The sequence below is a fragment of the Borostomias antarcticus genome, assembly GCF_949987555.1.
Source record: "Borostomias antarcticus genome assembly, chromosome: 5".
NCBI lineage: Eukaryota > Metazoa > Chordata > Actinopteri > Stomiiformes > Stomiidae > Borostomias > Borostomias antarcticus.
In genome coordinates, this window is record NC_140238.1 from 20,627,789 (window position 1) to 20,753,982 (window position 126,194).

A 126,194-nucleotide genomic window follows, 5' to 3' on the forward strand; every position below is an offset into this window, starting at 1 on the left:
TGCTCTAAATAAATTGCCCCTAGTGGGACTAATAAAGTTGTTTGAATTGAATTGATCACCAAATGAGTCTGTTTTAAAATTTTCTGAGCTTACCGGTCATAAAGAAGCATTGATCTTGTGTGGCACATACCAGTAGTGGGGCTTGATGAATTTCATTCAGTTTCACCAGCAGTGGGACAGGCCAACCTCCTCCAGCCCCCGAGGACCAAGCTCCAAATGGGAGACGGGCCTTCTGCTCCGCCGCTCCCATGCTATCCCTGACCATCTGAGGGCGCCACAGATTCTGGATGCTTTTTAAAAAGGCCTAAAAACCCACCTTATTTTATGAAAGATTTTTGTTAGATTGTGTCAGATTGTTTGTGTTAGTTCTAGCCCTGTGTAGCCTGTCTTGTCATATTTTTTTTTATTTTACATTAGCTGCTGTAGCTTTTTTATGTTTTGTCCTGTAGAACTTTGTTTGTTCAATGTAAAGTGTATTTACAAATAAAATATTATTATTGCTGATGCTCATCAACCATCACCAGCCACAAACTCCATCAACCAGTTGCAGGGCTTGCCGAAGCCCACCCACAACACTACAGGCCTCATAGAAAGGCCTCTTTTGCAAAGGCCCCTAAGCAGCAGAGGCAGCCATCTACTCATTTAAGGTTATGGAGGCCCATTTTTAAAAGTGTGCATTTCTGTAGAAGGCCTTGGGTAGAGATATTATACTGTAGGCTATGTATAATTGATGTATGTGTGATATAGTTGCTGTTGTAACAGTCATGTTTAAGTACAGTTATTTCTGTGTTTATAAAGGAATTTCGACTTTAATAACTTTAATGGTATTTCTGTTTGAGATAGTGTGTATGATTGCAGAATGCATGCATTCCATTTACAGCTTTAATAGAACAAGGCTATTATATAAAAAGGCAAGTGTATAAAAATATATTAGATTAAAACGACATGAATGGTAACTAATTCTCAAGCTGTCAACATGTGACTTGATGACAGGGGATCCATAACCAGTGTGCCAAATGTGGTTTTGATACATTAGCTGAATCCCAATCTGAGTGCGCAAACCACCCTTCCGCCCCTTCACACTTGAGCCTGAGTCCTGAGCACTTAATGTCAGCTGGAAAGGCCAGAGGGTGCAAGGGCCCTGAATTAAATGCTATTAAAGCATTTCTGATACAACTCCTGTTTAGCGGCATTGTCGCCAAATGCAATTGGCTGTCACAAGCGAACGCATTGGAAAATTAGAAAAAATCATATTGAACCTTTGTAGACTAGGATTAGTCTACATATTGTGTTTTTCACTAAATCCAAAATGGCAGACAATTCAATATAGTATGCAAGACGTAATAGGGTTTGTTTAACTCGGCTTGAGCCAAGGAATCATATAGCACCTTGATTTTGAAAATTGGACTAACGGTTCAAAAGTGGCGTGCATAAATGCATTGGCCACTTTGACATGTTGGTGGCGCTAGAGTGTAGGAGCTGAGGACATGGGTCTTGGTGAGAGGGGTCATGGGACTGTCCCGAATCAGTGTGCCAAATTTCATAACTTTCTACCATACGGTTCTATGGGCTGCCATAGACTCCAATGGCAGAAGAGTATAATAAAGAAAAAAAAAAGGATGATAATAAGAAAAGGTAGAAACATAATGGTGCAAGTACAAGGCTAGACTGATGTGGCGACACGTGGAATCTTCAAAACCTTCCCCTACTCCACAGAAGTCTACACCCACTCACTGCATTTCCTTTACCCACTTTGACTATTTGTACACGGCCATGAACATGGCAAACAATACGCAACCAAGTTCCGTCTGCTGCATTTTACACAAGAGGAGCGCATTATTGTACTATATGTGATTGTCTGTACTGTATGTGCTTGTGTCTATGTAATTGTGTCTATTGTATGTTATGTTCTCTGCTGTACTGTATGTCTGTGATTGTCTACTGTATGTGCTTCCGTCTGATTTTCTCTACTGTATGCAATTGTCTATGTGATTATCTTTACTGTATGAGCTTGTCTATGTGATTGTCTCTACTGTATGTGCTTGTCTGGATAATCGTCTCTACAACAAAACCCATGAATATGATGTACCGTACTGTAAGATGCCTCCCCCACATGGCAAACATTTGTAATACACACATATTACTTACTCTAAACAATAGGCACACGAGTCCCTGGTCTGTGAGCCAAATTTCACAACTTTTAACTGGCAGGAGCGACCGACAATGATTCTGTTGTCTGCCATTGACTTCCACAGCAGCATAATTACAATAATTATAAGAATGCACTTTGGATGAACGGGAATCGAACCCTGAACTCGCTGCTTGCGAGACTGACGCGCTACCCGCTATGCCACGACGGATCTTACAAAGTGCGTCGCAGATTTGAGTGGATAATGTCAGCTTCTGCTTCCTCTTGGTAGAGTGAGTCCTGAGCACTTAATGAATGTCACCTGGTAGGGTTGCTTCCTCTCGGTAGAGTGAGAGGGGGGGGTGTCTTTGTTTAAATTGGCACACAGCGAAAAGTATACATAGCATAGCTCAACTATTTACTTCTTCAGAATCCAGACAATCACGCGAACATTTCCATGTATAAAATGTCCTTCGGTCTTCAGAAGTGTAGGAGAGGTGAAGAGTTAGAAACAGTTAGAGATTCTAGAGCGAAGAGAGATTTTCTAGAGTGTGGCTCCATTGATTTCAATGGAGGGGGGGGGGTCATTATTCGAAATGTCACAGAGTGAAAAATATACATCGAAGAGCTTAGCTTTTTTGATTTTATGAATCCCAAGAGTCGTGTGAACGTTTTGATATATAAAATGTGTATGAGCTGTGAGAATTGGAAGAGGGATGGCAGTTTAGAAAATGTGTGACTTTTTCCAAAATGCGCCTTTCACCACTCTGAAACTGGTGAAATTGTGCAGAAGACAAAAAGTGTTCCTTTCATTCTGCAATCAAACAAATGAAGTAATAATGAAACCATGGGGTGTTTTGAACTCAGCATGAGCCAGGGAATCCATTGCTACCATAATTTTGAAGATTGGACATACAGTTCAAAAGTTACTGGCATAAACGCAACTCCAACTTTGACACGCTGGTGGCGCTAGAGTGCACGAGATGTCAACATGAGGCTTGGTGACAGATGTCATGGGTATGTCCCGAATGAGTGTGCCAAATGTGGTTTTGATAGATTAAAACATTACTGAGATATGACCCCAGTTCCTGTTTTGCAGCTTTTCTGCCAATTTTGATTGGCTGTCACGAGCGAACGCAATGGATAATCAAAAATCCCTGTACATTCTTTGTAGACATTGATGTATAGATGACATCCACCGATTTTCATGCAAATTGGTGAAAGTTCCTAGGAGGAGATACATTTTAAGGGTTTTGCACATCATTCAAAATGGCGGAGAAGCCAAGATGGCCACAATGACGTCATAGAGTGCGTTGAATCCGGCTTGAGCCAAGGAATTGAAGGACACCTGAAGTTTGAAAATTGGACTTGCTGAAGAAAAGCTGCATGCATAAATGCACCTCCAACTTTGACACGTTGGTGGCGCTAGAGAGGGTGAGGTGTGGACATGAGACTTGGTGAGGAGGGTCAGGGCACTGTCCCGAATGAGTGTGCCATTTTTCATAACTTTCTACCATAAGCTTCTATGGGCTGCCATAGACTACAATGGCAGAGGAATAAAGAAAGAAAGAGAAAAGGTAGAAACTTAATGGGTGCCTGCGCAGCTGCGCTGCTTGGCCCCCAAATATAGCTGCAAGCAGCAATGTGGGGGCCAAGCAGGACATGCGACCAGCGCATCAAAGACAACAAGCGAAACACGTCATAGGAGTCTATTCAAATCTCTACTGCAGTTTTGAAAATCGGGCATAGGGTTCAGAATAAATGCATTTCCAGTATTGACAGGTTGGTGGCGCTAGAGAGTTTGAGGTGTCGACATAGACTTGGTGACAGGGGTCATGGGACTTTCCCCGATGAGTGTGCCTAATGTGGTTATGATACATCAAAACGTTACTGAGATATGACCACTCTTCCTGTTTGGCGGCTTGAACGCCAAATTTGATTGGCTGCAGCGAGCGAACGCCTTTAACAATCAAAAATCCCTGTAATACTTTTGTGGACATTGGTCTATAGAATGTGTACAGCCAGTTTCATGTAGATTGGTGAAAATCCTTAGGAGAAGATACATTTTAAGTGTTTTACACAAAATACAAAATGGCGGGAAATTCAATTGGTGGAAAATGACATCATAGGATGCCATGAACTCGGCATGAGCGAGGGATTCCAACGGTACCTCATTTTTCAAAATCGGTTACACAGGTCAAAAGTTGTGTGCATTAACGCACTTCCAACTTTGACATGGTGGTGGCGCTAGAGGGTTTGAGCTGTCGCAATGCCACTTGCTGCCAGAGGTCATGGGACTGTCCCCGATGAGTGTGCAAAATGTGGCTTTAATACATTAACAATTTGCTGAGATATGACCACACTTCCTGTTTGGCGGCTTGGAGGCCAAATTTGATTGGCTGCAGCGAGCGAACGCAATGGACAATCAGAAATCCCTGTAAGACTTTTGTGGAAATCGGTCTATAGATTGTGCCTACCGAGTTTCGTGCAGATTAGTGAAAAAACCTAGGAGGAGATACATTTTGAGAGTTTTTCACAAAATCCAAAATGGCGGGAAATCCAATATGGCGGAAAATGATGTCATGGGGTGCGTTGAACTCGGCTTAAGCCAAGGAATCCAACGGTACCTTGTTTTTGAAAATCGGGCTTACAGGTCAAAAGTTGTGTGCACAAACGCACCTCCAACTTTGACATGTTGGTGGCGCTAGAGGGTTCGAGCTGTGTACATGGGTCTGGGTGAAAAGACTCAGGGGACTGTCATGAATGAGTGTGCCAATTTTCACAACTTTTTACCATATGGTTCTATGGGCTGCCATAGACTCCAGAAGATGAATAATAATAATAAATATAGCTGCAAGCAGCAATGTGGGGGCCAAGCAGGACATGCGACCAGCGCATCAAAGACAACAAGCGAAACACGTCATAGGAGTCTATTCCAATCGCTACCGCAGTTTTGAAAATCGGGCGTACGGTTCAGAATATACGCACTTCCAACTTTGACAGGTTGGTGGCGCTAGAGACTTTGAGGTGTCGACATAGACTTGGTGACAGGGGTCTCGGGACCGTCCACGATGAGTGTGCCTAATGTGGTTATGATACATCAAAACCTTACTGAGATTTGACCACACTTCCTGTTTGGCGGCTTGGACGCCAAATTCGATTGGCTGTAGCGAGCGAACACCTTCGACAATCGAAAATCCCTCTAGGAGTTTTGTGGACATTGGTCTAAAGAATGTGTACAGCCAGTTTCATGTAGATTGGTGAAAATCCTTAGGAGAAGATACATTTTAAGTGTTTTACACAAAATACAAAATGGCGGGAAATCCAATTGGTGGAAAATGACATCATAGGATGCGATGAACTCGGCATGAGCGAGGGATTCCAACGGTACCTCATTTTTCAAAATCGGTTACACAGGTCAAAAGTTGTGTGCATTAACGCACTTCCAACTTTGACATGGTGGTGGCGCTAGAGGGTTTGAGCTGTCGCAATGCCACTTGCTGCCAGAGGTCATGGGACTGTCCCCGATGAGTGTGCCAAATGTGGCTTTAATACATTAACAATTTGCTGAGATATGACCACACTTCCTGTTTGGCGGCTTAGAGGCCAAATTTGATTGGCTGCAGCGAGCGAACGCAATGGACAATCAGAAATCCCTGTAAGACTTTTGTGGACATCGGTCTACAGATTGTGCCTACCGAGTTTCGTGCAGATTGGAGAAAAAACCTAGGAGGAGATACATTTTGAGAGTTTTTCACAAAATCCAAAATGGCGGAAAATCCAATATGGCGGAAAATGATGTCATGGGGTGCGTTGAACTCGGCTTAAGCCAAGGAATCCAACGGTACCTTGTTTTTGAAAATCGGGCTTACAGGTCAAAAGTTGTGTGCACAAACGCACCTCCAACTTTGACATGTTGGTGGCGCTAGAGGGTTCGAGCTGTGTACATGGGTCTTGGTGAAAAGACTCAGGGGACTGTCATGAATGAGTGTGCCAATTTTCCCAACTTTTTACCATATGGTTCTATGGGCTGCCATAGACTCCAATGCCAGAGGAAGATGAATAATAATAATAATTAAAGCTGCAAGCAGCGTTGTGGGGGCCAAGCTGACCACGCGAAAGATGTGGTTGAACGAGATTCGAACTCTGCACCTGCTGCTTGCAAGGCCGACTCCCTATCCACTGTGCTATGCCTGATCTTGCAAAGGAGAATTGCCCTAGTCCACAAGGCATTTCAGCCGTTGGTGGCTTTGTCGCCAAATTCAATTGGCTGTCACAAGCAAACGCATTGGAATATCAACAATTCAAATCATTCCTTTGTAGACATTGGTCTCCAGATAATGTGTATTATTTTGTTTTGCAGATTAATGAAAATCTGTAGGAGGAGTAGCATTTTAAGTGTTTTTCACTAAATCCAAAATGGCAGACAATACAATATAGTATGCAAGACGTAATAGGGTTTGTTTAACTCGGCTTGAGCCAAGGAATCATATAGCACCTTGATTTTGAAAATTGGACTTACGGTTCAAAAGTGGCGTGCATAAATGCATTGGCAACTTTGACATGTTGGTGGCGCTAGAGTGTAGGAGCTGAGGACATGGGTCTTGGTGAGAGGGGTCATGGGACTGTCCCGAATCAGTGTGCCAAATTTCATAACTTTCTACCATACGGTTCTATGGCCTGCCATAGACTCCAATGGCAGAAGAGTATAATAAAGAAAGAAAGAAAAAAAAAGAGGATGATAATAAGAAAAGGTAGAAACATAATGGTGCAAGTACAAGGCTAGACTGACGTGGCGACATGTTTGACAAGGGTCAAGGATGGTTCCGAGAATTTCGAAAGTCACACATATTACTTACTCTGAACAATAGGCACACGAGTCCCTGGTCTGTGAGCCAAATTTCACAACTTTTAACTGGCAGGAGCGACCGACAATGATTCTGTTGTCTGCCATTGACTTCCACAGCAGCATAATTACAATAATTATAAAAATGCACTTTGGATGAACGGGAATCGAACCCTGAACTCGCTGCTTGCGAGACTGACGCGCTACCCGCTATGCCACGACAGATCTTGTAAAAGCACTTTGCAGATTTGAGTGGATAATGTCAGCTTTTGCTTCCACTTGGTAGAGTGAGTCTTGAGTACTAAATGAATGTCACCTGGTAGGGTTGCTTCCTCTCGGTTGAGTGAGAGGGGGTGTCATCGTTTTAATTGGCACACCTGTCCTCAATAAATAAGACCAGCACCTGCCCTCACATCTAGAAAACGGAGAGAAGACGAGGTATGTTTGTTTCTCCAGTGGCTACCTTGATCATATAGACTTATATATGAAACCTGAATGTAGGTTATGCAAATGTTAAATGTGTAAATATCCATCACACTTGCATAAGCTGTTATTGTTCATCCTGGAACACAAGATAAAATATAAATTGGTATTGGTCTCGTGAAAAAGAGATTGATGGCCGCGACAATGTGCTGCGCTGACTTGGCCATATTGAGGATGAGAATAGCAAAACAAAAGCAATAGCCTACATGCCTACGATTGACCGCTTATCACCCATAACAATAATTGTATTATAATAAAATATTCATCCTGTCACTTACCGATGTTTACCACTAGCAGAAGAGTCTGCTTTGGTGACGGACCTCTGGCGTTTTGGGCATCCCCCAAAATCCTTGCAGCAAAATATGACTAATTCTTGTTAGAGTAGGCGCTTGATTGACAGTTGCCATGACTTGCCCTGGTTTAACTAGCTGTTGTAAATCATATTTTTGAAATAGCTAGTGTAGTTTTTCTAAATTGCGCCATCTATTTTCGGGCACAGGAATTGTAGCTATATTCAGTCTGACCAGAAGCAGGGATAAAAACGTATCCCCACCGGCGATAAAAATGAATTATCAGAGGAGGGGATATCAAAACCAGAGGTGGGGAAATCCCCCCCAGCAATTTGCACGCTGCCTATTTCTCTAGTTGTTTGTGGCCGCATGGCAGCTATGCTAGCATACAAAGGAAAGTGTGTGGGAAGGCATCTTTGATTAATTTCAAATATTGTAGTAAAATATTGAGGTCCATGCAACAATTTAACCAAAATGTCCTATATTATGCTTAAGTTGCACTGTATCAGAGTTTGGTTGGTGGTATTCATGCAGCATGATTAAGAATGAGTTTAGATTGTGTAGGATGGTCAAATGCCACTTTGAATGTAGGTTTCCAAATGTTAAATGTGTAAATATCCATCACACTTGCATAAGGAAACAGCATAAACATGCCACTGTTTTATAACCAAGAACATAATACTCCTCATGTCAGCTTTAAATCTAGCTTTATTAATGTTGAATTTTAAACTGCATAAATGTACAATGCTAAATATTTTAGACAATTAATGCACAAATTAAAAGAGCCTGCTACTGTAAAATGGTAATAATAAAACAGTTGAGATATTCTCTCCCAAATGGCATACATAGGGCAAGGGCATACATATCTGAGCCAGGTCCTAGACTATGGGGAACACTCATGCATACTGTTTGTTTTCTTTCCAGATGCCAAAAAGAAGCAAAAAGTCACGAGCTGCCATTAAGAGACACGTGGAGACACGTGCCTCGGCTGAGGATTTTCTGACTCCTCATAAAAAAAACTTAGAAACAACGCACTCACAGAGTGAAACCCAAACGCACTCACAGAGTGAAACCACAACGCACTCACAGAGTGAAACCACAACGCACTCACAGAGTGCAACGCACTCACAGAGTGAAACCACAACGCACTCACAGAGTGAAACCACAACGCACTCACAGAGTGAAACCACAACGCACTCACAGAGTGCAACGCACTCACAGAGTGAAACAACAACGCACTCACAGAGTGAAACAACAACGCACTCACAGAGTGAAACAACGCACTCACAGAGTGCAACGCACTCACAGAGTGAAACAACAACGCACTCACAGAGTGAAAACGCATCCCCCTGTACGACCCTCTGTACGACCCTCTGTACGACCCTCTGTAAGAAACCTGTGAAACTTGTGAATCCAAAGCACTACCAGACTGAAACACTAACCGTGGTAAAAACTAACCGTGGTAAAAGAACATCCTGTTGTTACTGATGATTCATTCTCTTTAACTCAATCTGTTGATTTTCCAGAGAGGTCTGTGTTATTGGGATCTTTTCACCAAGGTCATCCACAGTTTCAAGATGTACGTAACAAGCAGTGTGGTGCAATCAGTCTGACTGCAATTTTGAAGTGCAAGATGAACAGTGTGCTGACTTGGGAGACTCAAGATTTGGATGATGTTCTTGTGAAAGGGACTGATCTGTATAAGTCAATGAGAGCTGAAGGTAAGATAAGCGACCATGTTCAAGAAAGGGGTTACATTGCTGTCTCTGAATTACCAAGGCAACACATATTATGGAATTCTGTTTTCTCAATTAACTTTGCTGATTCTTTCGCTGGATTTGTTCTAGTTGATGATTATGATGATGCGGTACGTGATGTTGCCATGCCATTTGATGTAGCATTACAACGGACACTGCTGAGTAATGACGCATGCCTCTTAACCATTTGTGCTAATACATGTGCTATTGTGAAAGCAGGATCTTGGTTTGCGGTCATTGATTCACATGCTAATAGAAATGTTAATCAGAAACTACAGAAGGCAAGTTGTGTTGCTTATTTTAGCTCTGCTACATCTCTTTATAGCTACGTTTTGGACTTGGCACAGTCATTTGGGGTAAGAACACCACAGTTTGAGATAACTGGAGTTGAAGTGACCATAACTGATGCCAGTGCTGAGGTGCGTACAACATCTGGTCCATCTTCCAGTTACATGGTAAGCACACCGACTACAACGATCAGCAACCCACTTTACAGCAATGTTGTCAAAGGTAAGCCTAAAGTGTACGGACAGCAGGCAGTTGGAAATACTTTCAGCGAGTCCACTACAATTGTAACAACTTCTGAAAACGGCAGAAAATCACATTGTACTCAGGCGGAAATGGAGAAAAACACTGAATCTAAAGCAAGCAGTAAAGTACTCTACAGTGACGTTTTAAAACGTAAGGCCAAGGTGTGTGATGCTGACTTTGGTATTGGTGCTGCGAAACACAATTCTGATTTTTCTGAAGTATATACGATTGGCAGGGATGTAAACACAAAACACGGTACACCAAGGAAAACACAAAGCCGACACTATATTGAACCTAAAGCGTCTAATGATTTTCCTAGAAACCACAAGCCCCTTAATCGTTCTGAGCTTAAACCAGAGAAGCTTCACCAGAGTCGTTCATTCCATTATAACAAACAAGTGAGAGACGACAGTGATAAGGCAACAGAGTTTTCAAAAAGAAAGAGAGACAAACAATTCATAACAGAACCTATAGAAATAACCCATAACGGAAGTAAGGGATCAGATTCGGACAGTGTCATTATTAATGATATAAGAATTCATGAGCGACCTTTTAAACCATTAACAGGTCAGGATCAGGTTGCTTTGTGCACATGTTTAGAACTGCCTAATGCAAACATTGATGTTATTGCACCTGCAAATGTTTATAGCATCGGGTCTCCCTGTAAGATGAAGAGCATAAAGCCAGATGGAAACTGTTTCTACCGTAGTTTGTCCTTTAGCATATGCCAAAACGAAGAGAAGCATCTTAAAATTAGACGGGCTATCGTGCGACACCTTCGAGACAACAGTTCCAAATTTGAAACATATTTGAGAGATGAGTACACATCTGTGCAGGACTACATGACCAAATCAAGAATATATTACAGTGGCTCATGGGCAACCGAAATAGACATTTTTGCTGCAGCTGACTTATTAAAAACAACCATCATGACTTTTAATGATAGATGGAATGCACATATGCCTACTACAGATTTGCTCACAGAGAATTGTATTTATTTAAACCACACTGGCAATCATTATGAAGTTGTTACATGTGTTAAACGGGGAGATGCAGGAAATGCTTGTGCAGGAACATGTCATGATAAGGGTGATAACTTGAGGTCATTACGGAAAAGGAAGCTTAATGATGAACCAGACAATGTAAAAGCCAAGAGAGAACGCCAACGGTACCAGAATAAGAACGATTACAGAGAAAAGAAACTTAAAGATCTTAAAGATAAATATCACAAAGACACAGATTTTCAAGAATGTAAGCGTGAATGTATTCGAAGTAAATACAAGACTGATCCAAAGTTCCAGAGATACATGCGTGAACGTATTCAAAGTAAATACAAGACTGATCCAAAGTTCCAGAGATACATGCGTGAACGTATTCGAAGTAAATACAAGACTGATCCAAAGTTCCAGAGGGACATGCGTGAACGTATGCGCGAACGTGGTAGAATTAAATACAAGACTGATCCAAAGTTCCAGAGGGACATGCGCGAACGTATGCGCGAACGTGGTAGAATTAAATACAAGACTGATCCAAAGTTCCAGAGGGACATGCGCGAACGTGTTAGAATTAAATACAAGACTGATCCAAAGTTCCAGAGGGACATGCGTGACTACAGCATGAAGAAGTACCATGAAAATAATGATGTTCGTCTAAATAAAATCCAAAGAAGTCGTGAGAATTATTTTAAGTCGCAAAAGAGACAGGAAGACATAGATTGTACTATTGCTAATTTTCGTCAAGAAGTCAGCCGTGGTCCAGAATATGTGTGCTCTGTCTGTCACCGTTTACTCTTCAGGAAACAGGTGGTTGAGTGTAAAAGACATTGCTATGAAATCAGAGGAGAGCAAATTGCTGCAGTTGCTAACAGATGTATAACATTGCAATATTTACATGTGTGTGATGCTGAATGCGAACATGAATGCTATTTCTCTACTAGTCCATCAAACAAATTATGGATTTGTTATACATGCCATCGAAAAATACTTTGTGGAAAACTACCAGAAGAGAGTGTTACCAATAACATGCATTTGGAAGAAATCCCCGCCAAACTTAAATGTCTTAACTCTTTGGAACAACATCTTATTGCACGTCATATTCCCTTCATGAAATTGTTGTGTTTGCCTCGAGGACGTCAGAATGCTTGCCACGGACCATGTGTGTCTGTTCCAATTAATACTACAGATGTAACAAATATTCTTCCAAGAAATGAATGTGATGATAAAATGATAAGAGTAAAACTTAAACGGAAATTGACTTTTAAAGGTCACTACGAGTATAAGTTTGTCCATACTGATCGAGTCAGAAATGCACTGAAGTATTTGATGAAAAACAATAAGTGGTATGACGATGTCTTGTTTAATGAAGATTGGGTAAACTCTCTGGATGGAATTGATCATGATGAGGAAAATATAAAACATGAAACACAGTGTCAAGAAACAATTGAAAAGAGTGATGATGAAAACAGCCGTGAAGATGAAGTAGAGGAAGATTTAACATATATTAAAGATCAGAATGGGCTTTTGTCAGATACGTCATTACAACCAGTTGATCTGGGTTCTGAGATAATTGATCAGAATTTTCAAGACATAGTCAATGTGGCACCTGGTGAAGGCAACAGTCCAGTTAGGTTGCTGTCAGATATAACCAATGAAGCAAAATCTTTCCCTGTTTTGTATCCAACTGGCGGACCTACCTTCCATGATAAGAGAGAGGTAAAAATAACTCTGGCACGATACCTGAATACACGCCTACTCAATGCAGATGGTCGTTTTGCACGAAACACAGACTTTATATTTTATGCACAATACATTTCAGAGGTGTATCAAGTTGTGTGTAGTGTTTCCATTGCATTACGCAAAGGTGGTGGCAATAGTTCTTTGAAAGAAATAACACCAGACATGTTGTTAAACTCTGAGTCTCTTCGTAAAATATTACACACTAATGAAGGATACAAGTTTTTACGAGGAATTCGTGGGACACCTCCATACTGGATGTCAGCACAGAAAGATTTGTTTGCCATGATACGACAACTGTCCATACCCACTTTCTTTGCATCTTTTAGCTCTGCTGACTTGAGATGGCCTGAAATGCTGAACACTATGGCAAGACTAGAAGGACAACAAATTGATGTGGATAACCTTGATTGGTCTGAAAAATGTGGACTTCTACGCCGTAATCCTGTCACGGCAGCAAGAATGTTTGATCACAGATGGCATTCTTTTTTGCGTAATGTAATCATGTCTCAAGCTCAGCCCATAGGGAAGGTCAAGGATTACTTTTATCGGATTGAATTTCAACAGCGTGGATCTCCTCATGTACACTGTCTTTTTTGGATTGAAAACGCTCCTAAGATTGATAGAGAAGAGGATGCCGAAGTAACACATTTCATAGACACATACATTACTTGTGAGACTCCACCTCAAACTGACGCAGAGCTTTATGAGACTGTGAACAGCGTGCAAAAGCACAGTACAAGACATTCCAAAACATGCCGTAAGAAAAACACAGTCTGTCGATTTAATTTCCCACGACCACCATCGAGCCGTACTTTTATCACAAGAGGAGGCAACTCGGATGACTTGAATGGCAAAGACAAAACTAAAAATGCAAGTGCAATTATGAAGAAAGTCAAAAGTGCATTGAAGATCCCTGACATGAATTTTGATTCGACTGAGGCATTTTTTGAATCTCTTGGGATAGATCAAGGATTGTTTGAAAGAGCATATAATACATGTTCCAAAAAGAAAAGCGTTGTCCTTAAACGAAATCCAAAAGACATTTGGGTAAATCAGTATAACAGAGACTTACTGCATGCATGGCAAGGCAATATGGATATCCAATATGTGACGGATGCTTTTTCAGTAGTGGTTTATATACTGACATATATCACAAAATCTGAACAAGAAATGGGATTGTTGTTGCAACGTGCACAGAATGAGGCCATGAATGGGAACCTTGATGCAAAAGGAGCATTTAAAAAGCTTGGAAGCATATACCTGCACAACAGAGAAGTTTCAGCTCAAGAAGCAGTGTATCGGTTAACACACATGCACTTGAAGGAATGCTCTCGTCAAGTACAGTTTATTCCCATTGGAGAAAACCCTGTAAGAATGAGTTTGCCTTTGCACCTACTCCAAGGTAAAGCTGAACATAAAAGGTCTCATGATGACAGCAGTTTGTGGATGACCAATGTGGTTGAGAGATATAAGAACAGACCCAAGACGGAGCAATTCGAAATTCTATGCCTTGCCAGTTTTTGTTCTGAATACAGAGTAATCTCAAGGTCACAGGTGTCACCAAAGAAAGAGTCTTCAGAATGTGTCATAAAACTAGACAACGACTGTGGTTTTATCCAAAAAAGGACTCGAACTGAACCTGCTGTTGTAAGGTATCCCAGATTTTCTCCAACAAGAAACCCAGAGCAGTACTTTCATTCCTTGCTACAACTGTTTTTGCCATATTATGATGACCATCAGCTCAAGCCAGCCCACTTTGATACATTTGAGCATTTCTATGAGAATGGCGCAGTGAAATGTGTCAATGATCTCCAAACAGTGAAGTCAATTGTTGATGTTAATAAATCTCTTTTTGAAAGAGAAAGTGACGAAATAGACAAAGCTAAAGAATTGCTTGAACAGGACATTGATTTAGAAGATGCCTGGGCTCAAATATGTCCTGAAACAGAAAGAGAACGTCTTCATTGTTTGGAACTGATGAAAGACAAAGTTATGCATGATGAGGATGATCATGAGCAACTTATTCCAGACCTTACTGCAAATCCAGAAACCGCATGCACTCTTGAAACAAATCATGTGTCAATGCCCAGACAGGATGCACTGCATTTACTGCGCTCATTAAATGAAGAGCAGTCGGCAATATTCTATAGTGTCCGTAAGTGGTGTTTGCAGAAGCAGCTTGGACAAAATCCAGAACCATTTCGCCTATTTGTTACTGGTGGTGCTGGTACAGGGAAAAGCCATTTGATCAAAGCAATACATTATGAAGCCTCCCGACTGTTGTCTCCGCTTGCTGAAAACCCTGATGATGTCACTGTACTCTTAACAGCGTCTACAGGTGTGGCTGCATTTAACATTGGTGCTGCAACAATTCACAACACATTCTCCATTGGTGCTAATATCAGATTGCCATATCAACCTCTAGGTGATGAGAAGGTTAATTCTTTACGGACTAAAATGAGCAGTTTGCAAATTCTCATCATTGATGAAGTGTCCATGGTTGACCATCGCCTTCTGGCCTACATTCATGGTAGACTACGTCAGATCAAGCAGACTGGTGATTATTCCCCCTTTGGAAAAGTTTGCATTGTTGCTGTGGGCGATTTCTATCAGTTACCAGCTGTAAAAGGTACTCCTCTTTTTGCCGATAACAAAGGAGTCAATCTGTGGGAAAGCAACTTTGAAGTTGTTGAACTAACTAAAGTTGTTAGACAACAAGATGCAACATTTGCTGAGATGCTGAACCGACTGAGAGTTCGTAAAAAGAAAGAACCCCTAAGCGCCAATGATCTTCTGATGTTGAAACGGTGTGAAACTGGTGAAGAACCTGACCACATCCACATATTTGCTACTAATGGAGAAGTTGATGACTATAACCTTAAGAGGCTGCAAAAGACCTGCCCAGACGCAATCAGTATACATGCTCAAGATTTTATCAGAAATCCCAAAACTGGAAGAATGGAACAGATGGTTGGTTTTCACAGCAAAGTGTTTAATTCATGTTTATCAAATTGTGTTTCTTTGGGTATTGGAGCAAGAGTGATGTTGAAGAAAAACATTGATGTGTCTGATGGCCTTGTCAATGGAGCGTTTGGTAGAGTTGTGCACATCAGTAAAGGTCAACAACAGGATGATTTCCCTACAGCTATTCATGTGGAGTTTGATAACCCAAATGTTGGCAAGATTCAGAGATCAAAAACACATCAGAGGTTTTCTGAACATTTAACTCTAATCAAAGTGGAAGAGGATCAAGTCACATATGCTGGTGGAGTACGCCGTCAATTTCCACTGAGACTTGCATGGGCATGCACAGTACACAAGGTTCAAGGTCTTACTGTTGAAAAAGCTGTTGTATCACTCAAGAAGATCTTTACTGCAGGGCAAGCATACGTTGCTTTGAGTCGTGTGAAAACTCTCACTGGATTGATAATTGAAGACTTCAAAGAGTCAACCATATATTGCAATAACAAAATAGACTTGGCCCTGAAAAACTTGCCTCGGTTTTCATTTGAAAAGTCTGTTTTCTCTAATGTTAACCATACCTGCACACTAGCACTTCACAATGTACAAAGTCTAAAAGCCCACATTCAAGACATTCATGCCCATAAAACCCTAATGCAAGCTGATTGTATTTGCTTAACAGAGACATGGCTCAACGTAGACACTGAAGAAGTACCACAACTTCCAGGATTTTGCTTCAACCACAACCCAAGGGCAAACTGTTATGACGACACTCAGCCACTTTTTGCAGAATTGAAACATCAAGAAAGAGGTGGAGTTGGTTTGTATTATTCAGACAACATTGACATGAACACCGTGATTCCAGAAAGATCCAATTTGGAATGGTTGTATTTTGCAATACCTCATGTAAATTTGACTGCTGCTGTTTTGTACAGGCCTAGTTCTTATAAAATTGACATGTTTCGGCAACAACTCTTAAAGGTAATCTGTGAACTTGAGAAGCATCCAGGGAAGAAAATCATAATGGGAGACTTTAATGAAGATGTCTTTGGATCATGTACAATTTTACAGGTAATGGAACACCATGGATATACTCAACATGTACAAACAGCTACAACTGAAAAAGGTACTCTCATAGACCATGTGTACATTAAAGGCACAGACGATGTTATTGTTGAAGTTGTTCAGACATACTACAGTTTTCATGAAGCGATACTTATTTCATTTGTGTAATATTTTTTATAATCACCATTGAATATTAAAGTATACCCATTATATTCTGAGTGCCCTATATTGCACAATGTAATCTTGTCAATGTTATTGTTGCGCAGACTTACAGCATTATAGTTTTCATAGCATGGTACTTATATCACTTTGTTAATATCTCTCACAATTAAAGATATTCACCATTAAATAGTAAAGTATACCTACTGTGAATGTTCAAAGTTTGTTCTAACCTATTCCGTCCGCAAAGCAGGGGGGGGGGGGAGGAACATAAGACTGGACGGCTCCCCGTAGCAGGTTTAATTTAATTCATATTTCATTTAATAACACTACACAATTCTGTTTATTTATTCTTTTTCATTTCTGTTGAATTTGCTGGTTTATCTAGTTTTTTTTTCGTTATACAAATGTTACTGTTGGCTGTGTGAAACGAACTACAACAAAACACATTGTGAGTATATAGTTTAACAGTGTTTATTTTTCTAACATACACATGCTATATATGATATATTATAAGTTATATATTATATTATAATATATACTATATATTATAAGTGATGTTATTCTTGTTAAACATGCATTATGTTGGTTTGCTTCACCTACTGTATGTTAAAGCATGTACACTTTTTGTAGAAGGACATGTCTCCTCTAATTACCTTACAGATTTGAAATGAACTATTACAAAGGTAGTCGACCCTGCTCCTGCTTCCCTGAATGTAGAGGAGACCTTACAATGCTGTGGGCGATGGAAAGCCGGCTACAACCCTGATATTGCGTTTGTCAGCCATAGCATCTCTGGACTGAGCAAGAAGCTGGTACTGGAGCCACTGCCAAAAACCCAACACCGCCCCATTGGCCTTACAGTCAATGCCGCAGTAACCCCAGCCACAATTCCTTTCCGGAGAAGATTCAACTTTGGGAAAGCAAACTGGCCTGGTTTCCAAGAAGACCTTGAAGGGAAGATTGGCAACCTCCCAGCGGACCCCAAGAACTACGAAATCTTCACCAAACTAGTACACCAGGCAGCCCGGAAGAACATCCCAAGAGGCAGCCGCACCCAATACATCGCCGGCCTCGATGCTCCAAGCAGCAACAGCAAACTATATGAGCAATACCAACAGCTCTACGAATCTGATCCCTTTGCTGACAGCACCATCGAAGTAGGTGAGAGACTCATGACCTCCCTATCAGAACACCGCCAGCAGAAATGGCAAACCCTACTGGAGACAACTGATATGGCAAGAAACAGCAAAAAGGCATGGAACCTCATCTGAAAAATCAGCAATGACCCTCACAGTGTTCAATAAAAATGCAAAGGACTGTGTAAAGACATGCGAAACTGTCATATAACCAACCAGCTTCAAAGACACGAAAGAGAGAGAGAAATGCTGTGGAGTGTATTACCATTCGTCCCCCTACTCTGGTTCTTCATAGCTGGTAAGCTGCTGGTAAATAACTATAATATTCATCATAATATTAATAATGCACTTTCCAATGAGAGACAATCTCAAAATGCTAAAAAAATATATATATATTTCTTGTCTTCTCAGGTTCATCAGCCATCACCTCCCATAGGGACTATCAGCCAGGTTTGCCGAAGCCTATCCACACCAACACTACAGGTCTCATGGAAAGGCCTCTTTTGCAACAAAGGCAATTATACTATCTTGGGGTTGTGGAGGGCAGTTAATTTCTCAGTGGGCATTTATGTAGAAGTCCTCAGGTAGACCTATTATGGGGGTAATTGATAAGTTAAAGTAGAACTAGAAGCCGTGGCTGTTTCCAGGTGACAGTGAATTAGTTGATTAACAAATGCATTTATTTTAAATTATTCTGAGCTTACCTGTTGTGAAGAAGCATTCATTTTGTCTCATTATTTTTCTATACATGTCTGTAACAGGTTCTTGGCACAACCACTCACATAGCTCACATGTTCCAGTCTACCTGTTGTTCACAGCCAGCTGTCTCCAGAAAACAGTGAGTCGATCAACAAATAAATCTGTTTTTAATTATTCTTATCTGGTGTGAAGGTGCAGATGCATTGGTCTTTTGTCTTATTACTTCCCTGTACATGTCTGTAACAGGTTCTTAGAGAGACCTCTGTTGCAGGTAGCTCATCTTTTCCAGTCTGCCTGCTTGTCGCTTACAGCCAGCTGTCTCCAAGTGTTTACGACACAGCCAACAGTAACATTTGTATAACATTTGTTTTTATGATTTTTGTGCAACAAGCTGCTCTAAATAAATTGCCCCTAGTGGGACTAATAAAGTTGTTTGAATTGAATTGATCACCAAATGAGTCTGTTTTAAAATTTTCTGAGCTTACCGGTCATAAAGAAGCATTGATCTTGTGTGGCACATACCAGTAGTGGGGCTTGATGAATTTCATTCAGTTTCACCAGCAGTGGGACAGGCCAACCTCCTCCAGCCCCCGAGGACCAAGCTCCAAATGGGAGACGGGCCTTCTGCTCCGCCGCTCCCATGCTATCCCTGACCATCTGAGGGCGCCACAGATTCTGGATGCTTTTTAAAAAGGCCTAAAAACCCACCTTATTTTATGAAAGATTTTTGTTAGATTGTGTCAGATTGTTTGTGTTAGTTCTAGCCCTGTGTAGCCTGTCTTGTCATATTTTTTTTTATTTTACATTAGCTGCTGTAGCTTTTTTATGTTTTGTCCTGTAGAACTTTGTTTGTTCAATGTAAAGTGTATTTACAAATAAAATATTATTATTGCTGATGCTCATCAACCATCACCAGCCACAAACTCCATCAACCAGTTGCAGGGCTTGCCGAAGCCCACCCACAACACTACAGGCCTCATAGAAAGGCCTCTTTTGCAAAGGCCCCTAAGCAGCAGAGGCAGCCATCTACTCATTTAAGGTTATGGAGGCCCATTTTTAAAAGTGTGCATTTCTGTAGAAGGCCTTGGGTAGAGATATTATACTGTAGGCTATGTATAATTGATGTATGTGTGATATAGTTGCTGTTGTAACAGTCATGTTTAAGTACAGTTATTTCTGTGTTTATAAAGGAATTTCGACTTTAATAACTTTAATGGTATTTCTGTTTGAGATAGTGTGTATGATTGCAGAATGCATGCATTCCATTTACAGCTTTAATAGAACAAGGCTATTATATAAAAAGGCAAGTGTATAAAAATATATTAGATTAAAACGACATGAATGGTAACTAATTCTCAAGCTGTCAACATGTGACTTGATGACAGGGGATCCATAACCAGTGTGCCAAATGTGGTTTTGATACATTAGCTGAATCCCAATCTGAGTGCGCAAACCACCCTTCCGCCCCTTCACACTTGAGCCTGAGTCCTGAGCACTTAATGTCAGCTGGAAAGGCCAGAGGGTGCAAGGGCCCTGAATTAAATGCTATTAAAGCATTTCTGATACAACTCCTGTTTAGCGGCATTGTCGCCAAATGCAATTGGCTGTCACAAGCGAACGCATTGGAAAATTAGAAAAAATCATATTGAACCTTTGTAGACTAGGATTAGTCTACATATTGTGTTTTTCACTAAATCCAAAATGGCAGACAATTCAATATAGTATGCAAGACGTAATAGGGTTTGTTTAACTCGGCTTGAGCCAAGGAATCATATAGCACCTTGATTTTGAAAATTGGACTAACGGTTCAAAAGTGGCGTGCATAAATGCATTGGCAACTTTGACATGTTGGTGGCGCTAGAGTGTAGGAGCTGAGGACATGGGTCTTGGTGAGAGGGGTCATGGGACTATCCCGAATCAGTGTGCCAAATTTCATAACTTTCTACCATACGGTTCTATGGGCTGCCATAGACTCCAATGGCAGAAGAGTATAATAAAGAAAAAAAAAAGGATGATAATAAGAAAAGGTAGAAACATAATGGTGCAAGTACAAGGCTAGACTGACGTGGCGACACGTGGAATCTTCAAAACCTTCCCCTACTCCACAGAAGTCTACACCCACTCACTGCATTTCCTTTACCCACTTTGACTATTTGTACACGGCCATGAACATGGCAAACAATACGCAACCAAGTTCCGTCTGCTGCATTTTACACAAGAGGAGCGCATTACTGTACTATATGTGATTGTCTGTACTGTATGTGCTTGTGTCTATGTAATTGTGTCTATTGTATGTTATGTTCTCTGCTGTACTGTATGTCTGTGATTGTCTACTGTATGTGCTTCCGTCTGATTTTCTCTACTGTATGCAATTGTCTATGTGATTATCTTTACTGTATGAGCTTGTCTATGTGATTGTCTCTACTGTATGTGCTTGTCTGGATAATCGTCTCTACAACAAAACCCATGAATATGATGTACCGTACTGTAAGATGCCTCCCCCACATGGCAAACATTTGTAATACACACATATTACTTACTCTAAACAATAGGCACACGAGTCCCTGGTCTGTGAGCCAAATTTCACAACTTTTAACTGGCAGGAGCGACCTACAATGATTCTGTTGTCTGCCATTGACTTCCACAGCAGCATAATTACAATAATTATAAGAATGCACTTTGGATGAACGGGAATCGAACCCTGAACTCGCTGCTTGCGAGACTTGCCACAACGGATCTTACAAAGTGCGTCGCAGATTTGAGTGGATAATGTCAGCTTCTGCTTCCTCTTGGTAGAGTGAGTCCTGAGCCCTTAATTAATGTCACCTGGTAGGGTTGCTTCCTCTCGGTAGAGTGAGAGGGGGGGGTGTCTTTGTTTAAATTGGCACACAGCGAAAAGTATACATAGCATAGCTCAACTATTTACTTCTTCAGAATCCAGACAATCACGCGAACATTTCCATGTATAAAATGTCCTTCGGTCTTCAGAAGTGTAGGAGAGGTGAAGAGTTAGAAACAGTTAGAGATTCTAGAGCGAAGAGAGATTTTCTAGAGTGTGGCTCCATTGATTTCAATGGAGGGGGGGGGTTCATTATTCGAACTGTCACAGAGTGAAAAATATACATCGAAGAGCTTAGCCTTTTTGATTTTATGAATCCCAAGAGTCGTGTGAACGTTTTGATATATAAAATGTGTATGAGCTGTGAGAATTGGAAGAGGGATGGCAGTTTAGAAAATGTGTGACTTTTTCCAAAATGCGCCTTTCAGCACTCTGAAACTGGGGAAATTGTGCAGAAGACAAAAAGTGTTCCTTTCATTCTGCAATCAAACAAATGAAGTAATAATGACACCATGGGGTGTTTTGAACTCAGCATGAGCCAGGGAATCCATTGTTACCATAATTTTGAAGATTGGACATACAGTTCAAAAGTTACTGGCATAAACGCAACTCCAACTTTGACACGCTGGTGGCGCTAGAGTGCACGAGATGTCAACATGAGGCTTGGTGACAGATGTCATGGGTATGTCCCGAATGAGTGTGCCACATGTGGTTTTGATAGATTAAAACATTACTGAGATATGACCCCAGTTCCTGTTTTGCAGCTTTTCTGCCAATTTTGATTGGCTGTCACATGCGAACACAATGGATAATCAAAAATCCCTGTACATCCTTTGTAGACATTGGTGTATAGATGACATCCACCGATGTTCATGCAAATTGGTGAAAGTTCCTAGGAGGAGATACATTTTAAGGGTTTTGCACATCATTCAAAATGGCGGAGAAGCCAAGATGGCCACAATGACGTCATAGAGTGCGTTGAATCCGGCTTGAGCCAAGGAATTGAAGGACACCTGAAGTTTGAAAATTGGACTTGCTGAAGAAAAGCTGCATGCATAAATGCACCTCCAACTTTGACACGTTGGTGGCGCTAGAGAGGGTGAGGTGTGGACATGAGACTTGGTGAGGAGGGTCAGGGCACTGTCCCGAATGAGTGTGCCATTTTTCATAACTTTCTACCATAAGCTTCTATGGGCTGCCATAGACTACAATGGCAGAGGAATAATAATAAAGAAAGAAAGAGAAAAGGTACAAACTTAATGGGTGCCTGCGCAGCTGCGCTGCTTGGCCCCCAATTAAAGCTGCAAGCAGCGTTGTGGGGGCCAAGCTGACCACGCAAAAGATTAAGCAAATACGACTGATGTTTTGAAGGCTTTAGAGATATGTTTGTCAGACTGCAACTACACTGCAGACTTGGTAAACACAGCAAACGTTATAACCACTGTAAACTTCACCACTGCAAACTATGAAAATCATTCAGCTCAATAAAACAAGAAAAGTAGGCTGGTCTAATACTCAACACTCGTGGGCAGCGGATGAGAGCTAAAGTCTTTCCCACACCCGTGTGGCCAGCCCGTTCGTGGAAATTCTGCCACACCTTCTCTTTCAAGGCTGTAGGGAGGACCAGCTGAAAGATGGAGTTTGCGGTGTTGGGGTCCCTCACACACTGATGCAAGACTCCCTCCCTCAGAGTCAGACTCTATCTCTCCTTGAGGATCTGCCGAGTGTCACGTTGCAGGGCGATCCTTTCTGTTGCACTGGGCGGTTTCCCTGTCTGCAAGGATAACAGCATGTGGCGAATCATGTCATCTTTTCGCTGGGCGTCCTTCCATTCTCCAGGGGGTTCGGCCCAGCTGCACTTCTTCTAGGTCAACTTGGACAGGAGAGTTAAGCATTTCTGGGCATGGGTTTTCCACCCCGGTGAGAAAAGTCTTCAGGGCCAGGATCTCCTCCTCTTCACCATCCTCTCCTCCATCCACAGGTACACGAGATAGGGCATCAGCATTAACATTGGTTTTGTCAGGCTGGAACTTGATGTTGAAGTGGTAGTTGTAGAGTCTGGCTGCCCACTGTTGCTCCAAGCTTCTCAGGTTCACCTCCTGTAAGTTTGCGAGAATGTTGTTGTCAGTGAACACTACAAAATGGGAGCCTAGAGTGGAATTTCTTGCTGCACCAGCGAAAGACGGCCTACCTTCTGATAGCAATGAAGGTAAACAGGAGTCTGGCCAGTGTTCTTCACTTCTTCACTTGTACCTTCCCATTCAGACAAACTAGACTCCATTGAATCTTCAAAACCTTCCCCTACTCCACAGAAGTCTACACCCACTCACTGCATTTCCTTTACCCACTTTGACTATTTGTACACGGCCATGAACATGGCAAACAATACGCAACCAAGTTCCGTCTGCTGCATTTTACACAAGAGGACCGCATTATTGTACTATATGTGATTGTCTGTACTGTATGTGCTTGTGTCTATGTAATTGTGTCTATTGTATGTTATGTTCTCTGCTGTACTGTATGTCTGTGATTGTCTACTGTATGTGCTTCCGTCTGATTTTCTCTACTGTATGCAATTGTCTATGTGATTATCTTTACTGTATGAGCTTGTCTATGTGATTGTCTCTACTGTATGTGCTTGTCTGGATAATCGTCTCTACAACAAAACCCATGAATATGATGTACCGTACTGTAAGATGCCTCCCCCACATGGCAAACATTTGTAATACACACATATTACTTACTCTAAACAATAGGCACACGAGTCCCTGGTCTGTGAGCCAAATTTCACAACTTTTAACTGGCAGGAGCGACCGACAATGATTCTGTTGTCTGCCATTGACTTCCACAGCAGCATAATTACAATAATTATAAGAATGCACTTTGGATGAACGGGAATCGAACCCTGAACTCGCTGCTTGCGAGACTGACGCGCTACCCGCTATGCCACGATGGATCTTACAAAGTGCGTCGCAGATTTGAGTGGATAATGTCAGCTTCTGCTTCCTCTTGGTAGAGTGAGTCCTGAGCACTTAATTAATGTCACCTGGTAGGGTTGCTTCCTCTCGGTAGAGTGAGAGGGGGTGGTGTCTTTGTTTAAATTGGCACACAGCGAAAAGTATACATAGCATAGCTCAACTATTTACTTCTTCAGAATCCAGACAATCACGCGAACATTTCCATGTATAAAATGTCCTTCGGTCTTCAGAAGTGTAGGAGAGGTGAAGAGTTAGAAACAGTTAGAGATTCTAGAGCGAAGAGAGATTTTCTAGAGTGTGGCTCCATTGATTTCAATGGAGGGGGGGGGGTCATTATTCGAACTGTCACAGAGTGAAAAATATACATCGAAGAGCTTAGCTTTTTTGATTTTATGAATCCCAAGAGTCGTGTGAACGTTTTGATATATAAAATGTGTATGAGCTGTGAGAATTGGAAGAGGGATGGCAGTTTAGAAAATGTGTGACTTTTTCCAAAATGCGCCTTTCACCACTCTGAAACTGGTGAAATTGTGCAGAAGACAAAAAGTGTTCCTTTCATTCTGCAATCAAACAAATGAAGTAATAATGAAACCATGGGGTGTTTTGAACTCAGCATGAGCCAGGGAATCCATTGCTACCATAATTTTGAAGATTAGACATACAATTCAAAAGTTACTGGCATAAACGCAACTCCAACTTTGACACGCTGGTGGCGCTAGAGTGCACTAGATGTCAACATGAGGCTTGGTGACAGATGTCATGGATATGTCCCGGATGAGTGTGCCAAATGTGGTTTTGATGGATTAAAACATTACTGAGATATGATCCCTGTTCCTGTTTTGCAGCTTTTCTGCCAATTTTGATTGGCTGTCACGAGCGAACGCAATGGATAATCAAAAATCCCTGTACATCCTTTGTAGACATTGGTGTATAGATGACATCCACCGATGTCCGTGCAGATTGGTGAAAGTTCCTAGGAGGAGATACATTTTAAGGGTTTTGCACATCATTCAAAATGGCGGAGGAGCCAAGATGGCCACAATGACGTCTTAGAGTGCGTTGAATCCGGCTTGAGCCAAGGAATTGAAGGACACCTGAAGTTTGAAAATTGGACTTGCTGAAGAAAAGCTGCATGCATAAATGCACCTCCAACTTTGACACGTTGGTGGCGCTAGAGAGGGTGAGGTGTGGACATGAGACTTGGTGAGGAGGGTCAGGGCACTGTCCCGAATGAGTGTGCCATTTTTCATAACTTTCTACCATAAGCTTCTATGGGCTACCATAGACTACAATGGCAGAGGAATAATAATAAAGAAAGAAAGAGAAAAGGTAGAAACTTAATGGGTGCCTGCGCAGCTGCGCTGCTTGGCCCCCAATAACTAGGGCTGCGAGCAGCATTGAGCGGGCCCTCGCACCCCACGCGTGTCGGGGTGCGGCGCCGTTAAAGGCTGTGCTATTTCGGTGACCAGTACTGAGAGAAACTTCCTGTCACCAGTAGGTGGCGCTCTAAGCGTGACTCAATACCGATGCATAGATGTGTTCAGGACGGTACCTTGATGAAGCTTGAGAAATGTTGAGTAAATAGGATACCGTATGTAGGAGTTATGAGGACTTCCTGTTTCACCAATAGGTGGCGCTATAAGTATGACGCAATACTGACACATAGATGTGTTCAGGACAGAACCGTCATGAAGCGTGAGATATATCGGACAAATCGGATAATGTATGGAGGAGTTATGAGGACTTCCTGTTTCACCAATAGGTGGCGCTATAAGTATGACGCAATCCTGACACATAGATGTGTTCAGGACAGAACCGTCATGAAGCGTGAGATAAATCGGACAAATCGGATAATGTATGGAGGAGTTATGAGGACTTCCTGTTTCACCAATAGGTGGCGCTATAAGTATGACGCAATACTGACACATAGATGTGTTCAGGACAGAACCGTCATGAAGCGTGAGATATATCGGACAAATTGGATAATGTATGGAGGAGTTATGAGGACTTCCTGTTTCACCAATAGGTGGCGCTATAAGTATGACGCAATACTGAAACATAGATGTGTTCAGGACAGAACCGTCATGAAGCGTGAGATATATCGGACAAATTGGATAATGTATGGAGGAGTTATGAGGACTTCCTGTTTCACCAATAGGTGGCGCAATAAGTATGACGCAATACTGACACATAGATGTGTTCAGGACAGAACTGTCATGAAGCGTGAGATATATCGGACAAATCCGATAATGTATGGAGGAGTTATGAGGACATCGTGTTTTATGGCGAAATGTCAAACTTTGGCGGGGCGCCACGGCAAGGGTGTTTGGTGAAAACTCAATTTTCTTGATAACTTTTGATCACAAAGGTCTTAAGATGAAGCTGACCCGATATGAAGTTGATCGGATGAAATCTGTAGGAGGAGTTCGTCGAAGTACGAGGCATGGAAATGGTCAAAACAAGGACAAAATGGCACATTAAAAGCAAAATGGCTGACTTCCTGTTGCATGATGGGTATACGTCCAAGAGACATTTTAGTGTGTCTCGATGAACTACATATGCCCACTGAATTTCGTTCGCCTACATCAAACTGAAAGGTGGGGCTCGCCATTTTAAATTTTCCAGGGGGCGCACTTGAGCCGTTTTGCCACGCCCATTTCCGTCACCCATGAATTATCAAATTTTTTACCGGGACTGACGTATGTGCAAAGTTTCATCCGTTTTCATCGATGTTAAGGCCGCCAAAAAGGCATTTGTTTGGGGAGAAGAAGAAGGAGAAGAAGGAGAAGGAGAAGAATAATAATAACTAGGGCTGCGAGCAGCAGTGAGCGGGCCCTCGCACCCCACGCGGGTCGGGGTGTGGCGCAGTTAAAGGGTGTGCTATTTCGGTGTCCAGTACTGACAGAAACTTCCTGTCACCAGTAGGTGGCGCTCTAAGCGTGACTCAATACCGACGCATAGATGTGTTCAGGACAGTACCTTGATGAAGCGTGAGAAATGTTGTGTAAATCGGACAAAGTATGTAGGAGTTATGAGGACTTCCTGTTTCACCAGTAGGTGGCGCTGTAAGTGTGACTCAATACCGACACATAGATGGGTTCAGAAGGCCACCTTCATGAAGCGTCAGCAATTTGGTGCAAATCGGATGATGTATGCAGGAGTTATGAGGACTTCCTGTTTCACCAATAGGTGGCGCTATAAGTATGACGCAATACTGACACATAGATGTGTTCAGGACAGAACCGTCATGAAGCGTGAGATATATCGGACAAATTGGATAATGTATGGAGGAGTTATGAGGACTTCCTGTTTCACCAATAGGTGGCGCTATAAGTATGACGCAATACTGACACATAGATGTGTTCAGGACAGAACCGTCATGAAGCGTGAGATATATCGGACAAATTGGATAATGTATGGAGGAGTTATGAGGACTTCCTGTTTCACCAATAGGTGGCGCTATAAGTATGACGCAATACTGACACATAGATGTGTTCAGGACAGAACCGTCATGAAGCGTGAGATATATCGGACAAATTGGATAATGTATGGAGGAGTTATGAGGACTTCCTGTTTCACCAATAGGTGGCGCTATAAGTATGACGCAATACTGACACATAGATGTGTTCAGGACAGAACCGTCATGAAGCGTGAGATATATCGGACAAATTGGATAATGTATGGAGGAGTTATGAGTACTTCCTGTTTCACCAATAGGTGGCGCTATAAGTATGACGCAATACTGAAACATAGATGTGTTCAGGACAGAACCGTCATGAAGCGTGAGATATATCGGACAAATTGGATAATGTATGGAGGAGTTATGAGTACTTCCTGTTTCACCAATAGGTGGCGCTATAAGTATGACGCAATACTGACACATAGATGTGTTCAGGACAGAACCGTCATGAAGCGTGAGATATATCGGACAAATTGGATAATGTATGGAGGAGTTATGAGGACTTCCTGTTTCACCAATAGGTGGCGCTATTAGTATGACGCAATACTGACACATAGATGTGTTCAGGACAGAACCGTCATGAAGCGTGAGCAATTTGGTGCAAATCGGATAATGTATATAGGAGTTTTGAGGACTTCCTGTTTCACCAATAGGTGGCGCTATAAGTATGACGCAATACTGACACATAGATGTGTTCAGGACAGAACCGTCATGAAGCGTGAGATATATCGGACAAATTGGATAATGTATGTAGGAGTTATGAGGACTTCCTGTTTCACCAATAGGTGGCGCTATAAGTATGACGCAATACTGACACATAGATGTGTTCAGGACAGAACCGTCATGAAGCGTGAGACATATCGGACAAATCGGATAATGTATGGAGGAGTTATGAGGACGTACTGTTTCACCAATAGGTGGCGCTATAAGTATGACGCAATACTGACACATAGATGTGTTCAGGACAGAACCGTCATGAAGCGTGACATATATCGGACAAATTGAATAATGTATGGAGGAGTTATGAGGACTTCGTGTTTTATGGCGAAATGTCAAACTTTGGCGGGGCGCCACGGCAAGGGTGTTTGGTGAAAACTCAATTTTTTTGATAACTTTTGATCACAAAGGTCTTAAGATGAAGCTGACCCGATATGAAGTTGATCGGATGAAATCTGTAGGAGGAGTTCGTCGAAGTACGAGGCATGGAAATGGTCAAAACAAGGACAAAATGGCACATTAAGAGCAAAATGGCGGACTTCCTGTTGCATGTTGGGTATAGCTCCAAGAGACATTTAAGTGTGGCTCGATGAAATACATATGCCCTCCGAATTTCGTTCGCCTACATCAAACTGAAAGGTGGGGCTCGCCATTTGAAACTTTCCAGGGGGCGCTCTTGAGCCGTTTTGCCACGCCCATTTCCGTCACCCATGAATTATCAAATTTTTCACCGGGACTGACGTATCTGCAAAGTTTCATCCGTTTTCATCGATGTTCAGGCCGCCTAAAAGGCATTTGTTTGGAGTAAAGGAGAAGAAGGAGAAGGAGAAGGAGAATAATAATCCTTCGAAATACAATAGGGCCTCGCACCGCCAGTGCTCGGGCCCTAACTAGTGCTGCGAGCAGCAGTGAGCGGGCCCTCGCACCCCACGCGTGTCGGGGTGCTGCGCCGTTAAAGGCTGTGCTATTTCGGTGTGCAGTACTGAGAGAAACTTCCTGTCACCAGTAGGTGGCGCTCTAGGCGTGACTCAATACCGAAGCATAGATGTGTTCAGGACGGTACCTTGATGAAGCGTGAGAAATGTTGAGTAAATCGGATAACGTATGTAGGAGTTATGAGGACTTCCTGTTTCACCAGTAGGTGGCGCTGTAAGTGTGACTCAATACCGACACATAGATGGGTTCAGAAGGCCACCTTCATGAAGCGTCAGCAATTTGGTGCAAATCGGATGATGTATGCAGGAGTTATGAGGACTTCCTGTTTCACCAATAGGTGGCGCTATAAGTATGACGCAATACTGAAACATAGATGTGTTCAGGACAGAACCGTCATGAAGCGTGAGATATATCGGATAAATTGGATAATGTATGGAGGAGTTATGAGGACTTCCTGTTTCACCAATAGGTGGCGCTATAAGTATGACGCAATACTGACACATAGATGTGTTCAGGACAGAACCGTCATGAAGCGTGAGATAAATCGGACAAATCGGATAATGTATGGAGGAGTTATGAGGACTTCCTGTTTCACCAATAGGTGGCGCTATAAGTATGACGCAATACTGACACATAGATGTGTTCAGGACAGAACCCTCATGAAGCGTGAGATATATCGGACAAATCGGATAATGTATGGAGGAGTTATGAGGACTTCCTGTTTCACCAATAGGTGGCGCTATAAGTATGACGCAATACTGACACATAGATGTGTTCAGGACAGAACCGTCATGAAGCGTGAGATATATCGGACAAATTGGATAATGTATGGAGGAGTTATGAGGACTTCGTGTTTTATGGCGAAATGTCAAACTTTGGCAGGGCGCCACGGCAAGGGTGTTTGGTGAAAACTCAATTTTTTTGATAACTTTTGATCACAAAGGTCTTAAGATGAAGCTGACCCGATATGAAGTTGATCGGATGAAATCTGTAGGAGGAGTTCGTCGAAGTACGAGGCATGGAAATGGTCAAAACAAGGACAAAATGGCACATTAAGAGCAAAATGGCGGACTTCCTGTTGCATGTTGGGTATAGCTCCAAGAGACATTTAAGTGTGGCTCGATGAAATACATATGCCCACCGAATTTCGTTAGCCTACATCAAACTGAAAGGTGGGGCTCGCCATTTTAAACTTTCCAGGGGGCGCTCTTGAGCCGTTTTGCCACGCCCATTTCCGTCACCCATGAATTATCAAATTTTTCACCGGGACTGACGTATCTGCAAAGTTTCATCCGTTTTCATCGATGTTCAGGCCGCCTAAAAGGCATTTGTTTGGAGTAAAGGAGAAGAAGGAGAAGAAGGAGAAGAATAATAATAATCCTTCGAGTTTCAATAGGGCCTCGCACCGCCAGTGCTCGGGCCCTAATAATCCTTCGAGTTTCAATAGGGCCTCGCACCGCCAGTGCTCGGGCCCTAATAATAAGAAAAGGTAGAAGAACAATGGGTGCCTTCGCAGCTTCGCTGCTTGGCCCCCAATTAAAGCTGCAAGCAGCGTTGTGGGGGCCAAGCGGGACGCACGACCAGCGCATCAAAGACAACAAGCAAAAAATGTCAAAAGTCAGACATGGTTGAACAGGATTCGATCTCTGTACCTGCTGCTTGCAAGGCCGACACGCTAACCACTGTGCCACGCAGGATGTTGCAAAAGTGAACCACCCTAGTCCACAAGGAATGTGAGCCTTCCCTAACCCCGTGAGTCTGAGTCCTGAGCACTTAATTAATATCACCTGGCAGGGTTGCTTCCTCTCGGTAGAGTGAGAGGGGGGGGTGTCGTTGTTTAAATTGGCACACAGCGAAAAGTATACATAGCATAGCTCAACTATTTACTTCTTCAGAATCCAGACAATCACGCGAACATTTCCATGTATAAAATGTCCTTCGGTCTTCAGAAGTGTAGGAGAGGTGAAGAGTTAGAAACAGTTAGAGAATCTAGAGCGAAGAGAGATTTTCTAGAGCGTGGCTCCATTGATTTCAATGGAGGGGGGGGAGTCATTATTCTAACTGTCCCAGAGTGAAAAATATACATCGAAGAGCTTAGCTTTTTTGATTTTATGAATCCCAAGAGTCGTGTGAACGTTTTGATATATAAAATGTGTATGAGCTGTGAGAATTAGAAGAGGGATGGCAGTTTAGAAAATGTGTGACTTTTTCCAAAAACCTCTGAAACTGGTGAAATTGTGCAGAGGACAAAAAGTGTTCCTTTCATTCTGCAATCAAACAAATGAAGTAATAATAAAACCATGGGGTGTTTTGAACTCGGCATGAGCCAGGGAATCCATTGCTACCATCATTTTGAAGATTGGACATACAGTTCAAAAGTTACTGGCATAAACGCAACTCCAACTTTGACACGCTGGTGGCGCTAGAGTGCATGAGATGTCAACGTAAGGCTTGGTGACAGATGTCATGGGTGTGTCCCGGATGAGTGTGCCAAATGTGGTTTTGATAGATTAAAACATTACTGAGATATGACCCCAGTTCCTGTTTTGCAGCTTTTCGGCCAATTTTGATTGGCTGTCACGAGGGAATGCAATGGACAATCAAAAATCCCTGTAAGACTTTTGTGGACATCGGTCTATAGATTGTGCATACTGCGTGTGGTGCAGATTGGTGAAAAAACCTAGGAGGAGATACATTTTGAGTGTTTTACACTAAATCCAATATGGCGGGAAATCCAATATGGTGGAAAATGATGTCATAGGGTGCGTTGAACTTGGCTTGAGCGAAGGAATCCAACGCTGCCTCGTTTTTGAAAATCAGGCTTACAGGTCAAAAGTTGCATGCACAAATGCACCTCCAACTTTGACACGTTGGTGGCGCTAGAGCGTTCAAGCTGTGGACATGGGTCTTGGTGAGAAGACTTTGGGGACTGTCATGAATGAGTGTGCCAATTTTCCCAACTTTTTACCATACGGTTCTATGGGCTGCCATAGACTCCAATGGCAGAAGAATAAATAATAATAATAATAATAATAAGAAAAGGTACAAGAACAATGGGTGCCAGCGCTTAGCGCTTCGCTGCTTGGCCCCCAATAAGAAAAGGTACAAGAACAATGGGTGCCTTCGCAGCTTCGCTGCTTGGCCCCCAAATATAGCTGCAAGCAGCAATGTGGGGGCCAAGCAGGACATGCGACCAGCGCATCAAAGACAACAAGCGAAACACGTCATAGGAGTCTATTCAAATCTCTACTGCAGTTTTGAAAATCGGGCATAGGGTTCAGAATAAATGCATTTCCAGCTTTGACAGGTTGGTGGCGCTAGAGAGTTTGAGGTGTCGACATAGACTTGGTGACAGGGGTCATGGGACTGTCCCCGATGAGTGTGCCTAATGTGGTTATGATACATCAAAACGTTACTGAGATATGACCACTCTTCCTGTTTGGCGGCTTGGACGCCAAATTTGATTGGCTGCAGCGAGCGAACGCCTTTAACAATCAAAAATCCCTGTAATACTTTTGTGGACATTGGTCTAAAGAATGTGTACAACCAGTTTCATGTAGATTGGTGAAAATCTTTAGGAGAAGATACATTTTAAGTGTTTTACACAAAATACAAAATGGCGGGAAATCCAATTGGTGGAAAATGACATCATAGGATGCGATGAACTCGGCATGAGCGAGGGATTCCAACGGTACCTCATTTTTCAAAATCGGTTACACAGGTCAAAAGTTGTGTGCATTAACGCACTTCCAACTTTGACATGGTGGTGGCGCTAGAGGGTTTGAGCTGTCGCAATGCCACTTGCTGCCAGAGGTCATGGGACTGTCCCCGATGAGTGTGCCAAATGTGGCTTTAATACATTAACAATTTGCTGAGATATGACCACACTTCCTGTTTGGCGGCTTGGAGGCCAAATTTGATTGGCTGCAGCGAGCGAACGCAATGGACAATCAGAAATCCCTGTAAGAGTTTTGTGGAAATCGGTCTATAGATTGTGCCTACCGAGTTTCGTGCAGATTGGTGAAAAAACCTAGGAGGAGATACATTTTGAGAGTTTTTCACAAAATCCAAAATGGCGGGAAATCCAATACGGCGGAAAATGATGTCATGGGGTGCGTTGAACTCGGCTTAAGCCAAGGAATCCAACAGTACCTTGTTTTTGAAAATCGGGCTAACAGGTCAAAGGTTGTGTGCACAAACGCACCTCCAAATTTGACATGTTGGTGGCGCTAGAGGGTTTGAGCTGTGTACATGGGTCTTGGTGAAAAGACTCAGGGGACTGTCATGAATGAGTGTGCCAATTTTCACAACTTTTTACCATATGGTTCTATGGGCTGCCATAGACTCCAATGCCAGAGGAAGATGAATAATAATAAGAAAAGGTACAAGAACAATGGGTGCCTTCGCAGCTTCGCTGCTTGGCCCCCAATAATACCATCAATTACAATAGGGTCTTCGCCCCTACGGGGCTTGGCCCCTAATTAAAGCTGCTTCGCAGCGATGAGGCGGGGCCAGGCAATTTCCGACAAGTTTAGGAGCAATAAGCGAGAGAATAGGACAACAAGAAAGTTGACATTCCAATGTTCATTTTGTACATTCGTATCGTAAAACATTTGTAAAACATTTTGATGCGTTGTAAGCTCGATTTTGATAATTCAACAATGGTCAATGAGTTTGTGAATTACAGTCTGAAGATCCAGTGTAGCAAGTTTGGTGTTAATTGATTGAAAAATGTTGGATGAGATATGTTTATTAATTTTTACAGGTTTTGTTTGCTTTTCTTCATAATTGAACATTAACTTCAGCAGCTGTGTACTCAGTCAGTTGCCAATCAATCGATTTAGTCATTGTAATCCTCGGCGTTGGGGGTTGGGTAGGGTTGCCAACAGCGATGTCTCCGATTCGTGGAGCTTGTGTTGGATTATGGGTAACGTAGTTTTCTCTGTATGAAGTGTTGGTTTCAGAGGACAGAATTAAACATATTTAAAAAAAATCAATTTTTGAGATAAAATTCTCAAAAAAAATCATACTACATCTTGGATATGTGGCTAATGTTGTCACTTTTTATGAGGACAATCAGACATTGATTTGGCGAGAATTAATAGGAACTATATACAGAACTGTTAACAGTAAAACTTTTTGATGTGCTGTGGGCTCAATTTTTCATATTTCAAAAATCTGTGAGGATCGTTTGGTGAGGACAGTCTGAAGATACAGTAGATCAATTTTGGTGTCAATTGAACTAAAAATGTGGGAGGAGATAGGTTTGATAGGTTTTACAGTTTATGAAGAAATCAGAGTGATGGACTTCAAAATTCCTGCAAGGTCAAAGCGTATGAAAGTTTTGTCTCACTTGGGCCTACATTCACGTGGTGGTTTTACAGTGATAGCACCTATGGCTGATTTGTTATGATTTTTTTAAGTTTTAAACTTTAGACTGTTGCTGTAGCGCCACCTTCAGGTTTATTGACCTACAATGCAGGTTGAGGACTTTGGGTATACTACTGGAGCTATGTGCAAATCTTGGTGATTTTTTGTCCACGGGAAGTTAGACTTCAGTGGAAGATGGAGAATAATAATAATAATCAAGATTCCTGCAAGGTCAGAGTGTATGAAAGTTTTGTCTCACTTGGGCCTACATTCACGTGGTGGTTTTACTGTGATGGCACCTATGGCTGATTTGTTATGATTTTTTAAAGTTTTAAACTTTAGACTTTTGCTGTAGCGCCACCTTCAGCTTTATTGACCTACAATGCAGGTTGAGGACTTTGGGTTTAGTACTGGAGCTATGTGCACATTTTTGTGATTTTTTGTCCACAGGAAGTTAGACTTCAGTGGAAGATGGAGAATAATAATAATAAGTAAAACATTTTAATGCATTGTAAGCTCAATTTTGATAATTCAATAATCTGGTCAATGAGTTTGTGAATGACAGTTTGAAGATCCAGTGTAGCAACTTTAGTATTAATTGATTGAAAAATGTGGGTTACAGGTTTTGTTAGCTTTTTTTTTTCATAATTGAACATTAACTTCAGCAGCTGTGTACTCAGTCAGTTGCCAATCAATCAATTTAGTCATTGTAATCCTCGGCGGGGGTTGGGTAGGGTTGCCAACAGCGATGTCTCAGATTCGTGGAGCTTGCATTGGATTGTGGGTAACGTAGTTTTCTCTGTATGAAGTGTTGGTTTCAGAGGACAGAATTAAACATATTTTTAAAAATTCAATTTTTGAGATAAAATTCTGAAAGAAATCATACTACATCTTGGATATGTGGCCAATGTTGTCACTCTTTATGAGGATGATCAGACATTGATTTGGCGAGAATTAATAGGAACTATACAGAACTGTTAACAGTAAAACTTTTTGAAGTGCTGTGGGCTCTATTTTTCATATTTAAAAAATCTGTGAGGATCGTTTGGTAAGGACAGTCTGAAGATACAGTAGATCGATTTTGGTGTCAATTGAACAAAAAATGTGGGAGGAGATAGGTTTGATAGGTTTTACAGTTTATGAAAAAATCAGAGTGATGGACTTCAAAATTCCTGCAAGGTCAGAGCATATGAAAGTTTTGTCTCACTTGGGACTACATTCACGTGGTGGTTTTACAGTGATAGCCCCTATGGCTGATTTGTAATGATTTTTTAAAATTTTAAACTTTAGACTGTTGCTGTAGCGCCACCTTCAGGTTTATTGACCTACAATGCAGGTTGAGGACTTTGGGTATGGGACTGGAGCTTTGTGCAAATTTTGGCGATTTTTTGTCCATGGGAAGTTAGACTTCAGTGGAAGATGGAGAATAATAATAATATAGGCAAATACAATAGGGTTCCGGCAGCTACGCTGCCTGGCCCCTAATAATAAGAAAAGGTACAAGAACAATGGGTGCCAGCGCTGCGCTGCTTGGCCCCCAAATATAGCTGCAAGCAGCGATGTGGGGGCCAAGCGGGACGCACGACCAGCGCATCAAAGACAACAAGCAAAACATGTCAAAAGCCAGACATGGTTGAACAGGATTCGATCTCTGTACCTGCTAATTGCAAGGCCGACACGCTAACCACTGTGCTACGCAGGATGTTGGGAAAGTGAACCACCCTAGTCCACAAGGCATGTGAGCCTTCCCTAACCCCGTGAGTCTGAGTCCTGAGCACTTAATTAATATCACCTGGCAGGGTTTCTTCCTCTCGGTAGAGTGAGAGGGGGGGGTGTCGTTGTTTAAATTGGCACACAGCGAAAAGTATACATAACAAAGCTCAACTATTTACTTCTTCAGAATCCAGACAATCACGCGAACATTTCCATGTATAAAATGTCCTTCGGTCTTCAGAAGTGTAGGAGAGGTGAAGAGTTAGAAACAGTTAGAGATTCTAGAGCGAAGAGAGATTTTCTAGAGCGTGGCTCCATTGATTTCAATGGAGGGGGGGGAGTCATTATTCGAACTGTCCCAGAGTGAAAAATATACATCGAAGAGCTTAGCTTTTTTGATTTTATGAATCCCAAGAGTCGTGTGAACGTTTTGATATATAAAATGTGTATGAGCTGTGAGAATTAGAAGAGGGATGGCAGTTTAGAAAATGTGTGACTTTTTCCAAAAACCTCTGAAACTGGTGAAATTGTGCAGAGGACAAAAAGTGTTCCTTTCATTCTGCAATCAAACAAATGAAGTAATAATAAAACCATGGGGTGTTTTGAACTCGGCATGAGCCAGGGAATCCATTGCTACCATCATTTTGAAGATTGGACATACAGTTCAAAAGTTACTGGCATAAACGCAACTCCAAATTTGACACGCTGGTGGCGCTAGAGTGCATGAGATGTCAACGTAAGGCTTGGTGACAGATGTCATGGGTGTGTCCCGGATGAGTGTGCCAAATGTGGTTTTGATAGATTAAAACATTACTGAGATATGACCCCAGTTCCTGTTTTGCAGCTTTTCGGCCAATTTTGATTGGCTGTCACGAGGGAATGCAATGGACAATCAAAAATCCCTGTAAGACTTTTGTGGACATCGGTCTATAGATTGTGCATACTGCGTGTGGTGCAGATTGGTGAAAAAACCTAGGAGGAGATACATTTTGAGTGTTTTACACTAAATCCAATATGGCGGGAAATCCAATATGGTGGAAAATGATGTCATAGGGTGCGTTGAACTTGGCTTGAGCGAAGGAATCCAACGCTGCCTCGTTTTTGAAAATCAGGCTTACAGGTCAAAAGTTGCATGCACAAATGCACCTCCAACTTTGACACGTTGGTGGCGCTAGAGCGTTCAAGCTGTGGACATGGGTCTTGGTGAGAAGACTTTGGGGACTGTCATGAATGAGTGTGCCAATTTTCCCAACTTTTTACCATACGGTTCTATGGGCTGCCATAGACTCCAATGGCAGAAGAATAAATAATAATAATAATAATAATAAGAAAAGGTACAAGAACAATGGGTGCCAGCGCTTAGCGCTTCGCTGCTTGGCCCCCAATAAGAAAAGGTACAAGAACAATGGGTGCCTTCGCAGCTTCGCTGCTTGGCCCCCAAATATAGCTGCAAGCAGCAATGTGGGGGCCAAGCAGGACATGCGACCAGCGCATCAAAGACAACAAGCGAAACACGTCATAGGAGTCTATTCAAATCTCTACTGCAGTTTTGAAAATCGGGCATAGGGTTCAGAATAAATGCATTTCCAGCTTTGACAGGTTGGTGGCGCTAGAGAGTTTGAGGTGTCGACATAGACTTGGTGACAGGGGTCATGGGACTGTCCCCGATGAGTGTGCCTAATGTGGTTATGATACATCAAAACGTTACTGAGATATGACCACTCTTCCTGTTTGGCGGCTTGGACGCCAAATTTGATTGGCTGCAGCGAGCGAACGCCTTTAACAATCAAAAATCCCTGTAATACTTTTGTGGACATTGGTCTAAAGAATGTGTACAACCAGTTTCATGTAGATTGGTGAAAATCTTTAGGAGAAGATACATTTTAAGTGTTTTACACAAAATACAAAATGGCGGGAAATCCAATTGGTGGAAAATGACATCATAGGATGCGATGAACTCGGCATGAGCGAGGGATTCCAACGGTACCTCATTTTTCAAAATCGGTTACACAGGTCAAAAGTTGTGTGCATTAACGCACTTCCAACTTTGACATGGTGGTGGCGCTAGAGGGTTTGAGCTGTCGCAATGCCACTTGCTGCCAGAGGTCATGGGACTGTCCCCGATGAGTGTGCCAAATGTGGCTTTAATACATTAACAATTTGCTGAGATATGACCACACTTCCTGTTTGGCGGCTTGGAGGCCAAATTTGATTGGCTGCAGCGAGCGAACGCAATGGACAATCAGAAATCCCTGTAAGAGTTTTGTGGAAATCGGTCTATAGATTGTGCCTACCGAGTTTCGTGCAGATTGGTGAAAAAACCTAGGAGGAGATACATTTTGAGAGTTTTTCACAAAATCCAAAATGGCGGGAAATCCAATACGGCGGAAAATGATGTCATGGGGTGCGTTGAACTCGGCTTAAGCCAAGGAATCCAACGGTACCTTGTTTTTGAAAATCGGGCTAACAGGTCAAAAGTTGTGTGCACAAACGCACCTCCAAATTTGACATGTTGGTGGCGCTAGAGGGTTTGAGCTGTGTACATGGGTCTTGGTGAAAAGACTCAGGGGACTGTCATGAATGAGTGTGCCAATTTTCACAACTTTTTACCATATGGTTCTATGGGCTGCCATAGACTCCAATGCCAGAGGAAGATGAATAATAATAAGAAAAGGTACAAGAACAATGGGTGCCTTCGCAGCTTCGCTGCTTGGCCCCCAATAATACCATCAATTACAATAGGGTCTTCGCCCCTACGGGGCTTGGCCCCTAATTAAAGCTGCTTCGCAGCGATGAGGCGGGGCCAGGCAATTTCCGACAAGTTTAGGAGCAATAAGCGAGAGAATAGGACAACAAGAAAGTTGACATTCCAATGTTCATTTTGTACATTCGTATCGTAAAACATTTGTAAAACATTTTGATGCGTTGTAAGCTCGATTTTGATAATTCAACAATGGTCAATGAGTTTGTGAATTACAGTCTGAAGATCCAGTGTAGCAAGTTTGGTGTTAATTGATTGAAAAATGTTGGATGAGATATGTTTATTAATTTTTACAGGTTTTGTTTGCTTTTCTTCATAATTGAACATTAACTTCAGCAGCTGTGTACTCAGTCAGTTGCCAATCAATCGATTTAGTCATTGTAATCCTCGGCGTTGGGGGTTGGGTAGGGTTGCCAACAGCGATGTCTCCGATTCGTGGAGCTTGTGTTGGATTATGGGTAACGTAGTTTTCTCTGTATGAAGTGTTGGTTTCAGAGGACAGAATTAAACATATTTTAAAAAAATCAATTTTTGAGATAAAATTCTCAAAAAAAATCATACTACATCTTGGATATGTGGCTAATGTTGTCACTTTTTATGAGGACAATCAGACATTGATTTGGCGAGAATTAATAGGAACTATATACAGAACTGTTAACAGTAAAACTTTTTGATGTGCTGTGGGCTCAATTTTTCATATTTCAAAAATCTGTGAGGATCGTTTGGTGAGGACAGTCTGAAGATACAGTAGATCAATTTTGGTGTCAATTGAACTAAAAATGTGGGAGGAGATAGGTTTGATAGGTTTTACAGTTTATGAAGAAATCAGAGTGATGGACTTCAAAATTCCTGCAAGGTCAAAGCGTATGAAAGTTTTGTCTCACTTGGGCCTACATTCACGTGGTGGTTTTACAGTGATAGCACCTATGGCTGATTTGTTATGATTTTTTTAAGTTTTAAACTTTAGACTGTTGCTGTAGCGCCACCTTCAGGTTTATTGACCTACAATGCAGGTTGAGGACTTTGGGTATACTACTGGAGCTATGTGCAAATCTTGGTGATTTTTTGTCCACGGGAAGTTAGACTTCAGTGGAAGATGGAGAATAATAATAATAATCAAGATTCCTGCAAGGTCAGAGTGTATGAAAGTTTTGTCTCACTTGGGCCTACATTCACGTGGTGGTTTTACTGTGATGGCACCTATGGCTGATTTGTTATGATTTTTTAAAGTTTTAAACTTTAGACTTTTGCTGTAGCGCCACCTTCAGCTTTATTGACCTACAATGCAGGTTGAGGACTTTGGGTTTAGTACTGGAGCTATGTGCACATTTTTGTGATTTTTTGTCCACAGGAAGTTAGACTTCAGTGGAAGATGGAGAATAATAATAATAAGTAAAACATTTTAATGCATTGTAAGCTCAATTTTGATAATTCAATAATCTGGTCAATGAGTTTGTGAATGACAGTTTGAAGATCCAGTGTAGCAACTTTAGTATTAATTGATTGAAAAATGTGGGTTACAGGTTTTGTTAGCTTTTTTTTTTCATAATTGAACATTAACTTCAGCAGCTGTGTACTCAGTCAGTTGCCAATCAATCAATTTAGTCATTGTAATCCTCGGCGGGGGTTGGGTAGGGTTGCCAACAGCGATGTCTCAGATTCGTGGAGCTTGCATTGGATTGTGGGTAACGTAGTTTTCTCTGTATGAAGTGTTGGTTTCAGAGGACAGAATTAAACATATTTTTAAAAATTCAATTTTTGAGATAAAATTCTGAAAGAAATCATACTACATCTTGGATATGTGGCCAATGTTGTCACTCTTTATGAGGATGATCAGACATTGATTTGGCGAGAATTAATAGGAACTATACAGAACTGTTAACAGTAAAACTTTTTGAAGTGCTGTGGGCTCTATTTTTCATATTTAAAAAATCTGTGAGGATCGTTTGGTAAGGACAGTCTGAAGATACAGTAGATCGATTTTGGTGTCAATTGAACAAAAAATGTGGGAGGAGATAGGTTTGATAGGTTTTACAGTTTATGAAAAAATCAGAGTGATGGACTTCAAAATTCCTGCAAGGTCAGAGCATATGAAAGTTTTGTCTCACTTGGGACTACATTCACGTGGTGGTTTTACAGTGATAGCCCCTATGGCTGATTTGTAATGATTTTTTAAAATTTTAAACTTTAGACTGTTGCTGTAGCGCCACCTTCAGGTTTATTGACCTACAATGCAGGTTGAGGACTTTGGGTATGGGACTGGAGCTTTGTGCAAATTTTGGCGATTTTTTGTCCATGGGAAGTTAGACTTCAGTGGAAGATGGAGAATAATAATAATATAGGCAAATACAATAGGGTTCCGGCAGCTACGCTGCCTGGCCCCTAATAATAAGAAAAGGTACAAGAACAATGGGTGCCAGCGCTGCGCTGCTTGGCCCCCAAATATAGCTGCAAGCAGCGATGTGGGGGCCAAGCGGGACGCACGACCAGCGCATCAAAGACAACAAGCAAAACATGTCAAAAGCCAGACATGGTTGAACAGGATTCGATCTCTGTACCTGCTAATTGCAAGGCCGACACGCTAACCACTGTGCTACGCAGGATGTTGGGAAAGTGAACCACCCTAGTCCACAAGGCATGTGAGCCTTCCCTAACCCCGTGAGTCTGAGTCCTGAGCACTTAATTAATATCACCTGGCAGGGTTTCTTCCTCTCGGTAGAGTGAGAGGGGGGGGTGTCGTTGTTTAAATTGGCACACAGCGAAAAGTATACATAACAAAGCTCAACTATTTACTTCTTCAGAATCCAGACAATCACGCGAACATTTCCATGTATAAAATGTCCTTCGGTCTTCAGAAGTGTAGGAGAGGTGAAGAGTTAGAAACAGTTAGAGATTCTAGAGCGAAGAGAGATTTTCTAGAGCGTGGCTCCATTGATTTCAATGGAGGGGGGGGAGTCATTATTCGAACTGTCCCAGAGTGAAAAATATACATCGAAGAGCTTAGCTTTTTTGATTTTATGAATCCCAAGAGTCGTGTGAACGTTTTGATATATAAAATGTGTATGCGCTGTGAGAATTAGAAGAGGGATGGCAGTTTAGAAAATGTGTGACTTTTTCCAAAAACCTCTGAAACTGGTGAAATTGTGCAGAGGACAAAAAGTGTTTCTTTCATTCTGCAATCAAACAAATGAAGTAATAATGAAACCATGGGGTGTTTTGAACTCGGCATGAGCCAGGGAATCCATTGCTACCATCATTTTGAAGATTGGACATACAGTTCAAAAGTTACTGGCATAAACGCAACTCCAACTTTGACACGCTGGTGGCGCTAGAGTGCACGAGATGTCAACGTAAGGCTTGGGGACAGATGTCATGGGTGTGTCCCGGATGAGTGTGCCAAATGTGGTTTTGATAGATTAAAACATTACTGAGATATGACCCCAGTTCCTGTTTTGCAGCTTTTCGGCCAATTTTGATTGGCTGTCACGAGGGAACGCAATGGACAATCAAAAATCCCTGTAAGACTTTTGTGGACATCGGTCTATAGATTGTGCATACTGCGTGTGGTGCAGATTGGTGAAAAAACCTAGGAGGAGATACATTTTGAGTGTTTTACACTAAATCCAATATGGCGGGAAATCCAATATGGTGGAAAATGATGTCATAGGGTGCGTTGAACTTGGCTTGAGCGAAGGAATCCAACGCTGCCTCGTTTTTGAAAATCAGGCTTACAGGTCAAAAGTTGCATGCACAAATGCACCTCCAACTTTGACACGTTGGTGGCGCTAGAGCGTTCAAGCTGTGGACATGGGTCTTGGTGAGAAGACTTTGGGGACTGTCATGAATGAGTGTGCCAATTTTCCCAACTTTTTACCATACGGTTCTATGGGCTGCCATAGACTCCAATGGCAGAAGAAGAATAATAAATATAGCTGCAAGCAGCAATGTGGGGGCCAAGCAGGACATGCGACCAGCGCATAAAAGACAACAAGCGAAACACGTCATAGGAGTCTATTCAAATCGCTACCGCAGTTTTGAAAATCGGGCGTACGGTTCAGAATATACGCACTTCCAACTTTGACAGGTTGGTGGCGCTAGAGACTTTGAGGTGTCGACATAGACTTGGTGACAGGGGTCTCGGGACCGTCCACGATGAGTGTGCCTAATGTGGTTATGATACATCAAAACCTTACTGAGATTTGACCACACTTCCTGTTTGGCGGCTTGGACGCCAAATTCGATTGGCTGTAGCGAGCGAACACCTTCGACAATCGAAAATCCCTCAAGAAGTTTTGTAGACATTAGTCTAAAGAATGTGTACAGCCAGTTTCATGCAGATTGGTGAAAATCCTTAGGAGAAGATACATTTTAAGTGTTTTACACAAAATACAAAATGGCGGGAAATCCAATTGGTGGAAAATGACATCATAGGGTGCGATGAACTCGGCATGAGCGAGGGATTCCAACGGTACCTCATTTTTCAAAATCGGTTACACAGGTCAAAAGTTGTGTGCATTAACGCACTTCCAACTTTGACATGGTGGTGGCGCTAGAGGGTTTGAGCTGTCGCAATGCCACTTGCTGCCAGAGGTCATGGGTGTGTCCCGGATGAGTGTGCCAAATGTGGCTTTAATACATTAACAATTTGCTGAGATATGACCACACTTCCTGTTTGGCGGCTTAGAGGCCAAATTTGATTGGCTGCAGCGAGCGAACGCAATGGACAATCAGAAATCCCTGTAAGACTTTTGTGGACATCGGTCTACAGATTGTGCCTACCGTGTTTCGTGCAGATTGGAGAAAAAACCTAGGAGGAGATACATTTTGAGAGTTTTTCACAAAATCCAAAATGGCGGGAAATCCAATACGGCGGAAAATGATGTCATGGGGTGCGTTGAACTCGGCTTAAGCCAAGGAATCCAACGGTACCTTGTTTTTGAAAATCGGGCTTACAGGTCAAAAGTTGTGTGCACAAACGCACCTCCAACTTTGACATGTTGGTGGCGCTAGAGGGTTCGAGCTGTGTACATGGGTCTTGGTGAAAAGACTCAGGGGACTGTCATGAATGAGTGTGCCAATTTTCACAACTTTTTACCATATGGTTCTATGGGCTGCCATAGACTCCAATGCCAGAGGAAGATGAATAATAATAAGAAAAGGTACAAGAACAATGGGTGCCTTCGCAGCTTCGCTGCTTGGCCCCCAATAAAATATAGCTGCAAGCAGCAATGTGGGGGCCAAGCAGGACATGCGACCAGCGCATCAAAGACAACAAGCGAAACACGTCATAGGAGTCTATTCAAATCGCTTCCGCAGTTTTGAAAATCGGGCGTACGGTTCAGAATATACGCACTTCCAACTTTGACAGGTTGGTGGCGCTAGAGACTTTGAGGTGTCGACATAGACTTGGTGACAGGGGTCTCGGGACCGTCCACGATGAGTGTGCCTAATGTGGTTATGATACATCAAAACCTTACTGAGATTTGACCACACTTCCTGTTTGGCGGCTTGGATGCCAAATTCGATTGGCTGTAGCGAGCGAACACCTTCGACAATCGAAAATCCCTCTAGGAGTTTTGTGGACATTGGTCTAAAGAATGTGTACAGCCAGTTTCATGTAGATTGGTGAAAATCCTTAGGAGAAGATACATTTTAAGTGTTTTACACAAAATACAAAATGGCGGGAAATCCAATTGGTGGAAAATGACATCATAGGATGCGATGAACTCGGCATGAGCGAGGGATTCCAACGGTACCTCATTTTTCAAAATCGGTTACACAGGTCAAAAGTTGTGTGCATTAACGCACTTCCAACTTTGACATGGTGGTGGCGCTAGAGGGTTTGAGCTGTCGCAATGCCACTTGCTGCCAGAGGTCATGGGACTGTCCCCGATGAGTGTGCCAAATGTGGCTTTAATACATTAACAATTTGCTGAGATATGACCACACTTCCTGTTTGGCGGCTTGGACGCCAAATTCGATTGGCTGTAGCGGGCGAACGCTTTCGAGAATCGAAAATCCCTGGATAACTTTTGTGGACATCGGTCTAGAGAATGTGCCTACCGAGTTTCGTGCAGATTGGTCGAAATTCCTAGGAGGAGATACATTTGAAGTGTTTTTCAAAAAATTAAAGATGGCGGAAAATCTATATAACCGGAAGTTATGGGTCCTTGAGGCAAATTTGTTCATCATGAGGAGAGACATATGTGTGCAAAGTGTCATGTCTGTAGGTCAAACGGGGCCTGAGATATGCCTGTTCAAAGTTCGCAACTTCAGTCGGCTGCTATAGCGCCCCCTATTGGCTAATCGATCTGGGTCGTGCTCCATGGACTCAGCACATCATCCTCTACCATCATGCAAATTTTGGTAAAAAGTTACCACTCCGTTCTATAGGCTGCCATTGACTTCAATGGCAGAAGAAGAATAATAATTAAAGCTGCAAGCAGCGTTGTGGGGGCCAAGCTGACCACGCGAAAGATGAAGCAGATACGACTGATGTTTTGAAGGCTTTAGAGATATGTTTGTCGGACTGCAACTACACTGCAGACTTGGTAAACACAGCAAACGTTATAACCACTGCAAACCTCAACCACTGCAAACTATGAAAATCATTCAGCTCAATAAAACAAGAAAAGTAGGCTGGTCTAATACTCAACACTCGTGGGCAGCGGATGAGAGCTAAAGTCTTTACCACACCCGTGTGGCCAGCGCGTTCGTGGAAATTCTGCCACACCTCTTTCAAGGCTGTAGGGAGGACCAGCTGAAAGATGGAGTTTGCGGTGTTGGGGTCCCTCACACACTGATGCAAGACTCCCTCCCTCAGAGTCAGCCTCTATCTCTCCTTGAGGATCTGCCGAGTGTCACGTTGCAGGGCAATCCTTTCTGTTGCACTGGGCGGTTGCCCTGTCTGCAAGGATAACAGCATGTGGCGAATCATGTCATCTTTTTGCTGGGCGTCCTTCCATTCTCCAGGGGGTTCGGCCCAGCTGCACTTCTTCTAGGTCAACTTGGACAGGAGAGTTAAGCATTTCTGGGCATGGGTTTTCCACCCCGGTGAGAAAAGTCTTCAGGGCCAGGATCTCCTCCTCTTCACCATCCTCTCCTCCATCCACAGGTACACGAGATATGGCATCAGCATTAACATTGGTTTTGTCAGGCTGGAACTTGATGTTGAAGTGGTAGTTGTAGAGTCTGGCTGCCCACTGTTGCTCCAAGCTTCTCAGGTTTACCTCCTGTAAGTTTGCGAGAATGTTGTTGTCAGTGAACACTACAAAATGGGAGCCTAGAATGTAATTTCTTTCACATTTATATTACATTTCATAGACACAGGCAACACAATCAAATCAAATCAAACTTTATTTGTATAGCGTATTTCATACACAGAGGCAACACAATGCGCTTTACAGAGAGCAGAGGGGGGATGCACACAGTGATTTTAACCCTGCATTTTCCAGAGGGAAGCAAAAAAACAGTTCACCCAGGGGCCAGGAAAGGTGAGCTGTAAAAATTCTTCCCTGACCTCTCTCAACGAGTCGATCGAGCAAGCTCCTGGAAAATGTTTAAAACTATTGGTTGGAATGTTTACAGATCACAAAACATGGTTTACTACATAGTAGGCCATTTGTTGATAAGTTGACAAACACAAAACATTTGCCTAACAAAAAACAAACCACACTAAATAAACACAATACACCACACAGGAAGAAAGACAAAAGGCACAAAACTATTACATATTTCATGTCCCACTTGACAAGGCTAAACTTGCTTCAGGTGGAATGAGTAGTCAACTGAATGGTTCTACCGCAATTTGTGGGAGGAAATGAGTCTTGACCTTAATTGGTCTCCACAATCCTGAGTGAGTAGATGGCTCTCTCTGCTACTTATGGTCTTTTGCATAAGAGGCCTTTTGATGAAGCTTGTGGTATTGTTGTGGATGGGCCTCAACAGGCCTTGCTACTGGTTTATGGGTCCTGTGGCTGGATATGGTTGATGAGCCTCAGGAGACCTCAGTGCTGGTCGAACTGCATGAGCCTCAACAGGCCTCATTGCTGGTATCTCCCACCGCTGGTGGAAGAGGCACATTGCCAAGCTGTGCTTGTATCTTATACCTAATGCATTTGGAAAGGAGGCAATGTTAGGTAAATTTTTATTCAGCACTTTGAGATTGTCTCTCAATGAAAAGTGCTTTATAAATATTATCTATGATTATTATTATTATTTACCTGCAGCAGTGGTTACACCAGAGATGTGAAGGATCTGAGTAGGACGACAAGTGGTAGTAGTCCCCACAGCAGTGTGTGCAAAAGGTCTCCTCTGGACTCAGGGAGGCAGGAGCAGGGTCCACTATCTGGCTGAATTCTTTATCCAGTTGTAGAAGAAAGCGATGTATGTTGAAATATTACTGCAGGGTTCTTACAGCCAGGTATTGCTATAGCTATAAGTCTCACGCCTCAGAGAACTGCCTGTCCATAGTTTCCACCAGGAGAGCAGTAGGCTCTTTCCAGTTCTTTTCCAGTTGTAGCCACTGAAGTAAATGGTGAACTGTAGAAGAACCATATTAAGATTGAGAAAACTTCTTCATTGAAATCTTTAACGTAATTATAGGAGACATGTTAATGTACAAAAAGTATACATGCCTTTGTTGCATAGCTGAAACAAAGCAACATATGTCCATTCATTAAGGATGTATACAATTTATATTCTGCCAGGCTTGCATAATATATCACATACAGTATATCTATTTTGGAAAAATACATATACTTTTAAAACCATATATACTCACATCAAGTAACTGTCTTAGTATGAGAGACGATCTCATGAGAGCATTTCTGACACTGTCATTCTGAATGTGGTGTTGTAGTTGAGAAGGTCACAGAAGACCAGTTCATTTCTTCTGATGTAAAATTTCTTGCTGCCCAAATGCACTCATTGAGTAATGTCCAATCCATTGTTTTGTGGTAGTTCATTTCAGATCTGTAAGGTAATTAGAGGAGACATGTTAATATACAAAAGGTATACATGCCTTTGTTGCATAGGAGAAACAAGCAACATATGTCCATTAATTAATGATGTATACAATGTATTTACCAGACTTGCATAATATATCACTTACAACATGTGTATGTTGGAAAAATAAATATATACTGTTATGTATACTCACATAATGTAACTGTCTTTGTATGACAGAAGATGTCATGAGAGTATTTCTGACACTGCCATTCTGAATGTTGTTGTAGTTTAGGTCATAGAAGACTACTTCAGTCCTTCCGATCTAAGATGTCTTGCTGCCCAAATCCATGCATTGAATAATGTTCGATCCATTGTTTTGTGGTAGTTCATTTCACAGATCAAAAAGTAACATTTGTATATGAAAAAACTATATGCATTGCCTCAATTATGTTATTTAAACCTAGCCCCTGTGTCTCTTACAATGGCTGATTGATAAGTTTGTAGGTTAAGTTAACTCATATCCTTCTACCTTAGGCAACACACTTATCAATCAACCCTCATTCAGTATATAGGTCTACCCGAGTCATTCTACAGAAATGCCCAGTTTGAAAAATAACATTTGTAGGGATACATACAGTGGTCTATTGACCGTACATCATTATGGCCTGATATTCATGTTGTTAACTGCCATTGGCAAATAAGATGATGTTCATTGATGGCAGTTGCCGATGTTTATCAGTTTGTCTTCTCACGAGTAGGTAGTTGTATAGCAGACCCAAAAGACTTTTGAAACAGTTATCTTTCACAAAAATAATCTCTATCATGTGAAAGAAGGTCATATTAAACGTTGTTTCATAAATGTGTATGATTTCACAATGGGTGCAAACTTTAACATTTGTAAAAAGCTTTTAAGATTGTTAAGATAACATCAATGACTCTAAATATTGCACAAGTATTCTTTAAATAAATAAAAAATATTTAGAAAAAACATGAAGCTCTCATTTATGATGACGTATAATGTCAGAGGGTTAACCAATATTTTACGTTAAGTTTAAATGTAGGAAAATGAAATACAATTGAAAACATGTTGTTATTCAGAGCTGGCCCTGGCATATTCGCTGGCGTAAGCAAGTTAAGGTTTATGCTCCCCCCACCCCCCATCCCCCCTCGCCACTCCTGAAAAAATATAATCTGCAATTCATGAATAAAATATAAAGTGCAATTCCTTTGTTCATACCTAAGTAAATTAACAACAAATCAATATTGTATACATACAAATAATCCATTCAATTTCATTTTAAATGTAATTTCATCCCCCCCAATATAATCTGCAATTCATAAATAAAATATAAAGTGCAATTCCTTTCTTCATACCTAAGTAAATTAACAACAAATCAATATTGAATACATACAAATAATCCATTCAATTTCTTTTTAAATGTAATTTCATCCACCCCAATATAATCTGCAATTCATGAATAAAATATAAAGTGCAATTCCTTTCTTCATACCTAAGTAAATTAACAACAAATCAATATTGTATACATACAAATAATCCATTCAATTTCATTTTAAATGTAATTTCATCCCCCCCAATATAATCTGCAATTCATGAATAAAATATAAAGTGCAATTCCTTTCTTCATACCTAAGTAAATTAACACCAAATCAATATTGTATACATACAAATAATCCATTCAATTTCATTTTAAATGTAATTTCATCCCCCCCAATATAATCTGCAATTCATGAATAAAATATAAAGTGCAATTCCTTTCTTCATACCTAAGTAAATTAACAACAAATCAATATTGTATACATACAAATAATCCATTCAATTTCATTTTAAATGTAATTTCATCCCCCCCAATATAATCTGCAATTCATAAATAAAATATAAAGTGCAATTCCTTTCTTCATACCTAAGTACATTTTACAACAAATCAATATTGTATACATTCAAATAATCCATTCAATTTCATTTTAAATGTAATTTCATCCCCCCCCCAATATAATCTGCAATTCATAAATAAAATATAAAGTGCAATTCCTTTCTTCATACCTAAGTAAATTAACAACAAATCAATATTGTATACATACAAATAATCCACTCAATTTCATTTTATATGTAATTTCATTCCCCCCACACTTGCCATGGCGACCCCTTGCCATTTTTCGCCCCAGGGCGAGTGCCTATCTTGCCTATGCCCAGCTAGGGCCAGCTATCTTGCTTTTTCAAAAGTGGGCATTTCTGTAGAATGACTCACCCCTTCCACCCTCTGCAAGGAGACTTCCAATGGTATGCCCCCCCCCCCCCCCTGCTTAGTGGAGAGAATAAAGAAGATATGAACAAACTGATTACATCCTGCTTAGTGGAGAGAATAAAGAAGATATCATTAACAAATTCATTACATCCTGCTTAGTGGAGAGAATAAAGAAGATATCATTAACAAACTCATTACATCCTGCTTAGTGAAGAGAATAAGGAAGATATCATTAACAAACTCATTACATTGTGCTATAAGACACTTGGAATAGGTAGAGCTTACTATGGGTGAATATCTGTAATTGCAAGAAATATTATATATTACAGAAGTGAAATAAGTATCGCTTCATGAAAACTGTAGTATGTCTGCACAACTTCAACAATAACATCTTCTGTGCCTTTAATGTAGACATGGTCTATCAGTGTACCTTTTTCAGTTGTAGCTTTTTGTACATGTTGAGTGTATCCATGCTGTTCCATTAACTTCAGAATTGTAGACGATACAAAAGCATCTTCATTAAAGTCTCCCATTATGATTTTCTTACCTGGATGGTTCTCAAGTTCACAGATAACCTTTAAGAGCTGTTTTTGAAACATGTTCATTTTATAAGAACAAGGCCTGTACAACACGACAGCTGTCAAATTTACATGAGGCAATGTAAAATACAAATATTCCAAATTGCATGTTTCTGGAATCAAGACATTCATGCCAATATTATCTGAATAATACATACCAACTCCGCCTCGTTGTTGTTGTTTCAGTTCTGCAAAGAGAGGCTCGGTGTCATCGTAACAGTTTGCTCATGGATTGTGGTTGAAGAGAAATCCTGGAAGTTTTGGTACTTCTTCAGTGCCTACATTGAGCCATGTCTCGGTTAAACAAATACAATCAGATTGAATTAGGGTTTCATGGGCCTGAATGTCTTCAATGTGAGCTTTCAGACTCTGTACATTGTGAAGTGCTAGTGTACATTTACGGTTAACGTTAGTGAAAACAGACTTTTCAAATGTAAACTTAGGCAGGTTTTTCATGGCCAAGTCTATTTTGTTATTGCAATATATGGTTGACTCTTTGAAGTTGTCAATTATCAGTCCAGTGAGAGTTTTCACACGACTCAAAGCAACATATGCTTGCCCTGCAGTAAAGATCTTCTTGAGCGATACAACAGCTTTTTCAACAGTAAGACCTTGAACCTTGTGTATCGTGCATGCCCATGCAAGTCTGAGTGGAAATTGACGGCGTACTCCACCAGCATTTGTGACTTGATCCTCTTGTACTTCAATTATCGTTGAACGTGCAGAAAACCTCTGATTTGTTTTTGATCTCTGAATCTTGCCAACATTTGGGTGATCAAACTCCACATGAATAGCTGATGGGAAATCATCTTCTTGTTGACCTTTACTGATGTGCACAACTGTACCAAATGCTCCATTGACAAGGCCATCAGACACATCTGTATTTTTCTTCAACATCACTCTTGCACCAATGCCCAAAGAAACACAATTTGACAAACATGAATTAAAAACGTTGCTGTGAAAGCCAACCAGCAGTTCCATTCTTCCAGTTTTGGGATTTCTTACAAAATCTTGAGCATGTATATCTATTGCATCTGAGCAGGTCTCTTGCAGTCTTACTATGTTATATTCATCAACTTCTGCATTTGTAGCAAATATGTGGATGTCCTTAGATTCTTCACCAGTTTCACACTGCTTCAACATGAGAAGATCATTGGTGGTTAGAGGTTCCTTCTTTTTACGAACTCTCAGGCGGTTCAACATTTCTGCAAATGCTGTATCTTGTTGTCTAACAACTTTAGTTAGTTCTGCCACTTCAAAGTTGTTCTCCCACAGGTCGGCTCCTTTGTTATCAGCAAAGAGAGGAGTACCTTTTACAGGCGGCAACTGATAGAAATCACCCACAGCAACAATGCACACTTTTCCAAAGGGGGAGTAATCACCAGTCTGCTTGATTTGACGCAGTCTACCGTGAATGTAGGATAGAAGGCGGTGGTCAACCATTGACACTTCATCAATGATAAGAATTTGCAAATTTCCCATTTTGGTCCGTAGAGAATTTACTTTCTCATCACCTAGAGGTTGATAAGGCAATCTGATGTTGGCACCAATTGAGAATGTGTTGTGAATTGTTGCAGCATCAATATTAAATGCAGCAACACCTGTTGATGCTGTTAAAAGTACAGTGAGATCATCAGGATTTTCAGCAAGCTGAGATAACAATCTGGAGGATTCATAATTTATGGCTTTGATTAAATGGCTTTTCCCTGTGCCTGCTCCACCAGTAACAAATAATCGAAATGGTTCCGGATTTTGTCCAAGTAACTTCTGCAAACACCACTGACGGATACTATAGAATATTGCTGACTGCTCTTTGTTTAATGATCGCAATAAATCCAGTGCCTCCTCTCTGGGCATTGAGACATGATTTGTTTCAATAGTACATGCAATTTTGGGATTTGCTGTAAGGTCTGGAATGAGTTCCTCGTCATCACCTTCATCAGGCACAACTTTGTTTTTCATTAGTTCTATACAATGAAGGCGCTCTCTTTCTGTTTCAGGACATATTTGAGCCCAGGCATCTTCCAAATCAACGTTGTCTTCCAGCAACTCTTTAGCTTTGTCTATTTCATCACTTTCTCTTTCAAAATGAGCTTTGTTAGAATCAACAATGGACTTCACTGTTTGGAGATCATTGCCACATTTCACTGCACCACTCTTATAGAAATGCTCATATGTATCAAAGTGGGCTGGCTTGAGCTGATAGTCTTCATAGTATGGCAAAAAGAGTTGCAGCAAGGCATGAAAGTATTTTTCTGGGGTTTTTGTTGGAGAAAATCTGGGATACCTTACAACAGCAGGTTCAGTTCGAGTCCTTCGTTTCACAAAGCCACAGTTGTTATTTAGTTTTATGACATCATGTTCTGATGAATCTTTCTCTGAGGACACTTGTGAGCCATAGAGTACTCTGTATTCAGAACAAAAACTGGCAAGGCATATATTTTCCAATTGCTCTGTCCTGGGTCTGTTCTTATATCTTTCAACCACATTTGTCATCCACAAAGCGCTTTCATCATCAGATTGTTGATGTTCAGCTTTACTTTGAAGTACATGCAAAGGCAAACTCATCCTTACAGGGTTTTCTCCAATGGGAATGTATTGTACTTGACGAGAGCATTCCTTCAAGTGCATATTTGTTAATCGATACACTGCCTCTTGAGCTGAAACTTCTCTGTTGTGCAGGTATACGCTTCCAAGCTGTTTAAATGCTCCTTTTGCATCAAGGTTTCCATTCATGGCCTCATTTTGTGCACGTTGCAACAGCAATCCCATTTCTTGTTCTGCTTTTGTGATGTATGTCAGTATATAGACCACTACTGAGAAAGCATCTGTGACATACTGGATATCCATGTTACCTTGCCATGCACGCAAGAGGTCTTTATTATACTGATTTACCCAAATGTCTTTTGGATTTCGTTTAAGGACAATGCTTTTCTTTTTGGAACACATGTTGTACGCTCTCTCAAACAAGCCTTGATCTATCCCAAGAGACTCAAAAAATGCATCTGTTGAATCAAAATTTAGGTCAGGCTTGGTCAATGCACTTTTGACTTTCTTCATAATTGCACTGGAATTTTTATTTTTGTCTTTGTTATTCAAGTCCTCTGAGTTACCTCCTTTTGTGATAAAACTACGGCTCGATGGTGGTCGTGGGAAATTAAACCGACAGACTGTGTTTTTCTTACGGCATGTTTTGGAATGTCTTGTACTATGCTTTTGCACGCTGTTTACAGTCTCATAAAGCTCTGCGTCAGTTTGAGGTGGAGTCTCACAAGTAATGTATGTGTCTATAAAATTTGCTACTTCAGCATCACTCTCTTTATCAATCTTAGGAGCATTCTCAACCCAAAAAAGACAGTGGACGTGAGGAGAACCACGCTGTTGAAATTCAACACGGTAGAAGTAGTCCTTGATTTTCCCTATGGGTTCAGCTGCAGACATGATTACATCACGCAGAAAGCAATGCCATCTATGATCAAACATTCGTGCTGCCGTCACAGGATTACGTCGTAGAAGTCCACATTTTGTAGACCAGTCAAGCTCATCAACATTGATTTGTTGTCCTTCTAGCCTTCCCATAGTGTTCAGCATTTCAGGCCATCTTAAATCAGCAGAGCTAAAAGATGCAAAGAAAGTAGGTATGGACAGTTGTCTTATCATAGCAAACAGGTCTTTCTGCGCTGACATCCAGTATGGTGGTGTCCCACGAATTCTTCTCAAGAATTTGTATCCTTCATCATTGTGTAATATTTTACTAAGTGACTGAGAGTTTAACAACATGTCTGGAGTTACTTCTTTCAGATACTTATTGTCACCACCTTTGCGTAATGCAACAGAAACACTACACACAACTTGATGCACCTCTGATATGTATTGTGCGTAAAAAATAAAGTCTGTGTTCCGTGCAAAACGACCATCTGCATTGAGTATGCGTGTATTCAGGTATCGTGCTAGAGTTATTTTTACCTCTCTGTTATCATGGAAGGTAGGTCCACCAGTTGGATAGAATACAGGGAAACATTTTGCTTCGTTGGTTTTATCTGACAGCAACCTAACTGGACTATTGCCTTCACCAGGTGCCACATTAAGTATATCTTGAAAATTCTGATCAATTATCTCTGAACCCAGATCAACTGGTTGTAATGATGTATCTGACAAAAGCCCATTCTGGTCTTTAATATATGTCAAATCTTCCTCTGCTTGATCTTCTGGAGTATTTTCCTCATCAATCTTTTCAGCTGTTTCCTGAGACTCTGTTTCATGTTTTATGTTTTCCATTTCCTCATCATGATCATTGCCATCCAAAGAGTTTACCCAGTCTTCATTGAACGTGACATCATCATACCACTTATTGTTTTTCATCAAATACCTCAGAGCATTTCTGACACGATCAGTATGTACAAACTTATACTCATAATGACCTTTGAATGTCAATTTCCGTTTCAGTTTTACTCTTATCATTTTGTCATCACATTCATTTCTTGGAAGTATATTTGTTACATCTGTGGTATTAATAGGAACGGACACGCATGGGCCATGGCAAGCATTCTGACGGCCTCGAGGCAAACACAACAGTTTCATGAAGGGAATATGACGTGCAATAAGATGTTGCTCCAAAGAGTTGAGACATTTAAGTTCCACTGGAATTTCTTCCAAATGCATGTTATTGGTAACACTCTCTTCTGGAAGTTTTCCACCAAGTATTTTTCGATGGCATGTATAACAAATCCATAACTTGCATGATGGTCTGTCAGACAAATAGCATCCCTCCTCACATTCAGCGTTGCAGACATGTAAATAGTTTAATGTTATACATCTATTAGCCAGTGCAGCAATTTTCTCTCCTTTGCTTTGATAGCAATGTCTTTTACATTCAACCACCTGTTTCCTGAAAAGCAAACGGTGACAGACAGCGCATACATATTCTGGACCACGGCTGACTTCTTGACGAAAATGATTAATAGCAAAATCTATGTCTTCCTGCCTCTTTTGCCACTTTGAATAACTCTCACAACTTCTTTTGATTTTATTTACACGGATATTTTCATTTTCATGGTACTTCCTGATGTTGTCTGCTTTGCGTTTTTTTTTTAATTTTCTATATTGCTTTTGAGAAAAGTCGCGCATGTATTTCTGATACTCTGCATCAGTCTTGTACTTCCTCTGAACACGCTCGCGCATGTATTTCTGATACTCTGCATCAGTCTTGTACTTCCTCTGAACACGCTCGCGCATTTTTTTCTGATACTCTGCATCAGTCTTGTACTTCCTCTGAACACGCTCGCGCATGTATTTCTGATACTCTGCATCAGTCTTGTACTTCCTCTGAACACGCTCGCGCATGTATTTCTGATACTCTGCATCAGTCTTGTACTTCCTCTGAACACGCTCGCGCATGTATTTCTGATACTCTGCATCAGTCTTGTACTTCCTCTGAACACGCTCGCGCATGTATTTCTGATACTCTGCATCAGTCTTGTACTTCCTCTGAACACGCTCGCGCATGTATTTCTGATACTCTGCATCAGTCTTGTACTTCTTCCGAAGACACTCAACCTTGTATTTCTGAAACTTTGGATCTGTTCTGTATTTTTTTCGAAAATACTCACGCTTATATTCCTGAAAGTCTCTGTCTTTGTGATATTTATTTTTAAGATGTTGATTTTTTCTCTCTTTGTAATCACTCTTATTGTGGTACCGTTGGCGTTCTTTCTTAGCTTTTACGTTCTTTGGTTCATCATTCAACTTCCGTTTACGTAATGACCTTAAGTTGTCATCAGTCTTCTCATGTTGACATGTTCCTGCAGAAGCATTTCCTGCATCTTTCTGTTTAACACATGTTACAACTTCATAATGATTCCCAGTGTGGTTTAAATACATACAATTCTGTGTGAGTGAATCTGTAGTAGGCCTGTGCGCATTCCATCTATTATCATTACAAGTCATGATGATTGTTTTTAAGAAGTCAGCTGCAGCAAAAATGTCTATCTCGGTTGCCCATGAACCACAGTAATATATTCTTGATTTGGTCACATAGTCCTGCACAGATGTGTAGTCATCTCTCAAATACATTTCAAATTTGGAGCTGTTCTTTTGAAGGTGTTGCACGACAGCCCGTCTTATTGTAAGATGCTTTTCTTCATTTCGGCATATGCTATAGGCAAGGCTACGGTAGAAACAGTTTCCATCTGGCTTTATATTCTTGATCTTACAGGGAGACCCCATGGCATCAACATGTGTTGCTGTGGTAACATCAGTGTTTTCATTCATAAGTTGTAAACGTGTGCACAGAGCATCCTGATCGTGACGCGTTAAGGGTTTGAAAGGCTGTTTCTGAATTCTCACATCGCAAATGATTACACTGTCTGTTGCCTCACTTTCTCTATGGGTTATTTGTATGGTAGTTGGTTGAGATGACATTGCTTTGTCAATTGATTTCAAAGCTTTTACACGACTGCAGTTCTTCACGGCGTTTGAGGTGCTTGTAGGCGTACTGCTGGCCGGCTTTTTGCTCTTTTCGCATATCTTATGTATTTCCTGACTTATACGTGCGTCTGTAGGTAGAGTTGTAATAACAGGTGTTCCATGTTTGCGTTTACTGCGTACATCACTGCCAGGGTGTTCACTTTGGGTACGACCTGTCTGTCTTATAACAGGTGTTTCAACTTTGCATTTACGTCGTACCATATCGCTGTACAAGTGCTGTTCATTTTGGGTATTACTGGACTGACTACTCAACATTGCTTTGTCACTTGAATTAAAAGGTTTTACATGACAGTTCTTTACAGCATTTGAGGTGTTTGTACTAGTGGCTGGCTTGTTCGTCTTTGCACATACCTCATGTGTTTGTTGACTTCTACCTTTATCTGTAGGTACAGTTGTAACAGGTGTTGCACGATTTAGATTGCCGCGTAGCATGTCACTGTACAGAGGGTTATCACGTTCTGTATGCAAATCATTACATGCATCGTAACCATGTGTCTGACTGTTGGGTGTACAGGACTTTTGTTTCATAGTTTCGCCGGGATCATCACCACTTTCAAGACCGTCTTCTTCTGGGCCCATGTCAAATACCTTCACTCCAGTAATCTCGAAACACTTCTCCCATTCGGTCTTGGCAGTAGCAGTCAGTTGGTATAGGAGATCTCAAACATGTTGATAAACACCATAACAATCTGAGTGATGAATAACTACAGCTCGGTTACTGTATGCATCACATAGCCCTTTGCTGTTGCGGGAATGAGGATCAAACACACTGAAATAGGTACCTTGTTTAATAATGACACATGTGGCTGTCCTGACAGTTACAAAACAGGCATCATAGTCTGTCAAGGCTCTCTGAATGGCCAAGTCCAAAGGCATCTGTATGTCAAGCATTTCTACTGCAGCTTCTTCATTGATCTCACCATTACCGACATAACTGTCACCATAATAAATTGCGAAAATTGTCCCATTCATGGTGTAGGCCTCTGGAAGATCATGAACTAACAGGTACACATTAGAAATATTACCTAAACTTCTCACCGTGCTGTATAGCTTATTGCCTTCATTCAATGCATCATTGATATTTTCTGTAGACCATGTCAGGATGGTTTTCCGCTCATTCATCATAACTGCCACTAAACTGTTTGCAACACATTGTTGGTCTGCATTCACTCCAAATTTATTATGCCGTTGAGAAAATGAACCAAACACATAAGAGCTGAGGGGTACACGTGGTCTTACATCTTCGGTATGTTTTGTTGCAGTTGGAATGGCCTGATGACAGATGTCTTGGGACTCTCTCTCAGTGACTGGAACAGCAATGTCAAACGTACTCATCTGCTGGTTCAAAGGGCAATCATGTTTACTTGTACCACTGCCGTCAGACATGGTCATTTCGGAAACGCATTGTAAAGATGAACATGGATCTGAGAAGTTCAGAGGAATGGAGGAAGTTCTGTTTGTCTGTTTGTCATTTGAATATTGGAAGTTTTGTGCAGTTTGTTGCGACTTTTCATGTAGAGGAGTCAGCAAAACCTCAGTTTGATATTCTGATGTTGATTTTTCATGATGAGGAATCAACGAAACCTCTGCCTGAGCACAATTGTGCGTTGTTTCAGACTTTTTTTTATGAGGAATCTGAAAATCCTCAGCCGAGGCACGTGTCTCCACGTGCCTCTTAGTGGCAGCCTGGGACTTCTTGCTTCGCTTTGGCATCTGGATAGAAAGAGAAGCACACACCAATATGCATTAGTTATCTCCATTACAATTACCCCCTCAGTACCAACCGTATTAGTTCACTATCACAACCCCTTCACACTGGATACCCAGCCTATAATTAAACTTTCTTACAAAAACGGCAACCATAATACTTTATTTTGGCCTCAAACTGAATTGAAATATACCCTAATTGTTACCTAAACTACTGAGTAACTGTATTGATGAGTGCTACATGACAAAAAATACTACTAAAACAACGCTACCTCAAAATGTAACAATCCCTGCTGTACTAATAAACTCAACTATAGTAACAAAATGATGGTTGTCAATTATGTGAACTATTTGCTGATAACCTTTTACCAGGACCTTTCATTGAAGACCATTTTAAGAATTTAATAAGACCTTGTGGAAAAGAGCATGATCAAACTGGCACTCTATATAACATTATGGAAAACCAGGGACAGATTAAACATTGTTACAAAACCATCAGTATAGGCGAAGTTGATTTAATCACTTGCAAAGTTCATGCACAAATAATCAAAGAGAACAGCTGATATAAGAGAAAATGTGAAACTATCCAGCTGTTTCCAAATTACAGCTTTTATAGGAAGATATTATACTAATAGACACCTGCCCATCAGCCAACACAGGTGCAATCGCCACCTGTGCCATCTAGTGGACATTTCTAGTAAGGGAAGTCAATATTTTCAATGATGACAGAACATGTTAGGAATTATGAATGTAACTAAGGAGCTAAATAGATCTAGATACATTTATTAGCTCAAACATGGCCGACATCCTAATTGATGACAGGCAATAACAACATTATTGGCTTGGCACTGCAAAAACTCAGTGCTCATCAGTCCACAGGAAATTGCATCAAATGCATTTTCCCAGTTACTGAAGTAGGAAACTGTCACAGATTTCAGGCTTTTCCCCCACTGAATCCTGGGGACAGGGGACATTAATTAGTACATACAAAAAAACAATGTACAATGGAACTGAATATTCTCACCTGATATTGTACGCCATCACCAAAGCAGCAAAGACAAATGGAAGACAAAAAGAAAAAATTAGATATCTCTTCATTCTAAAATTCATTCACTTGAAATGATGGCTCACCCAAAAACTAAAAGTTTCCCGCTGATTACTCAAAAAGATACAAATTCATTTCAGGCAAAATGAGGACTGGGATCTATGAAAAACATCTTGTCAAATATGAATTCATTTTAGAACAACACTGTAAGCTCATTATCATTTTGGGGTCAACTATCATTTATCAATATTCAGCACACACAATAGCCATACTTGTCATTGCTGCAGTAAAATTACTGACAAGCATGAGACATTATCAGAAGCCAATGTAATGCCTGCTTAAATGGATAGGCCTACATAATACATTTTACATTTAGTCCACCCTGACTAAGTAACCAAAGATTATAGAGCACACCTGAACTGTTTACTTTTCCTAACATCCTATATACAGTACACAACTGGTTGACCAATGTCATACATACAAAAAAATGCACTTAAAACAAAGACATTCTATGAATCAACAATTTCTGAAAAACAAACATGAAATTAACAAAGAAAATAACAAAAACTAATGGCTGGGGCTGGGATAGGGGTCAAGAATGGGACAGGGGCTAGGACAAGGGGCTGGGGCTAGAACAGTGGAAATAAGACTTCATTGTAAATGTGATATTTCACAAAACACATTGAGAAAACAGCAATAAGACTTCTATTATAGTAATAATAATAATAGTAATTAACTTTATTTGTATACCATCTTTAATAGAAAAAATACAACTCAAAGCACTCAAAACAATGAAATTACATGCAGCGACCATTTAAAAAATAATAAAACCTAGAGACGGGAAAGGGCTGGGGCCGCGACTGGGACAGGGGCGATAGACTTCATTATCTAGACATGTTATGATTCAGCAAACACATTCACAAAACAGCAATAACACTAATAGTAATAAAACTTTATTTGTATACCACCTTTCTTACAAAAATGCAGCTCAAAGCACTTGAAACAAAGAAATTACATACATCAACGATTTCACAAAAAATAACAAAAGCTGATGGCAGGGGCAGGGGCTAGGGCATGAGCAAATAAGACTTCATTGTCTAGATATGTGATATTTCACCAAACATTCACAAAACAGTAATACCAATTTTACTTATAATTGTGTGCCATTGACATTTGTGGGACACTCAGAGGTCATGTGCAAGTAGTTCAAAGAGTATAGAGTCGGGCAGGGGGGCATTGTGGAGGACATGACCCTTGTTAACAACTGTGATGGCCGTGGGAAAGAAGCTGTTCTTATGGCGAGTAGACCCGGTCCCGATGGACCGTAGTCTCCTGCCAGAGGGGAGTGGTTCAAAGACACCATGGATAACATACTTCACAAAAACGTAGGACTTGGCTACCCAAGGGTCAGGGTAGTACTTCTTGAAAAGTTGAGTTTTCAGCCTGTAGCAAAAGATGTGAAGTGACTCTGCTGTCCTGACATCACTGGAGAATGCTGTCCTGACATCCGTGCAGAGTGCTGTCCTGACATCTGTGATGACTTTGTTCTCTCAATCTTGCTTGCTGTCATTGATACACAACAGTAAGTCACACTACAATTATTATTATTGTTATTACTTACCTTCAAAACAGCAAGAAATTCCAAATCTGGAATTAAAAAAGATAAAATAAGTGTCTCATTTATTGCACAAATATGAACTATGAAATTAGCAACTGTGTTAATGTATCACAAATGGTGAATGCTTCTACACAGTCATGTCTGTAATGATTTTTGCTTAATTGGTTAGGACATTTAAGTGGTGTACAGGTTCTGGGTACAGGAGACACTATAGCCTTGATATAAGAACAGACGCAGACAAAAAGGTGGGAACAAGACCAGCAGTGTGCTGAGATTAAAATCAATACACCTGTATAATAACTATTCACACATTCTATATTAATAAACATATTTCAGTTGGCTCCTTACCTGGTATGAATGTGAAATCCACAGCAGGCCAGAAGACCTGTTAATACCAAACAGAGAAACAAGTACAATTCATGCACAAATAATCAATGAGAACAGCTGATATAAGAGAAAATGTGAAACTATCCAGCTGTTTCCAAATTACAGCTTTTATAGGAGGATATTATACTAATAGACACCTGCCCATCAGCCAACACAGGTGCAATCGCCACCTGTGCCATCTAGTGGACATTTCTACTAAGGGAAGTCAATATTTTCAATGATGACAGAACATGTTAGGAATTATGAATGTAAATAAGTAGCTAAATAGATCTAGATACATTTATTAGATCAAACATGGCCGACGTCCTAATTGAATGATTTCCGTGCTAATCAGTCCACAGGAAATTGCATCAAATGCATTTTCCCAGTTACTGAAGTAGGAAACTGTCACAGATTTCAGGCTTTTCCCCCACTGAATCCTGGGGACAGGGGACATTAATTAGTACATACAAAAAAACAATGTACAATGGAACTGAATATTCTCACCTGATATTGTACGCCATCGCCAAAGCAGCAAAGACAAATGGAAGACAAAAAGAAAAAATTAGATATATCTTCATTCAAAAATTCATTCACTTGAAATGATGGCTCACCCAAAAACTAAAGATTTCCTGCTGATTACTCAAAAAGATACGAATTCATTTTTAGGCAAAATGAGGACTGGAATCTATGAAAAACATCTTGTCAAATATGAAATCATTTTAGAACAACACTGTAAGCTAATTTTGGGGTCAACTATCATTTATCAATATTCAGCACACACAATAACCATACTTGTCATTGCTGCAGTAAAATTACTGACAAGCATGAGACATTATCAGAAGCCAATGTAATGCCTGCTTAAATGGATAGGCCTACATAATACATTTTTACAGTCATGTCTGTAATGATTTTTGCTTAATTGGTTAGGACATTTAAGTTGTGTTCATCCTGAGTAAGTAACCAAACATTATAGTGCACACCTGAATTATTTACTTTCAGCAACATCTTATATAGTTCAGCAAAGAATACAACTGAATTTCAAATTCACAACTGCTTCTAAATCAAAATCACTCCATACTGGGTACAGGAGCCACTTTAGCCTTGACATAAGAGCAGCACAGAAAAAAGGTGGGAACAAGACCAGTAGTCTGCTGACAACAGCTTCATGATAGAAAAGCTAGTACAGAAGGAGCGATTTTCATTTGACTAAAGATAAAGTTATCTTCACTGACAATAATGTGTCTTTATAGCCAACAAATATCCCCACTTTAAAGTCTCCCTATCACAATGACAACACCTTCCTACAGAAAGAGATCAATCACTTCCAGCCCCAGGACAATGTACCGGTCTGTGCACACCTCAATAGCAATACAGGGATACAGCCACTGATTCTAAATCAAAATCACTTTATACTGGATACAGGAGACACTATAGCCTTGATATAAGAGCAGACGCAAACAAATAGGTGGGAACAAGACCAGCAGTGTGCTGAGATTAAAAGCAATACACCTGTATAATAACTACTCACACATTCTATATTAATAAACATATTTCAGTTGGCTCCTTACCTGGTATGAATGGGAAATCCACAGCAGGCCAGAAGACATGTTAATACCAAACAGAGAAACAAATACAATTCATGCACAAATAATCAAAGAGAACAGCTGATATAAGAGAAAATGTGAAACTATCGAGCTGTTTCCAAATTACAGCTTTTATAGGAGGATATTATACTAATAGACACCTGCCCATCAGCCAACACAGGTGCAATCGCCACCTGTGCCATCTAGTGGACATTTCTACTAAGGGAAGTCAATATTTTCAATGATGACAGAACATGTTAGGAATTATGAATGTAAATAAGTAGCTAAATAGATCTAGATACATTTATTAGATCAAACATGGCCGACGTCCTAATTGAATGATTTCCGTGCTAAATCAGTCCACAGGAAATTGCATCAAATGCATTTTCCCAGTCACTGAAGTAGGAAACTGTCACAGATTTCAGGCTTTTCCCCCACTGGATCCTGGGGACAGGGGACATTAATTAGTACATACAAAAAAACAATGTACAATGGAACTGAATATTCTCACCTGATATTGTACGCCATCGCCAAAGCAGCAAAGACAAATGGAAGACAAAAAGAAAAAATTAGATATATCTTCATTCAAAAATTCATTCACTTGAAATGATGGCTCACCCAAAAACTAAAAGTTTCCCGCTGATTACTCAAAAAGATACAAATTCATTTCAGGCAAAATGAGGACTGGGATCTATGAAAAACATCTTGTCAAATATGAATTCATTTTAGAACAACACTGTAAGCTCATTATCATTTTGGGGTCAACTATCATTTATCAATATTCAGCACACACAATAGCCATACTTGTCATTGCTGCAGTAAAATTACTGACAAGCATGAGACATTATCAGAAGCCAATGTAATGCCTGCTTAAATGGATAGGCCTACATAATACATTTTACATTTAGTCCACCCTGACTAAGTAACCAAAGATTATAGAGCACACCTGAACTGTTTACTTTTCCTAACATCCTATATACAGTACACAACTGGTTGACCAATGTCATACATACAAAAAATGCACTTAAAACAAAGACATTCTATGAATCAACAATTTCTGAAAAACAAACACATGAAATTAACAAAAAAATAACAAAAACTAATGGCTGGGGCTGGCATATAGGTCAAGAATGGGACAGGGGCTAGGACAAGGGACTGGGGCTAGAACAGTGGAAATAAGACTTCATTGTAAATGTGATATTTCACAAAACACATTGAGAAAACAGCAATAAGACTTCTATTATAGTAATAATAATAATAGTAATTAACTATTTGTATACCACCTTTAATAGAAAAAATACAACTCAAAGCGCTCAAAACAAAGAAATTACATGCAGCGACCATTTAAAAAATAATAAAACCTAGAGACGGGAAAGGGCCGGGGCCGCGACTGGGACAGGGGCGATAGACTTCATTATCTAGACATGTTATGATTCAGCAAACACATTCACAAAACAGCAATAACACTAATAGTAATAAAACTTTATTTGTATACCACCTTTCTCACAAAAATGCAGCTCAAAGCACTTGAAACAACGAAATTACATACATCAACGATTTCACAAAAAATAACAAAAGCTGATGGCTAGGGGCTGGGGCTCGGGATTGAAGCTAGGGACTGGGACAGGGGCGATAGACTTCATTATCTAGACATGTTATGATTCACCAAACACATTCACAAAACACCAATAACACTAATAGTAATACAATTTTATTTGTATACCACCTCTCTTACAAAAATGCAGCTCAAAGCACTTGAAACAAAGAAATTACATACATCAACGATTTCACAAAAAATAACAAAAGCTGATGGCAGGGGCAGGGGCTAGGGCATGAGCAAATAAGACTTCATTGTCTAGATATGTGATATTTCACCAAACATTCACAAAACAGTAATACCAATTTTACTTATAATTGTGTGCCATTGACGTTTGTGGGACACTCAGAGGTCATGTGCAAGTAGTTCAAAGAGTATAGAGTCGGGCAGGGGGGCATTGTGGAGGACATGACCCTTGTTAACAACTGTGATGGCCGTGGGAAAGAAGCTGTTCTTATGGCGAGTAGACCCGGTCCCGATGGACCGTAGTCTCCTGCCAGAGGGGAGTGGTTCAAGACACCATGGATAACATACTTCACAAAAACGTAGGACTTGGCTACCCAAGGGTCAGGGTAGTACTTCTTGAAAAGTTGAGTTTTCAGCCTGTAGCAAAAGATGTGAAGTGACTCTGCTGTCCTGACATCACTGGAGAATGCTGTCCTGACATCCGTGCAGAGTGCTGTCCTGACATCTGTGATGACTTTGTTCTCTCAATCTTGCTTGCTGTCATTGATACACAACAGTAAGTCACACTACAATTATTATTATTGTTATTACTTACCTTCAAAACAGCAAGAAATTCCAAATCTGGAATTAAAAAAGATAAAATAAGTGTCTCATTTATTGCACAAATATGAACTATGAAATTAGCAACTGTGTTAATGTATCACAAATGGTGAATGCTTCTACACAGTCATGTCTGTAATGATTTTTGCTTAATTGGTTAGGACATTTAAGTGGTGTACAGGTTCTGGGTACAGGAGACACTATAGCCTTGATATAAGAACAGACGCAGACAAAAAGGTGGGAACAAGACCAGCAGTGTGCTGAGATTAAAATCAATACACCTGTATAATAACTATTCACACATTCTATATTAATAAACATATTTCAGTTGGCTCCTTACCTGGTATGAATGTGAAATCCACAGCAGGCCAGGATACCTGTTAATACCAAACAGAGAAACAAGTACAATTCATGCACAAATAATCAATGAGAACAGCTGATATAAGTGAAAATGTGAAACTATCCAGCTGTTTCCAAATTACAGCTTTTATAGGAGGATATTATACTAATAGACACCTGCCCATCAGCCAACACAGGTGCAATCGCCACCTGTGCCATCTAGTGGACATTTCTACTAAGGGAAGTCAATATTTTCAATGAGGACAGAACATGTTAGGAATTATGAATGTAAATAAGTAGATAAATAGATCTAGATACATTTATTAGATCAAACATGGCCGACGTCCTAATTGAATGATTTCCGTGCTAATCAGTCCACAGGAAATTGCATCAAATGCATTTTCCCAGTTACTGAAGTAGGAAACTGTCACAGATTTCAGGCTTTTCCCCCACTGAATCCTGGGGACAGGGGACATTAATTAGTACATACAAAAAAACAATGTACAATGGAACTGAATATTCTCACCTGATATTGCAAGCCATCACCAAAGCAGCAAAGACAAATGGAAGACAAAAAGAAAAAATTAGATACATCTTCATTCAAAAATTCATTCACTTGAAATGATGGCTCACCCAAAAACTAAAGGTTTCCTGCTGATTACTCAAAAAGATACCAATTCATTTTAAGGCAAAATGAGGACTGGAATCTATGAAAAACATCTTGTCAAATATGAAATCATTTTAGAACAACACTGTAAGCTAATTTTGGGGTCAACTATCATTTATCAATATTCAGCACACACAATAGCCATACTTGTCATTGCTGCAGTAAAATTACTGACAAGCATGAGACATTATCAGAAGCCAATGTAATGCCTGCTTAAATGGATAGGCCTACATAATACATTTTTACAGTCATGTCTAATGATTTTTGCTTAATTGGTTAGGACATTTAAGTTGTGTTCATCCTGAGTAAGTAACCAAACATTATAGTGCACACCTGAATTATTTACTTTCAGCAACATCTTATATAGTTCAGCAAAGAATACAACTGAATTTCAAATTCACAACTGCTTCTAAATCAAAATCACTCCATACTGGGTACAGGAGCCACTTTAGCCTTGACATAAGAGCAGCACAGAAAAAAGGTGGGAACAAGACCAGTAGTCTGCTGACAACAGCTTCATGATAGAAAAGCTAGTACAGAAGGAGCGATTTTCATTTGACTAAAGATAAAGTTATCTTCACTGACAATAATGTGTCTTTATAGCCAACAAACATCCCCACTTTAAAGTCTCCCTATCACAATGACAACACCTTCCTACAGAAAGAGATCAATCACTTCCAGCCCCAGGACAATGTACCGGTCTGTGCACACCTCAATAGCAATACAGGGATACAGCCACTGATTCTAAATCAAAATCACTTTATACTGGATACAGGAGACACTATAGCCTTGATATAAGAGCAGACGCAAACAAAAAGGTGGGAACAAGACCAGCAGTGTGCTGAGATTAAAAGCAATACACCTGTATAATAACTACTCACACATTCTATATTAATAAACATATTTCAGTTGGCTCCTTACCTGGTATGAATGTGAAATCCACAGCAGGCCAGAAGACATGTTAATACCAAACAGAGAAACACAAGTACAATTAATATTTTCACAATTCAACCAACATCAATCTAATCAATAATCAAACACACAGCTAAATGCTGGTCTGTGCTGCTCTTTAGAGCTAGAAAAAGAGAAACAGTGGAGACACAGACAATAGCAAGACAGAGTTGGACAACCTGACTGCACAGCTTCTTGAAACAAAGGCTAGTACAGAAGGAACGTTTTTCATTTCACTGAAGATGAAGAGGACTTTATGTTCAGTGACAAAAATGTATTTGTGACAGCGGCTGGTGATTTGGTCCGCAACTCGGCAAACCCCGAAATGCGCTAGAGGGCAAAATAGCTAAAAAAACGTTTTTTTTCGTTTTTTGTTTTTTTGCGTATTACCAAAGTTGAAGTTGTGAAGAACCTACTTACTATAACAGACAACAGTTTTAGGTTCACGAAATACGTTTAATTAGTCTGCAAACTAAGCTCGTTTTTAGCTGATTTCGAGCCGGGTTTGGGGGCGGGCAGATCGATTAGCATGATTTGTTTTCATTGGCTATTGCTTCCGGGTTCTCCGCCCCCCACCCTGCCCATAAGAACTGCACGCGGTGTTTGTTTACATTTCAGTTCCACGTTTAACCATGGATGCTACTGCTTTTGCGAAAGCTCTGAACAAAGATCTGCTCAACGCCGCTCGACGATTCGACAATGGAGAACTTATGGATTCGTACCTAAAGGACTACATGGATGTTGACGATGGTACAAACTCGGAATGTGGTAGTGAAGAAGAGGACAATGCTTCTGATCTCGAGCTGGAAGTCGACGAAGATGGAGAAGAGGGGGATGACATCCAGGACATGGAAAGAGTTTTACGAGCAATCGATATTGTTACCGTGAACATCGACTGTGAAACAGAAGAAATGGACAGGATCAAAAACTTTGATTGCAAGTGCCAAGTGAGACGAAAGGAGAATTCTGCTGTGGCTCCTACCTCTTGCCTTCGCAAAGTGAACCCTGAAGTGGTTTACCGGTCGAGACTGAACATGGCAGCTAGAACTCCAGGAGAGCAGGACTCGTTCGTACACGCAGTTTTGTACGTGTTGAACTGTGATACAGAGATGACTGTTTCAACAAAGCAGGTGGCTGCCAAACGAAAGTTGCGGCGAACGACGTACCAGATTCACACGACGGTTGTCTGCCGCCAAGCTTTCTGCTTTTCTATAGGGTAAGCTATCTTTATACTATCTGTGCTGTTTACATTACATTAACGTTAGTCGTTTAGCAGTAGCTCATTTCTAAACAAGTGACTGAGTCTAGCTAGCATAACAAAGGCTAGCTAGCTAACGTTAGCTAACACGCTAGTTAGCTGAGCTAGCCCTGTGTTCCTAAACTACCCAGTGAGGCAGCTAATATCTAGCTAGCTAACGTTAGCTAACATGCTAGTTAGCTGAGCTAGCCCTGTGTTCCTAAACTACCCAGCGAGGCAGCTAATATCTAGCTAGCTAACGTTAGCTAACACGCTAGTTAGCTGAGCTAGCCCTGTGTTCCTAAACTACCCAGCGAGGCAGCTAATATCTAGCTAGCTAACGTTAGCTAACACGCTAGTTAGCTGAGCTAGCCCTGTGTTCCTAAACTACCCAGCGAGGCAGCTAATATCTAGCTAGCTAACGTTAGCTAAAATGCTAGTTAGCTGAGCTAGCCCTGTGTTCCTAAACTACCCAGCGAGGCAGCTAATATCTAGCTAGCTAACGTTAGCTAACATGCTAGTTAGCTGAGCTAGCCCTGTGTTCCTAAACTACCCAGCGAGGCAGCTAATATCTAGCTAGCTAGCTAGCTAGGTAGCTATTACAGAGAGAAACAGAATGAGAGAGCATGAGAGGTATGTTAGTCTGACACCTTGTTTTTTGTTTTGGTTACAGCATGAGCAAGAACAAGCTCCAGGCCATAGCCCAAGACTACCAGGAGAATGGTGGACAAGTGCGAGAAAGGAAGAAGGGTCCACGTACAAACCGCTACTTCCTTAAGAAAGAGGACATCGAACGAGTTGTGACGTTCATCGGCAACTACGCTGAAGACCATGCCATTGTCTTGCCTGGCAGACACCCTGGTCACAGGGATTTAACTGCAAAGTTGCTGCCATCCAATGTCTCCAAAGCTACAGTGTGGCGGCTCTACAAAGATGCTGTGGAAAAGCTTGGTATGTAAAAGTTGGATACATACATACTTTGACATCCTATGGTTAAAAACATACATATTTAATTCAATAATATCATACTAATAAAATATTATTTATTTTCAGAACACCGTGTTGTGGCTCTGGACACCTTCAGACGGCTGTGGAAGTCATTGCTCCCTCACATAGCAAGCACCAAACCCCGGACAGATCTCTGCTGGCAGTGTCAGAGCAACAACTATCAAGTTTACCGAAGTGCCAACCTGCCTGACAACGTGAAATCAGCCAAGCTGAAGAAGCAGGAGCAGCATCTCAACCTTGTTCTACAGGAGCGGTCACTCTACAATGACATGAAAGCTGCATGTGCCAAGACCTGTGAGGATTTGCAGCTCTCCCTTGGTGCCTCCACACCAGCCAGCAAGAAGATCACTATGCACTACAGCTTTGATTTTGCACAACAGGTGAGAATACGTTCATCCTATGATGAGTGTGTTGTGATGTGATGTGGTATGGTTAGGGTTACATGTGTGTTTTTGATTTTCAATGCATCTCATCTTTTCCTTTTCCTTTTCTTCCTATTTTTTCCTTTGTCTCTTAGGTTCACTTCCCTTCTGACCCTTTTCAGCCAGGACCCATGTACTTCTTGACTCCTCGTAAGTGTGGCATTTTTGGTGTCTGCTGTGAGGGAATACCGAAGCAAGTGAACTACCTGATCGACGAAGGGATGGCCTCAAGCAAGGGCAGCAATGCAGTCATCAACTACGTGCATCATTTCTTCAACAACTATGGAGTTGGAGAAACACACGTGGACCTTCATTGCGACAACTGCCGTGGACAAAACAAGAACAATTTTGTGCTGTGGTACTGTGCTTGGCGGACCATGCACAAGCTTCACCTGCAGCTGGACGTCCACTTCCTGATTGCAGGCCACACCAAGTTTGGCCCTGACTGGTGCTTCGGCCTGGTCAAGCAGAGCTTCAGGAAGACCAGAGTGGACACTCTGTCTGCCATTGCTGGAGTCGTCAGGGACAGCTCTCCTGTGAAGCACGTCAACATCCCCCAGCTTGTTGGACTGGAAGACGGCACCGTGCTTGTTGAATGCTACAACTGGCAAGAGCATCTGAAACCCTACTTCCGGGCACTCCCACAGATTTCGAGTTACCAGCACTTCAGGTAATTATCATGCATTAGCTAGTCTATTTAATCAACACTTTCTGGTACTATTTTATGTATATGGAGTGCCAGTACTGTGGGCAATAGTTTAATGTACTTTCTTCCTTCTATTCTATTGCAGTTTTGATGCAGAGAGACCTGGCATGGTTGTGGCCAGAGAACACCGTGATGCACCAGCAGTTGAGTTTCAGCTGCTGCGCAAGCCTGATGTCCTGCCCCCCAGAGAAGGTCTTCTTGTGCAAGCCCCACCCGGACTGGACATGGCCAGACAGACATATCTCTTTAACAAGATCAGAGAGTTCTGTTCTGATGAGGGACGAGACGTCACATGTCCCCCGCCAAACTCCACAGCAGCTCAGAACAAGACTGTCCGCTTGTAGATTCACTGCAGATCATCAGGATGGACAGCACTGCAGGAGAAAGGCCACAGCCTTTTCCTGTTTGTATACTGAAGCATTGCTTGTTCTCTTGCACAGACTTGCGCACACTTGCACAGACTGCATTGTTCGAATATTGAATACTGAGCCGAGTACTGTTATTACCTTGAGTATTGAGCTGGGGACTGTTATTACTTTGTTGTACACTTGATCACAATGAACACTATGCACCTTGTTATTACTTTGCTGTGCACTTGATCACAATGAACACTATGCACCTTGTTATTACTTTGCTGTGCACTTGATCACAATGAACACTATGCACCTTGTTATTACTTTGTTGTGCACTTGATCACATTGAACACTATGCACCTTATTACTTTGTTGTGCACTTGATCACAATGAACACTATGCACCTTGTCTATACAACTGACTGTACACTTTAACACTTAGACTGTTGCCTTTTTTTGTACACTTTACTACTTATGCTTGTAATGTATATCATGTATTTGACAATAAAGAACGTTAAATTTGAACTTCATCTTATATTGTTCTTAACTGCATTCACGATGCAGATTAATACTGACTCAAAGAGTGTGGGATCATCAGTGAGAGAGCACCTCACTTGGCAGCCACTCTCAGTTAATACCCCAAGTTGACAGCCACTCTGACAGATAATGACAGATCGTCCAGTGGGGGAGTGGCTGGGGGTGCGGTTACCAGGCCATTGTTCACGCCCATTACCTGGCAGTCAGAGGTGTGAAAATGTTGGAGATCTTTGGAGGGGGATTTCTCAGCTAAGTTGATTTGGCAGTACTAGCATTCAAATAAGCATATCTTCTTCAAATATGTTCAGATTTCAATGTATGAGACCTCATTTGAAAGCTTACAATCTGCACTTTCATAATCTGTAAAAAACTGAAAAATGAAAATGCCTAGTTGAGGACCAAATCACCAGCGGCGGTCACATTTTTATAGGCAACAAATATCTCCAGTTTAAAGTATCTCTGTCACAATCAGAACATCTTCCTACAGAAAGATATCGATCACTACCAGGGCCAGGACAATTTACTGATCTGTGGACACCTCAATAGCAAAACAGGGATTGAGCCTAATAATAGTACTCAAGGAGAAAAATCATCCTTTTCCTTCCATCATATCCCTATGTAATAACGATTATAAAGAAAACCATCGAATTGTGAAACAACTCTCCCACGCTGGGTCTGTACAGGGGACAGTACAAGGGGACGCCTTCTCATTCACTTACAGCTACCAGACTAAATTATGACAGAAATAGGCAATATCAAGTAAAGTTTATAGCATTCACGGTGAGTTCTTTAACACCACTATCAGATCACAGCCTTTCAATTCCAAAAGAGCCAAATAAATTACACAACATAATCAAGACCTAAAAATGTAAGATAGCAGGGAAAACTATCACAAAACAATAGCTAACATGAAAAATCCAGTCAATGTTAAACATCTACCTGACCAAAACATTCTCTTACAATAAGCAGGGGTAAACCTGTGACATGATCAGAAGCCAATATAATGATTCCTTAAATTGTTAGGCCTAATACATTTTACATTTAGTTTGCCTTGACAATGTTATCAAAGATTATAGTCCACACTTGAAATGTTGACTTTTACTAAAATCCCATATAACTTCAGCTGTTCAGGTTCAGGTTTACAATGTATCTAAAGCACAACTAGAGAGCCGTGGATCAGCATGGAAAAGTATCACACAGCAATTGGCAAGAACAAACATTCAGACGCTGTTAGACATGTAAACCCACTTGGCAATGCAAATCAAGCTTGCTGGTCAGTAACCTAGATCAACACATCACACGTACGCTAGCTTGCAGTAAACAACATCAATAGATAGGCAAGCTAACAGCGTGTAGTTAGCTACATTACAACGCTAGCTAGCCCCTTTAGCTATAGCATAGTTCTCCACCATATACAGACATAACGTCCTTTTATCGCCTCGTGGTCGCTAGCTAGCAGTATACCACCATTTACAATGTAACTTTAAACACGACAGCCATGGCCTACTACGCTAGCGTTAACGTTACTGCGCCTAACATCAGATAACTCAATTACATTAACCATGTAGCTGACGCTTTTATCAAAAGCAACTAACAATAATTACAGTAAATGCAAGCTATAACTTGTTGAAAATGGAAACGTGTCTGTTTGTAAATCTATGTCGCCTACATACCTTGTCACCAAGACGTACACCTCAACATTAGCTAGCAATTTAGCAATAGCTAGCAAACTAGCTAGCTTGCTTTCGCTAAACAGCTGACCGAAACGTTCCCTTACAATAAAGGATTAAACCGGCCTTGACATGCAAATCAATAACGACGTTAGCTTGCTGGTTCGTAACGTTAACCTAGATTGAAGACCAACACATCACACGTACCTAGTTAGCTAGCAATAGCTAGCCAGCCGACTAGCTCGCAGTAAATAACACCAATAGCATGAAACGCCAGCTAGCACCGTGGAGCTAGTTACATGAAACGCTAGGCTAACGTAGCTAGCCTAGGCATCAACCTAGCTCCTTTAGCTAAGGCCTTGTAATCGTACCTAACCAGCTGACTCACTCTGCCTTTTTAGCCAGCTAAACTGATTGCACCGGACAACGTCGTCTGTCTGTAGCTAACATTTCTGTTGAAAGTGGACAATTGTTTTATAATATGTGAAGCTGCATCACCTCAATAACTTCTCAGCAAGCAAACGTTTTCTCAATTTTCCACGAAGTGAAACTTGTCGACGTGCAAGTACGCTGACGCTAACTTTACCAATATGGCTGAACTGGAGTAACGCTCGTCTTCAATGACGGACTTTTGTTTTAAAAAATGAAACTCTAAACTCTTAATATACCGTAACACTTCAATATCCAAACCACAATTACCTAAATCACCGCGGAAACACACACTTACCTCCAATAGATGATAAAAACAAAAACGTCGTCTCCTCGTCTCACTTGTGTAATGGCGGACAATAAACCACACTCCTTCTTCTGCAGAAGGATTCCCACAATGCATTGTGGAGTGAAGGCCACGAAATCGGACGTCAGAAATAGCTATACAGCGTTCCACTGCTGGGATTATAAACATACGACTACAATAAGTCAACACCACATTACTGAATACTCATATTTAACCATTTGCATCTCGTCGATTAACTTAGATACAATGCAGTCTACAAATGCTTTCACTATGACCGTGTCTTTGTTTTCATGATTCATCAAAATGTAACAAAACGAATAAAACTACATTTCCCTGCTGCACCAATTGAACACAATGCTTCATAATAACACAAAACGCACTAGTAGAAATTGGAACATTTATTTGAAAATCACACATCTACAAAATATAAACATACAAGTACTACATTCACTTTATTCAACACCTTTGAATGAACGTGCTTCTTGACTGCAACAAAAGTGTCAAAGGAACTGTAATGTGCTTAAAGAAAGGTGCTCCTTGTCACTTTACAAGAAATATATTCTCTTCCCACTTGGAGTGGTAATCAACTATAAGGCTTCACATGTACATTTAGAGAATAAATAACACTTCTAAACAACTGACAGCACTTCCCCTGTCCACTTTTAGCGGTACTGCACTGCAGCTAGGAAGCATAAAAAACTACAATACAATAAAAATGCAATGATCAAAACAGTGCGACACTTATGTACTTCTTCCTACATTCAAAATACTAACTATAGTGTTCAACACCTTCAAATGTAAAAACCCAGTGCAAAATTACCCCTAAAAATACCCGCAATTGCTATTAAAAATATAGTAAAATGCCCTTTAAAAAACACCTCCTGGGCACACTTAAAAAAAGAAGTACAACAGTAAACATTCTGTTGTGCTAAAAAAAAAAAAAACTGACTCATACTAATATGGCCTAACTATGCTCAGATCAAGAGCATATTGTACAATTACTCACTTGCTACACTTCTTTCCCTTCACCTTAGCCTGCTTCGGGGAAGTACTACCCCTAACAGAGGAACCATCCCCACTCGCTGAAAGTTCATGAACCACTACAGAGTAATCAGGTCTAAAGTCTCGCTGTCCCTCCTCACCATGCTGCTCAACTCCAACATTACTTGTATCTCCTGCAGACGCCTGTCCATGTTCTCCTGCAGAAGCTGACTCTACAAAGTCCATTGAAAGTACTTTTGAATCCCTGAGCTGAAGATGTACATACTCATTTCTAAGGATCTCTACCTCCACAACTGTGGTGTCACATGCAGTGTTGCTCATAGGCACTGCTTCCCTCAATAACTTGTCTTCAACAAGCACTACAGACACTGTACCACCTACATCCATCACAGTCAATTCTGCTCTCACTTCTGCTTTCACCTTTGTGCTCCTGTAAGCAAGGTCACATTTGCTGCACCTACAAGACAGAGCGCCCTCATTGACACTTGCTACTACATGCCGCCTTGGACAGTAATATGCCTTCTTCACTACAACGGCCTGAATCTCAACAGTGACATCGCGGATATCACTAGGAACCTCTACTACTTCTCCTTGATCAGCAATCATGGTAAACTCGGACTTGCTACTCATGTTCAGTGAAAACTTCCCCATGTACTGTTTGAGGAAAACACGTGTAAACATGTACCACTTCCCAACTACAATGTCCTTGTTCCCCCACACAGTGAGATCAATGGTCCCTGTACCATCAGCCACTGCAAAAAGAGCTCTCTCCCGAGGTCCATTTCTGGTGCCGATTGTGCCAGACTCTTTCACCTCCACAACCTTCACAGAGACAGTAACCTAGAACAAAAAAAACACAAAGATATTTAGATTATATTCACACAATTTTCTGAAATCTCCAAAACACTCACTGCAAACTCAAGAACAACAAAAAAAACACTATATATAGATAGTTGAACAATGCACACATATCAAACGTGCACAGGCCTATAAAAAACACTCAACACTCAACAATTAATCTTAACTTCAGCATTCATGCCCATACTATCACATATAGGCCTACTGCCAATTACTACTCAAAAGAAAAAAAGTTTTTTTTATGTTGCAAAACCTACCTCGACGTTTTCTCTTGGGTCACTAATGATCTGTTGCACAGTCATTTCTAACAATGAAGTCTTTGCAGTAGCATCGAAGGCAAACTCGAGTCTTCGTTTCAAAGCCAGCCGTGACTGCGTACTGACGAGAAAATCGAGTCGACCACTGTTGACTCTCGACGATTGCAACCTAACGTTTTTCAGTTGCACTGGAATCCTGTAACAAACACAATCCCTCGTTAGCAAGTTTCCCATTTCGAGTATATCACAAGAGCAACAAGCACTTCTCCTACTATCTAAACATAGCCTGGCGTTCCTCAATCATTCATGTGGGCTCACAGTAGCCAACGTTCAGAAAATACTGACGCCCCTTAATTTTCTCAATTATTGTGCAATATATGTTCATGTTAAACGTTAAAACCTATAGCTAAATGTACTTATATATAGCCTAGCAAAAAGTCTCTATTACATTTACAAATATATTGTAGCATGAAACAACATCAAGTCCACACATCATGTTACCTCTCTCTTTCTGCGTTCAGGAATTCTCCGTGAAATCTTGGTGCGAAGACCACAACTCGACTAGTTTTATCTGCCTCCTGCAGAGTGGCGTCAAAGTATTTCGTTGGGGAATTCTGGGCAACCATCATTGGAGAGACGTTGTGAACGTAGCCAACGACTTCGATACCTTCGGCGGAATTTGATGACGCTGCCATGGTTCAATACTGCAAAAGAAATAAATAAATAAAAATGAAACACAACGCGAACGAATTATAAATACATTTCAAAGGTTTCGCTTTAAACCCTAGCCTACCTAATTGTATGCTTCTAACCCATGCGTTCAGGAATACATCGCATAATATTCAGATAAGACTACTATTATTAAATAACGGCAACTGCATTCTACGATTGCAACGACAACACATGGAAACAACAGATGCAGAAGTCTTCATGCCCACGTACACTACAACATGCAGGCCTACATACCAAACAAGGTCGGCAGAGAATATCTTACCTGGCTTCTGTGCAACTGATTCTGTCCAAAACCGATCACAAGGAACACCTCCTACTGATGCCTACGTCACAAGACGTTCGCACGCTACTGACTCCTGCAGCCAGACTCTGCAGGCCGGAGACTTCGAGGGGGCGGGTCAACTGTCAATCAATTTTTACTTTGGCCAATCAGAGACTGACAATCGTCTTGTCAATCAAAAACTCATTTCGCCTGAAACGGTTGTCATTCATCACTTTTTATTTGGCGAATCGCCTTTCTCTAAGGGCGTGGTGGAAATGACGCTATAGCTAGTTCGCTAGCTATTTACATTGACTTCGTTTGCTAGTTCTCTAGCTATTTACATTGAATTCGTTTGCTAGTTCTCTAGCTATTTACATTGACTTCGTTTGCTAGTTACGTAGCTAGCTATCTACATTGACTTCGTTTGCTATAGTTAGCTTGCTAGTTACGTAGGCCATGTATGACACTACAACAGTTGAAATAATTTCTGTTGCAATTTGTTCAAGGTTATGTCATAAAATGCCTGGACTACAGGGGCAGGGGAGCATCACTACTGATCCATAACCAGGACTGGAATGTCCTCAGTGGAGGTCCCAAATCAGTCTTCTAGTCATTCAGCCAGCCTGTCAGTAAATGTGCTCTACTTGTATTGATTTGTTCATACACTAGTATTCCAGCACGGGTTATGTTCTTAAATGCTTCTGGTGACTAGCAGTTCTCTTAGCAACTAATTTAATCCCTATCACCATTTTCAGATCCACATAGGGGAAACATATGGCTGAGAGATGTGTGGAGGAAAATCAACAGCACCCCACACACACACACTTACATAATCAACCAAGCAAGTTCTACCTTTCTATACCACAAATATAACTTTGAGAACCTAGGATACATACAGCCCGCCTAAGGGGGTTCTAATGTAATAACCTCCGGGCACAGGCCTGACCCTGCTGGCAAGCTGCCTTGGGCCTAGCCAAGGAACAAGCGTTTCAGCTTCCGCTCACCTGTATGCAGCTTATACCATGCTGACTGGCCTGGACTAGTCACCACATCCACAGTCTAGCCAAGTTAGAGATACCCTTGTGCATTTGAAAAAACAAGTGTCATACAATTAAGGTTATCATTTGTGCAGCATGTGTGCTGTAAGTGTAAAGACAAGATACAGATCATTTTCTCCAGGTTTTATTGAATAGCTTGTAGACCACACTGAAACACTGGGCTGACCGTTCAGTTGTACAAGGCGGACCTCGGAGACCATTCAGGACACCTTGTTTGGGTCGAGGCTCTGCTTAGTCTGCTGGCCCAGGTGAACTATCAAACTGGATGAACTGACGCTGAGAATGGAGACACACACACATGACACAGCTGGCCGACACTTCCTGCACTCTAAGAGGTTAGGGTTAGTGCTAGACTGAATGTAGGTTGGCATAAAATAGATATTTATTTTTAAATGGATGGAAAGATGCTGCCCATGCCTAGATCTTTATGTCTATTCAGCATGTCTGTTCTCACCCACTGAGGTCCCATCACCAAACCTGAAGCCTCAGATAACATTATAAAACAGGGGCAGACAATGAAAGATAGAGATGGACAGACAGACATGTAGACAAATAAGTTAAAAAATTAGATTAGAACTCTTAGTGTTGTGATCAGACGGTACAACCATAATGTCACCACAGTGTAGTGATGCAGACAGAGTAATGAACACCTGCTCCTTGATTAGAAGGAGGTTATCATCTGCCCTCTGAAACATTCAGGACCAGGGCTGTACGCAGGATTTTTGTAATACCGAGGTAATTTAGTTGTGGTGCTTCAATCTGGTTTACTTTGAGAGCAAAATGAAGAGGCTAGATCTATAAAGAACAACACACATCATATTGGATTAATATCAACTTTAACTGAGAGCAGTGGAGGTGATCCAGAGAGGACACAACTTAAGTGAATGTTGATGAGAACACACCATATATTAGAAACATGAGACTAGCTCCTCCAGTCACCTCTCTTCCACCCTGGCCTCCTCCACTCTGATGTCCATGCTGGTCTCCTCCTGTCACCTCTCTTCCACTGTGGTGTCCATGTTGGTCTCCTTCTGTCACCTCTCTTCCACTCTTGTCCATGTTGGTCTCCTCCTGTCACCTCTCTTCCACTGTGGTGTCCATGTTGGTCTCCTCCTGTGATCTCTGTTCCACTGTGGTGTCCATGTTGGTCACCCACTGTCACCTCTCTTCCACTGTGGTGTCCATGTTGGTCTTCTCCTGTCACCTCTCCTTCTGTCTTTTGTCCATGCTGGTCTCCTCCTGTCACCTCTCCTCCACTGTGGTGTCCATTTTCATCTCCTGTCCACAAATTAACAAAACATAAACATAAGCTATAAACACACACACCCCCACCCACCCATCCATCCACATTATTTTTTAAACTTGCCAGGATCTAATTAATGTAGTGTCTCTTTGGCTAACATCAGGTATCTCACCTCTCATCTCTATGTCCTCTCCTCCTGTCCCCTCTCTTCCACTCTCTTGTACCTCTTGGTTTCCTGTCAACAAATTATATATTTTTAACAGATCATAATCATGCATACTGTGTATATATATATACACACCTACCTGTCTATTTGTTTATCTATATAAGCGGCACACCTGATTAATAACTTCCATCCAATGGTATAGGACAGGAAATAAGGATGCCTGTAGAATTTCATGAAGTAGTGGAGCTTGTGCAAAGAGCCTAATTGCTTGGCAACACCAAACGACCAGTGTTTACATGAGAAAATAAATATGATAGATTTCTTTGTAGAAGCACTGCTCTGTTTGTGCATGTGCGCAGGTACACCGCTTTGCTAATGTTAACTTGGGTCAAGAATAGCCTACACCTAGATAGTCACGTTGTGACGGCTAGGATCATGGATGTATATGTTACGGTCAATGTGAGTTCTTAAATGTGAGCATTTAGGCACTGTCAATATTATAACTAATTGAAGTGACTAAAATAACTGCTTATTGTTATGTTACTTGTGTCAATCTCCCTTACCTCGAAAGACGTCCAATATGTTCGCTTGATCGTCCGCAGCTGACACTTATTAATGACAAATTAGCTTTGCGTCTCACACCCCTTCTCCTAATTCGCCAAATAAAAAGTGAATGACAACCGTTTCAGGCGAAATTAGTTTTTGATTGACAAGACGATTGTCAGCCTCTGATTGACCAAAGTAGAAATTGATTGACAGTTGACCCGCCCCCTCGAAGTCTCCGGGCCTGCAGAGATGCCCTTCTCAGGCTAACGCCCATCCAGTACACATAGCATGTCTAAACAGAGATGTTGATTCCGTACCCTCTACAACCGCACACCGCTATAGTGGAAAGGGGTGCGGAGGGGGCAAAAAAGCACAACTGCGCAAATATAAGTAATAAGCTTTGACGAACAACTTTACCAAAACATATAGCTCTCAATACTTTTTATTGCTTATTATAATGCCATAGGGAAAAATTGATCTTCTTGTACACAAAAAGACAAAACTTCAATCGAACTTTAATTGACACAAATAAAACAATATCAATATAAATGTTCTCTGTGCCAAGCCCATCACATGGTCCTTACTCCAAGTGCATAATACGGTTTATACGGTAAATACATATAAATACGGTCTATTTTACCCCCACATCAAATAAACCAAGGTTAATGAAAGATAATGACTGTCTTATAACATCATTGTAACCATGTTTCCTGTATGGTGGTACACAACGGATGCATTGAATGGCTCAAACTTGTGCGCAAACAAAACTCCAGAGTCGATCCTTTAACTGAACTGTGCATCTTTCAAAAAAAAAACATCTGTGATTTCATAATCAGCAACATATAACACAAGTAAATCCCACTCAATCAACTCAAATATTATTAAATTGGCAAATAACAAATCAAATGCAGTTGGAACATTTGAATAGTTGCATTTTTTCTTATTATTACTTTTCAAGTGCTATTTGTGACCACATGATATAAATGTGCAAAACTTTAAGATAAAGGTGACTGCTTTTAAAAACGAAACGTTATATAGCTTAAACTGCATATTTGTATAGAAGATGAACTCTACCTAACAAACACAAACACATAGGCTATACAGACACACAGACACACACACACACATACTCACCAAGACCTTTGTGTCTCCTGCAATTATCATTTCTGTTATCTAGCACAACTACTCTTGGAAAACACAATCATCTCAGCATATCCCCCCAATTGAACTGCCCTCTTCCCCCCATCACTCGTCCGCTCCTGTACACACCAGTCAATCAACATCTCCTAGTATCCACAGTCTTCATTCAGAAGAATAAGTTCACTCACTAACACACACACACACAAAGAAAAATGTCCAAATAGGGTGTTTGTAATGTTATTATACTGTATATGGGCTATAAGTATTATGAACTATTGTATGTTGTATTATAGAGTACTGTTCATTGTATTATATAACTATTATTAGGCAAACTTCAATATTTGCACAATTTGTTTTCACAACTTTCAGGTTAATAAAGCAATTGGATTGGATTAAAAGTCTCTCTCACCTAGAGTAGCCTGGAAGAACTGTAGAAAATGATGTTTTTCACTTTCTCACGTTTTCTCAATAGAATACCGCCCGGACTTGTGAGAGGAAAGCGGAATCTAAGTGAACCATTAACTGTCCATAGCATGACCCCAGGCTAGAAAAAAGACAAAGAGAAAATGACATAAGCCTACTTTATGACGCTGAGCCAATTATTTTCTTGCTTTAAGCAATCATCTATAGGGTTAAAAGAATCGTTAACAAATTGTATTATTTTGTTTCTTCTGTACGCTATAATAAACGTACGCCAAGCATTAATATGGAACTTGTGTTGTTGTTAAGAAAATAGACTTGACGAAATAAGAATGATCATCTCAAATCTTACTATATAAAAATATCATTGTCTCACTTCATCCAACAGCCGGTTATGTAGGCCTACATAAGGACATTCCCGAAACAACATAGGCTACTTGCTTCAAATATTTTCAATCACATCACCAAACTCTATCTTGCTGGGATTTTAGAAATAATGGGGTCAATGTCTCAATGAAAAACTGATATGACCAGTCCATCACATATATTGCAAAGGGACATTAACAGCAAAAATCCACGTTCAAATCCATGTCCGAATACTAGCGTCAGTGACCTAGGCTGTTAATATGTAAATATACCTTCCTGTTGCCTCAAAAGACAATAAGCGACACTCCACACCTACCCCCTTTACCTCAGACACCCAGGCGCCGTCAAATACTGATCACGTTTCTCCATACGATAGGCTCTGGAAAGGTCTCGATACGACAATAGAACACTGAAAGTAAAAAATTGATCACTGCAGACGCCCCAGTGCCGCCATCAAACCAACTTCCCCGTGAACTTCAAAACCAACGTCAAAAAATTACATTTCCACTTCATTCACGCTAGTAATAAACATTAGGTCAGAATGCAGCTGCAACTTATGGATCAGCTCTTTTCAAAAACCCGCATCATTTCCGTATTTTTCATTCCATTAGGGAACGGGAGATGGCCTATACTCTGATGCTAGATAATCACTATGTAGCCTACGTATTGCTTCAAGTACAAACTTCCCACCAATTAAATTTTGCATGTGAGGAATATGTATTCCTTGATACAGATGTGGGAACATAAGAATGTAACTTGACCCGCGGTATTCTAACAGGCGCTTTACGTCATTCCGCACCACCGCTCGCCTGCCCATAGGGGCGCAGTAATACCACTCATTGACCCATTGCTGGCTCGCACATTAGATTAGCCTACCGTTCTCAAACTCCTTGTTGTCTGTCTGGTTGTAATTTAATTATTACGAACAAAGCCTATCTATTTATAGTTTCTATCTCTGTAACTGTCGCCGGGTCTATATCTGTTAACTGTCGGGACAAGTAGAAGTTTAATACATTAGGCTGAGTGTTCTCATATGGAACATGGCATCAGGACGAGTAAGATGGCTAACGGAGATGACCAGAGATGTGTTTGAAATGGTTCACTCACTCCCTCCCTATTACCATGGATGTATTGAGTGCGACTCATAGTGAACTACATGGGGAATGATTTAACAGTTTTGGGACACATGGAATGTAACTGCGTAAGATATTCATGACTCAAACAAGCAGACGCGCCGATCACTGATGGCAGCAGGTTGAAATATCAGGTAGTATTCAGGTTCCATGTTTAGTTGAATGATAAATCCCATATAAATGGTTGGAATTCTAATGATGTGCAAGTGTGATTTTGTCAACTTAATGCTGTCTGCTAATAGCAGGCTGTGAAGCTGCACGATGAGACCGTGATAGCACGTTAGCTCACGACAGCAGCTTCCATAATATTAACGGTAGCTGTCGGTGGCTAAAAAGCAGATAGATAACTTTACAACGTTGATTCCTGTAGCTATTTTGATGCTATAAGTTCAACTTCTGTTTCTCGGGCAGGAACGGAGACGAACTCGCATTAGCAGCAAAGCAGCTAGAGGAATGATCGCGCGGTCTCTTTAGCCCTGAGACCATCAGGCAGGCAGCAGGAGGTCGTTGAAGGCTTTATATATTATTATGATATTATGTCTAATAATACATTCGTTGAAAGTAGGCTACACAGGCTGATCTACTATACGGAATTGGACCGAGGAGTGTTCTCATATGGAACTATGCTGCACACGCCCGCCCGCGACAAGAGCTGAATTGTAGTCAGCTTGCCCCGCTGCGCGCAGGACGCGTGCCTCCCCCGCTCCGAGCAGAACGCAGGCGGAATGTCGCTCCCCGTCTGAAACGGCCTTGACTCCTGGAATCCCAAGGTCTTTCATATTGAAATTATCTTGATGGCCTGGGAAGAGACGTGTTAAGGGAGTGCATCAGTCGTGAGCCTTGACAGTAGGCTACCAGCCTGCGCTGCGCTCAGAACAAAGTTGGATGAATGGATGGACTTTTTGGAATCCTGCAAAAATGTTTATTGCGCTCTAAAATCATGAAAGCATAAATGTAAAAATGCAGCAACAGAAGTAGTCTAGATGAGATGGTGGTTTAAATGAATGGCAACACATAAATTCAATGGCCGGTCATGGCAAAGCACCCGCTAACGCAGGCTACTCCCACGATCCAGGGCTAGGAAACCGGTTCCTCCAGTTTATTTGAATATAAAAGAATTTGGGGGGGTGGGGGGTTACAATAGTCTAGTCCAGGTTCGCTGGAGGACCTGTATTTTCAGTGTTTGCTGGTAGCGGACTGCATCGATCAATGCAATGACTCTTCAGTTTTACCCTTTTCATCAATAAAACATCATTTTTACAACCATGTCTCATTGATTGGGAAGGCATTTAGAGCTGCCGGTCTATTAGCCTACATTCGGACTCAGAGGATGACATAACTGTTTATTGAGAAACAATTGGCTATATAAAGAAATACCACAATGCATGTAGTCTAGATATATTACATTATGGTTATACACTTTATGGTAGACTGCCCTCTCGCTCGCTAAGCAGGCTACATTGTGGTTTTGTTCATCGCCTATAGGCTACACATTAGAAAAATGTTTTTTTTTATATAGACCTAGAAGGAATCATTTCCTATTTTAATACAATTCAAATTCTGCTTAGAGGGAATTATTTTCAACGGACATTATGACCTGAGCATAATTAATAATTATCTAAGTTAATATAGGCCTATGAGAACGCAACGCTTTTTACGATAGGCTAGGCCTATACGTCTTGTGATTGTACTGTAGCCTAGGCTACAACTTAAGGCTTGCCCTATTGAATTCATTTTATAGGCTACTCATTATTATCGAATTATCTAGTTGATATATGAATAAAACAATAAGCCGTTTTAATGGCTATGGGCTACTAGTTGTAGCTATATGATGCGCTCTGCTCTTACGCACGGTTGAGGCGGCAGCTCAAATACACAGCCAACTGGAGATGTCGCGTCTGGGGAGGCTCTGCGTCTCTCCACCAGTCCCCAGCGAGTCCAAGCTATTCCCAATGAATAATACTTAGGCCTATTTATAATAGCCTACATAGCGCAAAACTGTTCATATAATAGGCTGTAGCCAGCGCGAAACTGCGCATTCCCTATAGCCGTTCATTGAACAGCTGGCGGCCGGTAGGCTATAAATAAATAAAAACATACACGATATTTTGTTATTTGAATGATCTTGAATATATATATTCAAGATCATTCAAATAACAACATATTGTGTATGTTTTTTTCATTTATAATTTAACAATAGGGGGTGCAACAGAACACAATTTTAGGGAAAGTCATTGACAGGCGGACTTCAATGTTTTATTAAAATATAGTTATGTGCAAATGAAAACCCACAATCGTCCTATGGACCTTACCCCGATTTTGGAAATCAGATAAAGGCGTTCACAAGACCATTTCAATAATCGCATTATTACAATTATCGGTTGATGTCTCACTGTCAAACCTGCCGCTATGCACAAGATAGTTAATGTCCGGATATGATTGGCAATGAGTGATCTTTACTCATGGCGACTATTTCAATTTTGTATGGATCCACAAGTCGATCAAGCTTATTTTTTCTTTGTATCGTGCTGAAGCCATATAGCCTACTGCGCTCAGACTTGGCTACATTATGCCCCGTCTTCAAATTTACTTCCGGGGTTTACGAGTAGCCTAACAGTTGAATGCGTTCCAGAAACAAAACGCAAAACCCTCACGTTCACCACATCTTTACTAACAAATATATTTACAATACTGTTATTTTGCGCATTTGACCAAACAGCCACCACGTCTTGACCCGACGTCAGTTGCCGAGATAGATAGGCTACTGTAGGCCTAGATATATTATAGGTGTTCGTAATAATTAAATTACATCGAGGTGGATAAAACATGTGTTTGAGAACAAGGTAATAATAACAATTAAACGTTATTTGTATAGCCCCTTTCATACAGATACCTTCAGCTCAAAGTGCTTTACAACAGAGCATTTAAATTAAAGAATGTGAAATTTAATGATGCTTCATTCGTAGACTATAGGAGAAAAACAGAGCCCAGCCTGCTAAATCTACTCAAAGACGCCACCTGGCGGTAGTGCATCACTAAAACGAAATAACACCCATCTGAAATCCCACGAGATTTCCAACGGGATTTCCCTGCCAAATACCGCGACGTGAAATGCTGCAGCAAGTTACATTCTTATGTTCCCACATCTGTATTAAACTACTACCGATCTGTAGGCTACTGTACCCGTACTGGTGCGCTTATGATCGCGTTCAGTTCGGTTTTAATTTTCCATTTGTATTGAATGGAATGTTGGGTCAGTTAGGAGCATCTGAATTCTACGCGTGTTAAGCCTACATTTTTGCCTTGGAAACATTGTGTAAATAGACTGTTGCAGTGATTCTAAGCGTGCCAGTAGGCCTACAAGATAATCAAAGATGCAATGCCTCCCCCACATGGCAAACATTTGTAATACACACATATTACTTACTCTGAACAATAGGCACAAGCGTCCCTGGTCTGTGAGCCAAATTTCACAACTTTTAACTGGCAGCAGCGACCGACAACGATTCTGTTGTCTGCCATTGACTTCCACACCAGCATAATTACAATAATTATAAGAATGCATTTTGGATGAACGGGAATCGAACCCTGAACTCGCTGCTTGCGAGACTGATGCGCTACCCGCTGTTCCACGACGGACCTTACGAACGCGATTTGCAGATTTGAGTGGATAATGTCAGCTTTAGCTTCCTCTTAGTAGGGTGAGAGGGGGGGTGTCGTTGTTTAAATTGGCACACAGCGAAAAGTATACATAGCATAGCTCAACTATTTACTTCTTCAGAATCCAGACAATCACGCGAACATTTCCATGTATAAAATGTCCTTCGGTCTTCAGAAGTGTAGGAGAGGTGAAGAGTTAGAAACAGTTAGAGATTCTAGAGCGAAGAGAGATTTTCTAGAGCGTGGCTCCATTGATTTCAATGGAGGGGGGGGAGTCATTATTCGAACTGTCACAGAGTGAAAAATATACATCGAAGAGTTTAGCTTTTTTGATTTTATGAATCCCAAGAGTCGTGTGAACGTTTTGATATGTAAAATGTGTATGAGCTGTGAGAATTGGAAGAGGGATGGCAGTTTAGAAAATGTGTGACTTTTTCCAAAATGCGCCTTTCACCACTCTGAAACTGGTGAAATTGTGCAGAAGACAAAAAGTGTTCCTTTCATTCTGCAATCAAACAAATGAAGTAATAATGAAACCATGGGGTGTTTTGAACTCGGCATGAGCCAGGGAATCCATTGCTACCATAATTTTGAAGATTGGACATACAGTTCAAAAGTTACAGGCATAAACACAACTCCAACTTTGACATGCTGGTGGCGCTAGAGTGCACGAGATGTCAACATAAGGCTTGGTGACAGATGTCATGGGTGTGTTCCGGATGAGTGTGCCAAATGTGGTTTTGATAGATTAAAACATTACTGAGATATGACCCCAGTTCCTGTTTTACAGCTTTTCTGCCAATTTTGATTGGCTGTCACGAGTGAACGCAATGGATAATCAAGAATCCCTGTAAGACTTTTGTGGACATCGGTCTATAGATTATGCATACTGCGTTTCGTGAAGATTGGTGAAAAAATCTAGGAGGAGATACATTTCAAGTGTTTTTCACAGAATCCAAAATGGCGGGAAATCCAATATGGCGGAAAATGATGTCATGGGGTGCGTTGAACTCGGCTTAAGCCAAGGAATCCAACGGTACCTCGTTTTTGAAAATCGGGCTTACAGGTCAAAAGTTGTGTGCACAAACGCACCTCCAACTTTGACATGTTGGTGGCGCTAGAGAGTTCGAGCTGTGTACATGTGTGTTGGTGAAAAGACTCAGGGGACTGTCATGAATAAGTGTGCCAATTCTCACAACTTTTTACCATACGGTTCTATGGGCTGCCATAGACTCCAATGCCAGAGGAAGATGAATAATAATAATAATAATAATAATAAGAAAAGGTACAAGAACAATGGGTGCCTGCGCAGCTGCGCTGCTTGGCCCCCAAATATAGCTGCAAGCAGCGATGTGGGGGCCAAGCGGGACGCACGACCAGCGCATCAAAGACAACAAGCAAAACATGTCAAAAGCCAGACATGGTTGAACAGGATTCGATCTCTGTACCTGCTGCTTGCAAGGCCGACACGCTAACCACTGTGCTATGCAGGATGTTGCGAAAGTGAACCACCCTAGTCCACAAGGCATGTGAGCCTTCCCTAACCCCGTGAGTCTGAGTCCTGAGCACTTAATTAATATCACCTGGCAGGGTTGCTTCCTCTCGGTAGAGTGAGAGGGGGGGTGTCGTTGTTTAAATTGGCACACAGCGAAAAGTATACATAGCATAGCTCAACTATTTACTTCTTCAGAATCCAGACAATCACGCGAACATTTCCATGTATAAAATGTCCTTCGGTCTTCAGAAGTGTAGGAGAGGTGAAGAGTTAGAAACAGTTAGAGATTCTAGAGCGAAGAGAGATTTTCTAGAGCGTGGCTCCATTGATTTCAATGGAGGGGGGGGAGTCATTATTCGAACTGTCCCAGAGTGAAAAATATACATCGAAAAGCTTAGCTTTTTTGATTTTATGAATCCCAAGAGTCGTGTGAACGTTTTGATATATAAAATGTGTATGAGCTGTGAGAATTAGAAGAGGGATGGCAGTTTAGAATCCACTCTGAAACTGGTGAAATTGTGCAGAAGACAAAAAGTCTTCCTTTCATTCTGCGATCAAAACAATGAAGTAATAATGAAACCATGGGGTGTTTTGAACTCAGCATGAGCCAGGGAATCCATTGCTACCATAATTTTGAAGATTGGACATACAGTTCAAAAGTTACAGGCATAAACACAACTCCAACTTTGACACGCTGGTGGCGCTAGAGTGCACGAGATGTCAACGTAAGGCTTGGTGACAGATGTCATGGGTGTGTCCCGGATGAGTGTGCCAAATGTGGTTTTGATAGATTAAAACATTACTGAGATATGACCCCAGTTCCTGTTTTGCAGCTTTTCGGCCAATTTTGATTGGCTGTCACGAGGGAACGCAATGGACAATCAAAAATCCCTGTAAGACTTTTGTGGACATCGGTCTATAGATTGTGCATACTGCGTGTGGTGCAGATTGGTGAAAAAACCTAGGAGGAGATACATTTTGAGTGTTTTACACTAAATCCAATATGGCGGGAAATCCAATATGGTGGAAAATGATGTCATAGGGTGCGTTGAACTTGGCTTGAGCGAAGGAATCCAACGCTGCCTCGTTTTTGAAAATCAGGCTTACAGGTCAAAAGTTGCATGCACAAATGCACCTCCAACTTTGACAGGTTGGTGGCGCTAGAGCGTTCAAGCTGTGGACATGGGTCTTGGTGAGAAGACTTTGGGGACTGTCATGAATGAGTGTGCCAATTTTCCCAACTTTTTACCATACGGTTCTATGGGCTGCCATAGACTCCAATGGCAGAAGAATAAATAATAATAATAAATATAGCTGCAAGCAGCGATGTGGGGGCCAAGCGGGACGCACGACCAGCGCATCAAAGACAACAAGCAAAACATGTCAAAAGCCAGACATGGTTGAACAGGATTCGATCTCTGTACCTGCTGCTTGCAAGGCCTACACGCTAACCACTGTGCTACGCAGGATGTTGCGAAAGTGAACCACCCTAGTCCACAAGGCATGTGAGCATTCCCTAACCCCGTGAGTCTGAGTCCTGAGCACTTAATTAATATCACCTGGCAGGGTTGCTTCCTCTCGGTAGAGTGAGAGGGGGGGTGTCGTTGTTTAAATTGGCACACAGCGAAAAGTATACATAGCATAGCTCAACTATTTACTTCTTCAGAATCCAGACAATCACGCGAACATTTCCATGTATAAAATGTCCTTCGGTCTTCAGAAGTGTAGGAGAGGTGAAGAGTTAGAAACAGTTAGAGATTCTAGAGCGAAGAGAGATTTTCTAGAGCGTGGCTCCATTGATTTCAATGGAGGGGGGGGAGTCATTATTCGAACTGTCCCAGAGTGAAAAATATACATCGAAAAGCTTAGCTTTTTTGATTTTATGAATCCCAAGAGTCGTGTGAACGTTTTGATATATAAAATGTGTATGAGCTGTGAGAATTAGAAGAGGGATGGCAGTTTAGAAAATGTGTGACTTTTTCCAAAAACCTCTGAAACTGGTGAAATTGTGCAGAGGACAAAAAGTGTTTCTTTCATTCTGCAATCAAACAAATAAAGTAATAATGAAACCATGGGGTGTTTTGAACTCGGCATGAGCCAGGGAATCCATTGCTACCATCATTTTGAAGATTGGACATACAGTTCAAAAGTTACTGGCATAAACGCAACTCCAACTTTGACACGCTGGTGGCGCTAGAGTGCATGAGATGTCAACGTAAGGCTTGGTGACAGATGTCATGGGTGTGTCCCGGATGAGTGTGCCAAATGTGGTTTTGATAGATTAAAACATTACTGAGATATGACCCCAGTTCCTGTTTTGCAGCTTTTCGGCCAATTTTGATTGGCTGTCACGAGGGAACGCAATGGACAATCAAAAATCCCTGTAAGACTTTTGTGGACATCGGTCTATAGATTGTGCATACTGCGTGTGGTGCAGATTGGTGAAAAAACCTAGGAGGAGATACATTTTGAGTGTTTTACACTAAATCCAATATGGCGGGAAATCCAATATGGTGGAAAATGATATCATAGGGTGCGTTGAACTTGGCTTGAGCGAAGGAATCCAACGCTGCCTCGTTTTTGAAAATCAGGCTTACAGGTCAAAAGTTGCATGCACAAATGCACCTCCAACTTTGACACGTTGGTGGCGCTAGAGCGTTCAAGCTGTGGACATGGGTCTTGGTGAGAAGACTTTGGGGACTGTCATGAATGAGTGTGCCAATTTTCCCAACTTTTTACCATACGGTTCTATGGGCTGCCATAGACTCCAATGGCAGAAGAATAATAATAAATAAATAAATAATAATAAGAAAAGGTACAAGAACAATGGGTGCCAGCGCTTAGCGCTTCGCTGCTTGGCCCCCAAATATAGCTGCAAGCAGCGATGTGGGGGCCAAGCGGGACGCACGACCAGCGCATCAAAGACAACAAGCAAAACATGTCAAAAGCCAGACATGGTTGAACAGGATTCGATCTATGTACTTGCTGCTTGCAAGGCCGACACGCTAACCACTGTGCTACGCAGGATGTTGCGAAAGTGAACCACCCTAGTCCACAAGGCATGTGAGCCTTCCCTAACCCCGTGAGTCTGAGTCCTGAGCACTTAATTAATATCACCTGGCAGGGTTGCTTCCTCTCGGTAGAGTGAGAGGGGGGGGTGTCGTTGTTTAAATTGGCACACAGCGAAAAGTATACATAGCATAGCTCAACTATTTACTTCTTCAGAATCCAGACAATCACGCGAACATTTCCATGTATAAAATGTCCTTCGGTCTTCAGAAGTGTAGGAGAGGTGAAGAGTTAGAAACAGTTAGAGATTCTAGAGCGAAGAGAGATTTTCTAGAGCGTGGCTCCATTGATTTCAATGGAGGGGGGGGAGTCATTATTCGAACTGTCCCAGAGTGAAAAATATACATCGAAGAGCTTAGCTTTTTTGATTTTATGAATCCCAAGAGTCGTGTGAACGTTTTGATACATAAAATGTGTATGAGCTGTGAGAATTAGAAGAGGGATGGCAGTTTAGAAAATGTGTGACTTTTTCCAAAAACCTCTGAAACTGGTGAAATTGTGCAGAGGACAAAAAGTGTTTCTTTCATTCTGCAATCAAACAAATGAAGTAATAATGAAACCATGGGGTGTTTTGAACTCGGCATGAGCCAGGGAATCCATTGCTACCATCATTTTGAAGATTGGACATACAGTTCAAAAGTTACTGGCATAAACGCAACTCCAACTTTGACACGCTGGTGGCGCTAGAGTGCACGAGATGTCAACGTAAGGCTTGGTGACAGATGTCATGGGTGTGTCCCAGATGAGTGTGCCAAATGTGGTTTTGATAGATTAAAACATTACTGAGATATGACCCCAGTTCCTGTTTTGCAGCTTTTCGGCCAATTTTGATTGGCTGTCACGAGGGAACGCAATGGACAATCAAAAATCCCTGTAAGACTTTTGTGGACATCGGTCTATAGATTGTGCATACTGCGTTTGGTGCAGAATGGTGAAAAAACCTAGGAGGAGATACATTTTGAGTGTTTTACACTAAATCCAATATGGCGGGAAATCCAATATGGTGGAAAATGATGTCATAGGGTGCGTTGAACTTGGCTTGAGCGAAGGAATCCAACGCTGCCTCGTTTTTGAAAATCAGGCTTACAGGTCAAAAGTTGCATGCACAAATGCACCTCCAACGTTGACACGTTGGTGGCGCTAGAGCGTTCAAGCTGTGGACATGGGTCTTGGTGAGAAGACTTTGGGGACTGTCATGAATGAGTGTGCCAATTTTCCCAACTTTTTACCATACGGTTCTATGGGCTGCCATAGACTCCAATGGCAGAAGAATAATAATAAATAATAAGAAAAGGTACAAGAACAATGGGTGCCAGCGCTTAGCGCTTCGCTGCTTGGCCCCCAATAATAATAAGAAAAGGTACAAGAACAATGGGTGCCAGCGCTTAGCGCTTCGCTGCTTGGCCCCCAATAAATATAGCTGCAAGCAGCAATGTGGGGGCCAAGCAGGACATGCGACCAGCGCATCAAAGACAACAAGCGAAACACGTCATAGCCGCATTCAAAGCTCTACCGCAGTGTTGAAAATCGGGCATACGGTTCAGAATATACGTACTTCCAACTTTGACAGGTTGGTGGTGCTAGAGACTTTGAGGTGTCGACATAGACTTGGTGACAGGGGTCACGGGACCGTCCACGATGAGTGTGCCTAATGTGGTTATGATACATCAAAACCTTACTGAGATTTGACCACACTTTCTGTTTGGCGGCTTGGACGCCAAATTCGATTGGCTGTAGCGAGCGAACACCTTTGACAATCGAAAATCCCTCTAGGAGTTTTGTGGACATTGGTCTAAAGAATGTGTACAGCCAGTTTCATGTAGATTGGTGAAAATCCTTAGGAGAAGATACATTTTAAGTGTTTTACACAAAATACAAAATGGCGGGAAATCCAATTGGTGGAAAATGACATCATAGGATGCGATGAACTCGGCATGAGCGAGGGATTCCAACGGTACCTCATTTTTCAAAATCGGTTACACAGGTCAAAAGTTGTGTGCATTAACGCACTTCCAACTTTGACATGTTGGTGGCGCTAGAGGGTTCGAGCTGTCTACATGGGTCTTGGTGAAAAGACTCAGGGGACTGTCATGAATGAGTGTGCCAATTTTCACAACTTTTTACCATATGGTTCTATGGGCTGCCATAGACTCCAATGCCAGAGGAAGATGAATAATAAGAAAAGGTACAAGAACAATGGGTGCCTTCGCAGCTTCGCTGCTTGGCCCCCAATAATACCATCAATTACAATAGGGTCTTCGCCCCTACGGGGCTTGGCCCCTAATAATAAGAAAAGGTACAAGAACAATGGGTGCCAGCGCTTAGCGCTTCGCTGCTTGGCCCCCAATAATAATAAGAAAAGGTACAAGAACAATGGGTGCCAGCGCTGCGCTGCTTGGCCCCCAATAATAATAAGAAAAGGTACAAGAACAATGGGTGCCAGCGCTGCGCTGCTTGGCCCCCAATTAAAGCTGCAAGCAGCGTTGTGGGGGCCAAGCTGACCACGCAAATGATGAAGCAAATACGACTGATGTTTTGAAGGCTTTAGAGATATGTTTGTCAGACTGCAACTACACTGCAGACTTGGTAAACACAGCAAACGTTATAACCACTGCAAACTTCAACCACTGCAAACTATGAAAATCATTCAGCTCAATAAAACAAGAAAAGTAGGCTGGTCTAATACTCAACACTCGTGGGCAGCGGATGAGAGCTAAAGTCTTTTCCACACCCGTGTGGCCAGCCCGTTCGTGGAAATTCTGCCACACCTTCTCTTTCAAGGCTGTAGGGAGGACCAGCTGAAAGATGGAGTTTGCGGTGTTGGGGTCCCTCACACACTGATGCAAGACTCCCTCCCTCAGAGTCAGCCTCTATCTCTCCTTGAGGATCTGCCGAGTGTCACGTTGCAGGGCGATCCTTTCTGTTGCACTGGGCGGTTTCCCTGTCTGCAAGGATAACAGCATGTGGCGAATCATGTCATCTTTTTGCTGGGCGTCCTTCCATTCTCCAGGGGGTTCGGCCCAGCTGCACTTCTTCTAGGTCAACTTGGACAGGAGAGTTAAGCATTTCTGGGCATGGGTTTTCCACCCCGGTAAGAAAAAGTCTTCAGGGCCAGGATCTCCTCCTCTTCACCATCCTCTCCTCCATCCACAGGTACACGAGATAGGGCATCAGCATTAACATTGGTTTTGTCAGGCTGGAACTTGATGTTGAAGTGGTAGTTGTAGAGTCTGGCTGCCCACTGTTGCTCCAAGCTTCTCAGGTTCACCTCCTGTAAGTTTGCGAGAATGTTGTTGTCAGTGAACACTACAAAATGGGAGCCTAGAGTGGAATTTCTTGCTGCACCAGCGAAAGACGGCCTACCTTCTGATAGCAATGAAGGTAAACAGGAGTCTGGCCAGTGTTCTTCACTTCTTCACTTGTACCTTCCCATTCAGACAAACTAGACTCCATTGAATCTTCAAAACCTTCCCCTACTCCACAGAAGTCTACACCCAATCACTGCATTTCCTTTACCCACTTTGACTATTTGTTTACAGCCATGAACATGGCAAACAATACGCAACCAAGTTCCGTCTGCTGCATTTTACACAAGAGGAGCGCATTATTGTACTATATGTGATTGTCTGTACTGTATGTGCTTGTGTCTATGTAATTGTGTCTATTGTATGTTATGTTCTCTGCTGTACTGTATGTCTGTGATTGTCTACTGTATGTGCTTCCGTCTGATTTTCTCTACTGTATGCAATTGTCTATGTGATTGTCTTTACTGTATGAGCTTGTCTAAGTGATTGTCTCTACTGTATGTGCTTGTCTGGATAATCGTCTCTACAACAAAACCCATGAATATGATGTACTGTACTGTAAGATGCCTCCCCCACATGGCAAACATTTGTAATACACACATATTACTTACTCTGAACAATAGGCACACAGGTCCCTGGTCTGTGAGCCAAATTTCACAACTTTTAACTGGCAGGAGCGACCGACAATGATTCTGTTGTCTGCCATTGACTTCCACAGCAGCATCATTACAATAATTATAAGAATACACTTTGGATGAACGGGAATCGAACCCTGAACTCGTTGCTTGCGAGACTGACGCGCTACCCGCTATGCCACGACGGATCTTACAAACGCGCTTCGCAGATTTGAGTGGATAATGTCAGCTTCTGCTTCCTCTTGGTAGAGTGAGTCCTGAGCACTTAATTAATGTCACCTGGTAGGGTTGCTTCCTCTCGGTAGAGTGAGAGGGGGGGGTGTCGTTGTTTAAATTGGCACACAGCGAAAAGTATACATAGCATAGCTCAACTATTTACTTCTTCAGAATCCAGACAATCACGTGAACATTTCCATGTATAATATGTCCTTCGGTCTTCAGAAGTGTAGGAGAGGTGAATAGTTAGAAACTATTAGAGATTCTAGAGCAAAGAGAGATTTTCTAGAGCGTGGCTCCATTGATTTCAATGGAGGGGGGGGAGTCATTATTCGAACTGTCACAGAGTGAAAAATATACATCGAAGAGCTTAGCTTTTTTTAATTTTATGAATCCCAAGAGTCATGTGAACGTTTTGATATATAAAATGTGTATGAGCTGTGAGAATTAGAAGAGGGATGGCAGTTTAGAAAATGTGTGACTTTTTCCAAAATGCGCCTTTCACCACTCTGAAACTGGTGAAATTGTGCAGAAGACAAAAAGTGTTCCTTTCATTCTGCAATCAAACAAATGAAGTAATAATGAAACCAGGGGGTGTTTTGAACTCAGCATGAGCCAGGGAATCCATTGCTACCATAATTTTGGAGATTGGACATACAGTTCAAAAGTTACTGGCATAAAAGCAACTCCAACTTTGACACGCTAGTGGCGCTAGAGTGCACGAGATGTCAACGTAAGGCTTGGTGACAGATGTCATGGGTATGTCCCGGATGAGTGTGCCAAATGTGGTTTTGATAGATTAAAACATTACTGATATATGACCCCAGTTCCTGTTTTGCAGCTTTTCTGCCAATTTTGATTGGCTGTCACGAGCGAACGCAATGGATAATCAAAAATCCCTGTACATCCTTTGTAGACATTGGTGGATAGATGACATCCACCGATTTTCGTGCAAATTGGTGAAAGTTCCTAGGAGGAGATACATTTTAAGGGTTTTGCACATCATTCAAAATGGCGGAGAAGCCAAGATGGCCACAATGACGTCGTAGAGTGCGTTGAATCCGGCTTGAGCCAAGGAATTGAAGGACACCTGAAGTTTGAAAATTGGACTTGCTGAAGAAAAGCTGCATGCATAAATGCACCTCCAACTTTGACACGTTGGTGGCGCTAGAGAGGGTGAGGTGTGGACATGAGACTTGGTGAGGAGGGTCAGGGCACTGTCCCGAATGAGTGTGCCATTTTTCATAACTTTCTACCATAAGCTTCTATGGGCTGCCATAGACTACAATGGCAGAGGAATACTAATAAATAATTAAAGCTGCAAGCAGCGTTGTGGGGGCCAAGCAGGACATGCGACCAGCGCATCAAAGACAACAAGCGAAACACGTCATAGGAGTCTATTCAAATCGCTACCGCAGTTTTGAAAATCGGGCGTATGGTTCAGAATATACGCACTTCCAACTTTGACAGGTTGGTGGCGCTAGAGACTTTGAGGTGTCGACATAGACTTGGTGACAGGGGTCTCGGGACCGTCCACGATGAGTGTGCCTAATGTGGTTATGATACATCAAAACCTTACTGAGATTTGACCACACTTCCTGTTTGGCGGCTTGGACGCCAAATTCGATTGGCTGTAGCGAGCGAACACCTTCGACAATCGAAAATCCCTCTAGGAGTTTTGTGGACATTGGTCTAAAGAATGTGTACAGCCAGTTTCATGTAGATTGGTGAAAATCCTTAGGAGAAGATACATTTTAAGTGTTTTACACAAAATACAAAATGGCGGGAAATCCAATTGGTGGAAAATGACATCATAGGATGCGATGAACTCGGCATGAGCGAGGGATTCCAACGGTACCTTAATTTTCAAAATCGGTTACACAGGTCAAAAGTTGTGTGCATTAACGCACTTCCAATTTTGACATGGTGGTGGCGCTAGAGGGTTTGAGCTGTCGCAATGCCACTTGCTGCCAGAGGTCATGGGACTGTCCCCGATGAGTGTGCCAAATGTGGCTTTAATACATTAACAATTTGCTGAGATATGACCACACTTCCTGTTTGGCGGCTTGGACGCCAAATTCGATTGGCTGTAGCGGGCGAACGCTTTCGAGAATCGAAAATCCCTGGATAACTTTTGTGGACATCGGTCTAGAGAATGTGTCTACCGAGTTTTGTGCAGATTGATCGAAATTCCTAGGAGGAGATACATTTTAGGTGTTTTTCACTAAATCCAAAATGGCGGGAAATCCAATATGGCGGAAAATTATGTCATGGGGTACGTTGAACTCGGCTTGAGCCAAGGAATCCAACGGTACCTCGTTTTTGAAAATAGGGCCTACAGGTCAAAAGTTGTGTGCACAAATGCACCTCCAACTTTGACATGTTGGTGGCGCTAGAGAGTTCGAGCTGTGTACATGGGTCTTGGTGAAAAGACTCAGGGGACTGTCATGAATAAGAGTGCCAATTTTCACAACTTTTTACCATACGGTTATATGGGCTGCCATAGACTCCAATGCCAGAGGAAGATGAATAATAATAAGAAAAGGTACAAGAACAATGGTGGCCTGCGCCGCTTCGCAGCTTGGCCCCCAATAATAAATATAGCTGCAAGCAGCGATGTGGGGGCCAAGCGGGACGCACGACCAGCGCATCAAAGACAACAAGCAAAACATGTCAAAAGTCAGACATGGTTGAACAGGATTCGATCTCTGTACCTGCTGCTTGCAAGGCCGACATGCTAACCACTGTGCTACGCAGGATGTTGCGAGGGTGAATCACCCTATACCACAAGGCATGTGAGCCTTCCCTAAACCCGTGAGTCTGAGTCCTGAGCACTTAATTAATGTCACCTGGTAGGGTTGCTTCCTCTCGGTAGAGTGAGAGGGGGGGGTGTCGTTGTTTAAATTGGCACACAGCGAAAAGTATACATAGCATAGCTCAACTATTTACTTCTTCAGAATCCAGACAATCACGCGAACATTTCCATGTATAAAATGTCCTTCGGTCTTCAGAAGTGTAGGAGAGGTGAAGAGTTAGAAACAGGTAGAGATTCTAGAGCGAAGAGAGATTTTCTAGAGCGTGGCTCCATTGATTTCAATGGAGGGGGGGGAGTCATTATTCGAACGGTCACAGAGTGAAAAATATACATCGAAGAGCTTAGCTTTTTTGATTTTATGAATCCCAAGAGTCGTGTGAACGTTTTGATATGTAAAATGTGTATGAGCTGTGAGAATTGGAAGAGAGATGGCAGTTTAGAAAATGTGTGACCTTTTCCAAAATGCGCCTTTCACCACTCTGAAACTGGTGAAATTGTGCAGAAGACAAAAAGTGTTCCTTTCATTCTGCAATCAAACAAATGAAGTAATAATGAAACCATGGGGTGTTTTGAACTCAGCATGAGCCAGGGAATCCATTGCTACCATAATTTTGAAGATTGGACATACAGTTCAAAAGTTACTGGCATAAACGCAACTCCAACTTTGACACGCTGGTGGCGCTAGAGTGCACTAGATGTCAACATGAGGCTTGGTGACAGATGTCATGGATATGTCCCGGATGAGTGTGCCAAATGTGGTTTTGATGGATTAAAACATTACTGAGATATGATCCCTGTTCCTGTTTTGCAGCTTTTCTGCCAATTTTGATTGGCTGTCACGAGCGAACGCAATGGATAATCAAAAATCCCTGTACATCCTTTGTAGATATTGGTGTATAGATGACATCCACCGATGTCCGTGCAGATTGGTGAAAGTTCCTAGGAGGAGATACATTTTAAGGGTTTTGCACATCATTCAAAATGGCGGAGGAGCCAAGATGGCCACAATGACGTCTTAGAGTGCGTTGAATCCGGCTTGAGCCAAGGAATTGAAGGACACCTGAAGTTTGAAAATTGGACTTGCTGAAGAAAAGCTGCATGCATAAATGCACCTCCAACTTTGACACGTTGGTGGCGCTAGAGAGGGTGAGGTGTGGACATGAGACTTGGTGAGGAGGGTCAGGGCACTGTCCCGAATGAGTGTGCCAATTTTCATAACTTTCTACCATAAGCTTCTATGGGCTGCCATAGACTACAATGGCAGAGGAATAATAATAAATAAATTAAAGCTGCAAGCAGCGTTGTGGGGGCCAAGCTGACAACGCAAAAGATGAAGCAAATACGACTGATGTTTTGAAGGCTTTAGAGATATGTTTGTCGGACTGCAACTACACTGCAGACTTGGTAAACACACCAAACGTTATAACCACTGCAAACTTCAACCACTGCAAACTATGAAAATCATTCAGCTCAATAAAACAAGAAAAGTAGGCTGGTCTAATACTCAACACTCGTGGGCAGCGGATGAGAGCTCAAGTCTTTCCCACACCCGTGTGGCCAGCCCGTTCGTGGAAATTCTGCCACACCTTCTCTTTCAAGGCTGTAGGGAGGACCAGCTGAAAGATGGAGTTTGCGGTGTTGGGGTTCCTCACACACTGATGCAAGACTCCCTCCCTCAGAGTCAACCTCTATCTCTCCTTGAGGATCTGCCGAGTGTCACGTGGCAGGGCGATCCTTTCTGTTGCACTGGGTGGTTTCCCTGTCTGCAAGGATAACAGCATGTGGCGAATCATGTCATCTTTTCGCTGGGCGTCCTTCCATTCTCCAGGGGGTTCGGCCCAGCTGCACTTCTTCTAGGTCAACTTGGACAGGAGAGTTAAGCATTTCTGGGCATGGGTTTTCCACCCCGGTGAGAAAAGTCTTCAGGGCCAGGATCTCCTCCTCTTCACCATCCTCTCCTCCATCCACAGGTACACGAGATAGGGCATCAGCATTAACATTGGTTTTGTCAGGCTGGAACTTGATGTTGAAGTGGTAGTTGTAGAGTCTGGCTGCCCACTGTTGCTCCAAGCTTCTCAGGTTCACCTCCTGTAAGTTTGCGAGAATGTTGTTGTCAGTGAACACTACAAAATGGGAGCCTAGAGTGGAATTTCTTGCTGCACCAGCGAAAGACGGCCTACCTTCTGATAGCAATGAAGGTAAACAGGAGTCTGGCCAGTGTTCTTCACTTCTTCACTTGTACCTTCCCATTCAGACAAACTAGACTCCATTGAATCTTCAAAACCTTCCCCTACTCCACAGAAGTCTACACCCACTCACTGCATTTCCTTTACCCACTTTGACTATTTGTACACGGCCATGAACATGGCAAACAATACGCAACCAAGTTCCGTCTGCTGCATTTTACACAAGAGGAGCGCATTATTGTACTATATGTGATTGTCTGTACTGTATGTGCTTGTGTCTATGTAATTGTGTCTATTGTATGTTATGTTCTCTGCTGTACTGTATGTCTGTGATTGTCTACTGTATGTGCTTCCGTCTGATTTTCTCTACTGTATGCAATTGTCTATGTGATTATCTTTACTGTATGAGCTTGTCTATGTGATTGTCTCTACTGTATGTGCTTGTCTGGATAATCGTCTCTACAACAAAACCCATGACTATGATGTACCGTACTGTAAGATGCCTCCCCCACATGGCAAACATTTGTAATACACACATATTACTTACTCTAAACAATAGGCACACGAGTCCCTGGTCTGTGAGCCAAATTTCACAACTTTTAACTGGCAGGAGCGACCGACAATGATTCTGTTGTCTGCCATTGACTTCCACAGCAGCATAATTACAATAATTATAAGAATGCACTTTGGATGAACGGGAATCGAACCCTGAACTCGCTGCTTGCGAGACTGACGCGCTACCCGCTATGCCACGACGGATCTCACAAAGTGCGTCGCAGATTTGAGTGGATAATGTCAGCTTCTGCTTCCTCTTGGTAGAGTGAGTCCTGAGCACTTAATTAATGTCACCTGGTAGGGTTGCTTCCTCTCAGTAGAGTGAGAGGGGGGGGTGTCTTTGTTTAAATTGGCACACAGCAAAAAGTATACATAGCATAGCTCAACTATTTACTTCTTCAGAATCCAGACAATCACGTGAACATTTCCATGTATAAAATGTCCTTCGGTCTTCAGAAGTGTAGGAGAGGTGAAGAGTTAGAAACAGTTAGAGATTCTAGAGCGAAGAGAGATTTTCTAGAGTGTGGCTCCATTGATTTCAATGGAGGGGGGGGGGTCATTATTCGAACTGTCACAGAGTGAAAAATATACATCGAAGAGCTTAGCTTTTTTGATTTTATGAATCCCAAGAGTCGTGTGAACGTTTTGATATATCAAATGTGTATGAGCTGTGAGAATTGGAAGAGGGATGGCAGTTTAGAAAATGTGTGACTTTTCCAAAATGCGCCTTTCACCACTCTGAAACTGGTGAAATTGTGCAGAAGACAAAAAGTGTTCCTTTCATTCTGCAATCAAACAAATGAAGTAATAATGAAACCATGGGGTGTTTTGAACTCGGCATGAGCCAGGGAATCCATTGCTACCATAATTTTGAAGATTGGACATAGAGTTCAAAAGTTACTGGCATAAACGCAACTCCAACTTTGACACGCTGGTGGCGCTAGAGTGCACGAGATGTCAACATGAGGCTTGGTGACAGATGTCATGGGTATGTCCCGAATGAGTGTGCCAAATGTGGTTTTGATAGATTAAAACATTACTGAGATATGACCCCAGTTCCTGTTTTGCAGCTTTTCTGCCAATTTTGATTGGCTGTCACAAGCGAACGCAATGGATAATCAAAAATCCCTGTACATCCTTTGTAGACATTGGTGGATAGATGACATCCACCGATGTCCGTGCAGATTGGTGAAAGTTCCTAGGAGGAGATACATTTTAAGGGTTTTGCACATCATTCAAAATGGCGGAGGAGCCAAGATGGCCACAATGACGTCTTAGAGTGCGTTGAATCCGGCTTTAGCCAAGGAATTGAAGGACACCTGAAGTTTGAAAATTGGACTTGCTGAAGAAAAGCTGCATGCATAAATGCACCTCCAACTTTGACACGTTGGTGGCGCTAGAGAGGGTGAGGTGTGGACATGAGACTTGGTGAGAAGGGTCAGGGCACTGTCCCGAATGAGTGTGCCAATTTTCATAACTTTCTACCATAAGCTTCTATGGGCTGCCATAGACTACAATGGCAGAGGAATAATAATAATAAAGAAAGAGAAAAGGTAGAAACTTAATGGGTGCCTGCGCAGCTGCGCTGCTTGGCCCCCAATAAAGAATAAGAAAAGGTAGAAACTTAATGGAGGCCTACGCAGCTTCGCTGCTTGGCCCCCAATAAATAAATAAGAAAAGGTAGAAACTTAATGGAGGCCTACGCAGCTTCGCTGCTTGGCCCCCAAATAAGAAAAGGTAGAAACTTAATGGAGGCCTACGCAGCTTCGCTGCTTGGCCCCCAATAATAATAATAAAAGGTAGAAACTTAATGGAGGCCTACGCAGCTTCGCTGCTTGGCCCCCAATTAAAGCTGCAAGCAGCGTTGTGGGGGCCAAGCTGACCACGCGAAAGATGAAGCAAATACGACTGATGTTTTGAAGGCTTTAGAGATATGTTTGTCGGACTGCAACTACACTGCAGACTTGGTAAACACAGCAAACGTTATAACCACTGCAAAACTCAACCACTGCAAACTATGAAAATCATTCAGCTCAATAAAACAAGAAAAGTAGGCTGGTCTAATACTCAACACTCGTGGGCAGCGGATGAGAGCTAAAGTCTTTCCCACACCCGTGTGGCCAGCCCGTTCGTGAAAATTCTGCCCCACCTTCTCTTTCAAGGCTGTAGGGAGGACCAGCTGAAAGATGGAGTTTGCGGTGTTGGGGTCCCTTACACACTGATGCAAGACTCCCTCCCTCAGAGTCAGCCTCTATCTCTCCTTGAGGATCTGCCGAGTGTCACGTTGCAGGGCGATCCTTTCTGTTGCACTGGGCGGTTTCCCTGTCTGCAAGGATAACAGCATGTGGCGAATCATGTCATCTTTTTGCTGGGCGTCCTTCCATTCTCCAGGGGGTTCGGCCCAGCTGCACTTCTTCTAGGTCAACTTGGACAGGAGAGTTAAACATTTCTGGGCATGGGTTTTCCACCCCGGTGAGAAAAGTCTTCAGGGCCAGGATCTCCTCCTCTTCACCATCCTCTCCTCCATCCACAGGTACACGAGATAGGGCATCAGCATTAACATTGGTTTTGTCAGTCTGGAACTTGATGTTGAAGTGGTAGTTGTAGAGTCTGGCTGCCCACTGTTGCTCCAAGCTTCTCAGGTTCACCTCCTGTAAGTTTGCGAGAATGTTGTTGTCAGTGAACACTACAAAATGGGAGCCTAGAGTGGAATTTCTTGCTGCACCAGCGAAAGATGGCCTACCTTCTGATAGCAATGAAGGTAAACAGGAGTCTGGCCAGTGTTCTTCACTTCTTCACTTGTACCTTCCCATTCAGACAAACTAGACTCCATTGAATCTTCAAAACCTTCCCCTACTCCACAGAAGTCTACACCCACTCACTGCATTTCCTTTACCCACTTTGACTATTTGTACACGGCCATGAACATGGCAAACAATACGCAATCAAGTTCCGTCTGCTGCATTTTACACAAGAGGAGCGCATTATTGTACTATGTGATTGTCTGTACTGTATGTGCTTGTGTCTATGTAATTGTGTCTATTGTATGTTATGTTCTCTGCTGTACTGTATGTCTGTGATTGTCTACTGTATGTGCTTCCGTCTGATTTTCTCTACTGTATGCAATTGTCTATGTGATTGTCTTTACTGTATGAGCTTGTCTATGTGATTGTCTCTGCTGTATGTGCTTGTCTGGATTATCGTCTCTACAACAAAACCCATGAATATGATGTACTGTACTGTAATATGCCTCCCCCACATGGCAAACATTTGTAATACACACATATTACTTACTCTGAACAATAGGCACACGAGTCCCTGGTCTGTGAGCCAAATTTCACAACTTTTAACTGGCAGGAGCGACCGACAATGATTCTGTTGTCTGCCATTGACTTCCACAGCAGCATAATTACAATAATTATAAAAATGCACTTTGGATGAACGGGAATCGAACCCTGAACTCGCTGCTTGCGAGACTGACGCGCTACCCGCTATGCCACGACGGATCTTGCAAACGCGCTTTGCATATTTGAGTGGATAATGTCAGCTTTTGCTTCCACTTGGTAGAGTGAGTCTTGAGCACTAAATTAATGTCACCTGGTAGGGTTGCTTCCTCTCGGTTGAGTGAGGGGGGGTGTCATCGTTTTAATTGGCACACCTGTCCTCAATAAATAAGACCAGCACCTGCCCTCACATCTAGAAAACGGAGAGAAGACGAGGTATGTTTGTTTCTCCAGTGGCTACCTTGATCATATAGACTAATATATGAAACCTGAATGTAGGTTATGCAAATGTTAAATGTGTAAATATCCATCACACTTGCATAAGCTGTTATTGTTCATCCTGGAACACAAGATAAAATATAAATTGGTATTGGTCTCGTGAAAAAGAGATTGATGGCCGCGACAATGTGCTGCGCTGACTTGGCTATATCGAGGATGAGAATAGCAAAACAAAAGCAATAGCCTACATGCCTACGATTGACCGCTTATCACCCACAACAATAATTGTATTATAATAAAATATTCATCCTGTCACTTACCGATGTTTACCACTAGCAGAAGAGTCTGCTTTGGTGATGGACCTCTGGCGTTTTGGGCATCCCCCAAAATCCTCGCAGCAAAATATGACTAATTTTTGTTAGAGTAGGCACTTGATTGACAGTTGCCATGACAATCAAACGCGTGGTTTAACTAGCTGTTGTAAATCATATTTTTGAAATAGCTAGTGTAGTTTTTCTAAATTGCGCCATCTATTTTCGGGCACAGGAATTGTAGCTATATTCAGTCTGACCAGAAGCAGGGATAAAAACGTATCCCCACCGGCGATAAAAATGAATTATCAGAGGAGGGGATATCAAAACCAGAGGTGGGGAAATCCCCCCCAGCAATTTGCACGCTGCCTATTTCTCTAGTTGTTTGTGGCCGCATGGCAGCTATGCTAGCATACAAAGGAAAGTGTGTGGGAAGGCATCTTTGATTAATTTCAAATATTGTAGTAAAATATTGAGGTCCATGCAACAATTTAACCAAAATGTCCTATATTATGCTTAAGTTGCACTGTATCAGAGTTTGGTTGGTGGTATTCATGCAGCATGATTAAGAATGAGTTTAGATTGTGTAGGATGGTCAAATGCCACTTTGAATGTAGGTTTCCAAATGTTAAATGTGTAAATATCCATCACACTTGCATAAGGAAACAGCATAAACATGCCACTGTTTTATAACCAAGAACATAATACTCCTCATGTCAGCTTTAAATCTAGCTTTATTAATGTTGAATTTTAAACTGCATAAATGTACAATGCTAAATATTTTAGACAATTAATGCACAAATTAAAAGAGCCTGCTACTGTAAAATGGTAATAATAAAACAGTTGAGATATTCTCTCCCAAATGGCATACATAGGGCAAGGGCATACATATCTGAGCCAGGTCCTAGACTATGGGGAACACTCATGCATACTGTTTGTTTTCTTTCCAGATGCCAAAAAGAAGCAAAAAGTCACGAGCTGCCATTAAGAGACACGTGGAGACACGTGCCTCGGCTGAGGATTTTCTGACTCCTCATAAAAAAAACTCAGAAACAAAGCACTCACAGAGTGAAACACCAACGCACTCACAGAGTGAAACACCAACGCACTCACAGAGTGAAACACCAACGCACTCACAGAGTGAAACACCAACGCACTCACAGAGTGAAACACCAACGCACTCACAGAGTGAAACACCAACGCACTCACAGAGTGAAACAACAACGCACTCACAGAGTGAAACAGCAACCCTCAGTAAGAACACCTGTACGACCCTCTGTATGACCCCCTGTACGACCCCCTGTAAGAAACCTGTGAAACTTGTGAATCCAAAGCACTACCAGACTGAAACACTAACCGTGGTAAAAGAACATCCTGTTGTTACTGATGATTCATTCTCTTTAACTCAATCTGTTGATTTTCCAGAGAGGTCTGTGTTATTGGGATCTTTTCACCAAGGTCATCCACAGTTTCAAGATGTACGTAACAAGCAGTGTGGTGCAATCAGTCTGACTGCAATTTTGAAGTGCAAGATGAACAGTGTGCTGACTTGGGAGACTCAAGATTTGGATGATGTTCTTGTGAAAGGGACTGATCTGTATAAGTCAATGAGAGCTGAAGGTAAGATAAGCGACCATGTTCAAGAAAGGGGTTACATTGCTGTCTCTGAATTACCAAGGCAACACATATTATGGAATTCTGTTTTCTCAATTAACTTTGCTGATTCTTTCGCTGGATTTGTTCTAGTTGATGATTATGATGATGCGGTACGTGATGTTGCCATGCCATTTGATGTAGCATTACAACGGACACTGCTGAGTAATGACGCATGCCTCTTAACCATTTGTGCTAATACATGTGCTATTGTGAAAGCAGGATCATGGTTTGCGGTCATTGATTCACATGCTAATAGAAATGTTAATCAGAAACTACAGAAGGCAAGTTGTGTTGCTTATTTTAGCTCTGCTACATCTCTTTATAGCTACGTTTTGGACTTGGCACAGTCATTTGGGGTAAGAACACCACAGCTTGAGAGAACTGGAGTTGAAGTGACCATAACTGATGCCAGTGCTGAGGTGCGTACAACATCTGGTCCATCTTCCAGTTACATGGTAAGCACACCGACTACAACGATCAGCAACCCACTTTACAGCAATGTTGTCAAAGGTAAGCCTAAAGTGTACGGACAGCAGGCAGTTGGAAATACTTTAAGCGAGTCCACTACAATTGTAACAACTTCTGAAAACGGCAGAAAATCACATTGTACTCAGGCGGAAATGGAGAAAAACACTGAATCTAAAGCAAGCAGTAAAGTACTCTACAGTGACGTTTTAACTTTGGTATTGGTGCTGCGAAACACAATTCAGATTTTTCTGAAGTATATACGTGACCGCCGCTGGTGATTTGGTCCTCAACTAGGCATTTTCATTTTTCAGTTTTTTACAGATTATGAAAGTGCAGATTGTAAGCTTTCAAATGAGGTCTCATACATTGAAATCTGAACATATTTGAAGAAGATATGCTTATTTGAATGCTAGTACTGCCAAATCAACTTAGCTGAGAAATCGCCCTCCAAAGTTCTCCAACATTTTCACACCTCTGACTGCCAGGTAATGGGCGTGAACAATAGCCTGGTAACCGCACCCCCAGCCACTCCCCCACTGGACGATCTGTCATTATCTGTCAGTGTCTGTCAACTTGGGGTATTACCTGAGAGTGGCTGCCAAGTGAGGTGCTCTCTCACTGTTGATCCCACACTCTTTGAGTCAGTATTAATCTTGTGTTATGAATGCAGTTAAGAACAATATAAGATGAAGTTCAAATTTAACGTTCTTTATTGTCAAATACATGATATACATTACAAGCATAAGTAGTAAAGTGTACAAAAAAAGGCAACAGTCTAAGTGTTAAAGTGTACAGTCAGTTGTATAGACAAGGTGCATAGTGTTCATTGTGATCAAGTGCACAACAAAGTAATAAGGTGCATAGTGTTCAATGTGATCAAGTGCACAACAAAGTAATAACAAGGTGCATAGTGTTCATTGTGATCAAGTGCACAGCAAAGTAATAACAAGGTGCATAGTGTTCATTGTGATCAAGTGTACAACAAAGTAATAACAGTCCCCAGCTCAATACTCAAGGTAATAACAGTACTCGGCTCAGTATTCAATATTCGAACAATGCAGTCTGTGCAAGTGTGCGCAAGTCTGTGCAAGAGAACAAGCAATGCTTCAGTATACAAACAGGAAAAGGCTGTGGCCTTTCTCCTGCAGTGCTGTCCATCCTGATGATCTGCAGTGAATCTACAAGCGGACAGTCTTGTTCTGAGCTGCTGTGGAGTTTGGCGGGGGACATGTGATGTCTCGTCCCTCATCAGAACAGAACTCTCTGATCTTGTTAAAGAGATATGTCTGTCTGGCCATGTCCAGTCCGGGTGGGGCTTGCACAGGAAGACCTTCTCTGGGGGGCAGGACATCAGGCTTGCGCAGCAGCTGAAACTCAACTGCTGGTGCATCACGGTGTTCTCTGGCCACAACCATGCCAGGTCTCTCTGCATCAAAACTGCAATAGAATAGAAGGAAGAAAGTACATTAAACTATTGCCCACAGTACTGGCACTCCATATACATAAAATAGTACCAGAAAGTGTTGATTAAATAGACTAGCTAATGCATGATAATTACCTGAAGTGCTGGTAACTCGAAATCTGTGGGAGTGCCCGGAAGTAGGGTTTCAGATGCTCTTGCCAGTTGTAGCATTCAACAAGCACGGTGCCGTCTTCCAGTCCAACAAGCTGGGGGATGTTGACGTGCTTCACAGGAGAGCTGTCCCTGACGACTCCAGCAATGGCAGACAGAGTGTCCACTCTGGTCTTCCTGAAGCTCTGCTTGACCAGGCCGAAGCACCAGTCAGGGCCAAACTTGGTGTGGCCTGCAATCAGGAAGTGGACGTCCAGCTGCAGGTGAAGCTTGTGCATGGTCCGCCAAGCACAGTACCACAGCACAAAATTGTTCTTGTTTTGTCCACGGCAGTTGTCGCAATGAAGGTCCACGTGTGTTTCTCCAACTCCATAGTTGTTGAAGAAATGATGCACGTAGTTGATGACTGCATTGCTGCCCTTGCTTGAGGCCATCCCTTCGTCGATCAGGTAGTTCACTTGCTTCGGTATTCCCTCACAGCAGACACCAAAAATGCCACACTTACGAGGAGTCAAGAAGTACATGGGTCCTGGCTGAAAAGGGTCAGAAGGGAAGTGAACCTAAGAGACAAAGGAAAAAATAGGAAGAAAAGGAAAAGATGAGATGCATTGAAAATCAAAAACACACATGTAACCCTAACCATACCACATCACATCACAACACACTCATCATAGGATGAACGTATTCTCACCTGTTGTGCAAAATCAAAGCTGTAGTGCATAGTGATCTTCTTGCTGGCTGGTGTGGAGGGGCCAAGGGAGAGCTGCAAATCCTCACAGGTCTTGGCACATGCAGCTTTCATGTCATTGTAGAGTGACCGCTCCTGTAGAACAAGGTTGAGATGCTGCTCCTGCTTCTTCAGCTTGGCTGATTTCACGTTGTCAGGCAGGTTGGCACTTCGGTAAACTTGATAGTTGTTGCTCTGACACAGCCAGCAGAGATCTGTCCGGGGTTTGGTGCTTGCTATGTGAGGGAGCAATGACTTCCACAGCCGTCTGAAGGTGTCCAGAGCCACAACATGGTGTTCTGAAAATAAATAATATTTTATTAGTATGATATTATTGAATTAAATATGTATGTTTTTAACCATAGGATGTCAAAGTATGTATGTATCCAACTTTTACATACCAAGCTTTTCCACAGCATCTTTGTAGAGCCGCCACACTGTAGCTTTGGAGACATTGGATGGCAGCAACTTTGCAGTTAAATCCCTGTGACCAGGGTGTCTGCCAGGCAAGACAATGGCATGGTCTTCAGCGTAGTTGCCGATGAACGTCACAACTCGTTCGATGTCCTCTTTCTTAAGGAAGTAGCGGTTTGTACGTGGACCCTTCTTCCTTTCTCGCACTTGTCCACCATTCTCCTGGTAGTCTTGGGCTATGGCCTGGAGCTTGTTCTTGCTCATGCTGTAACCAAAACAAAAAACAAGGTGTCAGACTAACATACCTTTCATGCTCTCTCATTCTGTTTCTCTCTGTAATAGCTACCTAGCTAGCTAGCTAGATATTAGCTGCCTCGCTGGGTAGTTTAGGAACAAAGGGCTAGCTCAGCTAACTAGCATGTTAGCTAACGTTAGCTAGCTAGATATTAGCTGCCTCGCTGGCTAGTTTAGGAACACAGGGTTAGCTCAGCTAACTAGCATGTTAGCTAACGTTAGCTAGCTAGATATTAGCCGCCTCGCTGGCTAGTTTAGGAACGAAGGGACAGCTCAGCTAACTAGCATGTTAGCTAACGTTAGCTAGCTAGATATTAGCCGCCTCGCTGGCTAGTTTAGGAACGAAGGGACAGCTCAGCTAACTAGCATGTTAGCTAACGTTAGCTAGCTAGCCTTTGTTAGTTAGTGCTAGATTTGTTATGCTAGCTAGACTCAGTCACTTGTTTAGAAATGAGCTACTGCTAAACGACTAACGTTAATGTAAACAGCACAGATAGTATAAAGATAGCTTACCCTATAGAAAAGCAGAAAGCTTGGCGGCAGACAACCGTCGTGTGAATCTGGTACGTCGTTCGCCGCAACTTTCGTTTGGCAGCCACCTGCTTTGTTGAAACAGTCATCTCTGTATCACAGTTCAACACGTACAAAACTGCGTGTACGAACGAGTCCTGCTCTCCTGGAGTTCTAGCTGCCATGTTCAGTCTCGACCGGTAAACCACTTCAGGGTTCACTTTGCGAAGGCAAGAGGTAGGAGCCACAGCAGAATTCTCCTTTCGTCTCACTTGGCACTTACAATCAAAGTTTTTGATCCTGTCCATTTCTTCTGTTTCACAGTCGATGTTCACGGTAACAATATCGATTGCTCGTAAAACTCTTTCCATGTCCTGGATGTCATCCCCGTCTTCTCCATCTTCGTCGACTTCCAGCTCGAGATCAGAAGCATTGTCCTCTTCTTCACTACCACATTCCGAGTTTGTACCATCGTCAACATCCATGTAGTCCTTTAGGTACGAATCCATAAGTTCTCCATTGTCGAATCGTCGAGCGGCGTTGAGCAGATCTTTGTTCAGGGCTTTCGCAAAAGCAGTAGCATCCATGGTTAAACGTGGAACTGAATGTAAACAAACAAGGCGTGCTGTTCTTATGGGCAGGGTGGGGGGCGGAGAACCCGGAAGCAATAGCCAATGAAAACAAATCATGCTAATCGATCTGCCCGCCCCCAAACCCGGCTCGAAATCAGCTAAAAACGATCTTAGTTTGCAGACTAATTAAACGTATTTCGTGAACCTAAAACTGTTGTCTGTTATAGTAAGTAGGTTCTTCACAACTTCAACTTTGGTAATACGCAAAAAAACAAAAAACGAAAAAAAAAGTTTTTTTAGCTATTTTGCCCTCTAGCGCATTTCGGGGTTTGCCGAGTTGTGGACCAAATCACCAGCCGCTGTCACATACGATTGGCAGGGATGTAAACACAAAACACAGTACACCAAGGAAAACACAAAGCCGACACTATATTGAACCTAAAGCGTCTAATGATTTTCCTAGAAACCACAAGCCCCTTAATCGTTCTGAGCTTAAACCAGAGAAGCTTCACCAGAGTTGTTCATTCCATTATAACAAACAAGTGAGAGACGACAGTGATAAGGCAACAGAGTTTTCAAAAAGAAAGAGAGACAAACAATTCATAACAGAACCTATAGAAATAACCCATAACGGAAGTAAGGGATCAGATTCGGACAGTGTCATTATTAATGATATAAGAATTCATGAGCGACCTTTTAAACCATTAACAGGTCAGGATCAGGTGGCTCTGTGCACATGTTTAGAACTGCCTAATGCAAACATTGATGTTATTGCACCTGCAAATGTTTATAGCATCGGGTCTCCCTGTAAGATGAAGAGCATAAAGCCAGATGGAAACTGTTTCTACCGTAGTTTGTCCTTTAGCATATGCCAAAACGAAGAGAAGCATCTTAAAATTAGACGGGCTATCGTGCGACACCTTCGAGACAACAGTTCCAAATTTGAAACATATTTGAGAGATGAGTACACATCTGTGCAGGACTACATGACCAAATCAAGAATATATTACAGTGGCTCATGGGCAACCGAAATAGACATTTTTGCTGCAGCTGACTTATTAAAAACAACCATCATGACTTTTAATGATAGATGGAATGCACATATGCCTACTACAGATTTGCTCACAGAGAATTGTATTTATTTAAACCACACTGGCAATCATTATGAAGTTGTTACATGTGTTAAACAGGGAGATGCAGGAAATGCTTGTGCAGGAACATGTCATGATAAGGGTGATAACTTGAGGTCATTACGGAAAAGGAAGCTTAATGATGAACCAGACAATGTAAAAGCTAAGAGAGAACGCCAACGGTACCAGAATAAGAGCGATTACAGAGAAAATAAACTTAAAGATCTTAAAGATAAATATCACAAAGACGCAGATTTTCAAGAATGTAAGCGTGAATGTATTCGAAGTAAATACAAGACTGATCCAAAGTTCCAGAGATACATGCGTGAACGTATTCGAAGTAAATACAAGACTGATCCAAAGTTCCAGAGATACATGCGTGAACGTTTTCGAAGTAAATACAAGACTGATCCAAAGTTCCAGAGATACATGCGTGAACGTATTCGAAGTAAATACAAGACTGATCCAAAGTTCCAGAGATACATGCGTGAACGTATGCGCGAACGTGTTAGAATTAAATACAAGACTGATCCAAAGTTCCAGAGGGACATGCGCGAATGTATGCGCGAACGTGTTAGAATTAAATACAAGACTGATCCAAAGTTCCAGAGGGACATGCGTGACTACAGCATGAAGAAGTACCATGAAAATAATGATGTTCGTCTAAATAAAATCCAAAGAAGTCGTGAGAATTATTTTAAGTCACAAAAGAGACAGGAAGACATAGATTGTACTATTGCTAATTTTCGTCAAGAAGTCAGCCGTGGTCCAGAATATGTGTGCTCTGTCTGTCACCGTTTACTCTTCAGGAAACAGGTGGTTGAGTGTAAAAGACATTGCTATGAAATCAGAGGAGAGCAAATTGCTGCAGTTGCTAACAGATGTATAACATTGCAATATTTACATGTGTGTGATGCTGAATGCGAACATGAATGCTATTTCTCTACTAGTCCATCAAACAAATTATGGATTTGTTATACATGCCATCGAAAAATACTTTGTGGAAAACTACCAGAAGAGAGTGTTACCAATAACATGCATTTGGAAGAAATCCCCGCCAAACTTAAATGTCTTAACTCTTTGGAACAACATCTTATTGCACGTCATATTCCCTTCATGAAATTGTTGTGCTTGCCTCGAGGACGTCAGAATGCTTGCCACGGACCATGTGTGTCTGTTCCAATTAATACTACAGATGTAACAAATATTCTTCCAAGAAATGAATATGATGATAAAATGATAAGAGTAAAACTTAAACGGAAATTGACTTTTAAAGGTCACTACGAGTATAAGTTTGTCCATACTGATCGAGTCAGAAATGCACTGAAGTATTTGATGAAAAACCATAAGTGGTATGACGATGTCTTGTTTAATGAAGATTGGGTAAACTCTCTGGATGGAATTGATCATGATGAGGAAAATATAAAACATGAAACACAGTGTCAAGAAACAATTGAAAAGAGTGATGATGAAAACAGCTGTGAAGATGAAGTAGAGGAAGATTTAACATATATTAAAGATCAGAATGGGCTTTTGTCAGATACGTCATTACAACCAGTTGATTTGGGTTCTGAGATAATTGATCAGAATTTTCAAGACATAGTCAATGTGGCACCTGGTGAAGGCAACAGTCCAGTTAGGTTGCTGTCAGATATAACCAATGAAGCAAAATCTTTCCCTGTTTTGTATCCAACTGGCGGACCTACCTTCCATGATAAGAGAGAGATAAAAATAACTCTGGCACGATACCTGAATACACGCCTACTCAATGCAGATGGTCGTTTTGCACGAAACACAGACTTTATATTTTATGCACAATACATTTCAGAGGTGTATCAAGTTGTGTGTAGTGTTTCCATTGCATTACGCAAAGGTGGTGGCAATAGTTCTTTGAAAGAAATAACACCAGACATGTTGTTAAACTCTGAGTCTCTTCGTAAAATATTACACACTAATGAAGGATACAAGTTTTTACGAGGAATTCGTGGGACACCTCCATACTGGATGTCAGCACAGAAAGATTTGTTTGCCATGATACGACAACTGTCCATACCCACTTTCTTTGCATCTTTTAGCTCTGCTGACTTGAGATGGCCTGCAATGCTGAACACTATGGCAAGACTAGAAGGACAACAAATTGATGTGGATAACCTTGATTGGTCTGAAAAATGTGGACTTCTACGCCGTAATCCTGTCACGGCAGCAAGAATGTTTGATCACAGATGGCATTCTTTTTTGCGTAATGTAATCATGTCTCAAGCTCAGCCCATAGGGAAGGTCAAGGATTACTTTTATCGGATTGAATTTCAACAGCGTGGATCTCCTCATGTACACTGTCTTTTTTGGATTGAAAACGCTCCTAAGATTGATGAGGAAGAGGATGCCGAAGTAACACATTTCATAGACACATACATTACTTGTGAGACTCCACCTCAAACTGACGCAGAGCTTTATGAGACTGTGAACAGCGTGCAAAAGCACAGTACAAGACATTCCAAAACATGCCGTAAGAAAAACACAGTCTGTCGATTTAATTTCCCACGACCACCATCGAGCCGTACTTTTATCACAAGAGGAGGCAACTCGGATGACTTGAGGAGGCAACTCGGATGACTTGAATGGCAAAGACAAAACTAAAAATGCAAGTGCAATTATGAAGGAAGTCAAAAGTGCATTGAAGATCCCTGACATGAATTTTGATTCGACTGAGGCATTTTTTGAATCTCTTGGGATAGATCAAGGATTGTTTGAAAGAGCATATAATACATGTTCCAAAAAGAAAAGCGTTGTCCTTAAACGAAATCCAAAAGACATTTGGGTAAATCAGTATAACAGAGACTTACTGCATGCATGGCAAGGCAATATGGATATCCAATATGTGACAGATGCTTTTTCAGTAGTGGTTTATATACTGACATATATCACAAAAGCTGAACAAGAAATGGGATTGTTGTTGCAACGTGCACAGAATGAGGCCATGAATGGGAACCTTGATGCAAAAGGAGCATTTAAAAAGCTTGGAAGCATATACCTGCACAACAGAGAAGTTTCAGCTCAAGAAGCAGTGTATCGGTTAACACACATGCACTTGAAGGAATGCTCTCGTCAAGTACAGTTTATTCCCATTGGAGAAAACCCTGTAAGAATGAGTTTGCCTTTGCACCTACTCCAAGGTAAAGCTGAACATGAAAGGTCTCATGATGACAGCAGTTTGTGGATGACCAATGTGGTCGAGAGATATAAGAACAGACCCAAGACGGAGCAATTCGAAATTCTATGCCTTGCCAGTTTTTGTTCTGAATACAGAGTACTCTCAAGGTCACAGGTGTCACCAAAGAAAGAGTCTTCAGAATGTGTCATAAAACTAGACAACGACTGTGGTTTTATCCAAAAAAGGACTCGAACTGAACCTGCTGTTGTAAGGTATCCCAGATTTTCTCCAACAAGAAACCCAGAGCAGTACTTTCATTCCTTGCTACAACTGTTTTTGCCATATTATGATGACCATCAGCTCAAGCCAGCCCACTTTGATACATTTGAGAATTTCTATGAGAATGGTGTAGTGAAATGTGTCAATGATCTCCAAACAGTGAAGTCAATTGTTGATGTTAATAAATCTCTTTTTGAAAGAGAAAGTGACGAAATAGACAAAGCTAAAGAATTGCTTGAACAGGACATTGATTTAGAAGATGCCTGGGCTCAAATATGTCCTGAAACAGAAAGAGAACGTCTTCATTGTTTGGAACTGATGAAAGACAAAGTTATGCCTGATGAGGATGATCATGAGCAACTTATTCCAGACCTTACTGCAAATCCAGAAACCGCATGCACTCTTGAAACAAATCATGTGTCAATGCCCAGACAGGATGCACTGCATTTACTGCGCTCATTAAATGAAGAGCAGTAGGCAATATTCTATAGTGTCCGTAAGTGGTGTTTGCAGAAGCAGCTTGGACAAAATCCAGAACCATTTAGCCTATTTGTTACTGGTGGTGCTGGTACAGGGAAAAGCCATTTGATCAAAGCAATACATTATGAAGCCTCCCGACTGTTGTCTCCGCTTGCTGAAAACCCTGATGATGTCACTGTACTCTTAACAGCGTCTACAGGTGTGGCTGCATTTAACATTGGTGCTGTAACAATTCACAACACATTCTCCATTGGTGCTAATATCAGATTGCCATATCAACCTCTAGGTGATGAGAAGGTTAATTCTTTACGGACTAAAATGAGCAGTTTGCAAATTCTCATCATTGATGAAGTGTCCATGGTTGACCACCGCCTTCTGGCCTACATTCATGGTAGACTACGTCAGATCAAGCAGACTGGTGATTATTCCCCCTTTGGAAAAGTTTGCATTGTTGCTGTGGGCGATTTCTATCAGTTACCAGCTGTAAAAGGTACTCCTCTTTTTGCCGATAACAAAGGAGTCAATATGTGGGAAAGCAACTTTGAAGTTGTTGAACTAACTAAAGTTGTTAGACAACAAGATGCAACATTTGCTGAGATGCTGAACCGACTGAGAGTTCGTAAAAAGAAAGAACCCCTAAGCGCCAATGATCTTCTGATGTTGAAACGGTGTGAAACTGGTGAAGAACCTGACCACATCCACATATTTGCTACTAATGGAGAAGTTGATGACTATAACATTAAGAGGCTGCAAGAGACCTGCCCAGACGCAATCAGTATACATGCTCAAGATTTTATCAGAAATCCCAAAACTGGAAGAATGGAACAGATGGTTGGTTTTCACAGCAAAGTGTTTAATTCATGTTTATCAAATTGTGTTTCTTTGGGTATTGGAGCAAGAGTGATGTTGAAGAAAAACATTGATGTGTCTGATGGCCTTGTCAATGGAGCGTTTGGTAGAGTTGTGCACATCAGTAAAGGTCAACAACAGGATGATTTCCCTACAGCTATTCATGTGGAGTTTGATAACCCAAATGTTGGCAAGATTCAGAGATCAAAAACACATCAGAGGTTTTCTGAACATTTAACTCTAATCAAAGTGGAAGAGGATCAAGTCACATATGCTGGTGGAGTACGCCGTCAATTTCCACTGAGACTTGCATGGGCATGCACAGTACACAAGGTTCAAGGTCTTACTGTTTAAAAAGCTGTTGTATCACTCAAGAAGATCTTTACTGCAGGGCAAGCATACGTTGCTTTGAGTTGCTTTGAGTCATGTGAAAACTCTCACTGGATTGATAATTGAAGACTTCAAAGAGTCAACCATATATTGCAATAACAAAATAGACTTGGCCCTGAAAAACTTGCCTCGGTTTTCATTTGAAAAGTCTGTTTTCTCTAATGTTAACCATACCTGCACACTAGCACTTCACAATGTACAAAGTCTAAAAGCCCACATTCAAGACATTCATGCCCATAAAACCCTAATGCAAGCTGATTGTATTTGCTTACAGAGACATGGCTCAACGTAGACACTGAAGAAGTACCACAACTTCCAGGATTTTGCTTCAACCACAACCCAAGGGCAAACTGTTATGACGACACTCAGCCACTTTTTGCAGAATTGAAACATCAAGAAAGAGGTGGAGTTGGTTTGTATTATTCAGACAACATTGACATGAACACCGTGATTCCAGAAAGATCCAATTTGGAATGGTTGTATTTTGCAATACCTCATGTAAATTTGACTGCTGCTGTTTTGTACAGGCCTAGTTCTTATAAAATTGACATGTTTCGGCAACAACTCTTAAAGGTAATCTGTGAACTTGAGAAGCATCCAGGGAAGAAAATCATAATGGGAGACTTTAATGAAGATGTCTTTGGATCATGTACAATTTTACAGGTAATGGAACACCATGGATATACTCAACATGTACAAACAGCTACAACTGAAAAAGGTACTCTCATAGACCATGTGTACATTAAAGGCACAGACGATGTTATTGTTGAAGTTGTTCAGACATACTACAGTTTTCATGAAGCGATACTTATTTCATTTGTGTAATATTTTTTATAATCACCATTGAATAATAAAGTATACCTATTATATTGTGAGTGCCCTATATTGCACAATGTAATCTTGTCAATGTTATTGTTGCGCAGACTTACAGCATTATAGTTTTCATAGCACGGTACTTATATCACTTTGTTAATATCTCTCACAATTAAAGATATTCACCATTAAATAGTAAAGTATACCTACTGTGAATGTTCAAAGTTTGTTCTAACCTATTCCGTCCGCAAAGCAGGGGGGGGGGGGGAGGAACATAAGACTGGACGGCTCCCCGTAGCAGGTTTAATTTAATTCATATTTCATTTAATAACACTACACAATTCTGTTTATTTATTCTTTTTCATTTCTGTTGAATTTGCTGGTTTATCTAGTTTTTTTTTCGTTATACAAATGTTACTGTTGGCTGTGTGAAACGAACTACAACAAAACACATTGTGAGTATATAGTTTAACAGTGTTTATTTTTCTAACATACACATGCTATATATGATATATTATAAGTTATATATTATATTATAATATATACTATATATTATAAGTGATGTTATTCTTGTTAAAGGGCAATGCTCGTTTTTGACAACCTGGACCTTATTTACGACATATTATAAGAAGTTTGACTCACCGAGATCACTTTGGTGTTGTTCGGAGGCCTGTAGAAGAAATTTAAAATCCAGCGCGAGCCAGTATATCCATGTAATGACGGTGGACGGGGCAACGAGAATGCAGTTTCTCAAAATCTATTTTCGGCCGCTAAACGGTTGTTTTCATCAATCAGATTGGATGAATCGACAGTTGAGATTCCTCAACGCGAGGCATTGTAGTGGTTTTCAAATACGGGGTCTTTAGCCTCTGTAATATGATCTTTACACGCCTTTCCCCACTTGCTCCAGCACGCATGCGCACAGGCCAGCGCGCAGACTGGCTATTCTCCGGCTCACATTCTCTGCGCTACGATCGTTGTTGGTGCCGAGAATATTGTCGTCGTCATTCGTCAGCAACAATCCGATCGTAGCGCAGAGAATGTGAGCGCGAGTGTAGAAGAGAATAGCCAGTCTGCGCGCTGGCCTGTGCGCATGCGTGCTGGAGCAAGTGGGGAAAGCCGTGAAAAGATCATATTACAGAGGCTAAAGACCCCGTATTTGAAAACCACTACAATGCCTCGCGTTGAGGAATCTCAACTGTCGATTCATCCAATCTGATTGATGAAAACAACCGTTTAGCGGCCGAAAATAGATTTTGAGAAACTGCATTCTCGTTGCCCCGTCCACCGTCATTACATGGAAAGCCGGCTACAACCCTGATATTGCGTTTGTCAGCCATAGCATCTCTGGACTGAGCAAGAAGCTGGTACTGGAGCCACTGCCAAAAACCCAACACCGCCCCATTGGCCTTACAGTCAATGCCGCAGTAACCCCAGCCACAGTTCCTTTCCGGAGAAGATTCAACTTTGGGAAAGCAAACTGGCCTGGTTTCCAAGAAGACCTTGAAGGGAAGATCGGCAACCTCCCAGCGGACCCCAAGAACTACGAAATCTTCACCAAACTAGTACACCAGGCAGCCCTGAAGAACATCCCAAGAGGCTGCCGCACCCAATACATCGCCGGCCTCGATGCTCCAAGCAGCAACAGCAAACTATATGAGCAATACCAACAGCTCTACGAATCTGATCCCTTTGCTGACAGCACCATCGAAGTAGGTGAGAGACTCATGACCTCCCTATCAGAACACCGCCAGCAGAAATGGCAAACCCTACTGGAGACAACTGATATGGCAAGAAAAAGCAAAAAGGCATGGAACCTCATCTGAAAAATCAGCAATGACCCTCACAGTGTTCAATAAAAATGCAAAGGACTGTGTAAAGACATGCGAAACTGTCATATAACCAACCAGCTTCAAAGACACGAAAGAGAGAGAGAAATGCTGTGGAGTGTATTACCATTCGTCCCCCTACTCTGGTTCTTCATAGCTGGTAAGCTGCTGGTAAATAACTATAATATTCATCATAATATTTATAATGCACTTTCCAATGAGAGACAATCTCAAAATGCTAAAAAAAATAAGATTTCTTGTCTTCTCAGGTTCATCAGCCATCACCTCCTATAGGGACTATCAGCCAGGTTTGCCGAAGCCTATCCACACCAACACTACAGGTCTCATGGAAAGGCCTCTTTTGCAACAAAGGCAATTATACTATATTGGGGTTGTGGAGGGCAGTTAATTTCTCAAAGTGGGTATTTATGTAGAAGTCCTCAGGTAGACCTATTATGGGGGTAATTGATAAGTTAAAGTAGAACTAGAAGCCGTGGCTGTTTCCAGGTGACAGTGAATTAGTTGATTAACAAATGCATTTATTTTAAATTATTCTGAGCTTACCTGTTGTGAAGAAGCATTCATTTTGTCTCATTATTTTTCTATACATGTCTGTAACAGGTTCTTGGCACAACCAATCACATAGCTCACATGTTCCAGTCTACCTGTTGTTCACAGCTAGCTGTCTCCAGAAAACAGTGAGTCGATCAACAAATAAATCTGTTTTTAATTATTCTTATCTGGTGTGAAGGTGCAGATGCATTGGTCTTTTGTCTTATTACTTCCCTGTACATGTCTGTAACAGGTTCTTAGAGAGACCACTGTTGCAGGTAGCTCATCTTTTCCAGTCTGCCTGCTTGTCGCTTACAGCCAGCTGTCTCCAAGTGTTTACGACACAGCCAACAGTAACATTAGTATAACATTTGTTTTTATGATTTTTGTGCAACAAGCTGCTCTAAATAAATTGCCCCTAGTGGGACTAATAAAGTTGTTTGAATTGAATTGATCACCAAATTAGTCTGTTTTAAATTTTTCTGATCTTACCGGTCATAAAGAAGCATTGATCTTGTGTGGCACATACCAGTAGTGGGGCTTGTTGAATTTCATTCAGTTTCACCAGCAGTGGGACAGGCCAACCTCCTCCAGCCCCCGAGGACCAAGCTCCAAATGGGAGACGGGCCTTCTGCTCCGCCGCTCCCATGCTATCCCTGACCATCTGAGGGCGCCACAGATTCTGGATGCTTTTTAAAAAGGCCTAAAACCCCACCTTTTTTTATGAAAGATTTTTGTTAGATTGTGTCAGATTGTTTGTGTTAGTTCTAGCCCTGTGTAGCCTGTCTTGTCATAGTTTTTTTTTTTTTTTACATTAGCTGCTGTTGCTTTTTTATGTTTTGTCCTGTTGCACTTTGTTTGTTCAATGTAAAGTGTATTTACAAATAAAATATTATTATTATTGCTATTGCTGATGCTCATCAACCATCACCAGCCACAAACTCCATCAACCAGTTGCAGGGCTTGCCGAAGCCCACCCACAACACTACAGGCCTCATAGAAAGGCCTCTTTTGCAAAGGCCCCTAAGCAGCAGAGGCAGCCATCTACTCATTTAAGGTTATGGAGGCCCATTTTTAAAAGTGTGCATTTCTGTAGAAGGCCTTGGGTAGAGATATTATACTGTAGGCTATGTATAATTGATGTATGTGTGATATAGTTGCTATTGTAACAGTCATGTTTAAGTACAGTTATTTCTGTGTTTATAAAGGAATTTCGACTTTAATAACTTTAATGGTATTTCTGTTTGAGATAGTGTGTATGATTGCAGAATGCATGCATTCCATTTACAGTTTTAATAGAACAAGGCTATTATATAAAAAGGCAAGTGTATAAAAATATATTAGATTAAAACGACATGAATGGTATCTAATTCTCAAGCTGTCAACATGTGACTTGATGACAGGGGATCCGTAACCAGTGTGCCAAATGTGGTTTTGATACATTAGCTGAATCCCAATCTGAGTGCGCAAACCACCCTTCCGCCCCTTCACACTTGAGCCTGAGTCCTGAGCACTTAATTAATGTCAGCTGGAAAGGCCAGAGGGTGCAAGGGCCCTGAATTAAATGCTATTAAAGCATTTCTGATACAACTCCTGTTTAGCGGCATTGTCGCCAAATGCAATTGGCTGTCACAAGCGAACGCATTGGAAAATTAGAAAAAATCATATTGAACCTTTGTAGACTAGGATTAGTCTACATATTGTGTAGGCCTATCACGTTTCATGCAGATTGGAGGAAAATCTGACATGTGGTTGAACAAAATTCGAACTCTGCACCTGCTGCTTGCAAGGCCGACTCCCTATCCACTGTGCTATGCCTGATCTTGCAAAGGAGAATTGCCCTAGTCCACAAGACATTTCAGCCGTTGGTGGCTTTGTCGCCAAATTCAATTGGCTGTCACAAGCAAACGCATTGGAATATCAACAATTCAAATCAATCCTTTGTAGACATTGGTCTCCAGATAATGTGTATTATTTTGTTTTGCAGATCAGTGAAAATCTGTAGGAGGAGTAGCATTTTAAGTGTTTTTCACTAAATCCAAAATGGCAGACAATTCAATATAGTATGCAAGACGTAATAGGGTTTGTTTAAGTCGGCTTGAGCCAAGGAATCATATAGCACCTTGATTTTGAAAATTGGACTTACGGTTCAAAAGTGGCGTGCATAAATGCATTGGCAACTTTGACATGTTGGTGGCGCTAGAGTGTAGGAGCTGAGGACATGGGTCTTGGTGAGAGGGGTCATGGGACTGTCCCGAATCAGTGTGCCAAATTTCATAACTTTCTACCATACGGTTCTATGGGCTGCCATAGACTCCAATGGCAGAAGAGTATAATAAAGAAAGAAAGAAAAAAAAAAAGGATGATAATAAGAAAAGGTAGAAACATAATGGTGCAAGTACAAGGCTAGACTGACGTGGCGACATGTTTGCCAAGGGTCAAGGATGGTTCCGAGAATTTCGAAAGTCACACATATTACTTACTCTGAACAATAGGCACAAGAGTCCCTGGTCTGTGAGCCAAATTTCACAACTTTGAACTGGCAGCAGCGACCGCAGCAGCATAATTACAATAACTATAAAAAGGCATTTTGGATGAACGGGAATCAAACCCTGAACTCGCTGCTTGCGAGACTGATACGCTACCCGCTGTTCCACGACGGATCTTAGGAACGCAATTCGCAGATTTGAGTGGATAATGTCAGCTTTTGCTTCCTCTTGGTAGAGTGAGTCCTGAGCACTTAATTAATGTCACCTGGTAGGGTTGCTTCCTCTCGGTAGAGTGAGAGGGGGGGGTGTCGTTGTTTAAATTGGCACACAGCGAAAAGTATACATAGCATAGCTCAACTATTTGTGACAGCGGCTGGTGATTTGGTCCGCAACTCGGCAAACCCCGAAATGCGCTAGAGGGCAAAATAGCTAAAAAAACTTTTTTTTCGTTTTTTGTTTTTTTGCGTATTACCAAAGTTGAAATTGTGAAGAACCTACTTACTATAACAGACAACAGTTTTAGGTTCACGAAATACGTTTAATTAGTCTGCAAACTAAGCTCGTTTTTAGCTGATTTCGAGCCGGGTTTGGGGGCGGGCAGATCGATTAGCATGATTTGTTTTCATTGGCTATTGCTTCCGGGTTCTCCGCCCCCCACCCTGCCCATAAGAACAGCACGCCGTCTTTGTTTACATTCTGTCCCAAGTTTACCATGGATGCTACAGCTTTTGCGAAAGCTCTGAACAAAGATCTGCTCAACGCCGCTCGACGATTCGACAATGGAGAACTTATGGATTCGTACCTAAAGGACTACATGGATGTTGACGATGGTACAAACTCGGAATGTGGTAGTGAAGAAGAGGACAATGCTTCTGATCTCGAGCTGGAAGTCGATGAAGATGGAGAAGACGGGGATGACATCCAGGACATGGAAAGAGTTTTACGAGCAATCGATATTGTTACCGTGAACATCGACTGTGAAACAGAAGAAATGGACAGGATCAAAAACTTTGATTGCAAGTGCCAAGTGAGACGAAAGGAGAATTCTGCTGTGGCTCCTACCTCTTGCCTTCGCAAAGTGAACCCTGAAGTGGTTTACCGGTCGAGACTGAACATGGCAGCTAGAACTCCAGGAGAGCAGGACTCGTTCGTTCACGCAGTTTTGTACTTGATGAACTGTGATACAGAGCTGACTGTTTCAACAAAGCAGGTGGCTGCCAAACGAAAGTTGCGTCGAACGACGTACCAGATTCACACGACGGTTGTCTGCCGCCAAGCTTTCTGCTTTTCTATAGGGTAAGCTATCTTTATACTATCTGTGCTGTTTACATTTACGTTAGTCGTTTAGCAGTAGCTCCTTTCTAAACAAGTGACTGAGTCTAGCTAGCATAACAAAGGCACTAGCACTAACAAAGGCTAGCTAGCTAACGTTAGCTAACATGCTAGTTAGCTGAGCTAGCCCTTTGTTCCTAAACTAGCCAGCGAGGCAGCTAATATCGAGCTAGCTAGCTAACTAGGTAGCTATATTACAGAGAGAAACAGAATGAGAGAGCATGAGAGGTATGTTAGTCTGACACCTTTGTTTTTTGTTTTGGTTACAGCATGAGCAAAAACAAGCTCCAGGCCATAGCCCAAGACTACCAGGAGAATGGTGGACAAGTGCGAGAAAGGAAGAAAGGTCCACGTACAAAC

At 41.6% G+C, this 126,194-nt stretch overlaps 1 protein-coding gene across 1 annotated transcript; it reads left to right on the top strand.

Moving 5' to 3' along the window:
• Positions 1–66,193: 66,193 nt before the first annotated feature.
• Positions 66,194–121,458, top strand: LOC311309664 (uncharacterized protein; the record flags this gene model as incomplete). The annotated part of the gene is made up of 5 exons (XM_084438992.1): positions 66,194–66,226; positions 70,523–70,694; positions 70,797–71,131; positions 71,269–71,621; positions 120,969–121,458. The coding sequence occupies 5 exons, from the start codon at positions 66,194–66,196 to the stop codon at positions 121,456–121,458; spliced, it is 1,383 nt and encodes a 460-aa protein (XP_084295118.1).
• Between the last annotated feature and the right edge of the window lie 4,736 nt (positions 121,459–126,194).